Source organism: Ochotona curzoniae, unplaced genomic scaffold (assembly GCF_017591425.1).
Source record: "Ochotona curzoniae isolate NIBS_2020 unplaced genomic scaffold, NIBS_Ocur_1.0 scaffold_4505, whole genome shotgun sequence".
Taxonomy (NCBI): Eukaryota; Metazoa; Chordata; class Mammalia; order Lagomorpha; family Ochotonidae; genus Ochotona; species Ochotona curzoniae.
The window spans coordinates 26044788-26188966 of NW_024467118.1; the positions used below are offsets into that span (position 1 = coordinate 26044788).

General features: G+C 38.2%; 1 protein-coding gene across 1 annotated transcript; it reads left to right on the forward strand.

Annotated features, from left to right (window-relative positions):
* Positions 1 to 8756: 8756 nt before the first annotated feature.
* GRXCR1 (glutaredoxin and cysteine rich domain containing 1) lies at positions 8757 to 116414 on the forward strand. The gene is made up of 4 exons (XM_040966206.1): positions 8757 to 9155; positions 74285 to 74527; positions 103190 to 103255; positions 116170 to 116414. The coding sequence occupies exons 1-4, from the start codon at positions 8757 to 8759 to the stop codon at positions 116347 to 116349; spliced, it is 888 nt and encodes a 295-aa protein (XP_040822140.1). The 3' UTR covers positions 116350 to 116414.
* The last annotated feature ends 27765 nt before the right edge of the window (positions 116415 to 144179 follow it).

Genomic DNA, 144179 nt, shown 5'->3' on the forward strand with positions numbered 1-144179 from the left:
TCTGCCTATGTTACCATTATAGGGCTTTGATGTATTTTGAATGTGGTATAAGTAATCCCAAATTTGTTCTTTTACATTCATACTCATTCATAAATATTTCCCTTTAAGTGTTTATGTAGAAGCAGTCTTCTGGTTGGAGTGGATATAAAGATAACTCTGAGAGGGAAGATGACTCATATTTTCCATAGGCCATAAAAGCCTTCACAGTCTTGCCTAGTTGAGTATCCTACATAAATTGTTCTATTTGTTTGGGGTCCCAGGGTCTCCAATGTGGGGCATGCTGTGAGGGTCCTACTAAAGTGGTTTTGATAGTTTAGCAGTTCTGTATTGTGCCGATCTTGTCACTCCAATCACGATGAAATATCCTCAGACTCCACTGACTGACATAGTCCAGCCTAGAACCTCCTTTTGACCAGGTATTCACTGCCAGCTCTTTGCTGGGGTAGTTGATCGTTTTGTTCTGTCCTCCATCCTCCTTTATGGTATCAGCTGTCCTTTGAAGGCTTCAGTGTACTGCCATATCCTGCATGTGCATCTGGCTTCAGCGGAGTAGTGGACATCATAAACTCTTAGTAAATAAACATTTGTAAGCATATGAGGACCATGGCTATTATTACTCTGCTAATTAGTGCTTTAAGCAAAACATAAGATTATTTCCCCCACATATAAGGCAAAACTAATATACTTTTATAGGCTCTGATTCTGATTATCTGCTTAAGAGTTAGTGCATAGCTCAACCATTTTAGTCGTGGTTTATCTGTAGGATGGGTGTTTCACAACCTCCTATTCTCAGCCAAGTTAATGAGCTTCGAAAAAAGTGACAACAGTTTCTGTTCTTCCATCCATTCCTCATGCCCACTGTTAGGGATAATGCGATAATGCCCCTCAAAGTCACACATTGTATTTATGCATAGAGAGGTGATCAGTGCTGGCAAAAGGACATTCTTGTGGTTTCAGATATGCTCCATTCTGAAATATCTCAAAGATCTGAGCCAGGTCCTGCAGAGGAGTGAGAGGAGCTCGGTTCAGTGCCTTGGACCCCACAAAGTGGCAACCAGGTGGAACCAAGGCTCCCAAGAGGGGCATGAACAGGTAGAAGTGAGATGGAGATGTGAGTGGGAAGAAGGGAATCCTGGATACCTCTCCCGGACTAACCTTATTGGAAGGAAAGGTGGCCCTGTGGAGGCAGCTGACACAGATGACCTGCTCTCTGGATCCCAGTGCGTTTCTGACACACTGCTGGTAGGATTTCAGCTCTTATGGCAACGAAGCTCTTCCTTCCTGTCCCTCTATCTACTGCATGACATTAAATAAAGTGTGTGTGTATGTGTGTGTGTGTGTGTGTGTGTGTGTGTGTTGCAGCATATGCCCCATAGCTCATTCTATCTAAGATTTTATCAACTAGAAGATGCATCCTTGTTTTAGGAACCATTGAGGAAAAAGAAACCAGCCCTGTTAATTTACCCATAACAGTATTTTACTGGCATTCAAAATTTAGAGCCTGCATATATGAAAAATTTTTTTACATATATTTACATATATCTATTTCTCCCCTGTGTCACTGTTGAGCATATGTATAGAAGCAAACATATGTAAAATCAATTCAATATTCTTAAATGTGTTCTTACTTGAAGCCTGTGTTAATGGAATTGCTTTGCTGCTAAGTTGCTAATGTGTGTTCACATGATGCAGATGGTCCTTCCTATAATTGAGGATGCTGATGGCATCTCTGAGAAATGTGCTTTGTATTTTCTGTGGGATTTTCTTGTTAGAAAGTGAACTCCAATCTGCACGTTTTGGTCTATTATCATAGATGATGATAATTGCTATGACTGTCACTAACTGACCTGAGAGTCAACTGCATACCAGTTCCACAGATGCTAAGTATGAGGGAACTATGTGACTTAGAATTAATAAAACCTCGTGATTAATGCTCCACAGTGGTTAAAATCTCAGACTTCTCTTTTAACTACATGAACAGAAAACTAGGTTGTTTGAGTCTTTCATGTTGTGCTCTGGGTCATATAAGCTACAGGCTTCCATAATCTGGGAAAGCAAATGATTTGTAAAGTATATCTCTCCCAAGAGGTGTCAAGTTCTGTTTGCCAACAAAGATCATAAAAACAGAATTAGCCAGATAATTTTTGAGTTCAAAGTCTACAAATGCAAAAACTTTGGAAATGGCATGCACTAATTTTGCAAGAGGTGCTGCAGGCACAGACATGTATCATAGTGTTGTGCAGAAATGCCTTTTTGAGCGTGTAATGGAGACATTGGGCAAATTGGCTGAAACACATGGCCTCTGGAATTGTGTGCTTTTCCAGCCGTGGAGCTTAAAATCCATATTGTGTTGCTGCTTCTTGTCAAGGAGAGTTTCTGCTCAATAGACTTTTCTGTGCATGCTTAAAAAACTGTCCTAGTTCATTTGTGGAGTCAACATTGCAAGCAGCAGGAAAGAAACAACATCTTCAATTTCCAAACACACACAGGTTTTCTCTGACTGGGTGGGTCCCTGTTTTCCCTCTGTTTCAGACAGCAGAATCATCAGTCCCTTGTTACCTTGGCAACGATGAAAGGATAATAGAATTAGAATGTCCTGAAGCACCACACCAGCATCGTGCTCTTAGAAGAAAAGACAAACAACACAATTAAGGAATAGAATTTGTGATACTTTAAACGTACACTGCCCATTCACTTTAAATTGATGGCATTTATTGGTGAAAGATAATGTATGTGCAACTCAAAATAATGAAAAAATTTCAACCGTAACAATATTTGTAAAATGAGCAGGCCCTCTTAGGATAAGGCTTTCTCTAATACATGTGTTTTTGTTTTTTTTTTTTTGTTATCAGCTTTGCATGTTTCTCTTATCATTTAACTTTTTCATCAATTTAAAAATGATGACAGTGAAAGTTGTTTTCATGGCAGTCACTGAGGGTATTCGCAGCTTATTTCAATAGGTTGGAAAATTCTTGAGGCTCTTTCTATAACCACATGCTTGCCCTAGAATGACTTAAATTCCCGATGACTGATATTCTCTTTAATGACTGATATTTAATGACTGATATTCTCTTTAAATCTGCTGCTGAGCTCTTTTCCAAGAGTTCTCCTTCTCTGTTTTACTTCTAGAGTGATTCTAGGAAAATCTCCAGGATTAAACCTTAGTCTTCCTAATATATAGAAAGGTACTCTTAAGTATCTCCAGGTCTGACTTAATATCTGGATGCTTTATTCATCAATCTGTTATTATTTTTAATTTTTAATTTGAGAGAGAAAGAGGATATGTAGAAGGAAATGGAGAAGGAGGACGAAGAGGGGGAAGGACAGGGAAATCTTTCCTTGCACACTTACTTCCCGAATGCCTGCAGCAGTCTTTCCTGGGCAAAGAAATGCAAATCCAAGTCTCCAGCATGTATTACATGAGTGGGAATAGCTGTTACTATTGCCTCCCAAGGTCTGCATTGGCAGGAATTTGAGTCAGGAACACGAGCTAGGAGTTAGATCCAGGTATTTAATGTAGAGAACAGCAGTCTTAACCATTGGGCTAAGGGCCACTAATCCTGACTTCTAAGTCTTCATGCATCCTCTCCCTTTTGCCACTGCATAGCAGTTGGATTTACTTTTGGTACAGTACAGACTTTTGACAGGTAAACTTCTCAGGTGTAAGATAAAAATGTCTATAATTTTATCTGTTGACAATCTCATTATTTGTGATTAAGATATATCAGGTCCATACACTAATATCTTGCAGTAATGATACAGTAGCTTAAAAAATCTTTTTATGATAAGACATACTTTAAGTGTTGCACATGATAATCTGATTAAGGTAAATAAAAATAGTCACTTTTCTCTTCCAGTTTGAAGAATCTTAGCCATTGAATACCTCAGAAACCTCTGGCCTTGGGTAAGCAGCAATAATCTTATTTGATGATTGAGAGCGGTGCTTGGGCTTACAGTTACTTTTTGCTAAGCGTATGAATATTTGGTTCACTCAAGGTAAACTTTACTTTCTGCTTTTTAAATTTCCTCTGGGAGTTTAATTGTATGAGCAGAGTGCAGTATTTGCTTTCTAGTATTCAACGCTTTCTAAAGTAATATAGGTAATACCTTTGTTAAGGCCAATAAAATTGTATGACTCAGATTTTTACATTGCCAGTAAAGGACATTATTGTTCCCCTTCTATATGGACTTAGAGCAGGACAGGGAGAAATGAATGGAATTCTTTTTTTCTTGTTCCTAGAGGTGGAGTCAGTTTCTTTCTGACAGTATAATGCCACTTGGCTCATTTTAATTCTGCAAACATTTCTCTGAGCACACCTCATAGGCAAAGCATTTTACAAAACATGGTATGCTGTTAAAGACAAAAAGTGAACTGTACGCATCTGTTTGGTGAAGCTGTTGCTCAGAGAACTCTTTATTCACACTTCGTCTGTGGTTGGGTATATTTTTCAAGAATTGATGTAATTATCTGATGGCAATGCTGAGTGTGTGTGAGTTGACAGCTGAGCCATCTGTTGTCTGGGACAGTCTGTCTCCACTCAGGAAACACAGTGATGGCATCTCTTGGCCCACCCCAGGGTAGCACATCAGAGTAAACACTCAACAGGGGTCTCTATCGTGGGAGAGGCTGCTGCCCATGAGAGCACTTTTCTGGGTCCAGAGAAATGGAAGGTTGTATGAAGTAGCCTTGTGGCTACTATTTCCACCAGAAATTGAGAAAGAGTAGTTTTTAATCTTTGATTCCATGATTAGCAATATTTTAAAATGTAGACCTATTTTGATTAGTGTCATTCTGCCCTCTACATATTTTATGCAATTATGACTAATTATTTTATTTTTAAAAGAGTTATTTTATTTTTATTGGAAAGTCAGATATATGTAGAGGAGGACAGAGAGAGAGGAAGGTCCTCTGTCTGATGGTTCACTCTTCAAGAGGCTACAATGGCTTGAGATTGGTGCAACTCTGGCTGTTGTGGCCACCTGGGGAATGAATCAATGAATGAAAGATCTTCTTCTATGACTCTTCTCCTTTCTGTATAACTGACTTTCTAAAAAAAAAAGTAAATCTTTAAAAAAAAAAAAGATGGGAGCCACATAAAAATTGAAAGGTATGAAATAAATGATGTAACAGTGATTCTTACAGATCTAGAAAAGAATAAACTAACCTTAAAATTAGTAGGAAAGAAGAGACAATAAAAATTAGAGAAGAAATAAGCAAAAAAAAAAAAAAGAAAATGTTATCTCTGAAATGAGTTTTTTTTTTTAAATAAACAAATTGGTAACCCATTGGCCCAACTAATCAAATAAAAGTGGACACTCCAAATCAGCAAAATCAGAGGTGAAATGGTGGTACTACTGATACGACAGAAAAACAAAAATCACTAGGAATTATTAGAGACAGTAATATGTCATCAAATTGTAAAACAAATTGTGGGTAGGTTTCTGGACACATGTGATTTGCCCAAATTGAGGCAAAAAAAAAATAGAAAAACCTGATAAATCAATAACAAAGATTGAGTTTGTATCAGTAATAAAGTGCTTCCCAACAAGGAAAAACCGAAAGAACTCATCAAATTCCATTTAAATTATTGAAAACAATTGATATAGAAGTGAACCTCTCCAACTCATTCTGCAAGGTGAGCATTACCTTACTTCCAAAACCAGAGAAAAATACAACAAAAGTGGAACTTTGTCCTATATCCCTGAGGAACACAGATGAGACATGACCTCCAAACATGCTATCTCCTCCAATGAACAATGAGTCCAAAAGCTCGCCCACCTGGACCAAGTGAGATTTTGTCCTGGGGCACAGGAATGATTCAAAAATGCAAATCAATAAATGTGATATATCACTTCAACAGAGTGAAGGATAAAACCATAGAATTATCTCAATAGATATAGAGAAATAATGCCATAAAAGCAACATCCTTTCATGAAAAAAACCTTTAAAAAATTGAATATAAAAGGAACATAACTCCACACAATCAAGGAAATGCATGACAGACATACATCCTGCATTATATTGAACGGGTAAAAGCTGGTGACATTTGCACCAAAATCCAGACCCAGACTGAAATCGCCACTTTCACTATTATTATTCAATATATTTCAGGAAGTTCTAGCCAGATTAATTAGACAAAACAAAACAAAAACAAAAACAAAAAACCCAACAAAACAAAATGAAAAGAACCCTGAAAATAATAAATAAATCAAAGAGAGGCATATTAGAAAGGAGGAAGTCAAATAATCTTTTCCAAATGAAATAATCTTTCATATAGGGAAATCAAAAGATTCCACTAAGATACTGTTGGAACTCATAGAGAACTTGGCAGAGTTGCAAGATACAAAACCAATGCACAAAATCAATACACAAAATCAGTACCTAAAAATCAAGAGCGGGTTTGTATACCAAAAATTCTCTGAGAAAGAACTTTTATGATCAATCCTATTCACAATAGCTACAAACATTTAAGTATCTTATGATGAATTTATACAAGAGGTGAAGATCTCTACATTGTGCAACACTTAAACAATCAGAAGAAAAAACACACACAGAAAAATCTCCCATGCCTGCAGATTGGAAGAATATAATTAAAATGTTAATACTGCCCAAATCAATGTACAGATCAAATGCAATTCTAACAAAAATACGTCATCAATTTTAGTGGAAGAATCCATGCTAAAGAACCAGTTTTAGAGTCCAGAGTTGTGGTTCCAAGGATTAAGCAACAGCCTTCAAAGGCAGGCAAGTTGGAGTTCCTGCTGCTCCTGCTAATGCCTCTGAGAAGACAGTAGAGAGTGGTCCAAGTGGCTGGGCGTCTGCTATCAATGTAGGAGACCTAGATGGATGTACAGGTTTCTAGATTCAAGCTGGTTCAACTCCAGCCATCATGGCTATTTGAATAGAAAACCAGCAGGTGGAAGATACTCTCTCTTCATCTTTCTTCTTCCCTTCCTCTTTTTTAACTCTGGTTTTTCAAATACATATATCCCTTTAAAAAAATAGATCAAGTAGATACATTTACATTGATTTTTATGAGCAAGAACATTCAGCAAAGTATTGTTTTACTAAATATTAGTAAATAACTTAAACATTTGCCAATCCAGAAAATCTAAAGTAAAAGATGGCTTGGCTAGTAGGAGCCTTTCAATATAAGTTACATTCATATTTTCCAGGAATAACAATAAATGGTGTGACTCACTATACACATTGAATGGAAAAGGAAGATATAAATAAATGCAAGGATTTTTTATATGAGATCATAGTAGCTGTATTCAGTTAATGGCTATTGCTCTAACAAACAGTTCTAAATTCTGATTCCCATTGCTTGACACAATAAAAGCTTGTTCTTGGCTGACAACATAGTATAATGTTGAATGGTAGTATTTATAGATTTCTTTATGACCCTGACAACCTCAGTCAGTGTATGACTTCAGGATTGCTCTGGTGGCAGATAGTGTAGGCGGTTGACTGTTTTAACTGCGTTGGTCCATAATGATATATAGCTTTTGCTCATATTCCATGGGCAGAAGCCAGGTACCTGTTTCCTGCTTTCTAAAAGGAAGGGAATAGACTGGACTTTTGTGAGTACCTTTATCATAAAGAAAATATGCAAAACTATTAACTTTTCTAGCTGCTGATCCATGACTCATTTTCTACTTTGTCCTACTTGAGTATTAGAATTTTCAAAAATAAATGTAAGCTAAGTTTCTAAACAGCTCAAAACTATAAATATTAAAACTTGCAAGCAGTGTCTCTGGGTTAGCTACTTATCCTTCCTCTGAAAGAGCAGACATCTTGGAGCGTTTACTTCAATATATGCCTCTGTGTAATCTCTTAAAGAGGTTTCTCAGGTGCTCACCCAAGTGATAGAAAATCCATCAAGGCCAGCCTGGGGAAAGCCTTCTCTGTGCACAGGTGACTTGGATATGATATTTACCAACACTGATCTCCCAGATTGCTTTAGCTGATTTGGCACGCCTGGAGGATTTTTCCATTCTCTCACTGTTCCGTGCTTCCCTTCCAAAGACTTTCCTCAATCAAAGAGAACAATAGTTTATATGAGATGAAGTGGGATTACAGTGAATTGAAAGTTCTCTTTTGGCGGCCTCTTTAAAAAATGATTTTTTAGCAAACTACTTGCATGTGAAGATAGAGGTTGAACATTCATTTTATTCTGTGTACATCAAGTTTAATTAAGGATTTAACAGGAATTAATATTGATCATCCTATGCAGTATTATTTATTGCCTTTTGGAAAAAAAAAACACCCTGTAAATATCAAAGAAGAAAAAGCCCTTGCAGGCAGACTATGATGCTTTTTATCTACGATTTGAATCTGCATTTATCTCTGACCTTGATGCTGGATGAGGTACTGTGGAGAGCTTGCTTCTGTGAAGACGTTTTACAGCTGCACTCAACACTGGCTTCAAGGCTGAAGTTTTCATTTTGTTACCTCATGCTTATTTTCTGTCTCATGGCATGCCACTTTCTTGCACTTGTCCTGTTAAAGCGTCCACCATGGCTATTTAATATTTAAGGGCCTGGATCATTTTGCAGGTTTTAGTTTAAAGGTAACCATAGCACGTACACACATTCATTATTAATTGTAGAGATGCACTGTAAGTTCTTGGGAATCTTCTTTCAACATCAATTTCATGGGAGTGCTGCTGTCAGCAGAAGTAAGCTCTGATATCTGTGTATAACGAGGGGACCAATGCACTGACAACTGATCCAGAATGCTGTAAAGCGTTCATATGGGTGCGGAGATCATGCTAAAAAGGGAGATGAAGCCGGAAAATGACAGGCCACGGAGAGTCCGGTTTCGGATCGCATCATCTCACAGTGGACGAGTTCTGAAGGAAGTGTATGAAGATGGACAACCTCCCGGCTCTCTGGATTCGGAATGTGCCAGTATCTGCGGCATTGATGGACTAAGCGATTCTGATGGACATCAAGATGGCCACTTAGGATCGGAAGGCGATGAGCATGAGAATGACCAGGATAACTTGCTTGTGTTAGCAAGGGCTGCCAGTGAAAAGGGTTTTGGTACAAGAAGAGTCAACATTTTGAGTAAAAATGGCACAGTGAGAGGCGTCAAATACAAAGTGAGTGCTGGGCAAGCTCTGTTTAACAATTTGACCAAAGTACTCCAGGTAAGTCCTTCTGCTTTCCTTCTCCTGAACTTTGTTCTTAACTCAATTTCTGAACACATCTCAGTTCTCGATTTAAGGCAAGCCTCTTGGAATCAGAAGTCAAAAGACACTCCTCCCACTCTCCCACCTCCATACAGCCATTGATGAAAAACAGGTCATTATTCTTGACATAGTAGCCCATCTTCTCAAAGCTGAATTACTAACATGTGCAAGATCTTTTCTTCCCATGTGATAATGACAACACTGAGTTTCATTAGCTTGAAAGGAAGACAAACTATAGTGAGCAGAGTTTCTAAGCAAAGCAGAAGTTAATTTCATCCTGGTTGATTATCCTCAAAACAATGGGTTAGCATTCATCATTGTTGGTATAGATATTTCAACCAGCAGAAGTTGAGTGTTTAAAGTCATTGATGCTGGATTTAGCTGGAAAGTTGTGAAACTACAAAGGCTGAATTTGACTTCTCATGCCTGAGTAGATTTCATCTGAGACCTATTTTTAAAATTCATTTGCCCATATTAACGCTAGAGCGACACTTGAGAAAGTTATTACTCTGTAAATATGTAGGATCAGTTTTTAGAGTTAAAATGACCCAATTGAATGTGCTGAATTGTACAGCATAGGTATGTATATAATATTCATATCCAGAGGACTTTGACAGAAGACCATGCCAAAAGAAACGTTTGAGACTGGCTGGAAATGGTGGTAAAGAAAGCTTTGTTGTTATTGTCAAACCTAAACATCATTTTTTTTTTTAGGAGTGGGGTTCAGAATCATTATTGCTAAAGTAGCAAGCTAATAGTTTTCATTTTATGTTATTCTCAATATTTAACTATAAAGTTATAATTGATAATTGCTCAAGCTTTTGCATTAGTACGAAAATGAGAGTGATAGGGAGAAAGAATCTCAACAAAATTATTTGATTTTCAATTTTAGAGGAAATATTTTTAGAAGTTCACACTGTGAGGATAAGTATAATTTCAGGTAAAGAAAAAAATCAGTTAAGGGCAGAGATATTTTTCATACATAAAATTTACCTACAAAATATTTTACAGATTTAGAGTAGAGTTGGAAACCCAAAATCAGAAACTGAAACTCTGTTTATTAGTTTGGAAATCAGTCATGTATGAATATCTAGAGATGTGACTATTAGGCTAAGATCATTTTAGTGGTCGTTGAGTTCTGCCCAATGCAGAAATTTCTGCCAAGGTGTAGATTAAGATTTATTGTAACAATTAAGTTCTAAAATGCCTGCATTTGTTGTGGTTAACTTTGCATGTCACTATTTGAATTGCTTTATAATCTGGATAGTTGTTTACAAAGCTGCAGTACTTGTTTGGTACTTTGCATTTATTTATTCAAATAGTCTAAAAAAGTGTCATGCGTGGGCAAATATCTTAAAATCTTCAATGTCTACAGGTGAAAAAATTATTCTTCTCCTAATGTGTTTACCCTGACAACCCTACAAACAGAAAATAAAACAAATTTCAAAGTCAACTTAATATCAGATTAGGTTATAATCCTTATTAACATTTTTCCATGTATAATTTCACCACCATTTTTCAAAAAAAAAATTTAGCAAAGCTTTTTTTTTCTTTTTCTTTCTTTCTTTTTTTATTTTTTTAGTAATTGAAACCCATCTATTTTATCCTCATCTTTAAGAGGAAAATGATGTTAGTAGCAGAGGTCTCTCAAAGTCTTTGATATTTGATAATTTGTTTCCCATCTCAATGTACTTTATTGACAATTTAAGTAATGTAATTAGCAAGAAATTACAGATTTTGGTCATCATTTTTAGTTTCATCATTATCATTTTAACATCAAGTGAATACCTGGTGTACTTCTACATAAATATCCCCCAGGGCAAAACAAGTTATAAGAGTTTTTACTTTTGGAGCAGGGCTGCCATTTTCAAATTTTGGTAATTCCGCTGGCCTCGCTGTGTGAACAGCCCTTCTTGGATTTGTATATTTTGGCTGTACATCTTGCAGAGACCTAATTTGTGTCCTTGTCAGTTTCTCAGGAAATTGTAAGTCCTAAGGGATATCAGATGTGTTAGGCATATGTCTCAGGATAAGTAGGTATGATCCTACAGGTGTCTCACAGTCCAGTAGCAGAGAAGAAATCAGGAGGTAAAAGAAATTGTTATTGAATTTTTTCTGTAGCCATGGGCAGGCATGTCTTATTCTCTGTATCCATATATGTGTTATATATCCCTTACAAACTTGCCTGAAAATAACTGTAACTATTCTGATTTTTCTCAATAAGGAAAACTGAGCTTGCAGTATCTCAGATAATTTGATTCAGGTTCCAGTGTATGGCCAGTCTTACTGAGCAAGGAACTGTGATTGAAGAGACAAATGTTGCTACTCATTTTAAGTTATAAAAAACAAACAAACAAACAAAAACCCTTAAAGCACTCACTTTGAAAGTTGAGAGGGGGAAATTCTAAATATAAACCAAGTATTTGGAAGACCCTGTAAATTATTTTGCTCTCTCTCTCTATTGGTTTTCCACTGTCATTCCTGTTTCACAAACAATTGCAATTAAATTACAAAGCTTTCACTGACACAGAGAATAGTTTTTCAGATAATTTGCTTTAAAACATTTTTACTTCTTAGGAATAATTATGTGAAAGTTTTCTACAAAACAGTATCATAACTCATTTCTATTTCACTTGTCAGTTATTTTATCCGGAAGAATCCTGGGTTAATTCTGGACTGTGAGGCAAGGAGAGAAAGGTCATCTGGCTGCTTTAGGACCCCAAAAGATGAGTCATTGACTCACTCAAGGGTCTCCTCCAGTATGGATTACAACATTTCACATTCAGGTAGTTGAATTTCCCATCTCTCCTGAAGATAACAGAAATATGCTCAAGAGAGGGCAGTTTGGAATTATGAAAACCTGGGATCCGGCTGTAGCCTACACATAAACATTTATTACAAGCTTTTTGATTAGTCTTAGAAGCACCAAGATTTGAAAATCGTTAGTCTGGAGTTTAAAGAGTACATTAATCCAGCTCTATGAGATAAATGAAAACATTCCTTAATTGTCTTATGTCTTCAAACATTGAGGAAAGTAAGAAGGTATGCATGGATTGATGATCAGGTTAGATCAGCAGAAGTATTTTTCCTGAGCTAACGATGAGGAGAGACTATGCTGACATATTTCCCCTTGATATCCTCATTTATGGATTAAGTTGGGAGCAGAAGCATAACTATTATTAGTATACCCTAATGTAGTTGCTCTGTTTCAGTATTATTTAAGACTATTTGTACCTAGAGTGTTTATTTATGATTACTAGAAATTTTGGGAAATTAAAAAAAATTCTTTTAAACATTAGTCATTTATTTAATTCAAAACAAATTACAAAACTATTATGACTTATTGCCCAGTTTGCATGACAGATTTGGAATACATCTTAGCAGCAACGTTTTTCTAAACTCTCTTAGGGTGAATCATGAAGTATGCTTGTAAGGTCTTTTAGGGTGGATAATAAAAGACAATAATTTTGCTAATTTATTCTTATGGGATTTAATTTCAAATGGTAATGTTTTTCCTGGATTTGTCCCAAAACTATTTGAGTACACTGTTATAAACTATAATTTTAATTCCTTGTTCTCCAAATGTAAATACATAATATTAGAGAAAAATACATGGAAGAAGGAAAAGAGCTGTGATATACATCATAACTCAGCAGCTTCTTTCCAAGAATTGAAATATGTGATTCCTATATATGCAAATACAGGCATATTTGTCAATATGATATATTTGTAAACATGGCAACATTTCAAGATAAATAAAAATAAGGTGCTTGCAGAAAATTTTTATTTGGCACATGACTTTCACATAAATTATTTTACCCAATTGTGCCCAAAATTTTGCAAAATAAACAGGGAAATTATTTTTTATAATACCTGTTTTTGAAACTGTCAGGGAAATCAAGTGACTAGCTAGTAATATAACAACCCTGAATGTTTTACTTAGCTGTTTTTAGTGTTCAAAATGACAACATCAATTGCAAAACTCCCACACTTAAAAAGTAGTAAAGTAACAAATATGAACATAATATAACATGTGTTATGATATAGATTTGCCTTTGTAGAAAGTTCAGTATTTGATTAGCAAGTTATAAATTTTATCATTTATTTAACATTTGTCTTTTGACAGTTTTTCAAGCAGAGTTAAATAGCTTTCATTTAATTTAAATGATGCTTTAGTTTATCAAGACCCATTATTTTCATAGCATTTTATTGATCTGTTGTGAGATTCCAAGAGTAACACTGAAAGATGATTTAGCTACCACCAGTAAGACTGCTGTGCAGTAATGCTCACTAACTCAGTGTGGAACGTACTGGCAGAAGTTCCTTGGCAGTATTTCTTATCTACCTCTGGTTCAGTGTATAGCACTGGTAGCAGAATATTGGTAGCAGAATAATATTCTGAGAAAACAAGGCAATATTTTCAGTGACTCCTTGGCCCTTGTGTTTTATTTGGACCATTCTGCAAATACACAGGAATAGTAATAGTTAACCCTGAGCAAGTACCTGCTGAATGTCAGGCAGATCTTATTTTTGTGCATTGCTGTATTTCTTCCTCATAGCTATTCTATGAGGTGACATCATTGTTAATAAATTAATTATAATTTGAGCTCCTTTTTTGCATGACAAACACCACATTTTAGGATTTTTAAATACCATTTATCCAAAAAAGCTTTAAAATATACTTTTCTAGAAAAGAAGAATCTGTTAATAGGTACATTTCATTTTTTCACTTACTAGGAAATGGGCAAGAAGCTCTAGGATTTCTGACACAATTGGAAATGATATAAGGAACTGCACTAAAAAAAAAATAAAATAACTTGGCCTCCAAAAGTCAGGAAGAAAAGAGCACAGAAATTGAGTTGAAACTACTACTATATGATTATGTACCATAAAAGAATTTGAGTTTTGTGAGCTCCTTCCATAGATTGTCCCTTTTCTACCCCTGATCACTGTATTAGGCACTAAAACTGAGTAGTTCCTCAACTGATGTTCTTTTTTCAAAATTAATGAATTAGTGAAATTCCCTAGGCAGGATTATTTTATTCTGCTTCTGCCTGTTTTGGATTTGAAGAGCTCCCATATTGCATAAGACAACAATTTGCATGATGAAGGGTTCTAAGAGCACTTCATTTCAGCTTTTCTCTAGTGCTTAATCTTCAACACTGCTCCAATCATTCACTTATCCAGCATTTATGGCATATGTATTATGGATCAGACACGGCATTACACAATATGCAGAATAAAGCCTTCCACATCCATAGAATTTTCAGTGATGTATGAGAATTTTCAGAATAAGGCAGATCCTCAAACAATTCAAGCACAAACTCAGCATCATTTCCTGTTTACAGAGAATTTCTGTTTGTATCTCCTAGAGTTTACAACTCATTCTTCATTTTCCCAATGTTGTTCTGTTAGTCTTTGTCTTATATTATCATTATTTAATAATTTTCTTCAGTGTTCACTTGCATTCTAATTCTAACTGACTTGTTTAACCAAGGACTCTTCATCTTTCAAGTCTCCAGAAGTAATAGTAACTAGCCATGAACACTGACATACAAGTTCTTTGCATTTTATTAAAACTTTCTGCCTTGAATTCAGTGGATGTACAAGGAAGATGGAATATCTCTCCTCCACTCATGTGTCATCACATTTTAATTTGTGCAGCCTTGGTTGCTTGAGCATTATCTGTCTGAACACACTTCTCAGCAACGTGCTGAGAAAAATCCACGGAAATTCATCCAGAGATGAAGCTACTTAACAGACTGTTATTAACAGCCTGTGGTTGCTGCATATTTAGGGAATCAGTAATGATGTTTCTTTAAGCTTTATGCAGTTAATTAAAAAATATTGATATAGAATCCGCATCATATGCTTCAGTCATTAAAAATGTACCCTATGATATTTGACATGTTTTTAAGGTTGTACATAAAATCTCCACACATCAATTTAAGAACAGATCACCATCCACAAATAAACTCTATATCCGTTCATAGTCATTCCCTGGTCCTTCCCCCTCTCACTGCTTATCTTCTCCCCTCAAGCCTCTTGGACCTAGGCAATCACTCATTTCCTTTTATCCCTAATATTTTCATAGTTTGCATACTTAAAAAAAATTCTCCCTGTCCAATTGGATTTATAATGTCCCTTGACCAACCTATTTGCATTCCTCCTTTTGTCCAAACAACTTAAGACCTTGGCACCAGCACTCTACTCACTCCTTATATTAGGTCAAGTTTTCATATTCTTGTGTGAATCAGGTCACATGACATTTGTCTTTTGGTGCTTGACTCATTTTGCTTCATATAATTTCTTCATAATAATTCGTATTATTGAAGACAGGATTTCATGTAGTATTCCATTATGATATATAATCAGCCCTAACCAACATGAAATCAATATGAATCAATATTAAGCCATATGAACCAATACATATCTATACCTATCTGTATATATCATATTTTTATTACATTCCTTTGTGGACACTTAGATTTGATTCTATGTTTTTATTTACTGTGAATAGTGTTGTAAAACATGGGAGTATAGATATTTCTTAATCTGAAGAATATTCCATTTGAGAATGTATTCTGCATCTGTTGATAGAATGTTCTATTTATGTCTTTAGGGTCTATTTGTTCTGTGTTGCAGGTTAATTACAATGTTTTCTTATTAATTTCTGCTGATTACTTAGACTGGCATGTTAATAGCCCCTACTACTATTCGGTTGTGGTCTATCTCTTCTTTCTGGTTTATTAATATTTGCTTAGATAATCTGATCTTGGGTCCATATTTGTTTATAATCACTGCATTATTTTTGCTTAATTAACTCTTTGCTCATCACATAATGGCCTTTTAAAGTTTCTTCTTAGTGTTTTGTTTAAAGTTGTTTATAACTCCATATGATTTATTCTGTCTCTCTTTTGGTTCCTGTTTGCCTGGAGTATCTTGTTCCATCCCTTAGCTCTAAGTCTTTCTGTATTTTGCTTGTGAAGTGAGCCTATTGTCTTACTTTTTTCCCATCCATTCATCCTTCCCTTGTCTTTGGATTGGATACTTTAATCCATTTACATTCATGATATTTATTTAGAGGTAAGGACTTACTACTAAATTGTGTTCATTATTTTACAGTTTTGTAGATGCTTTTTTCCTTTTATTGTAACAGTTTTTTTCTTTAATGGTATATTTTAAAGCTTTCCTTTCTGATTTTAGTGTATGTATTATAGGTTTTGATATTGCTACTAGACTTTAAAAATAACTTTATAACTAGCTATTTTAAGATAATAATAATTATGAACACACATTTATACAATTTATTCTTTTACTCTATTGCTTTCCCCACATTTTGAGTTTTGATGTCACAATGTAACTTTTTTTTTTAAGATTTATTTTTATTATTTTTTTTATTGGAAAGGCGGATATACAGAGAGGAGAGACAGAGAGGAAGATCTTCCGTCCGATGATTCACTCCCCAAGTGAGCGCAACGGGCCGATACTATGCCGATCCAAAGCCAGGAGCCTCTTCCGGGTCTCCCACGCGGGCGCAGGTTCCCAAAGCTTTGGGCCGTCCTCGACTGCTTTCCCAGGCCACAGGCAGGGAGCTGGAAGGGAAGCGGGGCTGCCGGGATTAGAACCGGCGCCCATATGGGATCCCGGGTGTGCTAGGCGAGGACCTTTAACCACTTGCACCATTGCGCCGGGCCCACAATGTAACATTTTTAATATCACATTTTCACCTAACAAATTATTAGAATTATTTCTAGTAGCTTTTGATCTTCATACTAGAGATAAAAGTGACTTTCATACCACCATTACAATCCACTGAATTTTATATTTTAAGGTTTTGATTTTATTTGTTGGTGTCCTTTTTTTTTAGAAACATCCTTTATTTTCATCCATATTCTAAGACAGATTTTATCCATATTTTAAGACGAATTTAATAATAAGTGTCTCAAACTTTGTTTATCTAGGGAAGTTTTATCTTTTCTTCATTGTTTCTAGGTACAGTATTCTTGATGGGAGTTTTATAATTTCTTCAGCATATTAAATATATCCTCTCATGGTCTAAAACGTTTTTGCTGAGTAGTCTATTAGTAAATGTATTTTGACTTCCTTATATGTTATTTGCTTATGTTTTCTTTCTGTTTTCAGGATCTTCTCTTAGTTGTTGATCCTTAACATTTTGAACATAATATGACTTAGAAGAATCTTTTCATTCTTTAAATATGATCTCTGCCCTTTTACTTTGCTTATGGTATATTTTAATGGGATTTTGTCCTTTCTCCAGGTTTGCAAAATTTTCTGCCATTAATTCTTTAAGTAAGCTTTCTACATCTTTTTCCCTTCCCAAGTCTTTCTTAATAATAACTTTTATATTTGACGTTTTAATTCTGTTCTTTAAAATCCATATGATTCCTTCATTCTTTTCGTTTATTTTCTCTTTTTCTCCTCTGATTGGATAATTTCTAATGTTCGGGGTTGTAATCAGCCGGCCCATCCTGAATCACAGGCTAGACTAATTAGTAAAGGTCTATCACCACCAAAGAACATGGGCAAATACCGGAAGAAGCCACCATCTCATCAGATGTCCAGGTATCAACATAAGGATCAAAGGAATGTGAAAAACTCAGAGGAAAAGAAAATCTATGAAATGACTGAAGAGGAGTTTAGAGTAATTCTCTTGAAGAAATTTAAGGAACTACAAGAAAATACAGACAGAAAATTAAGTGAAATATGGAAAATAATTTATGGACAACATGAGAAATTTGACGAAGAAATAGAAATTAAGAAAGTTCAAATAAGAATCCTAGACCTTAAGAGTGCAATAACTGAAATTAAAAAATCAATAGAATGTTTTAATGGAAGACTTGGTAAAGCAGAAGAAAGAATTTGTGAGCTTGAAGACTGGACATTTCTTTCCAAACTTTAAAAGCCAATATAAAGACCAATGTTGCTTTAGTGGCTCTTTTATGCTGATATAGCTTTTTCTTATCTTCTCTGAAATTCAATAATATAAACATTAAATAGTCTATAAACTGTCACAATATACAAGTATGTCAATATCTCAGTCATTGTTGCCTATAAGGAAAATGTAAAATTATAAATCAAAAATCTTTTAAAACTTTTCAATAAAGGGGGCTATCATTAATGTGTTCAAGTCTACTGAACTCAAGTTTAACTTTTTTTGTTTGATTTTAATTTTCTGATAATCCATTATGTCACCCTTTTGCTGAAAAATTATGCCTTAGAACACTTAATCGATATGGAAGAAGTAAATGTATGTTTCATTCTTTGTAACTCTCCCAAATGTTAATAAAGTACAAGGTAGAAGTATTCCTTATTTCATGGATTCGTAAGTGCCAACCTTAGGATATTAAAATTAAGTTATTACTTTTGTGTGTTTGATGTACTTATCAGCATGAATTAAACATCTATTCTGTTTGAGAGCTCTATACAAACTGGACCAGTCCACAAACGGAGTACAGCAGTAAAGGACAAGTTTTTTAATTGCAAGAGATCATTTTCATTAGAAGTATAACCTCTTGGGAATTACAATTCAGTGGAAAGTGAATGGGGATACAGTCAGAATGTTAAAGTGGTGGAGACTTAATGAATACCACATTAATTAAGAGAGAAAAGGGGGAATGGGTTCTGATCTCAGGGGAACTTGGTGGGTCTAGAAATTGTGGGGGATCAGCCAGGGGTGGCAAGACATGGCACTGGCCCAGCTCCCCTCCTACACTTCCAAACCAGATGCACAGCTCAGAGCAGCTGTTCTTACCTACTATTAACCTTTAGTGTGAAAATGCTTGCACAGGCTCTCTCATGGCTGTTTTATGCATGGCTGCCTTTGGAAGCCATCAGAATCGTGCTTGTGGAGCTTCTGGCAGAAGCACTGCTTTCCTGTGTCTTGGGATCCAGCTTCCTTCCTTCCATACTATTTCAAGCAGACATCCTCCTTTCTGCTAGCCAAGGAACACACAGCTGTTGACAAACAGATTACTGATGCAGTACCTTGAAAAATAAAGCTCACATTCTTTTGAGGAGGGAGTAAATGATGGTTATTTCTCTTCTGGTAGATTTATTTTCCATTGTTGTTAAGAAAAATTACCCTGACTCAGTGGTTTAAAGCAATGTGAATTTCTCACGTTGTAGTTCTGGAGATTGGTATCCTGAAACGAATTTAATGGGGCTGACGTCCAGTGTTTGCATGGCTGGTTTCTCCCTGGAGACACTGGGGCAGAGTTGACTCCTTGAAATTTCTTGCTCCTGATGTTGTTCACACTCTAGTTCATGGCCTGCATCAATCTCACTTCTGCTTCTATTATTATTCCTTTTCTAACTCTTTCCTATTCCCTTTTCCACGAATTTTCATTGTTATATTGGATTCATCCAAATAATACCTGATAGTCTTCCTAACTTGATACTGGAAGGCATTCATGTGTGAAAGTCTCTTTCACTGGGACAAGAAACGAATTTACTAATTTACAGGAATTAGAAAATGAACATTTTAAGTTAGCAATTATTCTATCATGATTGATATTAAGGGTTTTTTTTTTGGTCCATGAGAAGATTAGGACTCTATGGCAGATAAATCATTTTCTTCATTGCTTTTCATGTTCCCTTGTGGTAGGACAAGGCACCGATGAGCTTTACCATGGCCACGTGAGTGAAGAGTGTATTTCTATAGTGCTGAGTTCAGTCTTACCTCAAGACTTTCCTTGGCCAATGGGATGTTAATAGGTATGGTAACACAGAGGCTGAAATGCATGTGCCCCATGGAAGAGCATGCTGCCTGAAGCTCACTGGTCCCAGAAGAATGAGTGACACAAGGAACATTTATAGGCTTAATAGATTTTAAACCAAGCCCCACATAGCTCAGCCCATATCAGCTAAATGATGGCTTACCTGATTCATGTGAGCCATTCATGATTAAGGTTGTATTCTCTTCAGTTAGTGGTATTTGCTATGCATCAAACGCGAACTGGTAAGCTGGTGGCAAGCTCTCAGATACTGAGTCCCTTACCAATGTACCCAGATGGTAAGTAGCATACCTCTGCATTCATTTGTCTTAAAGACTGAGTTCTTATGCACTGTGCATATCGTACCCATAATTCCTCACATTCCTATTCTCAATCAGGATGTATCAATCCGTTGGTGGAAATTTATCAGGACAAAGGATTAAGGGTGCTTGTTACAATTTTCCGTTTGAGTATACTAATGATAGATGATTCAAATTTTCCATGTTTAATTAAAGGAATTGACAAGTAATATAAATAAGATGGACCAGCTGCCATTCTTCATCATGATCCTTGTATATTTATGACATTTTAATTTGTACAACTTTAGATTTGATTGCTTCAACTTAAGCTGTCAAAACTTTGACTTCAGAAGAGCATGATAGAAAATCTGTGATTTCCACAAGATGACTTGGAGCTGCCCTGCAAATTCTTGGACCCAGAGTTACCATGTAATTTGGGCATAAGCACTTCATATTCCCAAATTTTATTTATGTATTTAAAAAGCTTTATTGATAAATAGTTCACATCATACAATTCACTCATGTGAAGTGAACAATTCAGTGATACTTAACATGTTTGTGGAGTTGTCAAAAAAATCTCCACAGTTAAGAATATATCATCATTCAGAAAAGAAACTCCATAATTGTTTGTAGCCATTCTCTGTTTCTCTTCCCTCTCTCCAATTTTCTCTTCTCCCACAAGTCCCTTTTCCCAAGGCATTCACTTACCAACATTTTGTCTGGTTATATTTTCCTATTTGCACATTGAGGATGTTCCTCCTACCTAACTATAATTATATACCTTTAACTAACATTTTCTTAACTACCACCTACTTTCAACTAACTTAAACCTTTGGTAACCTACCACCAATCTACTCTTTCCTTTTTACAAAATCAAGTCTTTTATATTCTGCACATATACCAGATCACATATTTGTCTGCCTGTGCTTGGTTAATTTCATTTAATATAGCATTCTCCAGAATTATCCATGTTGTCACAAATTACAGAATTTCATGCATTTTTTTGTGACTGAGTAGTATTTCATTACATATACACACATACACATATATACACATAAATGCACACATATCACATTTTTATTCATATATTTCTTGACGGACACTCAGGTGGATTTCATGTTTTGATTATTGTGAACAGTTCTATGATAAGCATGGGACTGTAGAGTAGATATTTCTCCATCAAGAAAATATTCTATGCATAGGCCATTGGGATAAATGTGTATTTTGCATCTGTTAGGTAGAATGCTGTATAAACTTGATGTTTCTTTCTGGCTTTTCTATTTGAGTGACAGGTCCATAGCTGAAAATGGGGGTCTTAAAATTCCCTACTCTTATAAACTGTAGTCTATTCCTCTTTTAATGTTATTATAACTTGTCGGCCCGGCGTGATAGCATAGTGGTTAAAGTCCCTGCCTTGCAGGCACCGGTATCCCATATGGTTGCTGGTTCTAATCCTGGCAGCTCCACTTCCCATCCAGCTCCCTGCTTGTGGCCTGGGATAGCAGTCGAGGACGGCCTAAAGCCTTGGGACCCTGCACCCGTGTGGGAGACCTGGAGGAGCTCCTGGCTCCTGGCTCCAGATTGGCTCAGCTCCGGCCATTGCGGCCACTTGAGGAGTGAATCATCGGATGGAAGATCTTCCTCTCTGTCTCTTTTCCTCTCTGTATATCTGCCTTTGCAATAATAATAATAATAATAAATATTTTAAAGAAAGATTATTATAACTTGCTTTATATGCTTAGGTGCTCTGATGTTGCACCTCTCTCTCAATTCAGAGTAGATACTGATAGCAAAGACCTCTTATTGCCATTTTGTTCATGGTTTGTAGGCTATTTTGTAATTAAGTGATTTTCCTTTTTGTATTTTAATGATTTTTATTTTTAATAAATCTATTGTAAGCTTTTGCTTTTATATGTTACTATCCGACAAAAAACCATAACCATAAGAGGGCATTTTATGCTGATGGCAGTCTATTATGACACACACACACATACTTCACACTTCACTGCTAATCCCACATTTTGAATATTTGATGTCACAACTTCGTAACTTTTAATATTATAGACTTGGTTTTGACATTTATACTAGAGATTTATGTTTTACACACCACCATTACAACATTAGGAAATTCAGTTTGCCTCTGTGCTTAGGATTGCCAGGGAGTTTTTATGTCTTCAGATTCTTATGTTACTCATTGCAATGTTTTTCTCTTTTTTTTTTTTTTAACTGTCTTAAATTATCTCTACAAAATGGGGCTTGTGGTCATTTATTTTCTCAGGTTTGTTTTTTCAGGGAAGTTTTGTATTTCCTTCACTACCAAAGGATAGTTTTGCTTGATACTGTGTCCTTGATAGAAGTTTGATTCTTTCTTCAGAACTTCAAAAGTACCATCTTGCTTTCCCCTGGCTTTTTAGGTTGTTGCTGAGTGTCCGTTGTTGGGTGTATTGAAACTCATACATTGTTTACTTATTTTATCATTCCACTTTCAGCATCTTCTGCTAGTATTTAATATTTAACAAATTGACTATAATATGACCTGTGATAGCTTTCTTTTTTTAAAAAGTAGTGTCTGTCGGCTTTCCTCTAGCTGGATATTTATATCTTTCTCAAGGAATGCTTTCTGCTATTGTTTCTTCAAATGAGCCCTCCACCTTTAACGAAGTGTTTTACATTTCCTTTTAGTGCTAATGATGACTTGTATATTTGCAATTTTGGTGCTATCCTGTAAATCCTATAAGTTTTGTACATTCTTTTTCTTTCTTTTTTCCTTTTTCTCCTCTGACTGGATAAATTCAAATGTGGGGTTGCAACCAGCCAGCCCAAGTAGAGTCCCAAACTAGACTAACTAGCGAAGGTCTGTCACTGCCAGAGGACACCTGCAACTATCAGAAGAGGTCTCCATCTCATCAAATGTGCAGGCATCAACATAAGGACCCAGGGATTGTAAAAAGTCAGAAAATTACAAAGGAAAATAATACAAGCTTGGTGGTGGATTCAGAAGAAAACAGAATCTATGAAATGACTGACAGAGAATTCAGAATAATTCTCCTAAAGAAAGTCAAGGAGTTACAAGAATATATGGATAGAAAATTAAGTGAACTTTGGATGTCAATTCTTGGACAACACGAGAAGTTTGACAAAGAAATAGAAATCAAAATAATTCAAGTTAGAATCCTGGAGATCAAGAACACAATAGCTGAAATGAGATATTCCATGGAACGCTCTGGTGGAATACTTGGTTAAGGAGAAGAAAGATTGTGTGAACTTGGGTAGTGAACATTTGCTTCTTTGCCTTAAAAAATAATGTAACAGCAGGGTTAGACCTGCATTCTTTCAGTGACCTACTCAAACTGGTAAGGTTTCTAGTATTTTCTCTGAAATCCAGTAATATAAACATTTGTAGTGTACAAACTGACATAATATATAAATGTATCAATTCCTCAGTCCTTTCAAAGGATATATAATATTATAAACCAAAATAAAATATCATCTAGAAATTTTTAATTAAGGGAATTTGATTTGTGTTTTCTAATACTTAAGTAAGATTTACTTTGTTTCATTTTGTCTCTCAAATAATTCATTCTTTTACTGAATTGCTAACAAATAATGCCTTAGAATATTTCATCAGTAGGGAGGAAATAGATTATATTTTGGTTTTGCAGTATGTCCTTACAATTACAAAAGTAAATCATAGAAATGTACTGTGTTTTATTGATTCATAAAAAGGTTAGGATATAAAGAATTCATTTGCTTTTTTCTGTAATTTGTATATAAGTGATGGCATGGCATTGAGAATTGGTAGAAATAGTATGAAGCTGCTGAAGACTACGTGAGTGTCCTCTTACTTTGGAAGGAGAGGTGAGTTGGATGGGCTCATGGGTTGGATTCATTATTTCCCTAGAAATAAAAAATATTATTTCTTATTTAGATTATCCCCAAAGTTCCTGTGAAAAGTAAAGAAGCACACTATTTTGGAAAAGTGTAGTCTATGATTACTCCTTGCCTGACATATTTATTCTCTTTTGCTTCTGAATCATTTTACCACTGATTTAATGGTTTAAAGCAACACAGATTTCCTGCTTGAGAGTTTGGGAAATCAGAAGGCGGAGATGGGTCTAATGGGGCCAATACTCAGTTTCTGGCTTTGCTGGTTCCCTTCGCAGGCTTTAGAGCAGAACTGACTCCTTCAAATGTCTAGGTTCCCAGGTTGTCCACATCCCTAACTTACTGCCCTGTGCCACTCTCACCTCTGCTTCCAGTATTACTCCTTTAACTCTGTTTTCCTTGTAACAACTTTTGAAATTCTCCTTTTTATTGTTAACACATGGGAACAAAATAATCAAAGATAGTCTTCCTATCTTAAGGTAGGAAAGCCATCATGCTTATAAAGTCTTTTCTACTGTCTAAAATAACATTCACATGGTGGGCAAAACATTTTGGAATGGCTATTATTTTTCTACTATACTTGATCTTAACCTTATTTTTTTTCTACTGGAACACCAACCCTCAGTTGGCAGATTATATTATTAGAACCATTTAGCTCCTACCCTCCCCCCCATGGTATTATAATACTTTAGTATGTCTTTGCCATGATCTCTTATTATGTTAATTAAAATGGCAATTGTAATTTTTTTTTTTGTAGAGGAAGAGAGGTGGTGAACCAGTGATAGCGGAAAGTCTTCTATGTATTGATTCACTTCCCCAAATGCCTTCAATGCCCCATTCTGGGGGCTGAAACTTGGAGTCATGGACTTAAACCCATGTGGATGGCTAGCAGGAGCCCAACTACTTGAGTACTTGCTGACTTCCAAGATGCTTATTAGCAGGAAGCTGGAATTAGGAGTAGATCCAGAACTAAATGCTATTATGGCACGCACACATTCTAACCGCTATGCCAAATGCCTACCACTATACATTACTGATATTGTGCTGAACCATTGTTCATTATAGGAGCCATGTGTTGTCAAGGACTGATGTAAATCTGTGGTTTGCGTGTTATCCTCCAGATTTCAACATTGGAAACCTAATTCCTCACGGTGGCAGTGTTGAGAGGTGGGACTTAAGGAATGATGTCTTGATTCTGAGGGCATAGTCCTTCTGAATTGATTGATTCTTTTTTCACAGGGTCACGTTAGCTTCTGCAGGAGTTTGACCCTCTTTTCTCCCGTACACATGTCATCTTCCCATTTTTGGTTTCTGCCACATTTGGAAACAGCATGAGGCCCTCCCCAGGACAGCCATTCAATCTTGGGCTTGGCAGCCTCCAGACCTATAACCCACATAAACTTCTTTCTTTTATGAATGGTCCAGTTTTGTATATATGAGTATAAGGACAAAAAATTGAACCAAGCAGAAAATTGTTCTTTAGAAGAGGGCCTATTCCTGTAGTAATACATGAAGATGTAGAAGTGGCTTTAGAGTAGTTTCTTTTGCAAAGGCTAGAACAACTAAAAGTGAATCCTGGAAAAAGTCTAGAATGCTAAGATTAGAGAATTAGTCATAGTTCTGATGTGGGCTCAGACAAAGAGACCAGGGGATAGTCCAGAATTTATACAAGATTACTTAAGTCATCATGATAAAAACATCAGCGGAAATGTGGAGAGTAAAGGTCATTCTGATATGACCTAAGCTGGAAGAAAGAGGTAAAATGTTATTGGTAACTGGAACAAGAATAATTTGTTGCAACATGGCAGATAGCTTGGCTGAGTGTCTGAGGGCTTTATGAAAGGCCAAAATAGAGACAAAAAGCATTGATGGCAGAAGTATCTATGCAGTAAAACCAAGAGCTGATTCATTAGTTTTAGCTGCATATACTAAGACAAGAAAGGAAAGAACTAACTGAAGACTGACTCTCTATTTAAAGGGAAGCAGAGAGCAAAATTACAGAAAATCCACAGTATAGACTTACAAAGGAAAAAAGGCACTTTCGAAAAATCAAAGCAAGGGTGTGTGTAAGTAATAGGTTGATAACGAGATAAACATGAATAGAAGAAAGCTGATGCTAATCGTCAAGGCAATAGGAAGACAGCATGGAAAAATTTCAGAGGTCTTCTGGGTTATCCCTTCCTCACATCCCTGGAGCTCTTGTAAGGCTGAATGCTTTAGGGGACAATCCGTGAACTCAGGATTGCCCTTGGACTTTGTTCCCCGCATTTTAGTGCAACACTGCTTGTCATTAGGTGACTTTGGCACTGAAGTGTCCATACAGTCATGAGCCTGTAGATGTAGACAATGCAACAGCTGCAAAAGTATTCCTTCCTTCACATAAATTTCAAAAGATGGCAACAGAAGTTCTGGGTCCAGGCAGAAATCTCACACAGAGACAGGGCTACCACAAAGAGTCCCTAGCAGGCCAATGTCTGCTGGGGTCATGGAAGTGGGTCTGTTGTCCTTGAGACCCCAGAACAGTAGATCCAACAGTAGCATTCAATGCCCACCTGGGAAACCTGCAGGCCTGAATGTCAGCCCCTAGATGAGAGCTGAAACATGAACTGCTCAGAATTGCCAGCAGGGCGAGGTGGCTCTGGTGTATTCTGCAGGCAGACAAGGAGTGAAAGGTTATCCTCCAGCTTTAACACATGCTGCATTCCCTCTTGGATGTCAGACTTGTTCAGGGCCTATTACCCCCTTTCTTTTTGTCTGTCTTTCCATTTTGGAACAGGAGTAAGTGTCCTGTGCTTGTCCTGCTATTGCATTTTGGGAACAGATAAGCTGTTTTGATTTTACAGGCTCACTGATAGAAGAAATGTGTGGTGAGATCTTTGAGCTGATGATAGCATGAGTTACAACTCTGGGATTACTAGGATAGAATGAATATATTTTACATTTTAAGAACAAAATGACTTTTGAGGTTCTTGGGCAGAATGTTACATCCCCAAAAGTTCATATTTTGAAGCACTAATTCCCTAATATGGCGACGTTGTGAAGTAGGGCTAAGTTGAAAGTGTTTGGGTCATGTAAATTGAACCCTCATAACTGCACTAATGCATTTATTACAGGAGAGTGGCTCCATTTTCTCTCTTATAAGCACACGCTCTCTTCCTATGTGACTTCTGCAATATTAGAACACTGTATGAGAACTTTACCAGATGCAGTCATCCAGCCTTGGACTTCTCAGTTCCACAACTGGATCTAGAAACATTTTTTTTCTATTGTCCAGTCTCTGGTGATGGATTATGGACTAAGATGTTTTTAATTTCCATAATCTGAGAGCAATAACTATTATCTTTGCAAATAATTTGGCTTCTTTTTATAAGGAAAAATGTTGTTGAGTCAATTGTCAATAGTTAATACTGGCACTATTCTTTTAGAATTCAAGGAGATTCATTTTCAATTCAAGGAAATTGCAGGCTGCAAGACATGTATTGCAGGGTGCCTCGTGATCTAGGCAGAGTAACATAATTATGTACACTTTTCAGTTAAGGAAATACTGGAAAATCTGCAAAGACAGCACATATAATTACATTTCCTTTAGTGAGAATACTATCCCTTTTATAACTATACAAAATACCAAACAAGGAAATTTGGAATATAGTTTCACAGATTCTCTTAATTAATCACAACTTTTCAGATTCTTTCATTAGTGATACACACACACACACAGATCCAAAAAGTTAATGAAAACTTGTATTATGAGAAAACCACACATGATTTCAAATTTTTGTTTTAAATCAAGATGAATTCATACTAACTTGTTATAACATGTCTGAACAGGATATAGTTTGAGGCATTAAGAATTAAAGACATCAGCTTAAAAAGTGCAGTTTTCAGAGCAATATGAATTCTAATAAAACTGAAGCCAAAACAGAACTCAATTTTTGGTGCTGCTTAGGTGGAAGAATGACAGAATCACTGATGCTCTGTAAAAATTTCCATTAAAAGTTCCTTTGAAGAACCCATCAGTTTACATGTGGATAATTTGTTTTAAGAAGGGATGAGATGCTGTTAAAGACAAAATTTACAATGGAATGACATCCTCATTCATTTTCAAGAAAAAAAAATCAATCTTTTCCATCCCATCATTGAAAAGGACCAATGATTAACAGTAAAAACAATAACCAACACTGTAGATGCCTTGGTGGTTTAGCTTACAGAAGTCTCATCCTAACATTAAAATTCTGAAAACTCTGCTTGATGATTGCCAAAACTTTTGCATCCATATCAGCTACAGGAAAGAGCATGGTTTTCAGTGGAAATATAAATCAGGTGGAATTAAGATCATGAGGCATTTCTTCTAGGAGTGAAAACAGGAGATGGAGCACAATATTGCCTACATGACCCTATAGACAAAGCTCAGTCAAAGAAATGGGAAGGAGGTGAAAGTGGTCCAGGAAAAACAAGCATAGATTGGTCAGGAGCAAAGGTCCTGGTAGCTAGATTTGGATGTTCAAGACATTTTGCTTGCTTAACTTATGGGAGGCCAAAGAGCAAAAACAAGTCAACAGACTGTTTTTGAGAAAGTTAACCTAGCATAAACACACATGAAGAACCTCACCAGACTCCTTCTCCTCCCTGGCAATGCTCCTGCTCGTCTCACTTACTCAACAAGGACGATGTCATGAGAATTTTGATGGAAAACCATTCGATATCCCCCTTACAGTCCTGGCTTGGCTTCTGAATGTTTTATTTCTCAATCTTAAAAATAGTCTTTAAAGCATCAATTTCTGTTTTGTTGATATAAAAAACTGCATTGACATGGCTCTATTCCTGGACACTCGGTTCTTAAAAGATAGATTAAATGATTGATTCCACCACTTTAAAAATGTCTTGAATTTAAAGGAACCTGGGTTGAGAAATAAAGTTAATTCTTTATGTTTTAATTCAATTTTTATGACCTTTTTTCACATACTCTTACACATACTTTTCTTTGTAAGAAAAGGAAGAGAAAAATCCTGTGTTTCTTATGACTGCTGTCCTCACTTTCCCTCTATTATTGGGTGAAAATTATATCCTCTGGAAGGAAATGACCTGGTTTCAGATTTAGTCTGCTATTTCCTGATTGTGTGTCCTATACTTAATTCTGTCAGCTTCAATTCATTTGTTGGTAAACTGAGGATAATGATAGTGACTCTTCCCTTTGCAATAAAGCAGCTTTTGTGCTCTTACGCATTTCATCCAATGCCTGGCACATTTTAAGTGGTCGGTAAATACTGCTATGATATTCATTATCCATGAAGCAAATCATGAATCAGATACTACTAAGGATTGTATGTGGCAATAAGGGCACAGAGATGAATGAAATGTGATTACTGTCTTCACAGATTTCTTATGTGATACATGTAAAATATGTAGAGTCTCAACCTTACAGATTCTATTCTCAAATATTGTCATTTAAATTTAAACCTGCTGAGATGTCTCCTTAAAAGACTTGTGAAAACACAGTTCTCTTGCAGTGTTCACTTTACTTTTGTAAAGCTAAGCTGCTGATTTTTAAATTTGGCTCAGCCCCTAGCACACAAACCTATTTTCCTAAGGCCATTTTCTCTGCTGGAAATCGTGTCTTGGCTCCAACTCCTGTGTGGTCCTTTCTCTAGATTTCAAGTTTCAAACTCCAAGGTCTACTTGACTAAGTGTTTACCAGCCCAGCTTTGCTGCACCTGCCTCTAGGCCTGTAATCTCAGACAGCCACACTCATGCCTTGTATGTCCTAAAAGACCTGACCGCGCCTTCTGAGTAGAGGCAAACATAATCCCCATCCTCAGAAGTGACCAGACCACACGATTCCAGGGAATTGCTTCAGTCAGTGTGGAGTATGTTCTGCTGTTAGCCATGGGGTGAGACTAATAGGCATGGCATTAAAGTTACACAGCTGTGTATTACAGCACTTAAGAAGTTTGGAGGAGGCAGTTGCTGAGATTGGTGGATGCATGTGTGATAAAGGACCTAGACTTCTCCAGTCTCATCCTTAGCTTTTTGTGATGTTCTCTTATGAATTCAAAGTAGTTGTGATAGGTTTAAGTCAGACTGCAGTCAAATATGGAAAGGAAGGGGTGGCTACAGCATACAGGCCTTATGGATGTGTTTGTAATATCAAAAAAGAAGAGGAAATTCCAGAATTTTCTCAGAAGCATTCTCCTACATTTTACATATGGCTACTCCTTGTTAAAATAACAGGCCATAAAAGTGAACATCTAGGATTGCCCTTAGTAGATGGTAACTTTGGAGGGTGTGATTGGAAATAGTTGGATAAACAAATCTCAGTGCCTGCCACACAATTAATCAGGAACTTTTAAATGACTTAATTTGTTTTAAAATGAATCATGTTGCTTGAGTTACAAAAACATTTTAATGTTGATCATGTTTTATAATCTATATACATTTCTTTGCCCCTTTTAAAAATCTCTTTTCATTTCTTCTGGAATTATTTTCAGTATTCATTGTTTTTGATATCTGGTTTCCCAGGCAGAGAGCCTTCATTCTGATTGGTCTAATTATTCTAAGATTACTGCTTGGGAAATTTTTTTTTAATGAATGAACAGCATTGAAGTTTTAGCAAACAGTTATATGGTCTATTGATAGTTATCGGTTCTATTTGTCTTTTTGTATATTAGCCTGTTCTATCTGTACTAGGAGATTCCTGTTTCAGTTTTAAAAGGCATGCATCCCATTCTATCTAAGCCGAATGATATAAAACAGCAAAGGTTTTCCTGAAAACAGCTCACGTGGCTTCACCCTCCCCTTGCTTTTCTAGTATAAATCAAAACGAAAATAAAATACGAAAATGCAATGACACCAGAGTCACAGCCATCATGGTCAGAGCCTCTCTCTGCTCTTGCTTTGTCTCAGGAGCCAGTCACCTCAGGGGCTCTGCAACCAGTCAGCTGGAACTCATTTCACATCTGAGGAGCTTGATGATGGAATAGAACTCTGCGTGCACTCCCTCTTGGCGAATGCATGAGCAATGCTGCCCAGCTCTCATGGTTCTGCTTGTTATAAACCAATGCGTTTTTATTTCCTAATTATTTAAAAGAACAGCATTAGTGTTAGTAAAGGCACAGCTGTTTATTATACATCTACTTGTGATGGAAATTTATCTTGCATCTCCCTGGTGATTTTATTATTTTTAACCCTTACAGCAAATTTTCAATGTGGGTATTAATTCATTTTACATGGGAGGTGCTGCCCATATGCCAAAGTAACTTAAAAGACAATGGAAATGTGTTTGTTACTAAATATTTTGGTTTTTGTTTTGATCTGCCATCTGAAATTCTTCTCCTTATTTTCCCTATTTGTCTAATCTACAGAACTCTGTTGCCTCAAATTTCTTAAACCAGATTCACGTGAAAAGAGATTTATTAAGAGAGTGCTTTCAGAAAAATGAGGGTGAAGGCAGCAGATCAGCACAGGAAGGGCAGTTAATTGAGGCGGGGATGTTGTAGAAGCCACTGTCAATGCAACACTTGGGATGTGCTGTTATACGAATTGCACCCAGATTTGGCCCCATGAGATTCAAGGGGCTAGCATCTTATATGCCTGTTCCAGTCCAGTGTCCATGGTAACTGGGTGCGGGGTGAACCCCGTGTTGTGAAGGGCATCTGTAGGCAGCCACTGAAGTTCACTGCCTGTGCTGTCATATTTGATTGCTTCCTCTCTCGTTAAGTTCATTCCATCCAACACAGTCAGTTAGTGGAGGGGTTACAGTCTCCACACTGAAGCTAGCCTTGGAGTGGTAACTCTTGCTGATTTCCTTCATTTTTTATTACCCATTTTACACATCCTTTGTTTTAGCTGTCACTTTTGCTCATCTAGGTGGCTTATACATATGATTGGGTAAATTATTTTCTTGCGTTCTGTAGGATCTGAGTTCTCTTCAATATGTTCTAATCAGGCAGTGGCTATGTGCGTGTTTAGGATTTATTTATTTTATTGGAAAGGCAGGTCAGATTTATGGCGAGAAGGAAAGACAGAAAGACCTTCCATCTGTTGGTTCATTCCCCAAGTGGCTGCAATGACTAGAGCTGAGACGATCTGAAGCCTGGAGCCAGGAATTTCTTACGGATCTCCCACGTGGTTGCAGGGAACCAAGGCTTTGGCCCATTGGGTACTGCTTTACCAGGCATGGGTGGGAAGTAGAGCAGTGGGGCATGAACTTGCATCCATATGGGAACTCAGTGTTTGCAAGACCAGGATTTAGCCATGGAGCAATTGTGCTGGGCCCAGGTATTGGCTATTGTATTTGTCCACTTATATACGTGTCTTTTGAGTACTTAGTACTTGAGTTCCAAAGCCCTGCTCTATTTTGGAGTGGCAGTTCTACCTATTTTAGATAATCAGAATCTATTACCCTTGCCAGTGTGGTAACTCCAGGAACTAGATTATTATAATGAGGAGTCCAAAGTGAACAGGTATCAACAATGAATGTGAGTAAATTTAGTCTGTTATTGAGTTCCAAGTGAGATATACTTTTTTCTTCTGGGACCAAGGGCCTAAACTAATAATGAATAAGGTTGCAGGGATGTATAGCATAATTTTCCAGTTAGAAGCATGCTAATGACTTGGATGGGACCATTCTTATATCTCCCCATGGTTTCTGAACCCATGAGTGATCGACAGTATAGCTCCATATAAAGATTAGTGACTCCCTTCCCATAGGTATCATTTTCAAACAGACATATAAGCTACACCTTGAAGATGCTCATCTAAAGCTCCCTTGGTTGGTGGGTGGGTGTTTTGGTATATGGCAGAGCCAGTGATCTTTCTTGTTTGAGGACTTTGTTGAGTCTTTTTAACCTGCTCGAGTCTGAACTTAGGTAAATTGTTCCCTTTTATAATTAATTACCATAAAAGCAGTCTGATCTTGTGACTTTATGAGTTGGTAGTATATGCATATTGGACCCTGATACTTCTGATGGTCTTGTACAGCTGATTTTCAGTTTTTACCAAGGCCCAGGTCATGTCAAAATATGCTTTCAAATTGTGTGTTGTTATCTCCTGTGAATGGCAAAGACCTGACCCAGATTCCTTAGGGTTGGAGCTGGGATTTTTCCTGTGAAGGCTAATCAGGGACTGCATGTGGTACCCTACTTGATAACACAAGAGCTACATCATGAGATCTGTGTTGGATGAATTATCGTGGATGCCTGTGCAAGAGCCTAGAGCTTTTATAAGACATGCTGTTTTGTAGGCCTGTTTCTAAATCAACAGCCTTAAATGCCTATTGACAATGGTTGTGAAAACCAGAAGACACTCAGATAGAAGTAGAAGGTACAAAATATAATAATTTGTCCTTTTTTGAGCAGCAGTTCCAATACATACTCCAGATCACCAGACACCTAAATAATTTATAAGACATTGCAAGGTTTCAAATCCTCGTTGGGATCTTTGAGGGGATGGGGGCTGTTCCTCACATGCTCTGGAGCATATATACTTTAATTACCATGGTATCCAGATATTTAGTGTTTCTTGCTCATCAGTCTTATGCTGATGTTATTAGTCCTAAGAGGGCTGGTGTGTGGTGCTAGGGGGGTTGTCAGTTATTCACTGCCTCTTCTATACTCCAGTATTCTGATTGAGGTAACTCTCATTATTGGAGGAAGCTATTGCCTAACTAGGGAAAAGGCAATTGGAGAATGGTTAGTGGCTAACACAAGAGCTGGAGCGGTGCATTGGGAAGTGGGGGACTCATCCCATTATATCAATCCCCACCATGAACTTAAAATTATACTATCTGGACACAAGGGAGGTAGAATGGTAATTGGAGAAATAATCATAATTCAGGATATTAGGATCCCTCATTAGTACAGTGCTTTGAGAAGTAGTGACGGGCAGGTATATTCTGATAGAAAGGACGAGAGGTGAAAGTTGGTTACCGGCAACTCTGAGGAGCCAGGGACATTTTCCTCAGAGGGAATATTATATATTCTATTATGAAACCCTTAGCAGTTTGAAAATGGCTATGCCTGTAGCACTCCACAGAAATAAGTAAGTGTTACAAATTAGGGAATGTTCCCCTAAGAGAGTAGTTTACATTAACCTATTTAGCATATCCCTGGAAGAGAATGTCAAAACAGGAAGAGGTGATCAGCAACAGAGCCAAAATAAATGATGGTGAAAGCTCAACAAATAAACAAGCAAAAGCTAAACAAACTCCACATCTTCACTTATCTTGGAGCCAGAGCTGGCCACTATGTACTTTCCTTTTCCTAGAATGCAATCAGAAAGTGCCATCTGGATAGCTAAGTTTTATGATCGTTATTGGTGTTTTCTCATGAAAAAAATCTATTTATCCCTTGGGTTTGGTTGGTAACTTTATGACTGTTGATAAGGGAAAACCTGTGATTTCTTTCTCCATCTTCCCATCTTGCCTTTGGTTGACTGTTTCTCATACAGTTACTCCTCTGCTAAAAACAAACCAGGCAAGTGTGAAATGAGGACATGTGCTCAGGGATTATATTGGGAAGTAACCTGGGAGCAGGTGGGAGTGATTCAGGAATGTAGAGGGAGGAGGAGGAAAAACCAATACAAAAGTGTACTGATGGCTGTTTCAGACAAGTAAGATCTTACCCTGTATCACACTGGGGTCATTTGGAATGATATAGAAAGCCTTTAGAATACATACTACCAGGAATACCAAGTACAAGAGGGCAACATTCATGGACTTTTCTTCAGTTTTCTTATGGATTGCTCCAGGAGAAACCCTTGCCTTTTCTGGGCTGTTTCTAAGCCAAATGGGCTATCCCAGTGCTCACACCAAGGCCTTGGAGAAAGTCCAGGGCAGAAAGAAAGGATGCTGAGAGCAAGCTCTCACAGTTTGTGCCAGTACAAAGTGATTTGAAGCTCACGTGGAACTCTTCATTGAAGTTGGGGTTGAGATATACATCAAGCAGCTAGGTCGTGGAACAAAAAAGACAGCATGCATACCATATGTGTACACAAATACACAGGAAGGAGAAAGCTCTGCTTGTTTTTCCATTCTGACCCCTTCAGTTTCATCTCAAGACATTGAACTTCGTTTTTAAAGATTTATTTATTTTATTGAAAAGTCAGATATACAGAAAGGAGGAGCAACAGAGAGGAAGATCTTCCACTGATTCACTCCCCAAGTGACCACCAACAGCCGGAGCTGAGTTGATTCCAAACCAAGAACCAGGAACCTCTTCTGGGTCTTCCATGTGGCTGCAGGGTCCCAAAGCTTTGGGCCATCCTTGATTGTTTTCCCAGGCCACAGGCAGGAAGCTGGATGAGAAACAGTGCTGCTGGGATTAGAACCGGTGCCCATATGGGATCCTGGTGCATGCAAGGCGAGGACATTAGTCACTGGCTACCACACTGGGCCCTGGACATGGAACTTCTTATAATCTGCACATACTCACATGGCTGTTCCAAACTTTTAGTGTCATTGTATGTAGCCCATTTTAAAAAATTACATATGAATCTCCTTTAAATTTCCCTTTTGAGGTTAATTCAGTCTTTTAACGTAACTTCAGAGTCGACTTAGCTGCAAGCTTCCAAGACCCACTCTGGTTAGTGTCAAGTGCCCTGGTAGTTAATTGCTGAATTGGAACTCTCCTAGAGCTGTTGTTGCAATATACTGTGACTCTGACATAGAAATCTACCACCCAGCCAACTCCTCACATAGGAGAAGCTTTTTTTAAAAAAAAATTCTATATCCTGAATGCCTAGCATAGTACTTTGCCATATAATAAATATTCAATAAATACTTGCAGGTTAAATGAATGTGTACATCTGATACTGCGTTAAATGGCTAAGTATATTACCAAAATAAATCCAATCTAATTTAAAGACATTTCAGAGCAATTGAAGCATAGATATGTTTTGAAAACTGCTAGGAATTGAAATATACTTATGATACATGCAATCAACAAAATAACAGCAACAAAAGGGTAAGAAAATCAAGCAAAAATCACTATTAGCGGCAAAGGACTCCTGCTGTCAACAATTAGATAAAAAGGTACAAGCACATAAAATGATGGGTAATAATAAAAGAGGGGGAAGACATGATGGGAGACAAAGCATTATGAGCCAGTATGGGAGAATAGGGAAATAAGTGAGCAGAAAATATAATTGCTGTGTATCCTGGATTTTGAGATCTTCTGGGAATAGAAGTACCGGAGGTTTCTGAGCAGCAGGTGGCATCTGAATTAAGCAGAGCATGTTGTGGCTTACAGCAATGACTGAAAAAGACTCCCAGGTTCAGATTTTTGTGTTATAAGCCACCCATTGACTGTGACATCCTGGGAAAATTCTTGTTATTTTATCTATACATTTAAGATAGCAAACATGCCAACTCATGTGGTTATTCTGAGAGTTTATTTTTATAAAGACTTACTTATCTGAAAGGCAAAGGGTGAGTGAGAGTGAAAGAGTGAGAGAGTGAGAGAGCAAGCTCTTTTCCCTGCAACTGGCCACAATAACTGGGGTTGAGTCAGGTCAAAGCCAGGAACCAGAAACTCTCTCTGTATCTCCTAAATGGGTGACAGGGACCTAAGCCCCTGGGCCAACATTTGCTGCCTTCTCCAGCTCATTAACAAGGAGCTGGAACTGAAGCTGTCTAGCTGAGACTTGAGCAAGCACTCTGATGTGGATTTTCACATTGTAGAACATGGTGCTGATCCTTATTCCAAGGAATAAATTAGTTAATACACACAAGGAGGTTACAGTATCTGGCACAGAACACTTCTAGAACATGGGCTGTAACATACTTTAAAAAGTGATATGAGGCATGAAATGGAAAAATGATATGGGGAGATAATGACTCAGTCTTCTTTAGATGGTATTACCATTTTTGCTTTACTTGTACGTTTTCCCTTAGAATTTGGTTTCTTCAAGAATTTATACTTAAGAGTGTGCAGGGTTGTCGTGAATGGAAAAAAAAGTTTCTTTCTCTTTTTAAAAATTAGAGAGGCAAATAGAACCCTCATCTACTTGTTCACTCCCCAAATGCTTGCATTGGCTGCAGCTGATCAGGTCTCTCAACTGGGTGATGAGATCATAGCCATTGCGCCATCACCATTGTCTCCTTTACAGAATCCGGGAGCAGAAGCAAGGAACACAGATACTCTGATATGGGACATAGTATCTTAATTTATGGGGGAAACACCTGCCCTTCTCTGTTTTTCCACTTTCTGTTTAGTGGGTTTAGGGTCTCTATTCTGGAACCATATCTTAAATGTTGGCTTATGAGTTTCCTTCTTTGGTAATAACTGGGTATGTTTTAGATCCAGTTATAAGCATCTGAATAGCTTGGCTCAGACCTTGTTTGCAAGATTCTTCACAAATTACATGTAACTGTATTTCCTAGGCAGCCAATGAGTGTATTTTCTTTGTTCCTGTCAGGATGTAAGGAGTTCTAGCCTAGTTACATTTTAAACAGTGAATCTGGCTTGAGTCCATTGCAGTGAGAGCAACATGACTTCATCCCTGAATTCTATTCTACTTCTGTTCATTGGCATGAATACCATGTTTTAATAAAAAAAAAGTGCTTTGTTTATTTGAGAACCAAAGACGAGAGAGAGAAAAAGAGAGAGAGAGAGAGAGAGAGAGAGAGAGAGTCTCCTCTAAACCTCTGTTCAACTAAAAACTTCCCACAATAGCCAGGAATGGGTCAGAAATTGAGAGCTCAATCCAGATTGCCCATGAAGGTGGCAGGATTTGACTCCATCACCTGATGCCTCCAGCACTCACATTTCCATCAGGTTACTGGTGTGGGAGTCTGGCATCTGATTGGTGGTGTAACCTCTATGCCAAATGCCTATTTCCACATTTTGATTTCTTAAAAATTGACTTTTATATTTCTATCTTTTATATCTGCAACATACATAGAACATTAAGTTGGGGCACATATAAGCTTAAAGCTTCAATGGAATTTAATGGGACAGCTCTTGGAAAAATGACATTGTATGGTTAGTTCTACTCCAAAATGTTAGTTAAGCATATGTATAAAAAGAATAAAACTTTCCATATGGGCAGAGATTGAAAAAAACCCTTTAAGAAAAAAAATTTATGCCAGCATAAATTTTGTACCTTAGTACGCCAGAAAGTAAAAAACCAGGAGATAGGATTTGAACTTCAAGAAATGTGAGATCCCATTCAGGAGAGTGGTACAGACACAAGGGTAAGAAGTCTGCAATAAACCCAGAACCATCAACCCAGACTGTACTGAGGGGCTACTTTGGAGGAAAATGTTAGCAGATTATCTGATAGATTTTCCGAGCTGGTAGTTACTCAGAAATACCCTACTTCAGCCCGACATATTGAATATACTCTGATTATTTAATAGAATACTTCTTCATTTGTGAATTACCTGCTGGTTTCTAATGATTTGATTCAGAGTATACATTTTGGGCTGGGATATTATATAGGTAATGTTATCTTCTCACTATATCATATCTAAGAACCTGTGATGTCCATTTTCCTCACTTTTAAATCACTTCCATGGTGTTTCAGTCATTTCATTAGGGTGCCATCTAATTAATCTACTATGTTGGCAGTTCTATTAATGTTTTTAAAGGTTTATGAATTTTTATTGGAAAGTCAGAGAGGAGGAGAAACAGAGAGGAAGATCTTCAGTCTGCAGATTCACTCCCCAAGTGCCCACAACGGCTGAAGCTAAGCTGATCCAAAGGCAGGAACCTGGAACTTCTTCGAGTCTTCCACATGGGTGCAGGGTCCCAAAGCTTTAGGCTGGCCTCACTTGCTTTCCCAGACCACAAGCAGGGAGCTGGATGGGAAGCAAACCACTAGAATTAGAACTGGTGTCCATATGGGATCCCAGCATATGTAAGGCAAGGACTTTAGCTGCTAGGCTACCTTGCCAGACCTGACCCACATACTCTTGTTCACTGGTTTATTATCTATTGCTGGCTTTATTTTAATGCTCTAAATGATCAAGTTTGGGACAGTGAACCCTTCATACTGGTTCTGGAGTCTTTCTGAATTGCCTCCATCAATTAAAAAAAAAAGTATTTATGAAGGAAACAGAGGCAGAGAGGGAGATATGAGAACTTCTGTTCATTGGTTCACTTTCCCAAATGCTTGCACTGGCTTGGGACTGGGCCAAAAGCAGAATGCAATCCAGGTCTCCACATGGGAGCAGGAACATAATTATTTAAGCCATCACCTTATTGCCTAACATTTGCCTCAGCAGTAAGTTGGAATCATAAGCCACGGCTGAAAATTGAAGGCATGTGTTCTACAGTGTGATCTGGGTGTACTTAAAATAATTTCCTTACTTTTAGGACAATTTTACATATTTTCTGTCCATTCCAGGAATCAGCCATTTCTCTAAGGGTGGAATGGTATTGGAGACCCAGATTCTGAATGACAGATTTGCTTGTCACTGGGGAGTACTTTCACTTGTGTGTCTTTGCAGTGGACAAAGATGATGATGGTAGAAAGATCTCTGCTATAATTTGTCATTAATTTCTCTACTTCATTAATTTGAGGATCCTACTGTTTCCTCCTCATACTGATAGAGAAGTTAAAGTTTTGTGTGATTTCTTTTCTCTGCTCCTTATTGATTTTACATTTATTTTGAATGATACGTAGAGTGATCTAGATTCAGAAAGGCACCACTGTCGTACAGATGACCACAATCTCTGAGGGGCCGGGTCTTCTGGTGTCTTCTTTATCCAGGCCACTGTCTCCGGGAGAGCTGAAAATCCAATGATGATTTTTCCAGTATTTGATGTGTGTTTTGATAAAACATTTGATAATATAATTTTTTTTTCTGTTTCAACAATATTTCATCCCAATAGTGTGCCTCGCTTTAGGGGCAAAGAGGAAGCCAGAGAGGAAATAAAACTCACAGTCCCCTTGAGGAAGGCCAATTTTCAGGATGGCTTCTGCAGTTTTCTTTTATTCATCATCCACAGAGGCTTCTGATGTTTTCCCAATACAGTTGGAGACTTGTGTCTCAAAATGTTCACTTCTTGGCAGAAATGGAAATCTAATCTGAGTTTATTGCTGAAAGCAGAAATATATGGAAGAGGGGAAAAAAATGTTCAATTTTTTCCAATATTGATAGCACAAATGAGAGCTTAGTGTTTCATTCCAATGAAATTGTTTCTTTCATTAATCTCATACTCACAGTTGATGAATGAAAATTGTTTTGTCGTGCTCGGCAGACTGCTCTTACAGAGTAATTAATCCCAGATGAAGGCTTGGAAATGCTGCCAATGAAAACGCCGTATATCTGCTGCTCAGCTGAGACTCAGCTGCAAGGGCTTAACTGGCAGCGACTCATGACTTCATGATTACTCTCCTTTACATAGGGGGAGTGACAAATGGAGCCACTGATCCTGGTTTTAATTAAATAGTCTCTGAAGCAGGTGGCCAGTCAGGACGGCAGCATAGAGGACCTCTTAGATAAGCGTTTCTTAAAGTGATGAGTTCTGCTGGAAAAGAAGCAACGTTAGCATTGTTGAGTGGAATAGGACTACCTGGAACTATTAAGCATAGATTGGGGTCCACTTCTAGGGAAACAAGAATTAAAGAATTAACAGGAGGTGAAATATGCACTCTGCTCTTTCTCAGTATCATGAGGCTTAACATGGCAATTTACTGGGAGATTTTAAGATTCCTTATGAGCAGCACGTACTTAATAAAGTTCTAGCTTACTCAATTTATATGTACATAAGACTTCTCAAAGCTTCCCTGGTGGATGCTGTCTTTGCTGCACTTAAGGTAGGATCACACTCCTGTAGTTCTTGAGCTTTGTTCCTAATGACTATGTGGCAATTCTACTTCTAGTAGTTTTGAGTTTACCCTGGGACAAAAGATCTACTAGAAAGAGGCAGGACCTTGCTTCTCAACAAGTCAGCAGTGTCAGCATCACCTGAGAGCTTGTTAGCAACACAAAATATTGCACCCCCCCCCAGGCCTAATGAATCAGATTCTGCATTTTAACAAGATTCATGAATGTTTCCTCAACAAATGAGGATTTGAGAGGCACTGCTCATGAGGATTTGACATCTCCTTGGGGATCTTAGTCCAATTTGAGCTGCCACAACAGGATATCAGAGGCATGATAAATAACTACAGGAATATATTCTTTCAGGTCTGGGGGCTGGGAATCCCACAACCAATTTTGGTGCCTGGTGAGGGTCTGGTCTGTGCTTCCAGGATGGCACCTTGGAGGCTACCCCCTCAGAAGAGAGAAACATTATTTTTCATATGGGAGGGAGAAGGGAAAAGCTCTCTTCACAAAGCACTTTTTGTCATGCTAATTATCCACTCATAAGGGTTCCTTAAGTGCTACATCCTAACTTGACTGCACTGGCCATCATTTTCAGCATGTGAGTTTTAAAGGGGATAAATGTTCAAACCATAGCATGTGGCTTCATGTGTCTTCAGCTGTATATTCTGACCCCACACTGTGGCTAATGCAAATCTTCCTGAGCAACCGCTGCTTTTGCTTGATGTGCTCTCCTGTGGCCGTGTGTTCCATGCTGAGGCTTTTTGTGCTTTGTATCAGAAGGACTGTATGCCAACACCACACACATTTGCTCCCATCTTTGCTGCTTACTATTTTTTTTGGTAATAAATTCTTGTGCTTTAACCATCTCTATTTTAATTCATGAGTTCTTTCCCAATGGGGGCCTCAACTTATAAATAAAGCTCTAGAACATTCTCCCCTTATGCTCTTCCATATTGGCTAAATCCTAATGTGAATTTATTTTAGACTCAAGCTAAGAGCTCTTCTAGCTGTCATTTTAATAATAGCTGGCATAACAACTTAATAGTTTGGGTTTAAAAAATGTTATTCATTGCCAATATTTTTAAAACCAGGAAATCTTACATAGAATCTGGGTGAGTGGCATCTCTTGACAAAATTGGCTCATATGCTAAGCTGAGACCACCTTTCCTCACATAATATCAGCTGGATATATGTAGAGGCTGGTCCATCAATCAGGACTCCACCTTTCAATGTAGCACTGACCCTAGCCTGTTATTTCCCTAACTCCAAGTCTAAGGGTCCTTTGTGGTTATTCCTAGGTATATTTTGTTACTTTCTGTGCTTGATCTAAATTTCCATTGCCTGCTTCTTTCCTGTTGGTCTTTGAATGTGAGGTCATACTCCAACTACCTTCTTGGATGTGGCATTTTTAAAGTGTGTGATTTACTTTTGCTTTTCTTTTTATAATGGTGTTCTATGACTTTTGCTTCATATCATAGTAACTCTGTGATGGCAAACACAAGGATTGGCATCTTTTAATTTGGTTTTTCATAGTGGTGAGCACAACACAATGGAAAAAGACTGTATTTGGATGATATAGGGACACATCAAGGCAGGCTTTCTTGGTTGTTTGTACTGGTTGTATTTGTATTAGAATACATGTTTTCCAGTGGGTCAGTAGGCACAAGGCCGTTTTCAACCACATATCACATATCACATGTTGGGGAAAAATATCAACTCCTAGAATCATTTCCCATATCCATATGCTGGTTCATTCCCTAAGTAACCCAATGGCTGGAGATGAGCTAAATTGAAGTCTGGAATCAGGAGCTTGTTAGTCTCCCACATGGGTGCAGGGTCCAAAGGCCTTGGGCCATCCTCCACTGCTTTCCCAGGCCACAAGCAAGGAGCTGGATGGGAAGTGGAGCAGCTGGGACATGAACGGGAGGGATCCCATATGGGACCTTGGCACATGCATGTGTAGAGTTTGCCAATTGGTACACTGGTAGTTTCTAGATATGTAAATTTCTATTATGCTTCTTTTTCCATTTATGATATTCATTCGGAAATCCAATAGACAATTTATGCTATATCTCAGTGGTCCGGTGCACTTTCCTACATAGTTTACTGGGAAACAATGGAATGTATAGAGTGTGTGTGTGTGTGTGTGTGTGTGTGTGTGTGTGTGTGTGTGTATTTTCAGCATGCCTGTGGAGGGTTTGCACTGTGTAAAGCAACATGGCCTTCATTGCATATAGTAACGGGCACCAGGCCTCCAAGAGGGGAGCAAGAAGTTATGCTGCAGACTGAGGAATGTGCAAGGGATTCCACATGCCTCATTTCCCATTACAGAACTACCCTACTTGTTTCTTCCATGTCACTGATAGAAAGAGATTTGAGAGAGCAAGGGACACACTGACCAATAACTGTTATGTCTTGCTGCATCACTTGGAGTTAGCATTTGGTTAGCTAAAAGGGGATAGGAGGAGGGACAGCTCTGAGAATAGTAAGAGTCTGTACCAGTGAACAATTACCTCAGTTACAGAGAACATTTTAACATTTTTAATGGTATGTTTGCTCATTCAGTTAAGGAGGCTTTTATCTCACAGATTATGATGAACCTACATGAGCAGTAATTTGCTATCCCTGCTACCATAGCTAATGCACACACATCAGGAAGAAAGGTGTTGGTGTTAAAAGCCAAATATGAAAGTTATGAAATATATGTTGGGATAGGTGTCATGTAGAAAGAACAGGTAGTACTGTAATGTGTGGCAAACATGCCTCAGGAGATGGAAACATAAAGGATGTTTTGATGTGGGATGTGCAGAGCACCTTTGAGCGGGTGCACAGGTGCATCTGCAAACCCCTGCCCCATGCATCACATACAAGGGAGCACTTCTCCCGTCTCCAAGACAGATGGAAGTTCCAAGTTTTCCTTCCTTCTTTCCTCTCATTTTTAATTTCTTCGACTTTTTAAAAGAGATTTATTTATTTTTATTGGAAACACAGATATACAGAGAGGAGGGGAGATAGAAAGATCTGTCTGTTGATACATTCCCCAAGTGGCCACAATGGTAGGAGCTGAGCCAATCGGAAGCCAGGGGCCAGGAGCCTTTTCTGGGTGTCCCATGGAGGTCAAGAGTCCCAAGGCTTTGGGCCATCCTCTACTGCTTTCCTAGGCCACAGGCAGGGAGCTGAATGGGAAGCGGAGCTGCTTGGATTAGAACTGGCGCCCATATGGCAAGGCAAGAGCCTTAGCCACAAGGCTACTACACCGGTCCCTCTTCTTAGACAATTTTTTGAAGATAAGTTTATAGAGATCTGATAGATTTCACTCTTCCCTCATTTTCCACACAGCTATGACATGAACCTAAGTTAAGTTATTCTTGTGCTCTTAATAGCTAATCCCTCTGTTTTTTTTTCCCTCCCCTTTGGTCTTTATTCAGTAAAGGTCAATGAATCAGTCCCAATCTACTTTCCTAAGGATTTCTCCGTCATTCAGGTCTGTCATGATTTTCTTTTAAGTCTCTAGCCCAGAAAGCAAATGCCATGACCTTTATATACAGGCATCATCAGTACCCACAACCCCAATTTTCACTCATTTCTGAAATTTTCTTTTATTTCCTCTCAGGATTTTTCCAAATGTTGGGATTTATAATTGTAACATTTTTCTAGTTACTCAGGATTTCACCTCTGGAAAGGGCAGCAATGTATATTTGCTGTTAGAATTTGGCAGGTGTGAGTATCAAAAGAGACATTATAATTATACATGCCGTGTACTCAGTTCATCGCTTAACAGTTTACTGTGCAATATAAACTTGGTGAGGTGCCAGGATTTTTTCCAAACTGCAGTCTTAGTATTTTAATTAATGAAAATCATATCTCTCTATGGTGTACATGTTTTAATATATGCATATATTTTGGAATGGTCAAATCAAGGCAGTTAATGTCTATATCACCTCACATCCTTATTGCTTTTGAAATAAGATTTAAAATCTACTCTTAATTCTCAAGTGCATATTATTATTAATGAAAGTCACCACAGATACTATAGGTTCATTTGAACTTACTCTTCCTAACTGGAATTTTGTGTCCGTTAACCTGTGTCTCCCCTGTGTCACTCCACCACTGCCACTAGTAACACCTTTTACTCTCAATTTCTATGTGTTTGACATTGGAGAACCTCTGCTTTTTGAACACATTTCATTTGTCTTTTTTATATTTCATCAACATCTCAGGTGACCCTTGTGAAGATTCCTCCTCCCCTCCCCCCGAAACATTTGTCCTCTTACACCACTCCAAGAATTTAAATTGACTTAGGGCTTGGCTGTAGTGGGGTAATGTGACTTCTAATAGAACACAATGAGCATGTTCCCCCTCACCCCAAACCATTCCTAGGTCTTCAAGCCCATGTTGCAGAAAACAGAGAAGTTATTAAAACATAATCAGAACTTCCCATTGTCTCTCTGCTGGCATGGACTTACAGCTGCACAGATATCTCTCTGTTGGTTGTCCCTAAGGTCTGGGATCTGAGTAAAAAGAGGGCTTAGCTTTCTTGTGTTTAAATACTAAGAAGTTACATATCAACCTATGAAGGTATTAAATACAAGATATTCCACACCCTTATCTGGTTAGATATATATTTGCAGTAACCTGCCAAGTCAGGTTGGAATTTAGAACTCTGGTTCTCTTGGAAACTTTGTATGTTAACACAGTGGCGTGGGCTTAACTGGCTTTGCCCTACCTCCTTTCCCACTGGTAGCTCAAGGCCTGCCATCCTGTCTTTCCAGACCTGGATCTGTGTCACTCAGGTGGTTGCCTCCTATACCTGTGTGTAGTCACTACAGCCAACATGTTCAAATCTTTTTTTGACCCACTTCCACCTGCTGCAAAAAAGCCTGTCATTGGCTCCTGGTTGTTCCTGTAGGTTGTGCTGCTGAGGAGAATGAAGAATCCTGTGTGGGTTCTACGAGCAGACTGGGGCTATATAGGCAGAAAATTCTGAATATTGAGGACTCAGCATGTATGCTTAATTTGGCATATCTCCTTGTCATCATCCTTGATTGGCTACATAGGAAGGTCACCATGGAATTCCCTAGAGAGAGGGTAAGAACAGCAGCCCCTTTATAGTTGTGAGGGACCGTCCTCCTGAAAAAAGTGAATTCTTGAGATCCCAGTGAATGGTTTCCAATTGTAAGGAACTTATTCTGTCTTGATTTCTATCATCACGTTTAATCTCTGTTCCGGAGAAGTCTCCTCGTGTTTCCTTAACTGCTGGAATTCTCTCAGGTGGAGGCCAATTCTTGGAGAGGGGATATCATCAAATTGTCTTCATTCATGATAATCACTTCATTCTTGGGGTGCTCCCACAGCTCCCCCGAGCTACAGAGTAGGAAAGGGGGCTGCTTCACTCCTCACCTACTTCAAGTTTCATCTTGTCTGAAAGTCAGGTCACCAAAGTCAGATCAGCATTCCAGTTGTGTAAGTGGACCACCAATCCACAACTGCTGCTGTGCTCTCCTACCGGGACCTCTCAGTTGTGATAAAGGATTCTCTTGAACCTCTGCTGACTTTGCTTGGTGGAGACGTCGTCTTCTTCACCACTCTGTGGACAAGCTCCAGCTCCTCTCTTTGGGCTAGCAGTGTTCTGCTGCAGTGGCCCTCTATCTCTCTTTATCTTGTACTGATGTGAAATGGGAGTTGTCAGAGAAGGGGGATGGATAGTTGGAAGAACACTGATTTTATTTATTCACTTCCTAAACCTGTTGGGGGTGGGAGGCTGCTGCTTCACATTTATTAACTAATTTATGCTTTCCTGTCTAAAGTCGGCAAGAAAATCTCCCACTATCTCAACGAGCATGCAAACAAAAACCTCTCTCCTACTAAAATAGGTAAATTTTCCATAAAAATAAACTATTTGATCAAATATGTATGTGATGCATGCTCTTGGTGGGAAATTTTTTTTTTCTTTTTCTTCACAGCTATACAAATAGCATAATTGTAATTTGGCTTTAAGATATGCTTTGGCTAAAATCTGCAAGTTACCAATTTAATCCCTTCCCTTCCTAACCTCACCCTATGTTTCTATAATTCCATCTGTCACAAGGCCAAAAAGCGTGCACACCTGGTTTTCTCACAAATGAGTCAAGCGGCAGAAGCAATAGACAGCAGGCTTCCTTTGCTTCCTGATTCCTAACAGACCCCTTGGAGTGATTCTAATTTGTAGACCAGGCTCTATAATTCACCTTCAGGTTCAATAACACTAACTACCTTTCTGTACTTATATTTATATTTATGGAAGCATTTATGTGAAACAACGGAAGGACTTTATACTAAGGTATGTGCGTGTGTGTGTGTGTGTGTATGATTATGGGTGTGTGTTTAATGGAACAGGAATGGTGGTTGATAATTTTAACATATATTATCACATTAGATACTTAAAAAATTGGGAAGTGATGTGAGTTAATTTTGTTTCTAGAAAAGGAAGACGAGGCTCAGTAGAATTGACATAATCTGACTATAGTTACATATTCAAATAGCAATGAAGCTGTTCTAACTCAAAACCTAATTCCAATATCTGTTTTCCTGCCATTATTTCCTTTATTTCTTCTTTTTTTCTTCTTCTCCTCCTCCTCCTTCTTCTTTTTTTCTCTGCAAACGTGGACGGTGCACATGCTATATTCCTGGTGTTTTTCTAGGTCTATGTACACAGTAGCAAGAGCTGCCTTGTTGAAGCTTGCATTTTAGTTAGGAAGGTAGATAGTAAGAATGATGTAACTACATAAATGCATAATGAGCTATCAGGTAGTGACAAAAACTTTATGACAGATTTTCAAGAAGGATAGAGAATGAAGCATGAAGTTAAGAAGAATGGGAATGGGCAAGATGCCATTTAAGTTAAGGGCATCAGAGAAGTCTGAAAATCAACGTGCCTCCCAAGACATTGGCAGGTGTATTGAAGCATTCAGAATCCACCATGGATCTGAACAATGTGAATTTGTTCACAGAAACCCATAGTGGCTTTTCAAAATTTATTCGAAGCTCATATCTTTGTTCTGTTGCACCATATGCATTTTCTCTGAGTATTCTCCCCATGGGGGAGAAATGTTTGTAAGATATTTATATAAAATATCAGAAGATGTTTGAGTATATTTAAAGAAGTGTTTAAGTTCTTATGTTTAAACAGGTACAGAGCATAAATGTAGTTGGATCTCATCTTAACCAGGGCCAAAATTAGATGTGTTACAAAATTAGTTGGAAGAAAGCAGGTCAGAGGCATTTGGGAAAGGATTAGTAAGGACACATTGCTAGTGGTCCCAGAAGCAGAATTTATCAATAGAGGAAGCCTAAACTTTGTTTTAGCTAGGAATCTAAGAACATTGAAAATTTTCAATTATAGATGTGATTGAAAAGCCAGGTAATTTAAAAATATATCAAGATCTTACATATTGGGATATTTTCTTGGAGTCGTATCTATGAACTACATTAAGCTGTTCTTTCTTGTATTAATAGTATATTAATATGAACAAACTTAAGCATCAGATAAAAAGGGATAAATTACTATAGGCAAATAATGGAATTTTGCTAATTAAAACACCTATTATTTTCATGCAATTTATTTTTCATTCCAATTTATTTGCTTAATTTCCTTGTTAGACTTCTCAGAAGACATTCTTAAATAATACTATCTAAACATGCTGACTGCATGCAGGTTAAGCCTTTACAATAATTTTATTCTTTGTAATGAATGATGTGGAATCATTTGTGGACTTCCACTGTTTGTGCCGGGGCAGAAATGGAGAGCAAAGTGAAAGAAAGTTTTGGCTTTTGTAGTGACAGGAGGCAGAGGAGCCAGGGCTTCACTGAGAAATGGTTAATCCTCTGAATCCCACCAGTCCTTTTCACCTCCTCTGAAGGTCAAAGCACAGAGCTGGGTTTAGAATCTCAATGCGTAGGACAAGTGTGAATTCCTCTGCTTTATTGATAACTTCAATAAATGCCACCAAGGTATGAAGGAGGTTTCCAGTCTCCTACAGAGAAGAAGCTTCATGAATTCACCTCAGACTTACTCTTGCTGCCAGTGTAAAGGATCTTCTAAGATCTTTCTCTTCATTTGAATTCCACTGTTGACCATGTCTAGGGTAGAATGGATCTTCTTAAAGAGTATTCATTAGGGCCTGGCGGTGTGGCCTAGCAGCTAAAGTCCTTGCCTTGAACGCGCCAGGATCCCATGTGGGCGCTGGTTCGTATCCCAGCAGCTCCACTTCCCATCCAGCTCCCTGCTTGTGACCTGGGAAAGCAGCCAAGGACGGCCCAAAGCTTTGGGATCCTGCACCCGTGTGGGAGACCTGGAAGAAGTTCCTGGCTCCTGGCTTTGGATCGGCGGAGCACCGGCCATTGCGGTGACTTGGGGAGTGAATCATTGGACAGAAGATCTTCCTCTGTCTCTCCGCCTTTCTGTGTATCCAACTTTGTAATAAAAATAAACAAATCTTTAAAAAAAAAAGAGTATTCATTAGTTTCAGGAAATTCCTCCTTGCAAGTTCTTCACCTGGGAGAGAAACATAAATAAAGGTGAAGCAAATAATGGTAGAGGATGGTTTAAATGTCAGGGCCGAAGGGAGAAGAGGTGGGAGAAAATCAAGAAAGAGCAATTCCACTAAGGTCTTTGGAAAAGTTTTACAGTCCTAAGATAACCTTTCTTTGAAACTGAAAAAACATAAGATACAATAAAAATGTAGAGTCAAGAGAAAGTGATGAAAATTTTCCTCAGTAAAGGTAAATTAATTTGACTTCCTGGGACAGGGATTTGAGTGTCTGAAAACGGATCCAAGGAAGCCCCAGAAGAAGGGGGCCCAAGAGGCTGTTGGGCTATTCTACATTTCACCACACATTTCTAGGAGACAAAGGAACAAGGATATTTGACCTTTATCCTTCAACTCTCATTTGGCTGAAGGTCGCTCCAAGGCAAATATTACCTCCAAGAGCCTCCAGCTTAGAAAGGAGAGTTCCAGGTGCAGCTGCAGGACAGCTACAGTCACAGGACTCCCTGTAGTTCTGGACACTGTTGGGGACACAGGCAGCCTTTATTTGTGGGAACACTCACATGTGTATGAAGGAATAATCTATGGAAGGTTCTAAGCCTGGCATAACAGCATTGTGACCCTGACATTTGTTAGAAGTGTGAGTTCACTAAAAGACATGAGAAGGATGTTCGCACAGCAGATGGCCCAAAAGAAATTAGGCCTGGGAATGTTTAGCAATTGCGCATCTATCTCTTTATGTTTCCTACAGGGATGTGAACATGTAAGTGGTGATAGTCTTTGTCTCCCAAGACTGAGGTTCTGGTGGGCAAGTGCTCACCACAAGCTTTATGCAAGCAATTGCTTTTACCGTTCATAATCATTCACCTTGCCACAATGAGAATGGTGACTTGTGTGTGGGTAGGAACCCAGCAACCAACACGTCCATAGGAGGTTTGCACAGTGCCTCTGAGGTATGAATGGGGTTGGGGGAGGAGAAGAACAAAAGATAAGAACAGATTCCTCTGGCACCAGTGAGTCTCAGTATCAGGGCTTTTGGCTACAGACATCTCCTGGGATTTTCTCTGTAGAAAGGTTGGAAGCAGATGGGAGAGACAGAGTGAGAACAAGAGGGAGAAATGTGTTTAGCTGTGGAGAAGCCACAGTGAGAATAGTCTTCACTAGCACATGTGAGTTCCTTTCGAAACTCCCAAATTAGTTAGGGATGCATCTGAATGATTTGTTGGGGGGTGGGGTGGGAGTGGAGCAGGAGTTAGGAGATGAAAAGCAGAGAAATATTACCTGTTAATCTCATAGGTTATGTTTTCGTGTAGGATTCAAATATCCTACATGAAAATCCCACCTTCAAGTAGGATGACTCAAATACCCATCCAGTGAATGTAGAAGATTCAGCACTTCTCAAAAGTATTCCTCAATATAACAGTAATAAAAGTAACAGCACTATAACATGAAAGGCTTCCAGAAATTTTTATACCCTCTTGACATCTAGCGTCCCCCGAATTCTCACAAAAACTCTTTCATGCAAATTCTATTACTGTTTTCATTCTGAAATCACTTCTGTTTATCCGCTCTGCTTTACCTCATGTTGGTCAACACCCTTAAACATTTCTCATTTCCTCAAAATGTCAATACCATCGTTAGGCAGTTACACATGGAAGAATGTTACCAAAGGTTTGATGCAGAACCCTGGAAGGGGTTTTTAGGCTAATGCAGCCCTATGTGGAAGCACCATTGTAAAACTTAACAATTAGATGCTAATGCACCAAAATTCATCAGAAGCTCTTTAGGACAGAGAATTTTGCTAGACCATTTCCATGAGTTTGGCTTTTTCCTCATCACTTCTCTAAACATATTACCTTCTAACTTCTACTCCAAATAAAGCAGTGGATCTGCTGCCTGTGCACATCCAGAAGTTTAATTTGGGCATGTTGGTTTTGAAGTAATATCATTACATTATATTCTAATTCTTTGTGTTTTCTTTCTTTTCTCTGCTGTTATCTATTGATAGAGGTCTGATATTATATTTATAGAGGCTCTATTGATAGAGCCTCTGATAAAATGCAGATTTTCATGTTAATATTTGGTTCTCACTGATGAAACACTGAAACTCAAGAGTAAGATGGACATTAATGGGTTGTAGTTAGTTTTCTCAAATTGGAATATGGTGGAGTGAGTGAAGTCTAAAGTAAAATTCCAGTTCCTTCATTTATTAGCTATGTACAGGCGAGCGATTTATTACTTCTCTGTACCTCAGACCCCTGAGCTCTACAATGGACATAGTAATCTGAAAACGTGTGGAAAGGCCTAGCATAGTCCATGGCACATGGAAAAGTATCCAGGAATATTAATTCCTCCCTTTTGTCACATCAATAATTAGAGATTGGAACAGTGATGTTTATTACAAGTGGAAGAATTAATTTTGTCAGGTATAAAATTTAAGCAGTCAACAAAAACAGTGATGAATGTCTCATTAGAGAGATGACATGCAATATACGCAAGGATAATATTGCATGTTTATCAGCCTTCCTGAATGATTTTTTTATGATTTTATTTTAATTTCTAGAAATGACACTTGAATCAGGGTATTCTTATTTATTTCTTTTGAAAGTGCAATGGGTACTTGACCGAGTTTGTGGAAGGTTGGCTTTCTAGGCTAGGAAAATTGATGACTAATTTCCTCCACCATCACTTCTTCTGGAAGATGCTTTACAATAGAGTATAAACATGTATTTTGCCAAAGAAACTTTAATGCACTCTTGGAGACCGCAGTAGACGGCCTCACCCATGAGCAGGTAATGTTCAGGAAACATTACCTGGAAATGGAGCTCCTTGATTTGATGATTGCCTCTGAAATGGCCTGGGATACTTGAGGCAGGAGCATCAGGAAGGTCTCATCTCTTCATTTATTGCTTTTTGGCCCCTGGGTGAAGTTAAGACTTGCACGCTGCAGCCCCATAAAGGTGAAAATAAGATGATGTCTGATTTTTTTCTCCTTGGCTCTTTGCTTGTCTACATAACAAATGAATGGAATGAACTGCACACATGCTTTAATCTGAACTAAAAAAATCCATACTCCTTTTCTCTGCCATCTTTGAAATTTATGGATTATTTCTTTGGTCACTTAGGAACATTTTCAGTCAGGTTCCTCAGTTTATTCCCTTTAACAAAAGAAAAGAGGTGTCTTTTTTTCTAGGTTACAAGTTCAAGCCAGCAAGTAAAATGTATGGTGTAATAATAAAAACTGTGACCTTTATTTGGAATTAATTTCTCTGTCTTCCACTGGGAGTCCCTGCAGTCTGTGATGCCTGCTGGGGGGAATGGAGTGTGAAGAGCTTCTTTTCTGTTTCTCCTTCTTGTACTTCTGCCCCCATTACATTCCTCTTACTGCTTGGAGGATTTGGTTAGCAGGGGGAGAAGTCTCATGTGGCTAATTGAAGATAGTGTTGTGATGGTGTTTTCTGGCACTTTCATCACCTACTAAGAGCAATTGTTTCTCTGTTAGAACACATTTATGAGTTTGTCTTTGAAATCCATTTTTTTTTGCTATTTTCATCTGATGCCCTCTTTTGAAAAAATATATTTTGATTTGTAAATTAAAAATTGCATGTATTTATGGTGTACATGTTGTTTAGGAATATGTCCATATTGTGAAATGGCTGAATTAAGCTAATTAACAAGTCCTATCTAACATTCTTATCCGTGTGTGTGTGTGTGATGAGCAAATTAAATCTATTGTCCTAGATTTTAAGAATTGAACACATTGTCATTAACTGTAGTGACTATAACATGCTGTGGGTGCCTTGGACATATTTCTCCTGTCTGCCTGAAAGTTTTGGAAATCCTTCAACCAACATCAGCTTCTCTCCTCTTGATATATGGAATGCTAATCAGCTAGTCATGCCTCTACAAAATCCTTTTTTAGTCTCTAGCATCCAGCTGTGTATGTTCCAGCCCTTGAATGTGTCTTCCCAAAGCAGCATCTTGAACAGGATTCACAGCATCTCCTGGCATCCTCTGGCTTAATGGCTCACATTTGATGCCCAGGGAGAAAATGCATTGACCCTCCAGAATTGGCTTACCTGTGGCTTGATTTCTAATGCCATCTCCTTATTTTACAGCATTATTATTGGCCAGCTGCCCCTTTCAGTTTCTTTTTTGTAAAATACAAGAGAAATAAGTCAGCCCAAACTCTTTTTGAGTGTTTCTGTTCAAGCTCCTGATTTGCCTGTAAAGCAGGTCAAGAACAGGAAAATGTTTCAGCCCTCCAACAACACATTCCAAGAAAATTCCCCATTTCTTATGGCTGTGACTCTATGCAGTTCAGGTTATAGAGATTAAGGATGAAACTCGCCTTCTCTCTTCTGCATATGCTGTGCATGCAAGCCACTTGAGGATGCTGTTAACATGGAGGATGGGTTTAGTGTATGTGTGTGTGCTGTGGCCTGACAACGAGGATTTCTGACAAGCCATCACAAGATGCTTTTGTTGCTGGTTCCTGCACGACACCAGTTAGTGACTCATTCTAAACAGCATCATTTTAGCACATGGCAGTTCTTTACCACCTAATCGTTTATTTCCACCTTTAAGTTGCAGTCAGAACTATGGCAGAAAAAGCCTTATCTCAATGCCCTGTCAACTGTCAAATGGTTAACGATGGTCAAGAAACTCTTACAAATAGGTTACCTTATTGGATGAATAATTTCTTATCAAGTCATTTTGTCAGTCTATTCAGATAAAACTTACCGTATGCCCACTCAAAAGAATAAAGAAAAATATTCTGGAAGGCAGAGATACTTCTGGGCTGAGGTATCTACACAGAATTCCAGTTCGTTCCTCTTTTTGGAAACTTCACCTAAGGCTAGAGCTTGTTAACCAGTATCCTTTCTGATTTGGTGTCACGAAATATGCTTGAGGACATGTTTGAAATTTTCAACACAAAGATATGAACCAAAAATACCTCTTTAAAAGCAGGTGGAGAAAGTTCATTTCAGTTATCAGTAGGATAGACTCCTCATTATAGCAAGCATTATGCTGCATTATATTAAGGATCAATGACAGAATGAAAGCCAATAGAGGACATTGTGCTAAGTAAGTCCTCAAAACTTATGAAACATCTTTGTCTTGATCGTGTTTATAGTTTGTTTATTGAGAGAAAATACACTCCTTCTTTTCTCCTGCAACTGCAGTCAAGATCAAGGGTAAACACAAAAGGAGTCAAATGTTCCCGAGTTTAACAGACTTGGCAGTTGGTGGTGATTGAAGCTGTTTACTCACCAAGATGTTACTGGAAGAATGGACTTACTGATCACTGTCTTATCCGTTGAGTGAGATTCTGCAAACAAGTCAGTGTATTATTAAAACACAGGAAAAGAGCATCAGGGTGAGATGGTCTACTGTGAAATTATTAAGCAGAGTGGAAGGCAGAACATGACCATATTCATTTCTCAGTGTAACTAAGCATTATAAAATAGTCCTCACCCGTATGTGCCAGGCTATTCAGGGTGGAGATATAGGAGACAGTTGAACATATCCAAAGTACAATCTGAGCAGAAGACACATGTAAGCATAAATTCAGAGGTGCATGCAAAAGAGAAGTAATTGACTTCTCCACCAAAATATGTTGAATTTTAGTACTAAATGGTGGCCAGGAAAAATTAAAACCAAATGCAGAGTGGTCTTGGAACACATTTTGAGTGTTGAAATTGTGAATGTTGGAATTGATTAATTAAGCATCAAAGTGAGAACAAGGAGTGCGACAATCATTGTTACGGCCAGAGATGTCAGGGAGGGTTTGGTGGAACAGACATGTTTCAAGCTGCAGTTTAAAAAACAGATGGGATTTGGAGAGCAGGGAAGAATGAAAGGATGTTAGATTATCAAAGAGACACAAACGTTAGTGAAGTCTCATCAATGAAGGTAAGCTTCATATAGGTAGAGAGGTGTTGTAAAGAATGGAGGAAAAGGGAGAAGTGGTCCAAGATGCATGATGGATACAAGATCAACAGACAGTGTGATAGAGAGTCACAACTTCCAGGCTGAATAGCTAGTGCAGTTAAGAAGTGCATCGTAAGTTATTTACATTAACATGGTTTCTTCTGAATGCACTGTGTTACCTGCGTTCTGTTAGATATTACTATGTGCCTTGTGAAATATTGTACAATGACAATGCAAAGTGTGACCTTCTTTATGCTAGGATGTTGCTGCCTTTTACATTAAAATCCTTCAAGGGGAAATGTTATGCAATATGTTCTTTAGGAAACTCCCATCTTCCTTTTTCTCTTTGTCAAATAGTCCTTAGAACACGAAATTTTATGAAATTCAGTTTTGGAAATGCTCTACTGGATACTTACCCACTCTTGGGGTTTGTGGTCCTGATCTATGTTAATTTGGGCAAGGCAGAGAAACAGGTGAGACCTTTCCTTCTTTAGTCTTACTTTGCCTCTTTCTTAAATGATATAAATATCAGGGAAAACAAGATGTTTGCTTTCCTTTCTAATATCAGTTGAATAAATGTTAAATCATCTAATAATTTTCTGATTTTAATGTATTTCCTGAGGAAAAAACATCAAATTCTCTAAATTTAATTAAAATAACCTCATTGTTATATTGAACTAGTACAGTTTTTATATTAATTTTACAATTTTTAAGCTAGTGTTAGACTTTCATATTTATTGGCTCTTTGCTTTTTAAAGATATTTATAGTGTTAGATTTACAGAAAATTCTATTAATGATACAAGGAGTCCTCTTCATAGCAGAAACTCAATATTTCCTATTACTCATACAGTAAAATTTAATATGATGTATTTGTCACATTGAATGAATCAATATTTATGCATTATTATTAATCAAAGCCCATGATTTATTGATATTTCCTCAGTTTTACCTAATAACCATTTGATGTTACAGAATCTCATTTAGGACAGTACCTATCCAGTCTTTCGTACTTACCTTGGTTTTAATGATCTTAAGCATTTTGTGGAGTCTAAAATAAAACATTTTTCTTACCTATGTTTTTTCCTGATCTGTCTCTTGAGGTCCTATTGACTATTTCGTCTTCTCGGATGAGACAGAAGTATTGGCAAGTCTTCAGTGGGAACAACATGCTTTCTTTAATGGGACTAAAAACTCTGGCAGGTCCTTAGTGCACTGCACAGTGGTTATTCTGTCCCTCCTCCTGCCAAGGTCACAGGAGCATCTGGAATGTTCACTGTGAGAATCTGCTATGGTTTCTGGAGCTAGCATCCATGAAAACATAGGGAACCACCTCAAACATTTCCCCCTTGAAATTTCTCCACCTTATGTAATATTTGAAAGTTGCCATTTGAGGGATCTTTCTCTGAAGGCAGCTTGGCAGATTTCACGGTGGCAGTTCACTCTGTAGCCCTGGTTCTTTCATGGATTCAAGGAAAGCATCAATTTTCTGTTTGGTCCTGTTGTTTCTTGTGAGGATGGGAGCAACTCATCCTTCCTTATTTTTAAAGATTTATTTATTTTTATTGCAAAGTCATATATATTTGTATATATAGAGAGAGAGAGGAAGAGAGAAAGAGAGGAAGAGAGAGAGAGAGAGAGGAAGATTTTCCATCCGACGGTTTACTCCCCAAGTGACTGCAATGGTCAGAGCTGTGCTGATCCGAAGCCAGGAGTCAGGAGCTCTTCCAGGTCCCCCACATGGGTGCAGCGTTCCAAGGCTTTGGTCCATCTTCAGCTGTCCTCCCAGGTCACAAACAGGGAGCTGGATGGGAAATGGGGCTGCTGGGATTAGAACCTGCTCCCATATGGGATCCCAGCATGTGCAAGGTGAGGCTACCGTGCCCAGCATCAATTCATCCCTTGTACTCTAAGAAAGCTCTTTCATGTTGGAGCTGGAACTGAAAATCAAGACAATTAAGTTTTAATGATTAGGGGCTCTTTTGATTAAAAAAATTGTCAGTTTCTGTGATTAGATTACAACTGTAGTGTATTTCAATAGGCAGATCATGGAATGGTACTAGTTGACTTTTAGTAACCTCTTCTAGTTGTTATTATTCTTACTCCATACTATGTCAACATTCAAATGACATTGATAGTATTCCTTTTCTTTTAAATGTCAAAAAAAAAATCAACATTGGATAAGTAACTATAAAACACATAAACTTCACTGTTATAATGACCATTAATCTCCCAAGCATGCAACACTTACCTCATGTGTAATTTTGATTATTTATAACTCAGAGTAGAACATTAAATTACATTCCTATATTAAGTCCTTATTAACTTTAAAATATTGTTATCTTTATTAAATCTTTTTGTTAATGTTTATAGTATGACTATTCAGCCAATTATGAGATTTATTGAGTTTGATTTTCTTTATCATGTATTTCAATTATAATTTTTATAAGCTCAGAAACATAAGTGCTTTGGTAACTCTTAAAACTCTCTGCTCATTTTTTTCCTCTGATAGACAGAAATGATTACAACAAGCCTATTGCAGTGGGGTTTTTCTTTAATGCATTAAAATGAGTTATAGAGCAAAGTTTGGTATACAGCAAGTACTAACTAAGTGTTAGCCATTATTGTTATTTATTATTATCTCCTGTGTTTTAATTAAGTTTACTTGAAAAAATATATGGTTAAAGCTGGAGGGCCCTCAGTAAACTATTAATTCTGAAACTCAGCCTGAAGGTTGAATTTGATTTTCAGAGGTTTGGTTATAATCTTGCTTTGAGATTGTTCTGAATTTGAATTCCTTTAAAGGAGCATCAAATCCAGTTCCTCACAAGCTCCATTGCTCTCTGTTGAATTATAGTCTTACTTTGCTTTGTAGTTTTGCTTTATCCTCTTAGCTCATAAAAAAAAAAAAAAACTCTCTCATTTAAAAAAAAATTCAAATAAGTGCCAGAGGAATTATAAAGAGGACCAAAACAAGTGGAAAGTAAGACCTTGAATTTCTGGGTCAAAAATATTCTCATTATATCACAGCACCTACTTTAGCTGAAATAGATTAAAACAGGTTTCTGTTCAATAGCAGTAGGTTGAACGACCTAAATTGGCCAATTAGTTTGTCATACACGCCAATGGGGACTGTGTGTAAACTCTTGAGGTCAACATTATTCTATCTTTTGGAATTCAAAAGTAAATGAAAACATAACAAACAAACAAGATATATGGCAGTATCTACATAATTTATCTTAAAATAGCATAAATATATCAAATTAGGAAATTAAGAGGTTTTTCCTTATTAATTTCATATATACTAATAACCAAACAACTTGAGCATATAATTTCAAAATCTTTTCATTTCACAGCTCATTTTTATGCTGTCTTGAAGAGAAGGAGGTAGACTAAAATTATTTGTGTGGGATGAAAGCATTGTAATAGAATACTATTCTGGTAGTAGGCATGGTAACACCAATGAAATCATTTGTACATGTAATAAGGAGGAAGAGAAATGATGTGATGAGCTTAATAGTTGAGATCTGGTAAACTGGTTGCAATATGAAGGGTGTGCAACTGGAAAAGATGGCAAAAGGTTTATTTAAAACAAGTTAGTGGTTCATAGAGGAACTGGATTAAAACCATACTTCAACACATTTCCTTCACAGAGTCAATAATAGCAAGATACCCAAACCTTGCTTGGTGGAAGATTTTCATTAGGATCCCTTTTCTAAATAAGAATGATAAATTGTAAAAAGAAGATGAAGAAATAGGTAAATTTCAGTTGAACATTTACTCTCCAAGTGCCATAAATAGAAGATGCTATTTAAAAATTCAGCGCTATAGCAAGAACCTTAGAAGATTTCAGATGTCAGCGCTTTTCAGGTAGCACTGAAACCACAACCCAGGGTTCCTATTGGCAGCAGCAGAGTCACTGCTGGAATCAGTGTGGGTGGACTGAGCCCTGCGTCCTGGGATCTAGTGCTGTGATCTAAGCTTATAATCATAATCTTTCACCCTTTAGAAACTGAGACTTAATTCCTCTCCCTCACCCTGATCATGCTGCTTAATTTTAGAAACAAATGCCACTAACATTACTACTTATGGGGAAAAAAAAATTAAGACTCCGAAGCTCTGAATCGTACCTTAAAAGTGTTTAGAAAGTATAAGTGGAAGACACAAGATGAAGAATAAGAGGAAGTTTGAGAGCAGAAAAGAGAAATAAAAGATGAATAACCTGGAGGCCATGATAAGGAAGGTAGTGAATTTAGGCAATCAAGTAGATACATCTTTCTAGGGAGGAAATGCATAGAACGAATCTTGAAACCTCAGACCAAGCCTTGGGAATGCTGGTCTTTAAGAACCATCACATCTATATCTATACAAATTATACTGATGACATCCGTTTAAAAAATTATTTAATTTTACTGTAAAGACAGATATTATAGAGAGAAGGAGAGACAAAGAGGAAGATCCTCAATCTGTTGATTCACTCCCCAAGTGACTGCAACAGCCAGAGCTGCGCTGATCTGAACCCAGGAGCCAGGAGCCTTCTCCAGGCCCCCACATGGGCGCAGGGTCCTAAGGCCTTGGGCCATCCTCTACTGCCATCCTAGGCCACAATCAGGGGGCTGAATAGCAAGCAGGGCTGTTGGGATTGGAATGAGTGCCCACATGGGATCCTGGCGTGTGCAAGGCGAGGACTTTAGCCACTAGGCTACCGTGCCAGGCCCTGATGCCATCCTTTTTATCTGATCCTTATAAAGGTTGGGTAACATGGCTGTACAGGAAAATTTTACCTATTTTATGCAGTTGTGAATACATTGGTTATAGCCCATCTTACTACAGAGTATCAGAGATGTGATTCATAACTTGAAACTACCTACTTCCACATTAGAATTTTTAATACCATGAATGCCAAAAGTCAAGAAGAGGGAGACCAGCCAAGCATTTGTGATGTCTTTACTAATTCTAGTCAAGCCCAGGTGACATGTGAGGGCACAGGGAGGCACAGAGGGCAGGTATGGGAAAGCAGCGTCCTCTTTGCCCACTCAGAAACGTTGTTGCTGGAAAACAAAAACTAAAACTCACTGAATCTGCTAGAGTCATGAGCACTGTGTCTGTCTTGGTTGGGTCTAAATGTGTGTCCCTTCAAAATGGAGTGGTTGGAAACTAATTTAGAAGATAATGGCATTAAGCACTAGGAGTCTTTGGAAGGTGAATATCTCACCTCCACTCCGTCCTTATGAACGAGACCAGTGTTATTTTGAAGGAAGCCTGAGATGGCTCCCACCTGTGAGGCCATGGCAAGAGCCTGCCATCTATGAGGGGTGGGCCCTTCCTGGACACAGAACCTGCCAGTGCCTTGATCTTGGAATTCTTCAGCATTGTAAGAAATAAATTTCTGTTGTCATAAGCCACCCAGTCCAGAATGTTGTCATAGTGGGTCAAAAATTGTAAAACCATTGTTTATAGCAGAGATGGGAACAACAAACCATAAAAAGGAATTCATCTGTGGACTCATGCAAATAAATCATGATCATGGAGAAGAGGAAGAGGAATGAGAGGATGGTAGTGACAAGACCCATTCTCATTGTTATTTCTGTATTTCTCTGCCTTCTCCTCCTTTTGTGGAGTTGAGAATGTCTTAGGGGGCTTTTTGAATGCTTATACTTTCACAGCTTTGGAACTAGAGGAAAAGATGTTTTTCCCCTCCTAGGTCTGATTGAAGAAGCAGCTGTGGCAAGTGGATTTGGATGGTGAATTGACCTCTACAGCGAGTTCTTATTTTCTTGTACTTTTTAAGTACCATTTTGGCAGGTGCTGCCAGGCGGGTGATGATGAGAGAGGACAGCAAGCTTGGGTTTCCTGAGGCGCTGTGAGCATCTGTATAAGCATTAACCACAGTTTGTTGGAGAGTAAAGGTTCTTCATTCTCTTGGAGAGGGGTTAGCTTGTTTTATCCACCTTATGCTTGCTCACAAATGTGTGTGTGTGTGTGTGTGTGTGTGTGTGTGTGTGTGTGAGCAGCACTACACTGTCTTTATTCTGCAGTGTGTTTAAACACATTAACTCATAAAACAACACAAGATCATTTCATTTTAATTGTAAATACGTCTTTTGGTCCTTTTCTTCTCCCTGTGTTATTAGAAGTGATAAACCAAAGCTAAGGGAGAGAATCCTTTTTGAGGTCTGGGAGAATGCACTGTGTTGTTCAGAATAAGCATTTGGCTGCTGTACAATATTCCACCTGCAGCTTTCGACCTGGCAGTGTGGTTTTGATTCCATCAAGGGCAAGCCCTACACAATTTTCATGTTTGTAGTGCTGTTCATTCACTGAATAGCTAGGCCACAGCACTGGCTGTATTTATTTTCAAGCATTTTGCAAAGAGCAAGATTGTGCAGACATTTTTGTGAGAAAGAGAAAGAGAAAGATCAATCTACTGCCAATGTTCACTTAAGTAATGATCACTTTGATGGTATGTTTGTGAGGTATAATTGTATTAAAACCTGTTGAAAATTTCTCCTTTTTTCTTGATCATCCCCTACCTTGTGCCATATTGTGTATTAATGCTACAATGGAACATGTATAAACTTTTGGATCAGGCAAATTTGGATTCAAATTTTGGCTTGTTCTTCATTTGATAAACATGTACCTCATATCTGTCTTAGTCTGTGCAAGCCCCTCTATTGAAATGCTGTCAATGGTAATTGATTTCTCACAGTTCTGTGGCTAGAACGTCTAGGCTCATGGTGAAAGCAACCTTGGTGCTCAAAGAGTTATATAGATGGTTCTCTTATGCTGCCTTGTCGTAGGACCAAAAGGGCACACCGGCTCCTCCTGTCCTCTTTTATAAGGGCACAAATCCCAGCCAGGAGACTTTGCCTCTGTTAACTAACCACTGCTCAAATATCTTTCCTCTTACTTTGGTGATGTTTGGTCACAGAAGGTTCCTAATAGTGCCAAATGAGTACTGGGGCATAGAAGATGGGCAGCACATATTCCATTTGAATGGACGACTGGGATGATCTCCCTGAGAAAGTGGTTAAGTGAGTGAGGCACAGAGGGTATACGAGGCACAGGGAGTACATAAGAGAATGTTAGAGGCGCTAAGGAGCATGACATATTTTCAGGAACTGCAGTGTAGTGTATCTGGGGACTTTTTCACAGAGTTGGCATGTAGTAAATATGAAGTAATGAATATAAAAATGTGACAGCACAAAAAATAAGGGTAGAGAACATGGCAGGAGCTACCTCAGAGATGACTTTCTGGAAAATTATTTTGACTTTCTTTCATTACTCTATGCAAAGCAGCAATCTTTACTGTCATTTTCTATTGAAGATCCACATATTTGGACTTTTCATTTAAAATGAAAGTTCGGTAGCAATCCAGGAGAATAGATTAGGGAGGTTTTGTTGTGGAGGTCATGAGATCAGTGAAGAGGCTGTTCCAGTCCAGGAGGAGAAATGTGGAGATGGTGAGTTAGGCCCGTTGAAGAAGATTTAGTACAATATGTAAGTTGCCATGAAAAAGTTCAAGTTGTCCTGGATGACATCCAAGTTTCCATCTTAAGACTAAGTGACTTGAAGTCTTTTTATTACTTTGTCTATCATCAGCCCTTAAAATCTATTGTTCCATGGTAGGCTGCTGAATACTAACCACCTCTCTCCCTATTCTGCCCAAGCGTCCCAAGGTTGCAGTCTTGGGACAGCTTTGACAGTGTAGTTAAGACGTTGTTTGAGACAACTGTATCCTCTATCAGAATCCAGCTCTGACTCCTGACTCTGCTCCATATTTCAGCTTCCTGTTAGTACACACCCTGAGAGGCAGCAGATGATGGCCCAAGTCATTGGTTCCCTGCCACACAAGAAAGGAGATCTAGACTGAATTCATGATGCTGGCTTTGGCTTTACTCTTCCTTGTCTGTTTCAGGCATTTGCAGAGTAAACCAGTGAATGTGAGATTGCTGCATGTTCCTTTTTCACTGTCCTGATTTCTGTGCCTTTCAAATCAACAAAATTAAAAATAAATAAATAGGGCCTGGCGTGATGGCATAGTGGTTAAGGTCCTCGCCTTGCATGCCCGGGATCCCATATGGACGCCGGTTCTAATCCCGACAGCCCCACTTCCCATCCAGCTCCCTGCCTCTGGCCCGGGAAAGTAGTCGAGGACAGCCCAAAGCTTTGGGACCCTGCACCCGCGTGGGAGACCTGGAAGAGATCCCTGGCTTCTGATCGGCATAGCATCGGCTGTTGCGCTCACTTGGGGAGTGAATCATCGGACGGAAGATCTTCCTCTCTGTCTCTCCTCTCTGTATATCCACCTTTCCAATAAAAGTAAAATAAATCTTTAATAAATAAATAAATAAATAAATTAATTAAATGAGACAGAAAAAAAACAACAAAAAGCCTTCAATTCCTGGGAACTCATGGTTTGTTACCTTGAATTAGAAATGACTTTGTAGATGTAATTAAATTTGGGATATTGAGATAGAAAAGTTGTTCCATATTATTGGATGAGCCCAGTGTAGCCAGAAGATTCATTGTGAAAGGGAGGCAGACAGGTCAGAGAGGAGCTGTGGCAGTGCAAGCAGAGATTAGAATAGTGAGGAGGCCTTCTTCATCCAAGGAATATGGGTAGTGTCTAGAAGGTGGGCACACAGGTAATGGAGTCTTTTCTGGGACTTTAAAGGGCCTCTGGCCTTGTTGACATTTTGATTTCTGCCCACTCAAACCTTTATGGGACCTCTGACTTTCCAAATTCTAAGAATATAAAAATTTTTAAAAGATCTATTTTACTTAGAAAGTCAGATTTACAAAGAGAAGGAGCTGTACAGAGACAAAGATCTCTCATCTGCTAGTTCACTCCCCAAGTGGCCACAATGGCCAGAGCTAAGCCAATCGGAAGCTGGGAGCCAGGAGCCTCCTCTAGGTCTGCCTCACAGGTGCAGGGTCCCAAAGTTTTCAAATGCTTTCCCAGGCCACCAGCAGGAGGTTGGATGGGAAGTGGAACAGCCAAGACAGGAACCAGTACCCACATGGGATCCTGGCAGACACAAGGCAAGGATTGAGCCACTGGGCCATTACACCAGGTCCTAAGAATGTAAATTTTTATATTGTTTTTATTTGTTTTAACAGATTTAGGAAATTAATACACTGTTTCTCTAGAATTTTTCTATATTTATAAAACATTAGGATGTATTAATTCTGGATCAGTGTGTATATCTTGTGTTTTCCAAATGATACAGTCCATCCCTGACTAAAAAAGTCATTTGGTGATTTGAATTCTATGATATATTTAGAAATACAAGTACTAGCACCAACATTTCATCATTTGTAAATTGTCAGACTTTAGATCTCTCACATAATTTTGTGTTCAGTTTTTCCGTTTGTTATAGTTAAGAAAATCCCAGTACCTCTCTTTTAAAATGCTCACTACTTATGAAAAACATACTGGCGTCCTGTTCCTACTTCCAAATTTCCTCTAAATGCTCTGCGTGAGTTATTTATCCTGAGAGCTATGTCAGAATCTGGGAAAGAGTGTGTTTAAGGCACTTGGGGACCATGATCAGTAGCACAGCCAATGGGGAGGAGAGTTATCCGCAGTCTGAGGAGTTTGCCTGAGGCTGCATCCAATTTTCTCGACTTCCGACTTTTCATGGTTTTGTTACTCTCAGTACTGAGTCTATTCTGGGAATTCCACAGGGAATCAGATTGCTTCCTTCTATTACACTGGAGTTTAAGAAAGCACCAAGCAACCCACAGAGATTTTTTTTTTTTATCACATCCAGATCCACCCAGAGGAATTGATTTTAGTTAGTTGATTATTCAGTCATGTTCCTTGATGTAGAAAATCAAGGGCAGTTGTAATATTTTATTCTTTGATATTTTTCATGATATGTATACGTTTGGGGAATGGGAGAGAAAGGGCACCTTTCCCTTTAAGAAGGAACACTATGCTTTTTGTCAAGTGGGAAGATGAAGGGCATTACAAAAAAACAAATGCAGTGCTCTCTAACTACTTATAATTCTGATGCCGTTCTCAGTTTTAGCCCCTTTTGTTCTCGTTTTGCAACCTCAATATTTCACAGGGCAAAATGGAAAGGCATACTTTTAAAATATTTCCATTTGCAAGAATTTCCTGATTCACTGCCTGATTTTCACTGTGGCAAACCCATCGCTTCGGGATGCTTCAGAATGCTGTCTCTGTATCATTCCCCTCAATATCAGCTTTATTTCCAGAGCTGAATGGAATCTAATATATCAATGAATTATGTCTGTGGCAATGTCTATTAAAGCCTAATCATTCCTATGTGCTAGGAGTCACCATTATTTGGTAGGAAGGTGTCTTCCAGGACAGTTTTAAAATCAGAGCCTAATCCTTCTCGAAAGCATCAGAAATGAAGCTTGGAAAAGGAAAGATATTTGACATCTCCTACGTGGGTTTGACAGTTATTTTTACTCTCAGAATTTATGTTATTTACCAAACAAATACAAGCGGAAAATCACTTCAGTGAGAAATTTCCTTTCTGATGATGATGAAATTAAGTTTTGCCATTCAGGTTTATGAGTGCTAAAATGTAAGGGTTTGGACATTTTCCCTTTAATAATACTGATGTTGGTACCATATATAACTAGCAAATTATAATAATAAGGGTATACAAAAACATACCGTTCACTGAATGTTAATTATGTATCAGTGAATGTTATGATGTTTCCATTCATTAAAGCACTTATTTTTTTCTTAATTAAATCATTTAACTCCCATGAAGTAGGTATAAGTATCCCTGTTTTATAGTTAAAAATGGAAACTTAAAGAGGTTATTAACTGTTCTGACAATTCAGTCACTAACAGACTAGGCTCTGATTAAATATATGGAGAAAAGGTCCGACAATATTAATCGATTATCTATGTGCTAAGTTAGATTTGCGGTTCTTAGTTTAGTGATCTAAACTAAGCCTTTGCTTCAGTGTGTTAGTTATACTTTATTGATAGGGATAGACAGTAAACCAGCACATAATATAATGTCCAGCAGAACCAGACACACTAAAACGAAGACTCAAGTGAGAGGACTGAGAGACTATTTTCTTTTTTTCTCTTATTAATATCATTATTTTGATATTATGGTGCAATTGCATAGGGTCTTGGATTTTTCTATCCCCTCCCTGAATTCCCACTCCCTGACTGATTTTCCCCATATTATTACAGTACTATAGTCCTTCATAGGCAGTTATATGTCCACCAGTCTGTTATTTAAGTATGAGAGACTATTTTCTAAGGGTAGACACAGGAAGGTCTGTGGAGAGAAGTGAGTGACATTTAATCAGATAAGAAAGCAACGGAGGGGTGAGCAGCAGCAGGATTTCTGGATTGTCCTCGCAACAGCTTCTTGCATAGTAAGACTCAACATCCAGTTCTAGAACAATGTGACCCTTCATTGTTTCTAAGAGGGGTAGGCAGCATCTTCCTGGGGAAGGTGTGCTGTCATAGGCAGGCCCTATTCAAATTATGCTGCTATGCTACTCAGTCGCCCCACACCCCACCAAGTGACTTGAACACCTGAAGTTTGTATCCAAGTTTTAACTTCCTCATGTTTAAAATTTAGATAGTAATATTTATCAGTATTCATTAAAATTATGCATGTAGTCTTGGGTGGTTCCTGACAAGCAGGCCCGGGGCCACTGAGGATAAGGCAAAGGTATTGTTGGGCCACAGAACCACCAGAGACAGACTGGTGAGGGATGCCCATTTATTCAGTACAGATTCCAAGTTTATAAAAAGTTAAGGAAGGGGAGGGAGGAGGGTGTCTTCTGACAGTACCCCCACCCTGCCCAACACAGACACTGTAATTGGCTAGAAGGCACTTGTATTCTCCTTGACCCTCCAGTCATGTCAGAGGTCACGTTCTGCACCTGTGGCTGGAAGCTGTGCATCAGGTCTTCTGCAGGTAGGCTGTAAGCCATGCCCACCAGATAGCAGGCAGAGACCCAGGGGCAACCACCCACACTAGCCTATACCACTGCATATAAAAATGCAGCAATCATTTAATAAATAACATTATCATTCTGTTTGATAATTGGGTCTTGCAGAGGAAATGGAGAAATTCCCCTCATAATTCTGCACTTTCACTGTGAAACACAAAAATTGCCTAGTTATCTAGGCATGGAAAGGAACCTATGGCATAGAGAATCACTGTTTACCTTCGAATCAAAAAAGGGGCCCTGGTTAGCATAGAAACAGATACAGGAAAATGAGCTAAGGGAGGAACCTGGTATGAATAAAGCAGGCTTTGAAATCATCTTAAGTGCAAGAATGAGCATTTAAAGGGGGAGAAGGGGCTGAGAGTGACGCAAGCAAATCCAATATTAGGAACCATCTTATAATATACCTGTAAGTATGGGGGCTTTCCAGGGCGGCAGGCAGAGGGAGCAGAAGAGGGAGAATAATATATATGAAATGAATGGCCTGTGCTTTGCAAAGACCCGCAGCCCTGCTTCTGCTAGCCTGTGCCTGCAATTCAAAATTACTGTTCCTGGAGTTGGGTTGGCCTGTTGCCTGACATCAAGAAATCTGGGTCTCATCCCAGTTTCTCCTCCTGATACCCTGAGGCAATCACGTTGTCTCCATCTTTATGGACAAGTAAGGCCGTCTATCAGCCTTGCCCATCTCAACAGGTTTTTTGTTTGTTTGTGTTTTTTTTTTTTTTTGTAAGACTGAAAAAAAATAGTTTGAAGTAGCCAGTGTGTGAAGTAACTTACTGTTGAATGTGGGAGTGTGATTCGGTAAAGAGCCAAGTTTCTGCAGCCTGACCATTATCTCAGCAACTCTGAATTTGGTTTACAGTCACTTATGACTCAGCAACAACTTGATCCTGGGGAGAAGGTAGCAAGCCAACACTGGCTCCGAGGCTCAGCTTGGCTACTTTGAAAGGGGACTGGTGTTCTAGCTTTGCTGAATTTCAGCTCTGTCCCCCTACTGATGGCCCTGATCTCAGAGCCTGGCTTCTACATCTATAAACAGAACAGAAACACTGTGGAAACTATTGGGGCAAGTAGATGCACGTAAACATGTTAGGCTCTAATGTTTCTCCCGTAGACATTTGTGATTGTTCCCTTTTATTTCTTTCTTTAACATTTTTTGCATGAAACTGGAATTCCTGGAGTTCTCGGAGTCCCTTAGGTTCCTAATAATGTAGGAATATGCCTGGGAAGACCAGGACACCATTTGGGGAGGCTGGACAAGCAAGGGCTCAAACAGGAGTCATAGTAACTCACTGGCTTTGCTGCTGCCGAGCCGCTGCACCTGCTCCAGGCTGACTCTCTGAAGAGGCTAGTTGTTGGTCCTCATTCATTCCAGGAACAGTTCCAGTGGTTGTTCAGATTCCCAGGTGGAGGTGGCTTACTGTTTCATAGGGGCTATTGCAAGGCCTGCTGGAGGACGCGCAGTGGCTCTTTGCTGAAACTTTAGTCTCATTTACTATGATTCTCATCCCTTTCCAACACATCTGCATTTGCTGCAGGTCATGGTGATATTTCCAGGAATTCTTAAGATTGACCTTTTCATGCCCAGAACGGGAAACGGCTCCTATCACTATGGAAGCTACCACACAGAACCAACGGGCTGAAGACACAGTGGTTTCTCTGGCCAGTCTGAGATACCCCATCCTCCATTACATTATCCCCATGGTAACCCTCTGGAAGGGAAACGAGGGACAGCAAGCCTTTGAACGGCTATTTTTAGATTCCTGGCCAGATGCCTTGACAAATCTGTTGAGAGAAACAAATGAAACAAATGTGGAATATTTTTGCCAATGGCAGTATATTTTAAAAATGAATAGTGTAAAGCTGGCACACACATTACCTGCCACTACCTTTAGGAAGACCTACTTCCAAACCATAGCAAAATTGGGTGCACACAGATCTTTTTCGGAAGAACATTTTACTGAAAAGCTTACTCTAATATTTCTCACTCAAATTTGCCCTCAATGAAATCCCAGTCCTCAGACCAGGAGAGCTGGCTCTGAGTCTAACTATTATTGCTCACAATATGCACAGCCCTGCGGGATCCATATATTTAGACTGTGCTGCTAATGGCATTCCCTAGGTTTATGCAGTATACATCATGTTCAGCTATGTGAACTGGCCCTTCCCCACTCATCTTTTTGAAGTGCAAAACTGATTCAGTGCAGCTCCTCTCATCCTCCTTAAAAGCCTTGTGGGATTTCCCATTGCTCTTAGGTTAAAGGCCATAGATCTTTGAAATGGCTATAAAATGCAGCATGATATCAACCCTGTGTATCTGTCCAGAATAATTTAGTACCATTCTATGTTTCCCTCTTTGTGTCTCAGGAAATGACCTTCAAAGACATTCAAATATGCCATCTTCCCAGTTCGAGGTCTTTGTATGTAATATTTCTATGTAATACTTCTGCCCTCTTTCTCCACCTACTTAATTTCTTGGTTAACTGCTGCTTATCTTTTCACATTGAACTGTTAGTTTCAGAAAATTCTTTCATCTAAGGCAAAAAGAGAGCTTTCTTCTACAAAATGCTCTCCTAATTACAAGTGCATTTCCTTCACAATACTGTAATTTGGTATTTATGCAAATGCTTCTTTAGTATTAGTTCACACTATGAGCTCCATGTTGATAGAGATTGTATTGCTTATACATTATTATATTCCAATTGCCAAGTGTTGTATTGAGCAAATATACCAATGATTGAATGACTATCAGTTATTTTGAAAGAGCATAAACCCTGTTTGTCTTTCAAGCTGTCTATGTGATTACAATGTGTTCCTGAAAATGTAATATACATCCAGTATAACATCCTTTCATGTAAAACTCTCCACACAGAACTGGCACAATAGCCTAATTGCTAAATCCCCACCTTGCAACTGCCAGATCCCATATGGATTCCTCCTGTTTGTGTTCTGGCTGCTCTACTTCCCATCTAGCTCTCTGTTTGTGGCCTGTAGCCTGGGAAAGCAGTGGAGGATGGCCCAAATTCTTGGGACCCTACACCTGCGTATGAGACTCGAAAGAACTCCTGAATTTAGAAACACTCAGCTCCAGCTATTAACCCATTTGGGAGTGAATCTGCAGATGAAAAATCTTTCTGTTTGTCTCATCTTCTTTCTGTAAATCTGACTTTCTAATAAAATAAATAAATCTAAATAAAATAAATCTAAAAATAAATAAATCTAAAAGAAAGGACACTTTTGAAAGATATGATACAAAAGGAAATTTCTTCAGTGTAATAAAGGCCAAGCATGAAAAACCCACAGCTGAGTATAAGCTGTCCATTATTACCATTTTTCAAATTAACACAGTATTGCAAGTCCTCTCCAGAGAATGATACGAGAATAGGAAATTAAAAGCACCATACTTGTAAAGGAAGAAATAAAATTCTTCCTAGTTGTGAATGATATAATCCTGAATGTAGAAACCTTTAAACATGCCAATAAAAACAGAACAACTAATAAAATGGATTCAGCAAAGTGGTAGAATGTAAAATCAACATACAAAATTGGTTGCATTTCTTTAGTGATGGATCAGAAAAAGAAATCTAAAAACAATTCCATTTGTTATAACTTCTAAAAACCCCTCAAAATTATTAGACATAAATGTCTTTAGGCAAGGACTTGAAAAATGTATACATTAAAATATACAACATTGGGCCCTGAGCAGTAGCTCAGTGGCTAAATCCTCACCTTGCAGGTACTGGGATCCCATATTGGGGCTGGTTCATGTTCTGGCTGCTCCACTTCCCATCTAGCTTCCTGCTTGTGGCCTGGGGAAAGCAATAGAGGATAGGCCAAAGCCTTGGGACCCTGTACCTGTGAGGGAAACCTGGAGTAAGGACCTGGTTCCTGCATTTAGGTCAGCAGAGCTCTGGTTGTTGTAGCCATTTTGGGCGTGATCCAGCGGATGGAAGATCTGTCTCTCTGTAAATCTTCTTTTCCAATTATATATATGTGTGTGTGTGTGTGTGTGTGTGTGTGTGTGTGTGTGTGTGTATCCCACAGGTATACAAGGAACATAAATCACCAGGGAAAGGCATACCCAAATCATAGGGGGTTATAATCTACATGTTGGAATTATTGCTATTAAAGAGATAAAAAATAACAAGTGCCAGCCAGGATGTGAACAAAACAATGCATGAGCACAGTTTCTAGTATTATAGATTGGTACAGCCATTCTAGAAAGCATTATGTGGGTTCCTAAGAAATGAAAACAAAATAGAAGAGCTATATGATTTAGCAATCCCTCTTCTCGGTGAAAGAAAATGAAATCACCACTTTTTAAACATGTCTACATCCATATGCGTATAAAACATAATTCACAATAGCCAAGATAGGGATGCAACTTAAGTGTCAATTTTCAGATGAGTGGGAAAGAAAGTGTGATATCTGTAGCAGAAGTATAGTATTTTTCTCTGTGTTTATTAAAATGTTGCTATGTTGTCAGCCCTACACTAATTGTTTTCATATTGTCTCTTGCTTAGTCTCAGCACACCTGTAACGTGGTTATTATTACCACTTTTTATGGATGAGAAAACTAACAGCTCATTAGCTGTCCAGAGGCACCACATTTGGCCATGGCAGAGCCCAGTTGTGTCTAGTATCTAAGCCCAGCTTCTTTCTATTGCCAGGTGTATGCTGCATTCAGCCTTTAGACCCATTGGTCCAATCTTTGAAAACGTAGTGTTGCCGTTTAGAAAGCTGAAACTTTTTAAGCACCAAGATTTAAGTTTGTTTCATAAAATAATCATGTCTGACAATAGCAGAGATACATGCCTGCAAGCTCCATAATGTGTTCCTCTCTGAGATGCTACTTTTTTCTTTTTAAAAAAATTAATGTATTTTGTTATTCCATGATACAGTTTTATAAGCTCCGGGATCTTCTTTCCCCCATCCCCAAACCCTGCTTCCCCCACTGATTTCCCCATGTCATTACAATAGTATTGTTCATTAGAATCAATCAGAAATCCATCATTCTGCTATCTAAGTGTATCCCAACATTGTAGGCATGGACAATGGCAGAGAGCCCAGCATCCTCTTGTCAAGATACACTCAACAGTTTCATGGGACTCTGTCTTTGATTTGGAAGGAGGCACATTGCATTGTATCTTTCTCATCTGTACATGATAGTGCCAACTACAGTTACTGTACACCCCCTTAAGTGAAAAGCCAGGAAACAAAATAAAGAACAGAGAGAAAAATAGAACATTCACAACGTGAAGTTAAGTAATATGCTACTGATTGACCAATGTGTCACTGCAGAAATTGAAAAGAAAATCAAAGACCTTCCTGAAGCAAGCAGTGTTACTCTGTGACTTATGAGTCAGTCAGGAAATTAATAATAAAAACTATTTTTTAATGAATGTAAAGAAAGACAAAATTATCAAAATCTGTGAGATGTAGTGAAAACAGTACTGAAAAAGCTATTGATCTTGTATTTGCATAAAGGTTGTCTTATATCAGAGGCAACATGGTTTTTGTCCTTTGGGACTGACTTATTTCATTGAGTATAATGGTCTCTAGTTGGGGCCATTTGGCTGCAAATAGGATTTCATTCTTTTTAATGGTTGAGTAGTATTCTATGTAGATGCACCACAGTTTCTTTATCCACTCCTCTTTTAACAGTGTCATGATAACCAGTGGGAGTTCCAATATAGTAGGGGAGTGCCCATAGTTTCCATATCAGGCCTACTCCCAGTCCCAGATCTTTTGTTTACCATAGGGCACAGCCTGGCATAACTCCCCCAGGCTTGGCACTTGCCAGTGGGGGCTGAGACATAGACCAGGTGGCTCTCACCCACTCTAGCTCTGGTGCTCATCAGCAGTATGGCATCCTAGCTCAGCCTGGTCCACCCACAGTGCAGTTCTCACACTCACCAGCAGAAGCACTAGCCCAGCACAGAAGTCCCAAAGTTCTCTTAGGCCTGCTCCTAGTCCTGGGTCTTGCATGTGCCAGAGGGTGCTAAGACCCAGTCCAAGGTGGTCTGCCCTGCATCTCAGCATTCAGCTCTGCTGGCTGGTTTTAACATTTATCTGCCTCGAATTGTTTGCAATCGGTGTTTTGATGTCATGGTGGGTGTGCAAATTATGTGGTTGTGTGTTTAATTGCTGTAATCCCTTGAAAACCCATCATCTCATCATATAATTGTGTTTTGTCCCTGACTGACATGGCCCATTTTTGTGTTACTGAAGTGCTTGGCAGAGTTCTCCACGAAATGAGGCATTGATTTTTGGATTTGGTAGAAAACATGGAAAAAAATTTCTTGCATCAGACACTGTTTGCCTCAATTTGGAATATTGCAGGCCTTTGCCCCAATGTCTGATTTCCTGTGTCCTTTCTGTACTCACATGGGTGTTGACTTTTGGGAAATTCCACCTTTCATTTTCTGTGCTGGAAGCTTCTCAGTTTGTGCTGGAGTTCTGTGATTCAGTTGAGCACATGCACGTATGATGTGCCACACAAATATCAAAAACCTTAAGTGCGAAAGGGCTGATATTCCTGGGAAATTATGGCTCTAAAATTTGCTAAGCTTACCAGTAACATTTTCATCTGGTTAAATGCTTCCCTTACTAATCTACGGCATACATTACTTTGTGATTAAGAGGCAGATATAGTAATTGAACAATGTCTACAAAATCTAAGCAGATATTTCAGTCTTCAGTATTTAGCCTCATAGTTTCCCTTTGAGACATCATCACTTTAAAGGTCAAACATTATATGAAATACTAGTATGAAATTCAATTTTATTATTATCCCAATCACTGATGTTCTAACTTAAAAAAGACATGTCTTAGAACTGATAAATAAGATGCTCATTCAACTTTTATCTTGTGCTTTTAATGTATGATAATTACTAAATGTATTATTTGCCCTAAGATAATGAGTATAATGATAACAGCAAATGTATTTACACTACAATGTTTCCTCTTCAGCAACCTTCGACTGACCTAGAATTTGATCGTGTAGTGATTTATACTACTTGCCTACGTGTGGTGAGGACAACCTTTGAAAGATGTGAACTGGTTAGAAAGATCTTCCAAAACCATCGGGTAAAATTTGAAGAGAAAAACATTGCCCTGAATGGTGAATATGGAAAAGAGTTAGATGAACGATGCCGCCGAGTTTCGGAAGCTCCTTCTCTCCCCGTTGTGTTCATTGATGGTCATTACCTGGGGGTGAGTATTCTGCTAAAAATGACCTCCTCCTCCGTGGAATCCAAGCAGTGATGGTAGAAATTTATAAGCCTGTTAGGTAATTTGCATCATACTTGCTATTTTTTTTTTTTGGAGGCCAAATCTAAACTATTGAAGCATTGATTCTCTCAAGCAACATCCTGTTAGAGAGCTCATTCATGCAGTACAATGGAGCAAATCAAGATGAAACTGCCTTTTTGAATAGGAATACCTCTTAAACAGGTTCAATTTTACTTTAGTTTTGCATAGCAAAGCTTGACATGTGGGATAAAAGCTACTTGTTTAGTAAAAGGAGGTAAAATGGAATATTTGTAAGACACATTTGTGAATTCCCTTATAGCCCATTGTCAGACACTCTGTTTCTTACCTAATGAACCTAAGATGACATCCTTGAAATGAAATCAATAAGACATGGGGCCTGGAGCTGCATGTTTATCTATCTGCTGTTGAAAATTATTCTTGATTTTGATTATGCAGCAGTGTGAGACATAAATTCAAGCCACAGTAAGCAGAGAGAAACCCCAAAACAGCAACAAAGCATAGCTGCTTCATTTCTCTTTGACTAATGCTGTTGGTGTAATTAACCCCCATTGATTTATGAGCAGCTTAAAGAGAAAAAAATGCAAGGAGAAGGCACTGGAAGTGTACTTGGAAAGGGTGAAAGATGGGAATTAAGGGACACTCCAACCTGTTGGGTTCTGAGTGGCTCACTGGAGCATTTAGCGCAAAGCGAAGAGCCTGTCAAACGACAGATAGATACTTGAAGCTTGGTTTTGTTTAGCTTTGAACTTAATCTTCAACTTCCTGGGGAAGTTAGAAAAATTTATAGAAAAGATTTTCATGTTTTCTTTGAGGACATCTGTGCTATGATATCCAATCTACAAGGCATAGTTAGAGGCAGGCTGTCATCTCACGGCAAGATAAATGCAGAGAAGCCATGATTCACTGTGTTGTTAAGAAGTCCAAAGTTTTATAAGAGTTGGACATACACCACTACATTCTGAAATAACACAATTTACAAATATTGACCCTATTCTTGTAATATATTTTAACGTATATCCTTGGGACAGACATTCGCAGCTGCGTCTCATATGAGAGGACCTGGGTTAGACCACCAGCCCCACTTCCTGAATCCAGCTGTCTGCTTGCACTGATCCCTGGAGGCACTGGTGTTGGCTTGAGTAGTTGTGTCTCAGGCCGCAAGCCATTGCAGGCAGTTAGGGAGTGAACCAGTGGATGGACTTGCTCTCTTTCTCTTTTTTGTCTTTTTTTCGAAAGATACATTTATATACTCTTAGTTCTCAGAAAGCTACCACAATGGCAAATTAATAGAAATAACATCAATAATTGTTATAGTAACTGGAGTACATGCTCAGCTTTATTCCTGAAAGCTCATCCAACACTCAAGATACCCTTAGAAATCCACTCTTCATGGGATTGGTACAATGGCTCAACTGGCTAATCCTCCACTTCCAAGTGCTGACATCCCATATGGGCACTGGTTTGGGTCTCAGCTGTTCCACTTCCTGTCAAGCTCTCTGTTTATGGTCTAGGAAAGTGGTGGAAGACGAATCAAGTGTTTGGAATCCTGCATCCATGTGGGAGACCTGGAAGAAGCTCCTGGCTCCTGGCTTCAGTTCAGCTCTGCTCAGGCTATTGCAGCCATTTTGAAAGTAAACCAGGGAATGTAAATTTTTTTTTGTCTTGCCTTCTCTCTGTAAACTTGCTTTTCCAATGAAAATAAATAAATCTTTTTTTCTTGAGAAAAGAAATCCATTCTTTTTATTTAAAACATGCATTTAACTTATTTGAAAGGCAGAGTTAACACAGAGAGAGAAATGGAAACAATAGAGAGATTTTCCTTCAGCTGGTTTACCACCCCCAATGGCAAAGCAACCAGAGCTGGACTGGGCTGAAGACAGGAACCAGAAGCTTCTCCTGGGTCTCCCATCTGGGTTTAGAGACCAAGCATTTGGGCTGTCTTCTACTACTATTCAGCATGGAGCTGGATCAGAAGTGGGGTAGGTGGAATTAAAACTGCAACTCACATGGGATGCCAGCACTGTGGATGGCAGCTTTACTCATTATGCCACAGCAGCAGGCCCCAGCACTCTGCCGTGGTTGAGCACAGACAGGTTGAGGCCAACACTGGAGCCAGATGGCCTTGTTTCAAATCCCTATTCTAATTCTTATCTTGTGACTCCATCACTTGATTTCCTTCTTTGAAAAATAAAAATGAGACTATAACAGCTCATGGAATAATTGTGAGTATTTTATATATGATACATATAAGTACTGAGTTCCTGTGCTGGAACAAAGTGTTTTTTTTTTTTTAATAAATAGCAATACTTTTCAAAAAACTGTTATTTATATAAGATAAAAAAAATTCATGTATTTCACAATACAGATTTAGGAGCATAGTGATAACTTCTCATCCTAACAATTATTATCTTTGCTTTTCAAAACAGAAAAATTTATTCCTTTGCTCCAAGTGATACAACTGGCCATGGCAAGAGGCACGGCATCTGTGCTGTCACTCCTGACTGTTGCTTTTTGACATATCACCTTAAAGAAAGAGACCTCTTGCTGATGTGTTCTTTGCAGGACTTGGAACAAAGAATGTGTTCAACTAATCATGTGTGCAGTGGATATAAGAAGCATTCTGTATTGCTTTCTCTTATTCCAGCCTTCCCTCCCTAAGACATTCTTCCCTCACGAAAGTATCTGATAAACTCAATCATATAACTTGTAAAGACCACAAGCATATACTTTTTACTTTAGGGTAAATTCTAACAGTATAATTTATTTCTCATTATGTGCTACCAATTTCTGTGAAACTGTATAATTAAAACGCCTGGACTGCTGCCTACCCCCTGAGGTCTAAGGTCAGCATCACTGCTTCTGATCATTCCTTTCCCCACCTGTAAGCTACACTGTGTTTCTTGTTCCTGCACCTGAGACAATGTAACAAGCTATGATGCTGGTGCTGTTATTTGATTTCCAGTTGGAGGAACAGAAAGAGAGAGCACAACAGGTAAATGAGGTGGGGAGCATGCTGTTTTCTCAATTGCTTTTGCTGTGTGGCTTTGTTGGCACAAATGACAGTTTAGAGAAGGAAGCATGACACAGGTGCTACCTTGTTGCAAATTTGGAAAGAGTCCAGAGGAAAAAAAAATTCCTCCTTTTTTTTTTTTCTTACGAGAGGAGAGTTACCTCTGAATCTATAATTGAAAGTGGCAGACACTCCAAAATAACTTATGCAACAAATTCCTCTCCCATTATAATGGCTCTTTTATTTAAATTCTAATGCACAGTTATAAAGGGAATATATTGTGGGAAATGGGGAGCCTTTTTCATGAACTATTCATGCATCTGAAATGGAAGGATGCCCTCTGCTGGGTTTTGGCACACAGTGAAACATCATTTGTAAGACAGGAAAGAAGCTGATGTTGGTAATTTCCTTAACATCTGTGGTATTTTAAATAGTTTCATGAAAGCAATAGATTTAAATTTGGATGGGTGAGGAAAATATCAAGATGTGCAAATAATCTGCAGAATGTAGCTTTCTTTAAGGAGGGAGACAAGACAATTAAGGAAACAAGAACTGCTAGACAATGTGGTAGATGGAGACAGAAAGAGAGGCAGATGGAGACAGACTGCAGATGACAGGAAGATAGGGCAGGATGGTGCCAGAGCAATTCGGTTGTCTTTATTTAGTGAAACAGAATTCAACAGGCAAGAAAGTAGAATTGCCAAGAAGACTACACTCCTTTTCCTGATAATGCCCTTCTCCAACCAAAGTAAAGTCCAAAGGGAAAAGCAATGAGAAAGCCAAAGGAAATAAATTACTCTGATAAATCTATATTACCCTGAGATGCTCCATTTGGGGGAAAATTAAATTCAGCTTGGTTCTCAGCTGTGTTGGCTTCAAAGTATTTATAGAGAAATATTGTTGTCTAATAATTTGGACATTGATTGTATTAGAAATTATAATAGGAAGTAGGCTAAAATGCTGATTTTTCTGGATCATTCATGAAATTCTACAGTGAAAATCTACAAATGACACTGGACTAGAGCTATAAAATGACTACAGATATTAATGGACTCAAAGCAACTGGTACAGAGGTGTAACTGGCTGATGGTACAATATCTATTTTTATGTACACTGTCGCTTTGTTACTATTGAGCACAGTTAATTTATGGAAAGACATACAGACTCCACGTACATTTGTAATGACTGCTTCCAAAACTGGCCAGCAGAAATGGGCCTCCAGGGGACCTTCTACCCTAGTCACAAAGCAACTAATTCCAGAACTCACTGCTGACCATGACTCATTCCAGCAGGAAGGATCCTTTGTTCTTCACCCTCTTTCAGCTTAATTCTATTCCTCAAGAAAATCTCAAAAGTTGTCTAGCATTTCTGCTATAGAAAAACATTTTATATAGCATAGGAAATCTCCACAGTAGAGTAAGTCAGATTGATTACTGATTGAGACCAATTGCAATATCTGTGGGATATACAGTTTTCATTATTTCTCTTCAATCAACTTTATTGAGATATTATATTCTTTTAAAGTATACAGCTCAGTGAGTTTTGACAGTCATGAACATGTCAACAGATTCAAAATATGGAATTTCATATCCTCTTAAAGGTCCTTATGCCATCTGGAAGCAACTCTCTTCCTTATCCCAAGTTGCCAGTTGCTTTTCAGAATGGTATCAAGAATTATGAAGGCTTCTGGTCTTCTTGGAGTGAACAGGGACAGGCGTTGTCCTCAATTTTTCTTCTTTTCAAGTAGCTATTTCATTGGCCTTGAGTAGTTTTATCACATGGATGAATCAGTACCCTGTTGAATATCCAAGCTAAGCATTCTGCTCATCTCTGAATTTTCTGTAACATTCTTTATTCTCTGCTACATTGGTTCTATAATTTCTAGCCATCCTGGCTGTTAGCTTGAAAAGCAGACCAATTGTATTTCACTTAGATTAACAGCAATTTTAGAATAAGTGTTTTCATGATCTAGACAACAATGAATTATGAACTCTGAGACGCAAGGAAAAGATAAGGTGAGTTTTATGGGTGTCTATGCTTATTGTCATGAAAACTTTTCAGAGCTGCTTCTGTAACTGAAGAGTGAACCCAGGCAGAGGCTGGGAGGCTCCATGAGTAGAGGAACTGGACTGGAGGGTTAAGGAGAGTGAGATGGCTGGAGTTTACATAAATAATTAAAGTTAAATAATTTGTTGCAATTAAATATCTTGAAAATGTTTATTACATACATAACAAGAAATGGCTTTGAAGTTTTAGGGTCATATATTTCTTTGAAAATCTGGTAAAGGCTATAGGCCATTTCATCATGCATAGATACAAGTTTCATTAAATATCAGAGTTCTCTGAGAGATTATCCCTGGAAAACTGACTCCCATTAGAGGAGTTCTTTGGAGAGGGATCCTAGTGTAGTGACTCCCACTTGGTTGTCTTGGAGAATTTCATCTAGCAATGTGACCTACTTCATCGTAAGTCCTGTCACAGCTAGTTTTGATTTTTCAGCTTGTAATTATAGAATTATGAGCTTTAGATTTTTATTCTCTCTTCATTTTTCCTTGAAAGTTAGCTTTATTCTTTTTTTCTGCTTATTTTCTTGATTATTAGCATTTCATCAGTGGTCTAGGTGGGAGGAGGGTACTCGGAGCATTCAGATCTACCCTTGGAGTCTTGTGTAAGAATAGACTAAGTGTTTAATCTTCAAGTGAAGTGGAGACAGACAGCTTTGGGTGCACGGGCACTCTTTTACTCACTAACCAGTCATTGAAGAATTGAATAATACAGTTATTGAAGAAGTAGTTTAATTGCTCTTAGAGGAGAATAGAATTCATATGATATTAGACACTTTGCAAATTAAATGATGTGATCTATAAAACTCACAATGTTTACAGCATGGCATGTACCCCACAGACCTTTGTTAATATAAAGCTGGAGCTTAATAGAGCATACCTACAAGGGCCTTAGGATTGAAAGACATGGAGAGTATAATGAGAATTAGAATGTGCTAGGTCAATAAGTCAGGAGAAGATAAAAGGTATACAATGGGATTTTGAGTCCATACGCAAACCCTGTTATTCATGTAATCCTATGCCTGGAGACAATGTAGCACATAGCCTTTTGGCTTCTGGGTGGTAGTGGTATTCTGAGTAGCAAGCAGTAATGTAGGCCAAATGTCATTCAGTTTTGGTGAGCTGATGTGTGGGTTATTAAGAATTTCTCTCTTGTGATGATACTTGCCATGCACTCTGCAGTGTGTCTCCTGCATCACTGTGAGGAGCCCTCACAGCTACAGGATGCAGGTGGTCTGCTCTCTGCCCTGTGAGCTGCCCTGTTTCTGGTCCTAGAGGCCTTCAGCAGCAGCACTTTCTTCCTACTTTAATAGCATTATGGTGTTTCCCAACTATGAGCCAGATGATGGCATGCTGTGATTGACTAAAGTGATTGAATTAGTTTTTATAGCAATTTATGTGCACATGATATTTGTGGTGCATCTTGATTTTCATATCACAGCAGTATGGAACTAATTAAGAGTACTGAATCACCCTCAGATTTCCACTGTTATTCTGTTCCTTCAGTAATGCTATAGCATTCTCAGCATCATGCTGTGATACCCTTGATTCACTGAACACTTCATCATCAGTCCCACAGATTTATTTATCACTCAGGTCTTATCCTCAAATCTTCTCAATATAGTTTCTTTCTATCATATTTTGACTACTGTAGTCCTTTTTCAAATTAGAAACAATATTTGAGAGATGGAGGAATGAGAAAGATATTACATGTATACAGTAAATATTTTTAAATTATTCTAAAAGCTTAGGCTGAAGCCCTGAGTTAGGGATCAGTCTAGGACCTCCACATGGGAGACAGGACTCCGACTACTTGGGTTAGCACCCACTTGCTCCCAGGATATACATAAACAGGAACTTGGAATGTGAATGGAACTGGGACTTGATCCCAGGGACTTGGATGAAAAATGTGAGTATCCCAAGGGGTGTTTTAGCCACCACACCAAATGCCTGTCCCACACTATAATTATTTCAACTATGTGAAAAATTCACATTAAATACTTCCTATCTGTTTACAATTCAGTTTTTGCTGCAAAACTTGCAGTCAAATGAAGAAAGAGAACTTTTGAGGCTTGCAGGCATTAACTATTCCTAAGTCACAGGTACAGAAAATAGCTTCAGCTACATAGTGTTTCATTAGTGTGTTTGCTGTCTTCATCACTTCATGGATTTAAATCCATTGTCATTTTACTACTCTTAGTTTTGCCTGCTACAAGTCTATATATTGTGATATTTGTAAAGTATCTGATAAGTGCATGATAATGATTTTCATAGCCGTTTTCCAAGTTGGTTGCAAGTTAAGTGGGAAACTAGGATCTGCTACCAGCAAAGGCCTCAAGGAGTCAAAGTAACTATATTTCAGTTTACATTTAGTTTAGTCCTTCTCAATCCAGCTGAATAAAAGAGGAAGTTGTAAATAACCAATGTTTTTGTATTTGGATTGAAAGACATCTTGTAAGCAGGTAAAATTATTTTGTCTAAGTCATAGAAAATAAACGTAAGTAAGTTATAAGCCCAAATAAGTAAAATGAAAAATGGATATTTTTACTAAATATGATTTCTACTTCAATGTGAAATCAGTATCTTGCTAAAGAAAAGCTTTGGTAATGAACTCTTTCTGTTCCCTGGAGCATAGAGACTTAGTGTCCTTTCAACCACCAGAGGGCTCTCAGAGTGTAAGAAAGTATATTAACCATGTAAGAAAATTTATGAAAATAGTAAACATTTTTGACATGCCTTTCTTTTGAGCTCATTATAGCTAAATGCTTTAAGTATATGAATATAAGAAAAAACTTAAGTGTGGGGAAAAAGGAATTACGAGAAACCATTTTAAATTGACTCCTCAAATATAGTAAATATTGTTTGGATCTAATTTCTGAATCAAGCTTGTATGCTATTCATCTGCTTTTTAAATGGAAAAGCAACCAAAAGACCATGCATATATATTTCTGTGTTTCTCATCCTTGGACCTAATTTCCATAAACATCTAGTTTGTTGCCATAATGTTACCTATGATTACAACTGAGCAAACATCTCTCCTAGGGATTTGACAAAGCAAATAGCCTCTGAGCCAATTTGTAGGTTTACTTATGCCCAGGTAGCTTTATGATACATTGTGTTGTGGTTTGGTTTTGTTTGTAATCACTCCTTAGACTCTAGTTTGGTTAAGCTCAGCCCAAGATACTTGTTTCTCCAAAAACAAAAATTGAGCTAAAGACCTGACCATATGTTTGGTCCTGATGGTGTTTACTCTCTGGATCTGAATCAAAGAATGAGTATAATGAATAGAATGGAGCAAACACCTTCCCAGCAGCAAGCCCTGAACTGCACAAGAGGGCCTCACTGTGGGCCTCTTGAGCTTGCAGGAACTCCATGAGGACTCCTTTTGTGGACCCCAGAGCCCAGCCTGTGTTCTCCATTTATTTGTATTGCAGCAGCTCTTTCTCTCCCCTCTCCCCCATTACCTGTTTGAAGCATGGAGGAGGCTGCATTAGAATATGTGGTTTTCAGATTAATCCAAGTGATGTGCTCAGTGTTCCGAACATTTCCTTGGAAGTCACCTGATGAATGATGTGAATGAGATTTGAGGTTATCCTTTGAATGCAAATGATGCTGCCCACTCCACCCATTTTATTGTGTTCCACGTAAATCTTGAAAGTTTAAAATATATAAAAAGGTTCAGTTAAACAATTTGGGAAAGCACTAAAACAAGTTTCTTGATTTCTTTTCAGAATTTGTTTTATTATTAAAATGTTTTTGTATAAATTGGGCCATACTGCTAATCTCAGGTGAGGCATGATGATTTACTATGAGATGGGGCAAGTCTCAGTATCACTCTTTGTTTAGCTTTTGGGTTTTTGTAAAATTAGTAACCCCAAAAAGCCAAGAAGGAACTAACCAAACATCATCCATTGGGCAGACATTGGGCATTCTCTGTTTATATAAAAATACAACAACATTTTGGGGAGATGGATATTTTAAACACACAATTCTTTCCATGTAGACTTAAATTTTAAGGGTGTGTGTGTGTGTGTGTGTGTGTGTGTGTGTGTGTGTGTGGAGAGACTTTTAGTCTGGATGCATATTACCCTAGACTGTGTTAGATGTACAATGTGCTGGATTAATGGTAAGAAGTTATTTAGGAGGTGGAGAGTGAAACAAACTTGAATTAGAGCAAGGAAGGAGAGTTCTACAGGGAAGTAGCAATTGAACTGTACTTTGCAAAATGAGTAAGGTTTCCGTTAGTGTTTCTGATGCCATGCTTCCTGACATAAATCTTTGCTACAATTGACTTACGACATTTTTGATTCTAACAAGTCATAATCAAGTTCAGCTTTGGGAAGTATCTAGGACTGGTGATGAAATGGAAGGCAAAAGAACCCTAGAGACTCACTGGAGAAATGCCAGATCAGTTTGGATCTCTACCCAGTATCAGTGGCTAAAGAAAAAATTCTAACAGCCTTTCCTGACTTTTAGTTTAACCAACAGGTGATTGTAACCGGTCCTTATAACTCTTCTCACTTGGGTTCTCCACTGCCACAAAATCCTGAAACGCACTGTGTTCTGGGCCTTGCAGCGGTCCGTGCTTGACCTTCAGTCTTGTTTGTTTCCTTCAGTGGTTCAAGAGAGATTGTAAAGAAAAAAAAATGTCCAGAATAGGCAAACACATGGAGAAAGAAAGTAGATAAGTAATCACTAGTGAAAAGGAAAAGAAAATACGGATGAAGAAGAGTGAATGGGATATGTTGATGTTATTGGCTTTGTATAATAGCATTCTAAAATCCACGGTGGTGATGGTTGCATGAATCTCAGATTGTACCAAGAACTACTGAATTGTGCACTTCAAGCTGATGAATTGTACGATATGTGAATTATACCAAAGTAAAGCTGTTCATAAAGAGAGGGAGAGAAGATGTGAGAAGCCTGGGGAATGCTTGCTGGGACTCCTGTCTCCGCTCTGTCTGCTGTGTGTTGTCTCTGGGGTAAAAAGGGCAAGACCTACATTTTCAGATTTTTACCAGTCAAAATGAGAAATAAATCAATTGCCTTCTTGCACTGGCTGAGGGAATTGAAGCAGGATGACCCCGAAACACAGTCATTTCTAAGGCAAAGGGTGCAGTAAAAACAAAAGCATCATCTTCCCTGCGGACACTCGGTCTGAGTCTACTGTTTCTCTTTGGGTAGCAGAGAACGCTGAATCAAAGGAGATGATTAACAATAAATAGCTTTCCAAAGTCGCTTTGCTAGATTCAAAAAACACGTTTCAAAATACACATCAATCATGCTATAATAAATGATCAGAAATTTGGGATCCAAAACAGAATTAAAATAAGTGCATTTTTATGTAGAAGAGATCTTGCTACATTTTTCCAAATCTCTCCATTGAACAATGTAACATTTTGTACTGTGCTGCGTGGACTTACTGAGGATTCCGGAGCTCTATAAGTTTTCCGGTGGTGTTTACCACCCAAAGTATTCACTAAAATATGCTTTTTTTTTCTCCAGATAATATATGATATATCATTAAAGTAGAAAGGAAATCAGTGAATAATATCAGGAAAGACTTTCTCATGCTTAGTAGAGTTTCATTCTTTCAACTTCCATCTTACTAAAGATGTAATTTTTCTGACTGAGTGACCTTACCTAGAGAATGTTAGTTAAGAATCCTTTACCTCAGTTTCCACATCTGAAATTGCAGAATAGCCAAAGGCTGTGCTCTTTTACATGAAGCTAGGTGTCTTTGCTGATGAACTTCCTGACTCAGATTGCAGAGGAGAAACATCTGAAAACATGCCTCAATTTTTCCACCAAAACTATACACTGCTATAAGAAGATTTCAGAGTCTCCATAGGGAGATTTTTTTTTAATAATTCTACCATTTGGGAGGAGGAATATGCATTTTATTTTCCTACTCTTCCTTATTGAGTGGTTAAGTTCATTGCTTTAGAAAATGTTATAACAAACGTCTTCGTGAATACACTTTAGGTATTGCTAGACTCCCTTGTGAAGCAGTTTTCAAGTGAGGTACTTGAAGCCACGGGCATGAGTATCTTAATGCAGTCCATGTGGGGGTATGAGAACATGACATGAACTGTGCTGTTCTCTGCCCCATCATCTCAGCTCTCTGGTACAGCTGGAGTGTGTGTGTGTGTGTGTGTGAGAGAGAGAGAGAGAGAGAGAGAGAGAGAGAGAGAGAGAGACATATCATGCTACAGACTAGACAACTCAGTGGTTCTGGGGGCTGGAAGATCCAGGTCAGGGTAGCAGCAGTTTTGACCCTTGCCCCGACCCCCAGGCTTATCTCCTTGTCTTGAAAATGTCCACATTCTTGCTGTGTCCTCCTAAGACCTTTCCTCTCCATTCCTGGCATCCCTTACTCCTTTTATAAGAACACTGATCCTATTGGAATTGGAATGCAGGACCGCGCTCAGCCTTGTTCTGCTTCACAGTCTGTGATAGGGAGGACAGGAACCTGTGCAAGAGAATTAGTTCATTGAATGTGTGATACACACAATAAACAGAGTTCAGCCCTACCTTTCCTTTTTTGGTTTTAAGATTTATTTGTTTTTATTGGACAGGGAGACACACTGAGAGGAGGAGAAATAGAGAGGAAGATCTTCTGTCTTCTGATTCACTCCACAACCAGCTCCAGTGGCTGGAGTTGGGCTGATCCAAAGGCAAGAGCCTGGAGCCTCCTCTAGGTCTCCCACGTTGGGTACGGAGTCCCAAGGCTTTGGGCCATCCTTGACTGCTTTCCTAGACCACGAGTATGGATCTGGATGGGAAGTGGGGCTACCAGGACTAGAATTGGTGCCAATGTGGGATCCTGGCACTTGAAAGGCAAGGTTTTAGCTGCTGGACTACTGTGCTGGGCTCATCCCCTTCCTTTTTCAATCTAGCATTTTTTAAGAAGCACTTTTCATCTTTTTCATGAGTGATTATAATTAGACTTGAGAACATTTTTATCATGTATCATCATGGTGTCACATTTGCATTTTTAAAAACATCTTCATACTGTTGGAAGTTCATGTTTCCAGGGCTGTGGTTTGCTTTATAAAATGATTATGAATATACAGTTTTCTTCCTGTTCAATTATGTTCTTAGTGTAAAATCTCAGAAAGGGGAATGTGAAGCTGTGTCAATTTGTTAGCCATATTCATCAAGATATTTTAGTGTTTCTGCTTTGGATGAGTTATGACATACTTGCTTATTAAAGCTTTAAACGTAGTCATTTATGCAGGTGTCTGATTTAATGTGTGGAAATGGTCAATTTAGAAATATGTCTGTTGGAGATAACTAATTTGGTAGGGGAAAAAAAAAGCCATATTGCTGGTCTGTCTGAGTTTGCTGGGAATAGATATTTGCACAATTTCACACGACCACTAGGAGTCAGTAGTTTCCCACATCCTCACTGCAGGGAACTTAATATCTATGCATGACCCCAAGTAGGTGCTGTGGGAAGCAGCCTGTAGCGCTTACTAATATACAAACACGAATGTTGCATTTTTGAACATGAAGTGCATGTGTGCCAACCTTTAGGCCAATCAAGTGAGTTGGGGAAATTAGTGATCATTTTTGGAATTTTTAGTGCCTCTTCCTTCCTGCATGAATGTGGATTATTTTGTCCAGAACACAATCATCATAACACACCTTTGAGGAACAACCCACACAGCTCCGGAAAGGGCCTCGCTGAGTCTCAGGCCTTAGACGTTTTCTAAAACAAAATAATGATGTTCTTGCTCAGGTCTAGTGTAAGCCAAAGGGGCTCTCTATCCACCACTGTGAGTCTCAACACAGAACAATAAAATATTAACATCCTCAGGCATCACAGCGAGCACCTAATCAATAAAGAGAGGTGGTTAGTGTTTTTCAGATTGGTTGTTACTGTAGAAGCATGCAGAAAAAAATATCTTTTCAGTATGATTTTAGGAATGGAATTTAGGAGTTAAAATCATTTTATTAGAGGTGAAATAAGGTAAGTGAAGTGGAAATTTAATTTGACACACCCTTCTCACTACATAGTAGCGTGGAAATCTATCTCCAACATAAACACAGTTGCAGTCATTTGCCCTTGTGACTTGCGGTTTGCTCTTCTGTGTCTAATACTGTCTGATAAAAAGTACACGTGCTGGCAGGCGAGAAATGCCTTCAGTTACAGAGTGACAGGGAACACAGCAGAGACGTTGCTTTACTGTATCCAGTGCCATTTCTGACCCGAATAAATCCTCTTTAACTTTGACCTAGAGTTACCTAGAGAATAAATCCTCTCCATTATCCAAATGATGCTTCTTGAGATGTAGACATTTTCATTTGCACAATGAAGAAATCTTGACTAGAAGCCATTCTGAAGATGTTTTTACGTAATTCAAGTAAAACAATACATTTGCCTGTGACCAAGTTTTATTTCATGATGGATTTGTACAACAAAACCAGAAAGCGTGCAGGTTAAGCTGAGGTTTGTTATTGAGAGCTCTTCTCCTTAATTATCACATTTGGAAGGTGACTCTTTCAGGCAGCCTCAAAATTGCAGCTATGAAAGATGGTCAGATAAAATACTGACAATATAAATATGTAAACTCTGACAAATGCAGTAAATCATCCGGTTAATATTTCATATCAACAAAGCAAACAGGCTAATCCAATAGGAATAGTTTAGAATGTGTTTATGTATCTGTATCTGACCCATTCTATGGGAAAGATGCCTTGGTTTTAAACCCCTTGGCCACCAAACATTTTTTACAAAAGTTTGTTTTGTTTATTTTTTATCACTTTCCCTTAATTTCCACTACTGTAATTTGATTTCTTAGTGTGTTTTGCTGTAGTCATTTTTAATAACTTTGTTGAGCAAAGCAATTCTTTCCTTTGTACATCATATATGTATATGCACATCCATCAGCATTTTATATTAACAGGCGATTATTGCTGATAGATATTATATATTTTAGACACCTGATATCTTCAGGTAGATCATTGAAAATTGAAATTGGGATTAACTGAAAGCTGATATTTTTCCTTTTCTTTTTGCCATTAAAGGAAAATGTCAAATATTTGTTTGAGATTATTATTGATCACAGACTAGATTGATAAGTTATAATTTTAATGAGCAGGAAGATTATGCATTCATTTGCATAGGCAATGTCCTGACTAATGTTCAAACTCCAACTAAAATGTGTAGTAGAGAGAATAATAAAAATGTGTAGCATGGAAATTTATTAATCATGTCTTTTGAAAGTATGTATGTTCTGGTGCTTTTTACATTTGGTGTTTTTTCAACACTGGAGAAACTGTCTCTCCCAGAGTTAGCTAAGTCCTGGAATTCTCCTTAAATTAGCATTGAGAAGTAAGCCAGTCCACCATAGTCTAGGCCCACATTGTCCTTTCCTCTTCTTCTTTGTTTTTGTTTTTTTAAGGATTTATTTTATTTTTATTGGAGAGTCAGATATATAGAGAGGAGGAGAGATAGAGAGGAAGATCTTCCATCCGATGTTTCACTCCCCAAGTGGCCATAACTGCCAGAATTGCACTGATCCAAAACTCAACTAATTCGTTCCTGAGATTTCCCAAGTGACCCCACCTAGTGTGTCCTGCCTGCTTTTGTGAGATGCGTGGTAACTGTTCCCCAATCCCGTGGCTGTACCATTCCTGAATGATAACAATCCTACATTAACACAGGAGTGATTAATACTTTAAAAATTACACGTGCTGATTACTTTAGGGCTGGTACTTTATATGGAAGACCTCATGAATTCTTGGGGAGAAGGAGATGATGAGGGTCAAAGTGCTTGCATCCACAAGATCATTTTCTACACAGCCTCTCTCTCTGTGCAGTCTGTCTCTGTGTGTGACACTACAAAGCGCTGGGATTGGAATTAGCTTTGCTTGGGACTATGAGGGACGCGTGAGAAGAGACTTGCACTGCATTAACAGGGACACCTTCTGATAAAACAGGATCTGCTTCAGGTCTCTGGAGCCGCACAGCTCCCTTGGCTATGTCAGCACACAGTTGAGGCTTGTCTCCTGCAGCACACTTTCTCAGCTCCTTGTCCAGCAGCCTCTTCCGTCTACCCCCTTTCTTTAGAAGCAAAAACAAGGAGTTTCTTTTAGTCTTCTGTAGAGGATGGGATCATTTTCCTTTGTGGTCTTTGGATTTCAACATCTTTCCCATCCTGGAACCTACTCCTTGCCTAAGTCAGGGCATTTCTGCCAAGGAGCTTTTCCCCTAAAGTTATATTGCTGAGGCAATTGCTAAGGATTTTAGAAAAAAAAATCATTTAAAGTATGTACCGAATTAAGAAATAAATAGCTTCAATTTTCTAGCAACTCCTAAGAAAGTAGACAAAGCAAAGCAGCCTGAAGCATATGGTTTTCTCAGTTGTTTGCAAGCATCAGTCAGCAGATAACAAGCCCATTAAATTACCAAGAAGGTTCCTTATCAGATGATTGCTGAAACTTGGTTGCTATGTAAGGTGACATTTGCTATCTTTTGTGATAAATAAGAGAGCTTTCAAAATTGATAGAAAATGTATGTGATAAAAAAAATTACGCATGCATTTCAATGTTTGGCACCAAAATAAACTTGTATTTTATTTTAAATTCATTTATCCATCATCTTTTAAAGTACCTTCATATACATCTACCTTCTTTTAATTGTTATGTAGGGAGAAGTGGTGAGGACTATCTTAGCAGTTCACCATTTTTTCAGTACTGACTTGTACTATATGTGTAACTACAGGTATTTTCCTTTTGATTCAATTCAGTTCCTGCCTGTACGAACTATTGAATAGCTAATACTACAGTCACATTTTCCACCTGTGGTGGTCAAGAGCTGGCTGTTTGCAGTCAAATTTACTTTTGGTGAGTTTCCATTTTGTGGATAATATAATATGGTTGTGTGATTAGTTTCTAAGTCACCTTCCGTAGCACCTAAAACCTGTCATGTGTCATTAGATGGTAATTTGACACACAGCTTGATAGTGTATTTTGCAAAGTGCCAAATTCGCTCTTTGAGTTTTTGATTATCGGAAAATATCCAATTTTAAAATGTTGAATCACGAGTCAGTGACAATTATTTATTCTCCACTGTGAGGAACAGTATCTGAATTTAGGGGGAAACGTTTTTGGAGGAGTAATGGTTTCATTTTAATTCTTAAAAACAACTTCTGCAGCCGGTGTAGTGGCATAGTAGGCTAACCTCCTTTCTGTAACACTGGTATCCCATATGGGCTCTGATTTGTGCCCTGGCCATTCCACTTCTGGTTCAGCTCCCTATTAGTGGCCTGGGAAAGCAGCAGAGGATTTTGCCCCATGTAGGAGACCCAGAACAAGCTAGTAGCTCCTAGTTTCAGACTGGCTCAGCTCCAACCATTACAGTTATCTGGAGAGTGAACAAATGGATAAAAGATTGCTCTCTCTGTGAAAGAAATAAATCTTTAAAAAAAAGTCCTTGGGGCTATTGTTGTAATATAACGGCTTAAGCTGCCACTTGCGATACTAGGCACTGGCATCCCACATGATGCCCCACCCCATCTTAATAGCCTTGGAAAGATAGAGCGATGTGCAAGATGGTCCAAATGCTCAGCCCTCTGCACTCACATGAGGGACCTGGGTGAAACTTTGGGGTCGCTGGCCTAGCCCTGGCCATTGCAGCCATCTGGGGAGTGAATTAACAGATGGATAGTCTCTCTGTCTCTCCCTCCTTCTTTCCCTAACTCTGCCTTTCAAGTAAATAAAACAATATCTTTAAAAAAAAATAAGTCCCCAGCTGTAGGTTTACCTCACTGAAATGTTCTAAATGTCTTGCTTGTAATTGGACATGTGTGGTATCTTCCTTATACTTTAGTTGGTTTGGATTCTAAACTAGATATACCATCCAATGTTTCTTTCTGCTTCCTGTCTGCTTTCATTCAGTTTACAAATTCCAGCAGTAAAGAGATGATACTTTATTTTGATCTCATAGACAAAGAAATGAATAATAGAAGAGACTTAAATTGGACCAGGGTTTGTTTTCTAAGTGGTTCTCCACTTGAATCTCCAAATATCACCGTATCTTAGACAGGTTGGGTTTATTATTAATGGCGCATTCATTAGCTATGTTTCTAAGCTTTCTTTTTTTTTCCTCAGCTGATATGCATTCATAGGCTTAATTATAACAAATTGCTCATGTTTGATCATCTTTGACAACAATGGTAATAGCATATTGTTCAGCCTTATGTTATTCAAGAATAAAGCAGGGACAAAGTGCTTCTGCAGCATGAGAAACTGTGACCAGATTACAGACTGCAACTGTCAAGAGGCTTACAGATAGTACTTGCTTTGCTGAATTACTCTGACACTGGCATTCCAGGGAGGAAGTATATCTGAGTGAGGTGCAGGATGTGTGGGAGGGTAGGGAGCCCCAGCATCCAGCATCTGTCCCTCGGTGCTAACTCTTGAAGATATTTTCTGGCCAGTAGGACAAACCTATAGCATGGCTTTCCATTCATCAGAAAATTATGAGAAACTAAGATGAGTCTAGTCACTCAACTGGGTGGCACTTACAGAGTTAAATTAAAAGTACATGTTACTTCTGTTCTCTTGGAGCTTCAATTCTCCTGGGAAGGGAGGGGGGATGGTGGGGAAGCAGGTGCATAAATAGGTACTCAATTCCAGATTGAAGCCTACAGTGAAGTCATGCCATTTGATATGGAGAGCAATTGGGAAGATCCAGGAATTCATTTGATGGACATGGTTTGTTGACGAATGGAGATGTGAATCCAGGTTTCAAGTATTGATCATTCTGAGAGATCCTAGGATCTAGGCAGTCTAACTGAAATCTGTACAGCCAAGCTTGTGTGCTGCTCCGAGAAAGCACGACCTTGGGCATAAAGCTCAAACAAACGGAAAGCAAGCCTAAGGAGAAGTCCTTGAGCCTGTGGACAGAGATGAGGCTGTGGGATGGAAAGGAGAGGCGGTAGGAGTCTTGAGCACCACTATCCTGCAGATGGATTTGGCTAGTGATGTTAGTGCAAAGCAAAGCTTTTCAATGCTTGTTGTCAGGAGACCAGCAAGCAAAGTGAGTCATTAGGTATGACTGTTAAAAAGTTATCTGGCTTGTGCATACAGAACAGTGAAGGCTGGCAAGGATAAAACCAGAGGGATGGAAGACTCCTTTTCTAATTACTTAAACTTTATATAGAGGTAATCAATTACTTACTCTTTATTATCATCCTGGGGAAGCAGCAGAGGCTGGCCCAAATCCTTGGACCCGTGCACCCATATGTACACCCAGAAGAAGTTCCTGGCTCCTGGCTCCCAGCTCCCAATCAGCTCAGCTCTATTTGGGGCTATTTGAGTGAGCTAGTGGATAGATCTGTCTTTCCAATAAAAATAAATACTTCTTTAAAAAAATAAGAGCTGCAGGTGAATTAGCAGAAGTTACTAATAGGTTGAATGTGGGGTGATTAAAAGGAAGAAGTCATGGCCAACCATTATATTGTTGTAAGTGGAGATGTGATGGTGTCATTTGTACTTTAGTAACTGCATGCCTTCCCTTCAGCAGCCCAGATCTTTTCCATGTGAACATTTATGCGTTGAGTTTTAAAGACTGTCTCATTTACACATTCCAATAAAGCTCTCCGACTTTTACTCTCATGTTTCATGTCTTAACTGATTAACTTTATATTCTCAAATATAATGGTCACTTGATTTTATTTTTAAAACGTTTCAGGAACTCTTTTTTAATCTTAATTTTCTTAGTCTGTTATGGCTTTAGTTATTATACCTTATTTCACGTAATATCATCTCCCTAGTTTTTATTGGCTTCGTTTAATCTAGTTTTCATTAATTATATAAAGTTTCGTGTTATCTTTAGAATGTGCTGTTTAATTTTAGCTTTTACTGCTTTAAATGTGTTTTCATTTTTTTTCTTTTAAATCTTCACTTTGTATTTAGCATATCATTTATTTCTGGTGATGCTTTGCCTTATTAAATAATTAGTAAGATAAAAATTACTTGCTATTAACCCGTCTTGCTCATAGAAAGACTACTCTGGAAGGCCCCAGAACACTCATGCCTGCATCCTTTAACAAGCTATCTATTTCCATCTATTTGCTTCTGTGGTTCCTATAAAGATAATAGGAGAGCAACAGTTCAGAACTTCACAGCCTGTTTGCATTATTTCGTGGCCTCAACAAAGCAGTGAGAGAGTCTTTGAGGCACAAGAAATGCCAAATTATAAAATCTATTTTTATTTTCTGCTGTCACTGTGTATTTGACATAATGTATAATATAGCACTAACATGGTATATGATAATAATAATAAACAATAATAATAGATACTATCCATTAAACATCCATTACATTCTTCTGTACTGAGTGTAGTTTGACAGCAATTAATTTCATGATTATTTTCTTAGTATTTCTAAGAGGAAGACATTATTTCAAATATTTAAGTGAAGACAGTAAACTTAAATGAAGAAACCCATAGACCTTAAAGCTAGGTAGACCTGTGTTTGAGTTGTGAACCCACAGTAGTTAATGGTGTCTCTCTGTATTTAAGACATGATTTTTAAGCACAACTTGAAAGGCTGCATTGAAAATTAGATGAATGAATGTTTATAAGATGTCTGATCAATTACAAGCTTCTCCGTAGGGTTTGCTATGTCCTTGCTTGAATCCCCTGCCCCCAAAGAAATCCTCCTGGTGTTTTCTTGCCGTTGAAACATTGGAGGGCCTTGAGAGAAAACTTCATAGAAGCCTTGTAACTTTCTGAAACCTGACACTTGCTTTCTTTGGCGGTTGTGAAGGCCCTTAGACTAAGGGAAATGAGAGAGAAGAACCAGGCTTTGATTTCAATTCAGTGTTAGACACCTGAATTTAGTCCTAGTTCTGGCATGTAGAGTTACTGGAGAAATAAAGGAAAATAATATATTACTATCTACAAGAGGTAGTTTTAGACGAGGTTATTGTTGTTGTCCTTTTTATTTCCTTTATTAAACCTTATAACTTTAAAAATAATCATAAATCTGTGTAATAACTAATGTCCGTGAAGGCTCCAACTGTAATGCTATTCCTATCTTATCTCCATCTCACTATATCTACCTCTTTGTAAATCTCTATAATCTATATGTATGCATATGTGTATATATTGACAGCTATGTCCTAACCCCATGCCATGAAATAAGTAACTAAGAACAGAGGTTTCTCTTAGTTCTGGGGATTGGAGGTTGGAAAACCCTAATCAAGGTTCTAGCAGATTCAGTGAGAGCCTATTTCCTGGTCCACCAAGAGTCATCTCCATAATTATGTCATCGCATGGTGAAGACAGAGGGAACTTTTTGGAACTTTTTTGATAAGGACATTAATCCCATTCATAAGGGTTCCAACTTCACAACCTAATTACTTCCGAGGACTTCAGTATTCAGGTCTTAGGGACTTCTTTGTTTCTCCAGATTTATCATTTGACCAATGAATTTGTCTGCATATCTATTTATCTCTGCATATATTTCTCATCAATGTGCCTCTTAGGCCATTGGTTCAAACAAGATATAAATGTGTCTAATTGTCTGTTTTGTGAATACCTGAGTTGACAGTAGTCCCGTGGTATAGATTTCTCTGTTCCAGAAGTGATTTTTTTATATAAATCTGTTGCATCTTCCTATAGGATGAGCCCTTAGTTCATATCATAGCTAATATCACAGCTCAGCAATGTTATCTTTTTCCCTCACATTATTAGTAGGCATAAAGTAATATAGGATGAGCAGTTTACTTAAGGATGTGGCCTGGAAATTGAATGCATTTTTTGCTCATATCTCACTGCCAAAGGTTTTGTCATGTGGTTATACCCAGCCACTCTGGAGGTTGCAAATTACAGAATAAATAGTGACTGTGCTATGAGGGTGGGGGGCTTGGTGTTGGCGATGCTGTTAATTATGAACATAGTCTCATTATTAATTAAGGGAGCACAATTCTGATAACAAAAGATCACTGCAGTTTATTTTAAAAAACCGAAGACGTTCACAATTTTTTTTTTCAGAAAGGTTCTTTGGAATTAGACTCAACAATAAATTCATTACTTACGTTTATCTCCTGAGACATCAAGAATAACCGAAAATTTTTCATGTGACTAAGACTCCATGTGTCTCAGACACTGTGATAAGCATTCAACATATATTATCTCATTCTTCCTTATAAACCTTCATGCTAGAAATATTTTTCTCTTTGAAAACTAAGAATTTAAGAGGCTTAGCAACTTGCCCAAGCTCACACAGCCAGTGAATAGGAGACAGATTTACTGTGTGGCAGAGTGCATAGGTTTAAGGCAGTTCTGGAAGCCTTCCCAACGTATCCTCTTACCTGTATGATTTGCTTTTCTTCACTCTGTGATTCCAGGAAGATTCTCATCACCCTTACTCTCTCATTTTGACAGTGTGTAATAAATACACTCAAACAAGGATTAACCACCTAGATAGGATGAAGTCGTAAGTCATTGCTGGCTGTGCTAGTTAACTTTGTGTTATCCCTTCCAGATTAATTTTCTCTTCTCTTCTGTTTTCCTCTGAGCCCCAGAAAGCAAAAATGTCTGTGCCCTCTGACTCCTAGTTTATAAGGAGGCTGGAGCAAAAAATGTCAATGGGAAAGGACAGTGAGGATGGGATATTTAGATTCTCTGTTCCCTCCACTCTGAGATGTACTGAGATTGTTGCTGGATTCTTGTCCCTTTCCCTTGGCTCCTTCTCTTTGGTTTTGTGATGCTAGTCCATTCCCCTCAACCTTAGATTTGAGAATGGTAACAGCTAACCAATGCTAACAGCTTCCAAATGCTTCACCAAGCTTAATGCTGTGCCTGGCCTTGACCATGCTTTTGTAGTGGGGCTCTTTATCCAACACTTTTCTAAATAAAGTTCTTTGGGCATACTGCCTGGCTCCTACTGGGATCTTCAAAACAAACTGGGCTGTTACAGTGAGGAAGTTTTTCTTGATGGTAACTGGGTGGGTGCCTTCATTCCTTTAATCATTTTAATAAGATACTAATATGAATAATGAAGGAATTGTTATTGAATGCATATGCCAGTGATGGGTCTTTAATTGTGTATCCATGGTTAAGCATCGTTGGTTCCCATCTGGGATGAGAGTCCTTTCAAATTGGAATTCCTTCCTATGAATGAAATTTAAATCAACATTTTGATTACCTCATTATAGTCCCCAATTATGCTCATAATATGAATCTTCCTCAAATATTTTTCCTGCTGCCTGATTGAACATCCATGGTGTCCAAGAAAAACAACAAGCTCTTTATTTTTTTTTTCAGCAACATTGTTCACTATATAATCACAGTTTTTTTTGACTTTTTGGAGAACCCTAGTTTATATCCAGCAAATCTCCCATAATAAAGAGAAACAACCACTGTAAGCATTATCTGGGAAAGTTTTTAAATGTCATGTTACATTTTCTTTTTAATAGGTCAGAAAAATTCAATTTTTCCTCTCACTATCTTGAATGCAAAACAAACAACTATGTCTTCTTAATGAAAAATTAATTCTAGTTCCTGCACTTCTATGTTTTTCCTGTTGTAGTTTAAATTTATGACAACATCATCCTAAAGCGATGTAAGCCTTTTATTGGTCTCCATTAATCTTCCACTTGATTCTAGATAGGAAGTGCTTGTGGGTCATATTTTTTGGTATTTCAAAAAATTGAATGCTCTTAAGAAATTTAGCACAAATAAAAAAAGACTGTTATTTCTTGAATTCCCATTTTCAGTCATGTGATCTTTCAACTTTTATTATCTTATGTAATCCTTCTAATAATACTCTAGGTATTAGATGTATCCATGTTGTAAATAAATTTTTAATTATGTGTCCAAGTTATTTTAACTTGTAAGTCAAGGACCTAGGAGCAAACCTATGTCTTATCTCTTAAAAAAAACTGGTGAATTTAACCTCTGAAATCTAAAACAGACAAATAAAAATTGTTTATACTAAGAAAATTGAAGGACACAGCAGAAAATATCATATATGTTAAAGAGTGTTCCGGCTCCTGCTAGGGCACCTCCAACACTATGTTTTCTAAATTCTAGTTTTCTGGTGTTTTGTATTATTTGATATTAATTTTAAGTGAATTATAAAGATGTCTTTTTACTATAGAAAAATACAGTCTTTGTACATTCCTATGGTTTCCTATTTTTAATAATGTCGGCTTTATTAATGTCAGGATTGAATTCTATGGAAATTGTTCTTTATGACTATACTGGAAATAACTTTCAAAAACTTAGCACTAATTCTATAAAGCTAACATCACTGTCTTTTGCATGTAATTTTCTGATGCACAGCAGTCTTTAATACATAATTATATGAAACAAGTTTACCAGTTTTAGTTGATTCTGCAGCTAATTCTTCCTTCCAGCAACAAGGAAGACCATGTTCTTTAGTATGAGATTGTCCCTGGTAAACTTTACTGTGGTAAAGCTTACTGTGCAAGCTTTTTTGTGTGATATTACCATACCTGCTTTGAACATTGGGTCGTCTTCAAAGATTTTCAAAGCATGTATAGTAGTATCAGGGCTCCAGGGACTCACTAGAATTCTTCCATGCAGTGGAGAAAAGTCCAGAGCTGATTCCTGAAGTGGACTCTGGCTTTCTCAACAGGACCAAGGTGGCCCAGCCCCAGGTAGAGTCATCTCATTTCTAGTGGGTTGTGCATGTGATGGCAACACACATGTTTCTGACCATATCTGTAGTAGGTGTCATGCTAGGTCCCTGGCTGAGCTTTTTTAGTACCCATGCTGCCTTCTGGTTTCTAGCATAAATATGCTTAATCAGCCAGAACCAGAAAGTCCTAGCCTTCTAGGATTCTGGAAGTGCAAGCAAAGAATACAGCCTCCAGGAGTTTGCTCCCAGTTGAAAGGAGTGCTGATTCAAGATAATCACACAGTGTTCACCCTTGTACTCCTCTAGGTATCTGGCATTCTATCGTTGAATCCCATTAGTGTGGTGATTTGTACTTCAGACACTGATTTATTTTTTCTTTTTTTATGTTAACAATCATTGTAAGAAACAGCTTTACAAAATTCAGTACTGTATTTACTCTAGAAATGCTGAAAATATTAGCATAGAGAGTATTTGTGGGTTTTCTGTGATGTACCACACGTAGGAATGGACTCGAGGTTGTGCCTCCTCTGATTCTCATTGTGTTTGCTCTGCAGTAGAGTGAAGTCTGGTTCGAATACAGTGAAAGGAGTGATTCATTTTGTCTGAGGGTATCAATGAAGCTGTTATGATAAATGGCATTTCAGGTGGGTCTGGAATCAACGGATCAGTGTTTCCAAGCACGGAAGGAAACAAAGGATTTCAGGGAAAGGATAGAACATGTGCAAAAGCATAAAATCTCATAAAAGGACATGCATGTCTAGTAGAAGGGTAGAAATTCGGGGTTTCTGGAAGTTATGTTGTCAAAAGACAGGACTGAAAAAATTGACGCAACCAGCAATGAATCAATCTGTATTTATAGGTCACACTAAGGAGTTTGGGTTTTCCCTTAGTTGTTAGAAGACATTGTAACAAACAGTGTGACATGTACAAAATAGGACCAAGAGAACTAAATAAGGGACAGGCAGATAGCTAAGTGAGAGGGGAAAGGAGCCTAATAGAACTGAGCAGGGTGGGTGAAAACTCACATTGGTTAAATTCAAGAGCCAGTGCTGTATTAGCATGCACTTGGAGACAAAACTTTCATGATCGACGAAGAAGCATGGATGTTATTTGGTACATTACCCGGTCTAGCTAAAATATTCTGTAAGCATTTTTCAGACTATTGTGCCAACAAAATTTGTTTCATCTGTGGAGCTGGCTCAGGGCCAAATCTTAAACTCAATCATACCTATTATTTTGAGAATACTTTAGGATATTTTCTATGTTCTGGATTCCTCCTCAAACTTTACCTTATTATATTGTTCTTGTATCTTTTAGTACGAAGTACTTCCTTAGTGATGTGGTTTGGATAAGAATAAATACACGTAAATTTATAGCAGAACAGCATATATAAGTAGTTATATGTATACGCATGTATACACACACAGCTGTGGGTGTATAAGTCATCTCCAGGGATACACACATATTCTAAATAGCTGAATAAGACATGGACCTAGTATTTAAAAAGAACTGAGGCTTCTTCTGTTTTTCTGGCACATTCAGTCTGGATGTTGAGTTACTGCCACGGCATTTTCATTCACTCAAACTTCTTGGGGAGCTGCTTGACAATGAATCCTGATAATAGGTTCTCATATTCCCAAGGCTATAGGTTATCCGTACCATTTGTATCACAAATGAAGTCATGTTATATAAATGGGCAGAAAACATGTATTGTACTGTGGAAAGAATGTAGGCTTTCGGGTGAGCTTGACCTGAATTCACAGTCTGGTGGAGCCTTGCATTGATTAACAGAATAATTTTATTCCATTCTCACTTTCATGCCTTTATGTTAAAAATAGAAGTCATGCTTACTCTACACCAAAGGCTAAAAGATCTCATGTTTGTACAGTGCTTATATCACCACTATCATCATTTCTAAGGTTTTATAGAAAAAGATGGATTGTGACATAATTAGAATAGATGCCAGAAATATTTCTAAGATAATCTAGAATTCTTGATGAATTATGCCAGAAAATAGAATAACAGATTAATTTCCACTGGCATAGAATTGAACAGTGGAATTATATATAAAAAGTAAAAAAAAAATTCATGTGCAATAATATTAGCAAGATACCAACCAAAAAAATTTCTGGGGCCCAGCGCGGTGGCACAAGTGTTTAAGGTCCTTGCCTTGCATGCCTGGGATCCCATATGGGTGCCGGTTCTATCCCTGCAGCCCCGCTTCCCTTCCAGCTCCCTGCCTGTGACCCGGGAAAGCAGCTGAGGATGGCCCAAGGCTTTGGGACCCTGCACCCGTGTGGGAGACCCGAAAGAGGCTCCTGGCTTTGGATCGGCATAGTATCGGCCATTGCGCTCACTTGGGGAGTGAATCATCGGACGAAAGATCTTCCTCTCTGTCTCTCCTCTCTGTATATCCACTTTTCCAATAAAAAAAATAAAAATAAAATCTAAAAAAAAATTTTTTTCTGAAGATTGTCAGTGCTTAAGCAAATACCCTCTTCTTTGCAGATATGGGGTTTCTTCTTAGGCCAAGTAGTATTTGAAATGATTTTGCCTTCTCCGTGTTTCTGAGCAATTTTTTTTCCAACCGGAAGCACTGATGCACCCTGCCACCAGTGTCAAGATCAACCAACATCATGCTTTTAGGTCCACTGCTTGGTCTGATCAAAGCATTCTTTGCTCCTGTAATGTAGAATCTCCTCTTGCAGTGGTAATACTGCAGGAGTGATTTGCCGGAGGCTGAGGACATTTTACATATTTACAGATAATGAGGTAGGTCCTTCCCTTGGCATATGCACTGTGTTTTAAGCTGATTCAGGCTTAATGCAGTGATAAGAAAAGAGCAGGGAAGCTGACACATGAGAGCTTTTCTAGATGTGTATTTGGTTTGGAGTCATTGTAGTACATTTTATTTCATTTGGGAAACATGAGGCTTATATTTTCTTTCCTGCTTCAGTTCATATGCCAAATTCTCCAGCGACTTTTCCCATTTTAGCTTAGCTAACTATTAAAAGCAATAGAATTTAGCTAACCTAAAATATTGTTACTTGTTACAAAGTTTTAGAGCTTAGTGTTTTGTTGTGGTATTTTCATTAACTTTTGTTTTTTAGGTTTGTGATGAATGTATTCCCCCCATAAAACTGCTAAGAAATAAAGGAATATAAACTGTGTCATAGAGCAAGGTGTATTTTTTGTAGCTCTGGGCATTCATTCAGAGTGATTTTTAATCTGTCAAGTTGACACTTCTGATGGCAATTAAGATGATGTGAGTTTACGGAAAATGCATTGAAGCAAAATGAAACCAACTAGTGCTCCCTACACATCCCTGCAAGACACCTGTGTTACTTCGAAAGCTTTATCCAGTCTCAAGGTCCCCAAGCAATGCCACCAACCCTGGGAAGTCTTGTTGGGTTTCAATAAAGAAAATTTTCTTCCTCCTGCTCTGATTTTTCTATCCTGCCCTCCCCTGTCTCCCTACAACTATCATTTGGTACTTATTTTTCATTTTGCACTCAGTGGATGGGTTTTTCTGTGCATATTTTTACATAAAAACACATTGTAACTCTCCTAAAAACTAAACCTCTTTTACTTTTTAAAATGAGTGTTTGTATTTCCCACCTTGCTTAGCACCAAGGGGAATCCAAATATTATTTATTATACAACGATATTTCTTCATCTTTTCCATTAATTAAAAATCAATCCAATCTCTAGAATGTGCCACAACCTGGACCGAGCACAAGACAGATGCTATCTCTGCCTTGAATGGGAGGTAACTCAGACTGGTACAGAGAAGCAGGCTAATCCTTCACCTGTGGCACTGGCTCCCATATAGGCTCCAGTTCAACTCCCGGATGCTCCACTTCAGATCCAGCTCCCTGCATAGGCTTATGAAAGCAGCAGAACGTGGCCTCTGGTCCTTGAGACCCTGCAGCCACATGGGAGATTACAGAAGTTCCTCATCAGCTTTAGACTGACTCAGTGGTGGATTGCCGTGACCATCTGGGGAGTAATCTCAGCAGATGAAAGATCTCTCTGGCTTTCCCTCTCTATCTCTGTGTAATGTTTTCCAATAAAATAAATGAAAAGTTTTATTTTTCTAAAAAGGAAATAATTACTTCAACTTTTCTCCTATTTCTCCTCTCTGTGGTTGGGAAGTAGAGTAGGAGGATGTAAGAAGAATTGACGGAAGAAAGAAGGGATGATGTGAAGAAACATGATGAATTCATTGGAAACTGTACATTTACTCCATTTCTTACCATCACAGTAAAGTTTTAGGCATTGAGGCAGTTCTGGAATCAGTCCATTGCTTGTAGTTGTATTCGCTCTGTTCTTCCTCTTTGGGTAGTCGAGGAGCTTCCTTCCTGCTGAGATCTACTACATCAAATGGGATGATATTTAGCAGCTAGCCCACAACATGTCCTTAGTCTAGGTTGCTGTGACTGTTACTGTTGCTAGCTGCTGCTGTCTTTCATTGCTAACTCTATGGAGGGCCATGTCCAGGATGATCTGCAGTTAGACAGTGACACTACAGGTGTGGCTTGGCCCAAAGCCTTCTTTTCCAGAAAGCAGAGCTGGGTCCAAGTTTCTTGGACAACTCACAAAGGTGAGCTGCATTCTTCCAGATTCGGACTTTATCTAGCCGCTGTTGGCTTCCCACAGCATACCGCCTGCTGATAGTCTTGGCTTTGTCTGCAGTAGGCCTTCCTTGGTGGGAGAATATGTGACATGAAAGAGACAGCTCTTTCTTGGCCTCCTGGTATTAAGTTTACTTAGAACTAAATAGAAGATTCATGATCATTGTTTTGTCAGTTAAATTTTCCTGGTGATAATTTTGTTTTTTTCAAATACTAACAAAATGGATTTTTTTTTCTTCCCCCATTCTCCTGCCCTCTCTTGTTATTAGGGTGCTGAAAAAATTTTGTCAATGAATGAATCCGGAGAACTGCAAGACCTCTTAACCAAAATTGAGGTAATTGTGATTTTAGTAACCTATATATATTCACCAAAATGTAAAACACATTTTGATTACATTAAAGTTTTGCTAATTGAACTGCTTCTACCCCTTGCTTCTACAAATATGTAACATTATATATGTGATAATTTTTGCATTCTCTGGCTAGAATGACTACTGTTGGCTTCTAGCAACCTTACACTAGGAAGTAAAAATTCCGGTAAGCTTTATTTGAGCTTAATTCTAAGAGAGGTGCTGATGATATGTTCCAAGTAACTCTATTGAAGCAAATTTTAAAATTTTCATCAAAGTAACTTCATTTTCCCATAAATCAGTTCATATTTTCTGAAATATTGGAGAGCCACATTTGGAGATATAGACTATGTCAAATGATATGTGACCAGGAAGCCTCATCACCTCTCTGTTAAATTACTGCATTTCTACATGTAGGAAGATCATATACTTTATTGTCCAGTTTGGCATTCTTTGTGGGAAGTATGCATTAGTAATTGTTTGGGGTCAGCACACCTGGAATAGGACTTTACCAGGTAAATTCGATCATATCTGGTGTCTTTATGTCAGCCAGTTCCTCTCGTTCTCATCGTTTGTTCCTTGCTAACCTATTTCTGACTCTCTGTGATACCTATTACTTCAGTTGAAAGAAAGAGCCATGTGGCTCCTTGTGCTTTCTCACGACCCTTCTTTCATGCTGTTCTGTCTGCTTCAAATGCCCTTGTTCAAATTCCTCTTTTCCCTCCACCAGCTTCTAGGATGATCTGCTGTTATTCTTTCGAACATTAATTCTGATCTCTCCCTCTATTTAGTCCCTGTAACCCACTTTCTGAGGATGCTTGTAAGTTTTCCTCATGTTATCTTTCTTTGGGCAATTGACTCATGTCTGAAATGAATGAGAAAGTGCCCCATTGTAAAATTTTATTTTATTGATGTTGTGAGCTTCCCTAAAAGGAAAACACAATGCTTTCACTCAGCTAATGCTTTTGAATACATGCTACTTACAGACAATTTACTAAGGGAGACAGTAAAACAATCTCTCAAAGTACTACTTGCACATAGTAACTGAAAAGTTTTGCACTAGTTTCTGTGTTAATACAAATAACAGTGCTAGGTTTAGATGCTGTGATCCAATGAGGCCAATACTCATACAGGAAGGATTTAGGATGGAGTTACCTAAGTTCTAACAACTGAATTGTCTATGGTTATGCTGTGCAACTCAGAAGCCATAGAACATATTTAGAGAGCCAATCTATCTATGAACGAGTGGTTGGAATTTCCTTGGCTTCCATAGCCCATAATCTCTAAAGTGTTATGTTGTGTGGTCCCAGGGACTTAAGCTCTATTCTCAGGTCCATTGATAATCAGGTCACACCAAGAATGTTCTTTCACTTCTCAGGATCTATGAAATGAGCATGTTTTCTTGATAGTATAAAACTCCTCTCAGATAAGTTGATATGGATAAGTTTACTTATTTCCTTTTGTTCTACAGGCTACGGAAACCCCATAAAACCATTAATTTAGGTGAATGACATCCTTATATTTTAACAACATGTCTTGGTTGTTATGTATTGTAATTTTCTGCACATGTTTTACATTTTTATAGATTGTGTTATGTAATTAACTTTGTTTTAAAATATCTTCACTTGGCATATGTTTTTAAGGACCATATGTGTTGCTTTGTGAATATTTAATCCATTTTTGTATGTATTGCATACTTCTTTTTTTTTAAACTGTTCCTTATTTATTTATTTATATTTTGACAATCTTTACATAGTTAATTAGGGAAAAAAGGTTCAAGGGCTATAGGGAAGTGGATAACACTGTTATTTCCATATTGTTTCCTTCATGTTTAAAGGGGGGGTATTAAGGGAGAAAGCCCACCCAATTTCCCACCCTCTCCAGGTCCCGGATGTAGGGCATACTCCAACGTTCTTGCTCAAGTGGTTTTGATAGTTCAACAGTTATGAATCGCTACCAATCTTGCCACTCTAAGCACTATGAGGTCTTTGAGAATCCACTGGTTTACGTAATCCATCGTAGAGTCTCCATTTGCCCCATATTTCGCTGCCAACATATTAGCTGAGATAGTTGATTGACCTGTTCTGTCTTCTGTCTTTTCTTGGTTAGGGTTCTGACTCCAGCGTTTAGATTGGGGAAATCTCCAAAGAAACTTTGTCTAAGGTGTTCTCTGACCAGTTTCTTGTATGTACTAGCAAGCACAAGGCCCGGCAAAGTCCTTCACCCCAATCAGCTGGTGGTTGCGTTCGCTGGGTTGATTATGTTTTTAGCCCCGACTTCCAAAGGAACCAATGGGTGTTGCAGTCCAGCCTGGTTCTGCCCAGCACATACTTGGCCCTCGCATAAACCAGTGTGAGCTGCAGCCTAGTCTGAGCGACCCACAATAACCCCCACCAGGCCCGCCACCTAACCTGATTTGCCAGTATGTGTAGCAGACTTGTCCAGTCTCTCCCACATCCCATTCAGCTCTCGTACATGTCAATGGGTATTAAAGCTTTGTTCCTTCTAACCAGCTCCACTATGCAGCCCACACAGATGCTGTTGGGTGTCTGTCTAGCCACCCCAGCCCCTGTCCTAGTTTTCGTGCCCTCTCGTGGAAGTGGTAACCCAAGAGGGAGGAGCCCACTATTTCCCTCCCAGGCCTCTCCCACTCCCGGATTGTGCACTCGCCAGATAGTTCTGTAGTTTGACTTGACAGAATTAGACCCCAGTGCCAGCTTCTGCCAGCTGATGCTGCAGCTAAGCCCAAACAACCATCACCCACTCTAATTTATGCTTGCACCAGTAGGAATAATTAGCCCAGCCTGGCTTTTCCCTGATCTAGTCCACATGAGACACACAGGTGTTGTAGCCCTGCTTAGTCTGGTCTGATCCCATCCTAGCTCACGCTCTCCAGTGGGACTAGCTAACCAGCAAGGGAACCTCCCCTCACCCCCAATATTCCCCCTGCTGGCTCTGCCCCTTCCCTTCCTGGTTCTCATGCGTGCTGGTTGGGTGCTGTGGTCATATCTGGTACAGGCAACCTCACCTTGGCATTCCATATTGTGCACTAGTTTTTGTTGTGACCGAACCTGGCTTGACCCACACTCTGTTCTGGTGCTTGGATTTGCCAGTGAATGATGTGAACTGATTCAGCCTGGTCTGCCCCCAACCTATGCCAATGGTATGTCAGTGAGTAACTTTCCATGGCCTATTCTGGGCTGTTTCCTATCATATTTCTTGTGCTTACCTGCGGGGTGTGTGTCATGCTAGAGGAATTGCCCAGGCTCCTCCATCAGAACCTCTCCCAATGCCAGATTTTGCACATACCAGTGGGTCCATGAGTCAGCCCTCCTCAGTTCACCTCCTGTCCTAACAGGAACAGTGGCTTTTCCTGACTGGCCTTCAACCCAAACTGGTTCTTGCCGTTGGATGTTTCAGACAGCCGTGGCTTGTCCATACCCACATATGACTCACATTTGGCTCAGTAGGGGCTGAGACCTTGCCTAGTCCCTCCCACATCTACCCTGGTCCTCCAGAACACCAGAGGGTGTTGAAGTCTGGCAGGCTTGGTGCATCCAATCCCAGTCCACACTTGTGCCAATGAAGACTACAACTGTTTCCTGATCAGAACGCAGCCCCAGTTCCAGTCCACGTGCCCCTTGGTGGGAACCTCAACCCAGCTAGGGTGTCCCCTTAGCTTCCCAACTGGGCCTGTTCCCAGCCATAGATTACATGCATGCCAGTGGTTGCTCTGACTCAGCTTTGCTCAGCCCCTCACCTGTCCTGACCTCTGCCTTAGACACTGTGGCTTAGCGCTCCTGGCTCACGCACACCAGTAGGTACATGAGCCTAGCTCGGCATGACCTGTGCTCCCTCCTGGTCTCTAGTTTCACTTGTGGGCTAAGGTTTGTTCAGTCCTGCCCAGTCCACCCTGTTACATTACTAATTGACACATTGGCCAGCTGTTGGAGCTACTTTGCCCAGCTTGTCCAACCCCCAGGTCTGGACCACATGTTCACCAGTGGGAGCTATGACTTGCCAAGGGAGTTTCCCAAGTTCCTCCAATTAATCCACTCCCTGATCCAGTTCTCATACGTGCCATTGGGTTTTAGGCCAGGTTCCGGCGCAGTCTGTCCTTCTGTTTGGCCATATATGAACTGGTGAACGTTGCAGCCCAGCCCACCCCACACCCTAATCAGGATGCACATTCGGGTGCTGCTGCCTTGACCAGTCCAGACTGTTGCGGGTTCCTTTACCTGTGATTGATGGCAAGCTCCTTGGTCACACCTAGCTTAGTCCATCACCACCCCAACTTTTGAGCTAACCAGTGGGGCTAGAATTTCTACAGGGTTTGGTCCATACATCCCCCACAGAATCTACCCCCTGATATGGTTCTCGAGTGCTAGTTAATGTAATGGCCCTGCTTAATGTGACCCTTCTCCTGATCCATCATCATGTCAGGTAACAGGATATGATTCTAATGAACGAGCCCCGAGCCATAGCTTTTGCATGGACTGGTATTTGGTGGTCAGCATTGTTCAGAGATTACAGGTTCTACAAAAGAAGATTTACTGTCTTTAGGATTGATTCACGTCCTAGAAGCACAATGGGTTCAACCCGGAGCTACCTAAGTAGCGATTCAAAGAACCAAAACCCCAGAGGTCCAGGCTGGACGGCCAGCAGGCGGATCCTGATGCCAAATGGCAGTCTAGTGCCCTGGGGCAGCTCACCATGTGCACGTGGTGGCTGGCGTGTGGGATCCAGGCATGAGACACCCCATCCTGAGACCCACCCACAGTCCTGAGACCCACAGCAGCCGGGAGGTTGCTGAAAGTTTAAACTTCCAGGCCCAAGGTCGTGCCCCTCCCCAATCCCATTCACCACCCAAAGAGGGTGGCAGATGGGCCCTGGACCTGCCCAGTCATAGAGACCTCCCCCCTTGGTGTACTCTCCCCAAAGGGAGCAGCCCCCGGAGCCCAGGCAGGCCCGGGGACAGCTCACCACGTGTACGTGGTGGCTGGCGTGTGGGATCCAGGCATGAGACACCCCATCCTGGGACTCACCAGCAGCCAGGATGGAAATATTTTACGTATGCATCATCCAAAGTAATAGTTACTGGATGCTTAGGATCATTGAGGAGTTAAAGTATGAACTTAAGTGTGACTTAGTATCTGGATTTTAACATTTTACTTCAATTTAAATAACCACATATGGCTGGCAGTCCCTGTTTGGGGCAAAACAGCTCCAAGAAGGCTCCTCTGCTTTTTTACATTTTCCTACTTTTCCACTGGTGTGTAGTAGTGTGTGTGTCAGTGTGTGCTCTGTCTCAGTCAAACATTGTTGCAAGGAACAGCCTTGAATGCTTTCTCCAATGAATTTCTCTGAGACTAGAAATTGTTAGACCATAGATTATGCAAATGTCTGGTTTTATAGGCAATACCAGTCAATGTATCCCCCCTCACAGAGTAACAAATTTCCTATGCTTCCATATTCCTGATGTTTCACTTTGTCCTGATTTCCATTTTTTCCCCCAGTGACAGGTGTTAAGATATATCATTTTAATGTTTTAATTTATGGGTTTGTTTTCTGATTGCTACTGAATTGGGCCATCTTTTTTTTTTTTCAGTTGGTTATAGCTTTACATTTTTTACTTCTGTAATTGTTTTTCTTTTTTTAAACTTACGTAGTTTGGTTTACTTTCATATCATTCTATTTTCCAACAATTAAGTTCTGGCATATTTTTAAACTGTTGAACATTTTTGCTTTCCAATTAACTTTTTTCATAATGTCCTTCATTTAAGAGAAGCAAACTGGTATTATATACTTAAATTTGTTTTTTTTTAAATACATTTTTACTTTTGAATTTTTACTTACCGAGTACTTTTCCATCTCGGGATTTTAAAAGTATTATCTTATATTTTCTATTAGCTTGATTTTTTTTATATCTCGGTCTTTAACTAATGTAAATTCCACTGCTACTTTTTTAAAATAGGGAAGTTAGCACCAGCTTATAACTAATCCACTGCTTTTTAAGGTGTCAATTTTGCATTATAATAAAACTCTGCATACACCTGGGTCTTTCTCTGAGCTTTCTAGTTAGTTTCATTGATCTGTTTTTCTTCTTGTTGCATTACTATTATGTTGCTTTTATTTCTAGGGTTTAAAAGCATATTTTGAAGTCTTAAAGTGTGAATGTCTTTTCTTTTTATGGATTGGTAACTGAGTTAGCCATTTTATGCTTTTATTCACTTGAATTTATAATTCTTTAATTGTGCAGTTTCATTAACATAACCATGCTTAACTTAACCTCTTCTTCAGCTCAGTAAACCTTAGGAAGAAGTATTTTTTTCTCCACATTAGGTGTTTCCATCTTGTAGATGACATTAAAGCTAATTCTAATGTTCAAAGTCATGGCATGATTTCTCCTACAAGGCGCTCGAAGGCACTATAAATCTATTGCACTATTTTGTTCATGTAATAAACTGGAAGGCAGTTAGCAGTTGTCTAAGAGAGTCCAGTTGCCTGCCTGGGGAGGGCTGAAACTTCAGAGAAGTTAGCTCAAGTAAAGAAAGGGACTCTGGGAAAGCACTGAGAGAACAAAGCAAAGTGGACAAAGGTTCTGTTACCATGCATTCAAATATAGCCAACAGTGGAGTTGGAGGCACCAAAAGATTAGCTTATTGTTTAAGAATGTATAGAAAGATAGCATTTAAGTTTTAATTTTAATTACCCTGACTTAAAAGGACTCAGTGTTCTTCATGCACCTATGACGCCATGACATTCAATTTAAATTGCATATGGGTTTCCAGGAAACATGAGTGTATTACTGCATGATACAAGGTTTGGATGAGATGCTTATTAGAAGGTATTCAGAGTGTTAACTTCAAGGAATAGGTTAGGTTTTAACACTGGAGTCTGAAACTACTAGGGTATTCCTAGAATTTGAGTCACAAGTGATCACTAGAGAGAAACTAGATAGATCCTATTAAGCTTTGCTTATGGTTCCCTTAATATCACATGGTGGCCTGTGACCATCACTGGCCTTTGTAATTCATGTCCCAGTTTTCAGCAGTTTATCCCTAGGGATGGTAAGGAAAGAGGCTTGGTATTTCTGGTTGGACCATCAGACATGGAGTCAGCAGCCAATTTCAAGTTTTCTGGCTCAAAATTCTGTTGTTCAGCCTGCCCAAATATGGATTTCTCTAGAAATTGTTCTGACATGTTGATGAAGATTTTCAGTAGATTCGAATGTGAGGAACTGACCACAGGCATCAGAAGTAGTTGAAATGGTGGTAGTTATCGTGATGACAAGGGTACCCCAGGGCCAGCTGAATTAGTGGTATGTCTGTTCCCAAAATGACAGCTGCAAGTCACTCTCCTAATAAGCTACAGCTGTTTGTCTAATGGTGTTAGAGGATCACTTCCCAGAAGCACACTGATGGTATTGGCAGTGGCACAGGCTGTCTGTGCAAGCATGGGAGCTGTCCAAGACCATCCTGAGACTCTCTGGACAAGCTCAAAATGGACAGTGGTAGTGGACACGCATGTTGGGAGATATGACATCTGAGTACCAACTATTCACTTTTGATTCAAGTGATGTCCTTTGCCTCACTTTGAAAATGAAACAGCTATTTAAATAGGTTAATGTCCATCCCTCCCATGTACCTCAAGCGTTAGACTTGCAGTTAGGCATCTGCATTGAGGCTACACATTTCCTCTCTGTCTGCATTTTGTTTAGTGGCTTCTTTCCCAGATCTGCAGATTGACGATGCTTGGAAGCATTTTAATGATCAGAAAAGATTATGTTAATTTTCATAGCAGCTTGACCAGGCAGAGAGGTACTTAGCAGTTATTTGACAATCATTTTCTGAATTAAATTGTTGAATCTAGATTAAGACAAAATACACAAGAAAAGGTGAATCCTTCAGAGATGATCATATGCCAAGTGTGCATGTGACCATTCGGTACATGGATAAATCTGTGTCATACACAATGTGCATGACAAGGTTTATGCTCCCAGTGACTCCAGAGAATTTCTTTTCGTAGGTTATTTAAAATATGTTGAAACTCTATTGGGATAGGATTAAGTTATCTGAACCTAACAGTAAAGTGCTTCATTCCTTGATCTTAAAGAATATACAAACACTCTTTATCCTAACATCCTTTTTCTGTGTTAAGCAACCTGAGATAAACTATATATTGCTGAGGTTTGAGTTTGTGTTACAAATGAAATATAGTTTGTGTTATAAATGAATTTAAGCATTTATCAACTTCACCCTCAGAGTATCTTTTATCCTTGTTCTGTAGGTCTTTATTTTTGATATTTTGGGAGTCCTTGTTTGCATACTTCAATTTAGATGATTACAGTATGGAATGGGCCTATTAAAAAATCTAAACATGGGGACTGAGAGCCACTAGCAAGAATATTAGGATGTGTTTAGTTTAATGCTATCCCTTCAGTGTCTTACATAGTGTCAAGCTATTTGGCAATCAATGGATATTTGTAGAATGAATAATTAAGTGAAAAGATTTCATTTTGTTTTTTATAAGCCCTTCATCAAGAATATACTACCAGAAACAGTTAAAACTGTGGATAATTTTTTACTGTTTGTTTGTTTGTTTGTTTAATTCTACAATAAAGGGACCAGTCCAAACCACCATTCAAAGGAGGAAACTGTAGATGAGTATTACATGTTTTCCTGAAGAAGTTCTTTGTAGTTTTTCACTTTGATAACATCCATGCCACTATAGTACTATCCAAATTCCTTATTGTTTGAAAGCCAAAGTTTATGTAGTCAGATTTTGACTGAAAGTGTCAGTCTTTTGGTGCTCATTGAAATGAATTATTGTCATCCACAGTTATTCTTCCTTCTCTAACCTGAAATAATAGCATCTATGTCCTTTGAGTAATTTCCCAGCTGTTTTTTCTAACAATGTCCTAAGGGTAAAGCCATTTACCAAAGTGCTGGACTTCCTAGGACTCAGGGACATTCATCATAAAACAGCTTGTTCACTTTATAGAGAAACAGAGCTTCTGTGATCTGTGTTTTTACTAGAAGAACCAGAGGTGAATTATAACAGGAACGTCATTCGGGACTGAAGAGGCTCTGGGCAGCTTTAGAGGCTGTTCTCAGGACCTACCCCATCCTGGTCTCCGCTTTAGTTTTAGTCACAGCATTTATCCTTGCAATGATTTTATATATGGGAATCCCATGTACATATCCCTTAGAAAATATAAATTCAAATGTTGAACAATGTTATGGTACAAAGCAGTAGGAGTTTATTTCCTCATTGTAAACTAGATGTGACGGGGGGGGGGGCGGTGAATGGAAAATGCTACATAAGACACCCCTTTCCTATCCAATGTTTATGGCTGAAAGAGCTAGATTTTTTTTTGAGGATTAAACTAACCTCATTGTGCAGCAAAATGTTAAATATAACACACGAATTGGAGCATGCTTACTCTCTTTTTTCTAGAGTGGTGGGAAGGGAAACTGGAAGGTTAACCTTAGAGTATGTTTAGATAATTACTCTGAAAATATTAGAAGATAGTTATGTCCTGTGATCATAAGCTTAAGGTAACAATTAGAAAAATGCATTCAGATAGGAATTTGTTAATGAATTCATGGCTGACATTATTGAATTTCTGCTATGTGCCAGGTAATATCCTATTCATTTTGTAAGATTTAATTCGCTGAATTCTTGCAGAAAGCCTTTGAAAAAAGACAATTCTCATCACCAAATTGCGTGACTTATATGAACTCAGTTCTTTATATAATATTTTTATTTTGGGAATATGTATGTTCTGACTTGTAGTAAATTATGGAGAAAAAAATAGGTTGCACTATTAGTGGATTTCCTATTTGATATTTTGGCCTTTAGCAAGCCATCCTATCGGTCATATTTCAGGCACATTTGTTTAAGCTACCATTTATTCTGTGAACAGCCTAGTTTCTGGAGTGACATATGTAGAAAAATAGCATAGGAAATAGGAATTGACCTTCAACTAGTGTGCCCTAGCACAGTTGCACTGGTAATTGAAGGTATTGGTGCTTGTTGTATTCTAGCTTTTAAGATATAGAAAGAAATTACACTGATTGGTAAGTAGCACCTGTCCAAAGATGCTCGTACCTTTACTCGCACCTGACAGTTTCTACTCTCTAGGTTTGGCAGGTAAAATATAGGATGCCTACTTACATTTAAATGTCAAATTCATTACAAATAATGTTTTAGTCTAAGTATACCCTGTAAAATATCTCGCACATGTTTTCACTGAAAATATTCGTGATCTATCATAAATTCAAGCTTAGTGGGCATCTCAATGGTTCAGTTGGGTCTTCCTCCAAGTGCAGGCATCCCATTTGGGCACCAATTCATGTCTCGGCTGCTCCACTTCTCATCAACCTCAATGCTCATAGCCTGGGGAAACAGCAGAGGATGGCCCAAAGCCTTGGGACCCTTCAACTGCATGGGAGACCCAAAAGAAGCTCCTGGTTCTTGGTTTCTAAGTTCTGGCCATTGTGGTCACTTAGGGGGTGAGCCAACAGATGGAAGATATTTCTCTCTATCTTTCCCTTTCTCTACAAATTTGCCTTTCCATTAAAAATAAATAAATAAATCTTTAAAAAATAAATTCTAATTTAAATGGGTATTCTTTATTTTGATTTGCAAAAATAATTAACAACCCTAGTATACTAAGAATCCATACCTATTTTGCAATGCAGCACCAATGAATGACATCCTGACTCAGGGGGCCCTGCAGGTCCTTGCTCAAGATGATAGACTGGTTGTTGCACTTGGTATAAAAGTGATTGTTTTCATATAACCCCCTGTCATAGACATGGACAATGTTAAGGATCTATTTGCATTCTCACATTTTTTCTAAAATTGATAAGAACAGCATTGCTTAGTAATTCTATCATACTGAATGTTTAAACCACACTGTTTCATCACAGGGTTCATTTCTACTTAATTATTTTTTGTAAAGATATTTTTACTATGTGGGGTCAGTGTTATGGCATAGCAAGCTAATCCTCTTCCTGCAGTGCCAGCATCCCATATAGGACCAGTTTGTGTACTGGCGGTGCTACTTGCAATCCAGCTCCATACTTATGGCCTGGAAAAGCAGAGAAAGATAGTCCAAGTTGTTGGCCCCTTCCCTATGTGGAAGACCCACAGAAAGTTCCTGGCTCCTGGATTTAGATCAGCTCAACTCAGGCTATTGAAGCTATTTGGGTAGTGAGCCAGTGGATGGAAGATCTTTTTCTCTGACTCCCCTTCTCTGTAAATGTGCCTTCCAAATATAGATAAATAACATATTTAAAAAATATATTTTAATATACAATGTTGAAGACTTTCACCTGTTCTGAGGTCATTTCTTGCATAATTATTGTACAAAAGTCATCCACAAAGCAAATTAACTAATATAGACATTTCAATCTTTCCAGAAGAGCTTAGAATCTGTATGGCACTGATAAAATTTCTTGTTTGTATCATTTAGTCTGGCAACCACTACTTCCTATGGAAGAATTTTGTGTTATTTAGAATGAGCTATCACATGGACTTTGCTCTCTTAATATAACAGCTAAGCTGAACCATAGTTGCCAGTAAATCTTGTTGGTTACAGAAAATGTCTATCTCAAAAGTGATTTGGGAATATAAACATTTTAAGGCAATCACATCCTTAATACTTGGTTCCCAAAGTATATTCCACAGGTTACTAATTATGAGAGAATGGTATTTGTTTCCTAGGGAAACATTCTCACATGCTAGAGAAATGGTGGGTTAAACCCAGTTAATCCGATTCTTTTCAGTTGCACATTTTTGGAAGCTTTAATATGTACAATGATGTGTCTCCAGAGCAAAGTCTTATGCGTGGATTTGGAAGTGCATTTTATGCCTTTGTCTGACTGTGAATTTCACTGTTCTATTTGTTTTTGTATTTAACTGTATGTGTATATAGATCACATTTCCCAGCCTTATTTTAGAATTATTCTCTTTTTGAACATTGCTGCCAGCTCCTATGTTGCCTTGATGTATTCACTCTGTTCCTTTGTTCCCACTGTATGTGAATGGCTCCTGATCTCGCTGAGCTTGGTGGATGCCGCTGGCAGACCTCAGTAAAGATTATGTGCTCCAAAGAGGAAGGAAGAATGTGGAGAACTGATTTTCTAAATGTGGTTTTGAACAAACTGCCTAGTAACTTTCTGTCTGTTATTAGTGATTTTACATTTGCTTAAGGTAGAAAAGGTCGTAGCTTCGGTGGGAAGTTCTATGGGCTTGTATGAATGTCTCATGGTTTCTTAAATACAAAAGGAGGATGATGTGACTTAAATTATGTATTTATTGAAGGAGATGCATATGTGTATGGAGTGTTTGAGTTGGGGATAATTTTATATAATAATACCTTTGAGAGTCTTAGATAAAATGTTGTTCAAGTGCACAGTGTAACAATGGGCCTTCAATTCATAGTGATTCCTCCACATTTCAGCTTTTGTTTTCTGGTTTTTCGGACTTGCCATTAGTGGTACTGTTCTACAAACAAAGATGTAAAACGGCTAAGACATGCTGAAGGGAACTTTAAACTACTTCCTTTTAATGTAAATAACCATCTCCTGAATTATCTGGTTTACAAATACACGTCTTCATGTGAAAGATTTCTTCAAGATGTGTGCTTTTTAGCTTGAGTTACCAGGCTTTACACACCAAGATGGTGCTAGAGATGGCCACCAGTAGGGTGGTGCCCCCCTCCCCCGCCCACCAGCATCTAATATTTTTAAATGGCAGAAGATTTTAAGCACATAGCCATATCATGCCAAAATTGTTTTAGGGCCACTCACCTTATAGAAAGATGGCAGGACTGAGTTGCTCTTGCTGACCCATGGTCTTTCCTCTTGCTCCCCTATCCCCCTATCCAGAGAGTGCAGCATCCACACGAATGTCCCTCCTGCGGAGGCTTTGGTTTTCTTCCATGCTCCATGTGCCACGGGAGCAAGATGTCAGTGTTTCGAAACTGCTTTACAGATTCCTTCAAAGCCCTGAAGTGTACGGCTTGCAATGAGAATGGCCTTCAGCGGTGTAAGAACTGTGCCGGCTAGTTTCTACCCAAACTAAGTTTCATTTTATGAAAGACAATAATTTGGTTTACATGTTTTTCTTTCTTTTTTTTTAAGCAAGAAACATCATGTTTATGTATTGACTAATAAAATTTGTTTATTATAATTCATTTTATTTTGAATTTTTTGCTGTAACCATTTCCACTGATGTGTTAAATAAATGTTAACTTGACAACTGCTGTGTGTCAAGTGCTATGTTAGATCACGGTGTGCAGTTGGAATCAATGGAGTACCGAACATTTTCGAGATAATGAAAGTCTTATTTCCTAAATGAGTTTGATTTTTCTGAAGACACAATATACCTATTATAATGCCACCCATCATCCAGAATGAATTAATATAATTCTCTAGATACATAACCATGTCTAGAGAGGACAGAATTTTAAACAGGGGAAAATCCACACCGTGACCTCGACCCTCATGCTTGTTTTAAAGCAGAAGTGCAGTGCTGATGATGATGCTCTTGGCGATAGATCCTTACTGCTATCAAACAGATGTTTTGGTGGGAAGAATAACACAAAAGCAGCTGGAAGACGTGCCTAGATTTATTTGTTAAGTATTTGCTCTTTTACCCTGGTCACAAAAAGTCCTTTAAAAAGGTGACAATTGTATTCTTGCTGTTGAAACAAGGACTCGGTGTAGTTTGAACTCGCCGTGGATAGCATTAACAATGTAGTCAATATATAAATATGAGACGATAAGCCTTATCAATGCCGCACATGCAGTGCAGTGAGAATGTGTATCTGGAGGACCAACTGCCATGAGTTAAAATATGGTTTAAAAATACCTCGATGAGCAAGTGATGTTTAATCAGAGACATGAAGGGGACTTGAAAACTAGTGCACCAAAGAGCAAAATGGCAGTCTTTCAAGTAGCAGGCTGGGAAAACTTCTTTCTGACAAGGGCCCTTTATGCAATATAGCATCATTCATGGGACATACAAAATTACCACTTAAAAACTGGCCTGCTACAGATTTGTGGGTTTTGGAGTTCCACCTGCAGTTTTCTTGGTGAGACCAGACCACATGGTTTCACGGGCTTTGCATGTCTGATGAGCTGAACTACACTGCTCTCAAATGAAATAGCACAGATGGTATCCTGAGGTTACAGAAAAGGTGTCTTTTCCTGGGGAAAGACAAAGCGAGAAAGCCAATGAATTAAGTAGACATTGCAGCAGCTGCCCACATTGTAAATCCGAGTTTGGGTTTCTAGTGGTAGAAGAAATGACTAGTCCTTGAAACTTCACAGGGGCCCCTTCTTACCTTCAATAAGTCTATTTTAGAGCTGAGAGAAACAAACAGACTTTCCCTTAAAATGCTGAAAACCAAACCATGGTTTCATGCTGTCTTTTGGTATTGACTGACTGTTGGGATAGAACTGAACATTCATATACTCTCTGAATATGAACATCTATAGCTAAAAAATTGACTGTTTTCCTATCAAGAACAATGAATGATTATTCAGTTTCATTATTTCAATAGAACACTGTGATGGAGGTAAGACAAAAAAAGTAATAGAGATTGGGAAGATTAAAGGTCATTATTTGTAAATAATGTTGTTAGGTTGTAGAAAAGCCAAAGAAATCTATAAACTATGAACTAATAAGAAAAGCTAGCAAATTGTTAGATGCAAAGTCATTCTACTAAAATTACATATGTAATGTACAAGTAACAATGAGAAAATAAAATAATACACAGTACTACCAAAAAGTGAACATGCAATACACTTTTACAAAATATTTCAGCAGTGAATACTACAATGCAAAAAATTACAGAAGCCTTCAATATTTGAGATACATTTACAGATTAGAAGATGTCATAATTTTTTATATTCTGAATCATTTATTTACATATATACATATATATGTATAAAGTGAACAAATTTTACATATTTTACGATATAGATTTAGAAGTGTAGCAAGACTTCACACCCCACCCTCCCTTCTGTTCATGTTCTCCACCCATCTTCCTTTCTTACTCCTGTCATCTTCCTTCCTTATTTCTTTTTCTTAATTTTTAAAATGATGTACTTTCAGTTCACTTTGTAACCACAGGCTTAACTAAGCTAAGAATTAAGCAAAAAGTAAAAAAAAACTAATAGACAAACAAAAAAAACCAGCTCATCGAGAATATAGACAAAAGCTGTAAACAGTAATCAAACCACTTTACAATGTCAATAGCACTCATGTAGAGTATACTTCTTGTGCTCTGTGTATTAGTTACCCAGTATCATGGAAAGCATATATTTGTCTTTTTTTGGACTGGCTTAGTTCTCTAAGCATAGTGGTTTCCAGTTGTATTTATTTTATTACAAGAAACTGGATTTTATTTATTTTATGATTGCATAGTGTTCCATATGCCACGTTTCCTTTATGCAATGCTCAATTAATAAACAACTGGCTGATTTTGTATCTTAGCAAATGTGAATAGAGCTGCTATAAACATGGGTGTACGAATGACTCATATGCTGATTTCATTTCACTTGAATAAACTCCAAGGAGTGGAATGGCTGGGCAGGTATATTGTCAAGTCTGAAGAACCTCTGTACTGTCCTCCATAGTGATTATATTAGTTTGCACTCACACTAACAGCAGATTAGGGTATTTTTTCTCTATGTCCTTGTCAGCATTCATTATTCTTTGATTTTCAGATGATAGCCATTTTAACTTGGGGTGTAGTAAAACCTCAGTGTAGTTTGCATTTGCATTTCTCTGATGGTTAAACATCCCAAGCATTTTTCGTTTGTTTTTTGGCCATTTATATATTAGCCCTTGTAAAGTACCTGTTCAGGGCCAGCATGGTGGCCTACCGGCTAAAGTCCCTGTCTTGAATGCACCGGGATCCCATATGAGAGCTGGTTCTAATCCTAACTCCCTGATTGTGGTCTGGGAAAGCAGTAGAGGATGGCTCACAGTCTTGGGACTTCTGCACCTACATGGGAGAAACGGAAGAAGTTCCTGGCTGCTGGCGCTGGATCGGCTTAGCCCTGAGTGTTGCGACCACGTGGGCAATGTGCCAGCAGATACATCCTTCTCTTTATGTCTCCTCTCTGTGAATCTGCCTTTCCAATAAGAATACATAAATCTGCTTAAAAATGATATAACAACATCATATTTAGAATCACTAAAAATAAAGCATCCAAAAATAGAAATGGTGCTCTGAGTATGAATACATTGCTGATCAGAACGTTAAGTGGTACAATAATTTGGAAAACTGTATTTGACAGTTTCTAATAAAAGCAAATATACACCAGTTTTAGTTGAACAATTATATTCCTAGTTATTTTTTCAAAAGACTGAAAATGCATCTTTGCATTGTATATGAGTTTCACAGAAGCTATACTCATAGTAACAAAACATGTAAAATAGTATGTCCATTGACAGCAGTCTTGATAATTCAAAGGGTGTGTCTCTATAAGCAAAATTTATCTATAGAATGATTGCCAAATTGGTTTGACTAAGAACTTTGACTGCAGTGTGAGATACAACTAATTGAAAAAGTTTGTACATCAGGAAGTTTCTTTTCAATGTTCCAGCACAGTGATGCGATTCTGTTAAGTATTAGGGCCTATCTACAAATTCCCTGACTTCTCAGCCCCTGGTTGTGTTTCTGCAAATCCAATCATAGTCTCAATGGTTTGCTTTCTGGAGGTGTTATCAGATTGAAGAAGCAAACCAGGCTGAGGGAATCTAATTTTCAGTCTCAGTCTTTATAACCATGGGCTCTAAGGACAAAAATTCCTTGTTGCTCAGTTGCATTCACAAGAAATTTATTTCTCTTTCTACATTATATTTTCAATGTATTATTATGAAATTAAAGCATTGTATTTTCTAGTGAATATTTGTAAACCTTTAAAGAATAACATTAGAGTATAATAATGAAACAAACAAAAAAGACTTTCTCAGATGTCTAGGAGAATTGCAAGACTTGATGAGAAAAATAGGCCAAGAATATGATCATAATTTAATGATTTCAACATAGGTTTGCATTAGCCTTCTGAGAGAATGTGGTTTAGACATTGCACATCTGCTTCAGTGTTGTACTATGTAAATGGGAGATAATAATACCTTGTAGTATCTGATCCACATTGTCAGTGTGTGGAATTAATTAACATTTATAGGAAAATGTTTTAGAAAAAGAAAAATCCACAATAATTTCATAATTAGCACAAGATTACATTTCTGCTGGTCAGATGTGGCACTGCTGTATGCTTGCTTTCTTTAGAATGTATCATATTTATTCTTCACAACACTCCAGGATTTCATAGAGAATGAAACTGAGTCAGTGTTAATTTTCCAAAAGTCTTGAAATGCATGCTAATTTGTTCTATCTTCGGTATATGTGTAAGCTGTCTTTATTTGTAATGTGAAATGAGAAATCAATCAAGCGGTAAAGCAAACTTGCTCAAAGGTAAACACCTATAGCAGCCGTAGGGTTGAAATGAAAACTCTGTCTTAGGAAACTTCACTCTTGTACCTTCCTGACTTTGTCCCGGCAACTACTAGTGGGTTTCACAGGTCAGCAGCACTAATTGTTGGCAAAGGAAATGTAGTCATGCGGTCAGCTGGTAACTGGTCCATGAATAAATTACGTGTGGAAGCTTCAAAAATGACACATGTTTAAAACATATAAATACATGTCTATCTTTTATTTTTGTCATTGCGAGGTCTTTCAAAAGAGTTAAACCGTTGCCATGTGAGTTACAGTATACAGTAGTCTTCTATTCACAAAGCTCACATGTAATAGAGAAGCCAGTTTAGGCTTCTTCAAAGTAAACATTTAAAGACCCTTCCAGCAAGTAATCTGAACGTGACAGAGTTTTAAATTTTTATGATCATTTCTCTAGAACTTTTGTATTTTCTTCATTCATAATTAATGTGGTAGTAAGTTTTCCATGACACTTGAAGGTATGAAGTTATTTTTAAGGTGCTGAACTTGATTTTCAAAGCATCTTCCTCCCCCTTAACTTTCTATATTGAACCAGTCAATAAATACATTTTAGGCATCAGAAATGATCCTATTTGGTTATCACAATTAATGTGTTATTTAAATAAAGTTGTGCGTATGATTATAAACACAATTATTAGGCTCCCAGATTGGGGAAGAAAGAGAAAATAGTCTTGGCATGTGTGTTTGTTTGCTAGAAGCAGGAGTGTGCAGGCAGACCATAGTCGTGCATTTAGCAGACAGGAGACTTCAGGAGGAATGACAGAGCATGAGAGGAGGCTGAGGAGGTGTTAGCTACCTTCGGAGGCTGTGACAGTAACCCAAGGCATGGTTGCTAATTCGCTGAAGGTTATTTGTCATCACCTTCACCACCCTGCAGGCTCGTCAACAGCTGGTATTGCTCAATGCTAGCATTTTTCAAACAGGCAGTGTTTGACTGGGCAATAAATTACTTTGGAAAATATGCTGCTCTTTGCAAAGGTGAAGCACTGCCATGCCTTCCTCATTTGGAAAGACACCGTCTCACCCAGCAGCCTGTTGCAGCAGACATTCGTCTAACTGCAGAAAGGAAGGTAACGGATTTCTATCAAGAATCACTGTTCTTCAGGGGACCCCTATCCTTGCCGGGACTTACAAGAGATGTTATCGTAATGCTACTCACTCAAGAGAGCAGTTTTACTGACTTGTAGCAAAGCATCCATGTCTCACATAATTGCTCTAGGAAAAGAAAGAGCACCCCTTTTTCTCTTTGGGGGCCTGCTCTGTATTTTCTGAATTCTCTCATTAAACTTTTCAGAGAACACACAGAGATCTCCAAAATGCATAATTTGGTGGCAAGTTGACTTTCCACAGAAAGATAACTTTCATAGAAGAATATAAGATGTTAATCAACCAATATCTAGAAGAAAATCTCTATGGATTCTACATGGCACATGCTTCACACACTAAGAGCACACTAAGCTCTTACCTTTCTTTTCTGTATTCCTATGTGTTTCCTCCTTGCCTTCTTGTTAGAACATTTTCAGTATGAATCACCTTTAGATATCCGAAATAGAGGCATTCCAATAAGGAATATTGGAATATTCCAATATTATTATTCTCCTGGTCTGGAAAATGGTGATATGATGCAGTGGTTTATCAAAATGAATGAAAGATGTTAAACTGAAAAATAGACATTTCTAAAACATCTTGCTTTTGAATTGCTGGTTATGTTGATCTTCATTTGCATAGCATTATGAATCTGGTGAATGAAGATTTTGTGCAGGCTGAAGATTCTAGAAGGAACACCAGCACAAACTCCAAGATGTTTTTCTTGAAAGGTCAGACCACTTGATTGCTATGAAGTTTATGCATCTGCTTTGAGTTATTTTTCAGGGTTGTTTTGAGTACCTTTCTCTCTGTCTCCTATAGATTTTACCTGGGGACAAAATTATCAGTATCTTTTCTGTTACTTTCTTGTTTGTTGGCTAGAAATTTTATAGCATGCCTCATTACTGGGGAAGAGAAATCTAATTGTTTTTCAGAATATTCTTCCTTAAGGTAAATGTGCCTAATCTCCATAGTTTTTCTGTAGTTAACTATGAATTCTTGAATTGTTATAAATATATGAGTAGTCGACATTTGCTCTTTTCCTTTCTCTCACATGCGCTTCTTCCTTTTTTTCCCTTCTGTCAAATAGGAATTGGGGAAATCTTTTGAGTCTACTCTTGAAGTAGAAATACTTTAGTCTTGGAACCCAACATTGTGTCATGTGGGCAAGGCTGCTGTCTGAGATGCTGGCATCCCTTGTAGGCATGGATTCAAGTCCTGGCTGTTCCACTTCCAATCCAGCTCCCTGCTAATAGCTTGGGAAAGCAGCAGAGAATGACCCAAGTCCTTGGGCCCTTGTACCCACGTGGGAGCCCTGAGAGAAGCTTTTGGACCTGGCTTCAGCTTGGCTGTTGCAGCCATCTGGAAAGTGAAGCAAAGGACAGAACATCACTCTGCCTCTGTCTCTCCCTCCTCCCTACCCCCAGCTCTGTCTAGGTCTGATATTGAAATAATCAAATGTTTAAATGATGATTTAAACAAAGTATATACTTTTTAAATATACTATTTAAACAAAGTAAATACTTTAAATAAAGTGTTTGTATTTTTTAGTAATGTTATTGTGTACAGAAAACTTCTTGAGTTTCTGGAACCAAGACTTAAAATGTGATAGTCAAGAAATATAGCAGGTATTGTAAAGAGATATAAAAATGATGATAACTTTTCTTTTTATAGCTATTGTTTTAAGGGATATAGGATAATCAATTTTGGAGTGTGTAGCTCATATTTAACCTTAATTCCATAGTAAAGTCCCACTGATTGTTGTCGACCTTTGTCTCTCTCCCTGGGTCAGTTTCATTTTTTTCTTTATTTCAGTCACAATCTAATTTTGAAACTTGGAAGGAATAGATATTAAAGGCAAAGATTGATGAGCTCTTGCTGTTGATGGAGATTTTTTTAGCAGAGCATGTAATTAATTGAGAAAATCATTTGATAGCAGGCTGGTATAGTGAGCTATGAATCACTACAGCTATGAATTCCCATCTGGAAATCGGAATGTAAGCTAACAAGAGGCATAGATAGAGTTCCTTCACTGTGTTCTGGAGTGTATGTGAAATGGGAAGTACAAACCAGTAGGAGATGACAAGCATAAGTTATTGAGCTGTATGGAATGACTTCAAATGTGACCTAATATTACTGCAAAAATCTTGCCACTAATAGAATGGTTAGGTTCTATATCAAGGAAGCGGGTTCCCCATGATTTTGGAAATTAAGTGTTAAAGATGTTTATTCCCTAGTATTAGGAAAGATGGAGAATTTGAATAATTTATTGGAAATGTCAAAATAATGCTACAGTACATTATGGCAGCATATTTTATTTCCATATTTCAAAAATAGAAGTAATTTTTCATGCATACAACTACTGCAAAATATTAAATTTATATATGATCACTGACATTGTATTTTGTAAAAATAAAGAAAGAAAGCCAGTACAGAACCTGGTGTGATAGCGCAGTGGGCTAAATCCTAGCCTTGCATGTGCCAAGATTCCTTGTGGGTGCCAGTTTGTTTTCTTGCTGTTCCATTTTCGATCTAAATCCAGGGAGATGGACAAGTGGAACAGCCGGGTTATGAACTGACACACATATGGGATGCCTGCACTTGTAGGAAGAGCATTAACTAATTGAGCCATTATGCTGGCCCCTCTCACTAGTACTTTTGAACCTTTGCTAATACTAGAAATCTTTTTAGAGTATAATACTCTTAATTATTTGAATGAAATAGACAAATCTTAAACGAAGAACTAGGATGTCATTATTTTGTGCTACTACCTCATTGTGCTTTATTCAGGTTTCCCACATGGGTTGCCAGGGACCAAGCACTTGGACCTTCTTTCATTGCCTTCCTGTTTGTTTTAGCAAGAAGTTGGATCAGAAGTGGATCAGTTGGTACTTGAAACAGAATTCTGATATGGAATATTGTTATCATAAGTAGGTTTATCCACTGCAGTGTATGCCAGGACCTGAATTATGGGATTTGTATGGGCTAAAGTATATCATTATAATAATCCAACAAATAAACTGAAGGGAAAATCAACCTGTGTAAATATTATTAACAGCTTCCCATTATTTCTCTGACTGAATTATCTCTCTGATCATATCACTATTCCAAGTAATTCTACCAGATCTCCCTTGCCATGAAAGCTTTACAAAAGCTCAGGCACTTCCATATGCTTTAGCTTGTGATAGTGATGGGGCAACGTAGATTATGAGTTTAAAGACAGAATTGAAGGTTGGTGATTTTAAGATCTGAACAAATTCAGAATGTGGATGATTTTGCCAAGAAAACTGATGTTGAGTTTTTTGATCAGGTGTCTTTCTTACAGATCTGGTTGTTATTTTCAGAGATTGTATAAAGCCTGAGGATAGGTAAGATAGGCTAAGATACCCGAACACCTTTTAAATGGATTCTGTTTTATTTATTTATTTATAAGCAGACAACAATTTCCTGTGTCCATCCACCATTGCTTTTTCCCATTTTTCTTCAGTTATTCTGTCTACCCAAACTGTTGTCATAGGGAAGTCTAAATAATAAAGTTAGATGATGATGAATAATGCTTATAAAATGTTCTAAACATTTTCCTACTAGCTTAAGAAAAAAAAGATTTCTAAAATATCGAAATCTGGACTTTGGTGATTAAGAATACTGTCTACCATAGTTACTGAAAAACGTGATCCAAATAAAAAACATGAGTAAACTCATAATTTTGTCTTTCAAAGCAGTGAGCAGTAAGGTTAATAAACACTGAAAACCAAATGTTACTGAAATAACAGTCAGTTTTTGTTTTACAGCCTTACTGACATTTTTTTTCAAACTTGTGCTAACCCAGCATATCTGCGTGAAATGTAGTGACATTTGTCATGGTCTAGGAGAGCTCTGGTGACTGCTGGTGAAATATACGCTGCTGTTTTTCACTACTTAACATGTCATATCTTAAAAGTCTGCATTGTTTTAATATAGACAATTGTTCTGTGAAAAAGTTATTGTCATTCAGGAAAAAAATGAAGCTATGCTAGAGCTGTAACAGCCAACTGCTGAGTGTAAAATTCTGCTGAAAGAATTTAATATAGTGAGTTTTTGATAATTATGAATCTACCTTCACCGACATCTTCTAAATTAACTCTGTATCTCATTACTTTCACAAATTCTATCCAAGACAATAACAAATAATCAATAAACAAGTTTTAAACTTTTCAAACTTTTTAACTTATTTGCAAGGAAGAGAGACAGATCTTCCATCTACTACTTCACTCTCCAGATGTCCACAAAAACTGTGTTTTGCCTGGGCAAGAGCCTGGAGCCAGGAACTCCAGGCTCTCCCACGAGGGAGGTAGGAACCCGAGAAGTTGAGCCCTCACCACAAGACATTGGAGTCTTGACACTGAGGTAGGTACTGAAACCAGATATTTAAGTATGGGATGAGGGCTTGCATCCTAACTGGTAGTCCAAATGCTCTTCTCAAGACATGATTATCTTAACATATGATATTCAGAGTCAAAGCCTTTGGATTCAAAGTGAAAATGGAAGTTCAAGGGCTGAGTTGCTAAAACCATGGAAGTTTGAGTTGGGTGAGCCACTGACATGTGAATGAAGGACTTTGGGTCTGCTCACCTGGCCCCTCCTCTGGTCGTGCACATGCTCTCCAAAGCCATTTGCCTTGTATTGAACTTTCTGAAAATATAGACACTCCTGCCTCATGCTAAGCCCACCTGATGCTTTACACATCTGAGTTGATTTATTTATACTATTCATATTTCTTTCAATGTTCTGATGTAAACTTAATACAAATTCAATATCCAAGGTGAATCCAGGAGCCAAAGTTGGTTTTAATAAAAGCAAATAAGTAGTTACAAGGGAAGTATGAAAAAGATGATTCATATTATGTATTCTGCAGACTCCATCAATAAGGAACAATGAGGGTTTCAAAGGAGTTACAAGGGAAATTATTTCTCTTCTGAAGTGTATGGAGAACACATTTGGGTTGTAATCATATCCAACATGGTACATAAAACAGAAAAAGAGTAGCTTTAAAAATATCTTCCTATTAATTTATTTAAAGGAGAGATATGGAGAGAGAGAGAGAGAGACTGAGACTGACTCTTTGATCTGGTAGTTTGCTCTGCAAATGCATAGAGTATCCAGGATTAAGCCAGGAACCAGGAATGACAGACCAAAGTAGGCCTGGAGTAAAGAACTCTATGTGAGTAGCGGCAACCCAAGAACTTGAGCCACCGTCTGATACTTCAAAGGTACATTTGCAGAAAGGTAAGTCAGAACATGGGGTGAAACTAGATTTCAGCCACTATCATGTAGAATGCAAGAGTCCCTAGCAGAAACTTAAAAACCCACTATAGCACAACACCCAATACAAAATGAGCACTTTGAAGGCAGCTGTTTGATGATAGCTAAACTCAGTTTCTAATCTGTAGTCATGGCTAAGCTGTGTTCTGAAAGGATGTTGAATATTTGAAAGGAAATATACATATATATGTAGTACTAATCATATATTCTTTAAAAAAGAAATTCAAAGAATTGTGAGAATTCTGAGTGCTCTTTTTGCCACTAAGCGTGAAGTTATCAGAGTATATGTTACAGAAGCATAAGCACTTCGAGAAGAAAAGGAAGTAACACATTGAATTGTGGAGTGATTACAAGCATACACTTTGGAAAACAGGTATGTTTTATTGCACATGGAATATACATGATACTAACTTGAAGAGACAATTGAATTAAAGACTTATAAATGTATTACATTGGCTAATTGATTAACTTTCAACAAATCAATAGGCAAACCATTGTATGCTTATTGGAAACATTTCCAGAGAGAGCAGTTAACAAAGTGCTGTGCACTGTGTGAACTGGACAATCAGTACTGAGAGAGGAAAGACAAAGTGCATGGAGAATGAGACTTAGGAGCTGCAGTGAGAGCTGCACAGCTTCCCAACAGCTACTTGCCATTTCTTTTGGGGACCTTGTATTGCATGAAGCCGTCCTGTGTCTCTCTAGTAAATTCTACCTCTGCAGCATTTCTAAGCTTTTTATTTATTTTTCCTTAAAGTGCGAATACTCATTGATTTCCAATGAAGTTATGTGTTCATAAACCTATTCACTGAAGATACACCACTCCCCCCTTGTCAATCGTTTCACTTTCTGCTGGGGTACCTGCAGTAGGTGTGGATGAAACGAAGGTTTGAAGAGAACAGCTCCCTGCTTGGCAGGGCCTGGGGGAGCTTCCAGCTGTTTGGCAGGGCCTGGCGGATTTCTCTCTGACCACCTTGATGCACCCTCACCCCCTTTTGCATGGACACTCAACCACCCCACTAAGAATTTTGTAATCTATTGAGGTATTGTTTGCCCCCGTGAGGTGGCTTTTGCAACCAACGTGAGCTTGAGAGTTAATGCTATTGATAATGTCCTGATGAGTGGGCCTTTAACTGTGCACAGGAGTACAATTAAACCCATGCCACTTCTGGACACCTTGTTGTGTACCTACCCATTGCCCTGAAATCTGGCCCAGACATATAGCATGCCTTCTGGGAAATGGCTTGATATGAATTTTACAAAATAATGAAAGTTATGATAGTATGAGCGGAAACTGCTATGGCAAAAATATGGTTACAGCTATCTTAAAGGTTAGCCTGTCCTTGCAACTCTTTAGAGCATAGAAAATGTAGTTGTTTTGGCTGCTTTCATGATTCTTTAACTAGAGGAAATATAGGGTGATTTTATTAACATTATAGAGATATGCTTTGGATTATTGTTTGATTGTATATGAGGTTGTAGAGCCTACAGTTGTAGGGGGATTTAATGTTTGAAACTTTTTGTCTTGGATCTTTTTTTTTCTCTTTTGTTGTATTTCTCTCACTACGTGATAGATAAGCTGTGAAAATAAAATGTTGTATGAATGTTTGACTGATTAGTAGGCAACCATCTGCACTTTGGCCTTGGAGTTCTGGCTGTCAACTAATGGCTACTTCTGAAGAATGAATAATGGCTTGCTTTAAAGAAACTGATTATAGTAACTTACAAAATTATCTTTAAGAGCACCTGGTTGACCATGAAATAAAAAAATAATCAAACATCTGTGCATACCCTCTTAGTCATGAAGTAAAAATAGAACAATCAAACGATTGTGCAGAGGCTTGTGATGTGTCTGAGTAAATAAAAAGGGCAGCTTCTTGTTGAGCTGGAGCAAGAAGGCACCAAGGTACAGTGTCTGTTTTTTCTTATCACCGACTGCTCGCACACTTTTTGAGCTCCAAACTCAGCTGGAGCTGGACTCTGGCAATCTTCCATAGTTTCAGTTGCCCTTGATTAACCTCAATCAGAAAATATTACTATAGTGCACTAGGAATTAAGAGAATGAGAGATGTGGAGGGAGAGCATGAGACCAGACAGAAAGCACACTTCCATAAATTTTATTACTGTCTTGTTGTAAGTTTTATATTTTACTGGATTATTCCTATTTTCTTTCTTTTCTTGAATTATAAAGTATATTTGATCATAGGTACAGAAAAAAAAAACAGCACCTGAGGGTGCTAATAATAATGTGTGAAATGAAAAGATAATATGCAAAGTAGGTGTTAAGCCATAGCCAGTAAAGCTGAAATCAGTAATGCTGGCATCCTGCTTGCTGGAGTGCTCTTCAAGTGCTGGCTGTCTCACTTCCAATTAAACTCCTGGTTAAAGGCCAGGAAAGAGCTGCTGGAAAGATGGACCAAATACTTGGGCCCCTACCATCCACAAGGGAGACACAGATGAAGCTCCTGACCCCTGCTTCCACCAGACACATGGGGAGATGAAAGATCCTCTTTCTCTTTCTTTTGTCTCTCACTCTTACTTTCAAATAAATAAACATCTTTCTAAAAATACAATATTCATCTTCTATGAACTTTTTGAAGGACACCCTAGGATAGAGTTTGATTCTATTTGCTGTTTCCAGCATCTGTTTGGGTTTGTGAACGTATCCTTGTATTACGGTAAGTCAAAACTGCCTTGTTTCACCTAACCTCCCCCACATCTTAGTTTTCAACACAGCACACTGGCTGATTGCAAGCTCCTGCAGCATCCCAACATCCTAAGAAAGGATGGTACCAGATATTGTTAGTGCAGGGAAAAGATGTAAATTCACTATTCAAAGTTTCATTTCTACTGAATGCATATTACTATCTTTCCACCATAAAGTCATTAACATGGAGCCATTGGTCAGTTGGGAACTCTGCACATCTTCAGTTGATATCTATTGCTGGCAACCATTAAACTCTTAACAAAGGATCTCATTGCATTAAAAATATTATCTATGGGCAGGCACTGTGATATAGTGACACCTGTCATGCCAGCATCCAATATGGTTGCCTTCAAGTCCCAGGTACTCCACTTCTGATCCAGCTCCCTGCAAATACATATGGGAAAGCAGCAAAGGGTAGAGCAAGTATGAGCACATATTTGAGACCCATAAAGAGCTCCTGGCTCCTGGCTTCACATTGGCCCAGCTGCAGCTGATGCAGCCCTTTGGGGAAGTTAACCAATGGATGGCAGATCTCCTGCTCTCCCCATCACCCATGACTCCATGTTTCAAATGGACAAATAAATACTTTTTAGAAATGATCAATTCTGAGTAACTCTATTAATTTAATACGGTGTTTCTCTGAACAAAATAATTCAATTTTTGCTCTTTTTCTTGTTTAGTCTACAATTTTATTTTTTTTCCAGCCTTGTGGTTTTGGAAAGTTTAACTGATCCTCCTCCTTCTCCCTTCTGCCACTTCTCTGACAGGAAGATGAGAAGAGAAATAAAATTTGAAATGCAAATCATATGGCAGAGAGTTGCTCAAAGCCCAGTACACAAGAAAGTAAGTGTAATGACAATAAAAGGTTCTAGGAAGACTTCAAAGTAGTCTGCTTCTAAAACCAACGGGGCAGAGGAAGCTCTATGTTATGTTTTAATAATGTAATCACAGCTATTCTCTGGAGAGAGCACTCTGGATTTCACATAAAGTGATGGATTGTTACCTTCTTTTCAGCAAGATAATCAGACACAGTCGTAAGTATATTATTGCCAACAAAAAATATTGTAATAGATTTGGAAGTATCTTAAAAATTTGGCAGAGGAACATCTGTTGAAATTGACTATTATGCAAGATAAAAGATACATACACGTATTGTGGAGTACTTTTTTTGATGGGTGCTAAGCTTTACTAAAAAGCTTAAAATTTGTATTATTGCCAACATCTACTTCATGAATTCCATCGCTAAAAAAGAATGGCAGTCACTTCATGTATTATTTCTAGTCATTGCTTTTATGTGATTATATTAATTTTATTCACTTAGGCCAAGACACAAAATGTGGCCACAAAGGCATTCAACAGGAAACAGTTATGACCTGAATTATTCAGGCAGCAGAAGAATTTAGATTGCTTAGTTTCCTTTAAATAATTTAGAGATGGCACTTAAGGGCACTGAATAATCCACCCATGAATGGAGGAGCAAAATTATGGTGCATAATTTTTGATATTTAAATCTTAGAGGACTTTCTCCTTTCATTCTCGCATAATGAAGCTGAAAAAAAAAAGCTTTAAAAGAAATCAGATATTGGAAGACTCCAAGTGTCTTAGCAGCTCATCATTGCTCTACAAAGAGCAAAATATTATATTTCAGGATGAGGCCCCACTGGAGGGCACAGCTCTGGCAACATACATCACTTTCCTGTTCTAGAACTGCTGTATTTCCTTGGTTAAAAAAAAAAAAGAATCGCCATTCCCTGGAGTGTTTAGTATATTGCTTTTAAAACATATTATTCCTATAGTAATTCAAAAGGATTCTCCATTTTAGAACAGAATACATTCTGCTCAGGTAAACTAGTCATGATAAAACTTTTGATATTACACAATTAAAACATCTCAGTGGATATGTGGAGACTGAACTCACATAGTTCCCTATTGGCCAAGCTAATTAGTATATTTGCTGGTATAATTATGCTAATTGAATTTTGGGCTTTAAGAAAAACAACACTATTCTAACAAAATGTAATTAAAACAAGTTTAAGCTATGAGGCTGAAGAACACATTAAATCAACAAATTTACATAAAGAACTGCTTTAGTTAAGAAACTTTGCTTTTTGTAATGGGATTTTATTAAATATATAGCATTAAAACTAAGAGAGATAAGTAAATTAAATACTTACAAGTCTATTACATTTTGAGCTGATTAAGTTTCAGAAAATAAATTGGTAATTTTCCATTTCATGACTCTTTATTAAAAATACTTCCATAGAAAACAGTTGAAACTTTTTCAAAGGTTCTGTGTTTAGTGATGCTTTGTTCATTCTTTTCTCCCTTCATTTGCTTTTTATTTCCTGCTACCTGCAACATGTTATTTTGAAATCAGGTTTGTAGGTATACTTTGCATAAAATAAAATTCACAGGGCTTAAAAGGGTGCATTGACGGGCATATGCACCTGCTCACCAGTGAGCCCAGGGTACAGAGCGCCTTGCCATCACCCCGGAAATTTCCCTTGGATTGCTTCCCTCTGACCCTGCTCAGTCAGGAAACAACAAATCTAATTTCTTAGATTGTGAATCCATTTTTTTTTTTCATTCTGAAATCTCTTACACATAAAAATCACAAGATAATTATATTTTGTGTCTGCCTTATTGCATTAAGCATAATTCCTGTGAGATTCAGCAATGTTATTGTACACATCAGTAACTTGTTCCATTTAGATACCAAGTAGCATTACGTTGTATGATTACACTACATTTTGATGGACATTTTGCTTGTTTCTACCTTTTGTAATATTGCATATTAAGATTGCTTTAATGCTGAACTAGCTCCAAACTTAGATGAAAAAAGTTAGAAGACCAGTGGGGAAATTAATTTTCCCTTAATTATTTAAGGATCAATTGACAGATGATGTTATCATCCATCCAAATACTTTGATATATTACACCTACAACCCCAGAAGTTCCTCTACAAAACAATATAAAGTGCCTTCAAAAAAACCATCATGGAATATGTATATTGTGAAAAAAACTATGCATAGGCTATTTTTTAAAAACTAAAATCAGTTATTTTTATTTTTTTAATGTTTATTTGTCTGAGAGGCTATAGGGGACCAAATTATATTTGCCATTTGCCACTCTGAATACTTTTTTCCAAAATCAAATTTCAAAAATCCTGAAAAGTCAGCAAAACGTGATGAGCTATAAATAACAAGAGCTTTTTCAAGTTGAATTCAGACAACTAAATCAATTTGAATAAAAGCCTTATAGTAGCCTGAAAAGACATTAGTAACTATTATTGATGAGACATTCATGATACACACTATGCAAAGCTGAAATTCCATCAGTTGCACTGTGTGAAGAACAACTGGTGTACTGTGATGACCTATAAGCTATCACAATATGTCTGTCTACAACTGCAACATATTTTTGAATCCTAAATGAATAAAGCCTTATGTTTGTATCAGATTACATAATAGAAATTATTGAATATCCTTACCAGTGTATAAAACATAGCTTGCCACATAAGAGTTGCTTTATTAATGCTTGTTGAGTTGGATCAGTAGCTACCTCAAATTAAAGCTTCTGTTTCATGGTGCTGTGATAGCTTATTTACTTCTAATTATCTGATTAATTATTCAAGCAATTAACTGTAGTTTCCCATATTTTTAATACTATATTTCCAAAATCTCCATAATTAAGCTATGGGCTTTGTGCCTTCTGAGAGTTCAATTTATATTTAAAAATAAATAAGTACAAGTTGAATTAATTATGACACTCTTGCAAAACGCTGGAGGAGAATGTTCTTTAATGTGAGCAATGAAATAATTAAAACCAGAAGTCTAGGAAGGATTTTTTATGTAAATAAAGAAAACAAAGGACGGAGCCCAGAAGGCATAGAAAAAGCTCATGGCATTGGATCGGCTCAGTTTTGACCGTTGTGGCCATCTGGGAGTAAACCAGCCGATGGAAGATCTTTATCTTTCTGTATCTTATTCTCTCTGTAAATCTGCCTTTCAAATAAATAAATCTGAGTGAGAGAGAGAGTGGAGAGAGAGAGAATATAAAGACTACAAAAGTGGGTTTCCAGAGGGAAGTTCCTTTTACTGAGGAAGAAGGTTAACGTAGAAGGCTCACTGTCTCAATCTTCTGTTGTGTTGCCTCAGGAGCCAAATTAGAGGAATTGATATGGCACAAACTTTGATAACTATGAATGATATTGATGTTAGCCAGCAATGCTTGCTGATCAGGAAGCAACAGCCTGGTTTAAGTACCTAAGTCAATGTATGATTGTCTCAAGACTGTCTCAAGCATACCTTCAAACAAACAATTCTGGGACCTTGTACTGTTACCCAGTTGTGGACCCTCCCCCGCAGGCCTTGGCCTTGAACTAAGACTTTTGCCTACTCATGGGCACCAACGGTTTGTGAACTCAAGATTCCAGACACATTCTGTCCGGATCTTCCTTATCAAGTCTCACTATTATTTTCCTTTTTGGAGATGGTCTGTGACAATAATACAATAAGTAACTGTAAGACAGAAAGTAATTTCATCCTTATCAAAACCACCCAGATACAGCCCACTGTGTGCAGGTTTTCAAGATACACAGTCACTGGTCCTCAAGGAAACAGACTTGGCAATCCCATAGTAAGAGGCCCATATCATTAACGGTTCTTACCAATGTTACCTGCTCATATGCAGGTGGCCATAACTACTAAAGCAGTGATTTACAGGCAGGTCTTCTCTTGACTGAGCAGCTCTCCTGGTAAGTTCAACTCACTCATTCTTGTGCCAAAACTGGAGTGCCATCTCCCTGATGCTGACATTTTCAAAAGATGCCTCCTTACTTCTCCCAGGACAATTTTCCTATGTCTTCACTTGAACAAATGCAAACTTCTAAAGTAAATGCTCAGAGAAAAGGGAGAGAAGAATCTTTTCCTTTTTTATTTTCAACAAAAGGAATTTGTTCTTGTTGTTTTTTAAATTTTGATTTGCTTTCTTTGCATATTTACCCGTTTCTAGTTAATGTGATTTTGGTTTCTAACACACCTATCATCATCACAGACACTTCGAGAGTTCCTTCCTCAGTTTCTTAGTCTCCCATCCACCTTCACACATTGATGCTGTTACCTGTGAATGCATTTATATCGTGGATTTAGGGTACTTCCTCCGGCTTTCTGAAACTTTTGATTCAAGAGTAAGGCAAGCTGAAAGTGCTAGAAAACTAATGATGCATGGAAGCAGCCTACATTAGAAACAGCCTCTCTAGTTCCCTTGCCTTTTGGTGGAGCCAACTCTGCAGTTACGGTTTTCTCTCCCCCTCCCCAGTAGAGTAATTCAGAGGTAACTGGATTGATAAAGCCGCTTCTTGGCTCCCTTCACTTCCTTGCTTTGCTAGCTACACATCATTGGTGTTTCCTGGGATTGCCACCTAAATAAATTACTTGTGCTTTAGTCTGTGCCTCAGGGCCTGCTTCCAATGGAAACTGTAGCCCCGTTTCTATTGAATAAGCTGAGAGTGGAGATTCTGGCTGCTCTGCCTATTCATCTTAAATCACACATAGAACAACACACTTGCACAGAGCTGTCATCCAGTGTCAGCTGAATGACTTTCTGGGTTTTTCATAATAATGAATGTTGCCAGTTACAGAGATTGCCTTGTGATATTGGTAATACTCTCAATAATCTTCAACATGCTCTTGAGAATTTGGAATCATGGTTAAATAATAATAGTTATCCTGCCCTGAATATCTGAATTTGTTGTTGGATTCTGAGCTAAGGAATTAGAATATACATCTTAGTTTCTCCTCACCAGAAATACCAGAAGTGGTTAAGAAGAGCATTTTCTCTGAGGTCAGACCACCCAACTTCATGTCTCACTACAGATGAACTTGCTATATAATCTCAGAAAAAGGATGTTCTTGTCTATGATGCTTTCTGTCCTGTAAAGAGAAATGAGACTGCCTACCTGTTGGGTTGTTAGTAAGTTGATGCACGCAGTATTCTAAGTACAACACATCACACTGACAATAAATATTAGCTATAAAAGGAAATAATAATGTAAATACCACTAAAGAGAAATGAGTAGCCTTGATTTGAGTTGTTGTGTGACTCAAGGAGCCTGAGGATCTTGCTCAGAATTGTGTAGTTAGAAAGTCAATAGGATTGTTCTGTTAATTTTATCTGACTTCTAGCTACTAAATTTGCTCTTTACTTCCCATGTATACTATTGCTATTTTTGTTGTCACCTTTTCCCTCAGTTCTGAAACATTCTTTAATTCCTTCTGTAGCCCGTGTTACTTTTCTAACACATTTACAATAACACTTTCCATGATGGACTGTTCATTTCCCATAGATTATATTCTAAAAACCCTTAAGCAGTCTCTACAAGGTTTATTATGATTGGACACCCATTTCTGCAGTATACGCCATGGCTCTGGTCCTCCCTGTGCCACCCCATCTCCATCCACTCTCTAGGCCAACTGAAATCTTTCAACTGAGAATTAGTGGGTATTGGCCTCTGCTTGCAAATCCTGCCCTGCTCCTTACTCTGCCCAGCCTAACCGCGTTTGTCCTAGATGTTTGCAGAAATCTCATGCTCTCCATGATTTCTGACACCTGAAGCCCGAGTTAGATGCTACAGTGGGTTGTAGATGGCCATAGACTGTTTCATACCACTTCTTTCAGAATATAAAATAGGCATTTAAAATCTACATCTTGGGTCTAGCATTGTGACACAGTGCATTAAACCTTTGTCTGCCATGCCGACATCCCAAATAGGCACCCGTTTGACTTCGGTGCTTTGCTTCTTGTCTGGCTCCCTGCTTGTGTGCCTGGGAAGCAGTGGAAGGTGGCCAAGGGTCCTGCACCCACGTGGGAGAATTGAGTGCAGTTCTAGGATCCTGACTTTAGCCTGGCCTAGCTCTAGATGCTATAGGTGAGTGAACCTGCAGATTGTATATTCTCTCTCTCTCTCCATATACATATATGTATATATGTATATATGTATATATGTATATATGTATATATATATATGTACAAGTCTCACTTAGTTTCACTTTGACCAAAGGCCCAGGCCTGAGCAGATTGGCAATGTCCTCTAGCCTTGGCTCTTAGAACGCTTTTTTCTTGAACTCCTCAATTTCTCTTGAATTCCAGGGAGGTGACCTAGAAAGGGTGACAAAAGAGAGAAACACACACACACCACACACACACACACACACACACACACACACAGGACTTTGGGCTAGCCTTCAAGACTCCAGTCCTCAGCAATTCTAACCATCCTAGCTGAGACCCATAGGCACCCCAGAGAGCAGAGACCAGCCATTCCCTCTGCACTCTGCTCAGACTGCTGACCCAGAGAAACATGGTACAGGCAATAGAAAATTGTTTTAGTTTCTGTGCTGTGTAACATAGCAATCTGGAATTGATATCCCTCATATACTTCCATTTTATAGTTTTTATGTAAGAAGTAAAAATATGATTGGCATAATTGTTTTATTAATAATCTTTTAAACTTTTTTTCCTTAGGAACTCTTCTAATTTTTTCCTCAAATATGGATCAAATCATGAATGCTTGTTGCGAATGCAACAGGTAACAAGACAACTCCATTCTTCACTAATAAAACATCATAGATGAATAAGATATAAAGTGTGACACCACAGTGTATTGGAGGATTTATCAGAGAGGGTCAAGGTAGCTTGAATAGGCTCAGACGCTTATCTGAGGAAGTGCCTTGTAATCTGAGACTTAAAAAATAAACAGAAGAAAAAAATTGCTAAGTTGCAGATTCAGCAATGGCCTGGAGTGAAAATAACTTTTTTAAAAAAGAATTTATTTATTTATTTGAAAGGCAGATTTACAGAGAGAGAGAGAGAGGAAGGAAGGAAGGAAGGAAGGAAGGAAGGAAGGAAGGAAGGAAGGAAGGAAGGAAGGAAGGGAGAAAGGAAGGAAGGAAGAAAGGAAAGAAAGAAGGAAGGAAGGGAGGGAGAGATTTTCCATCTGCTAATTCATTCTCCAAATGGCGCAAGGTTGGGCCCAACTTCAAGGGCTGGTCTGGGCAGGTGCAGGGGCCCAAGCAGTCCAGAACTTTGTCCTGGTCTCCCACACAGGTGCAGGGGCCCAAGCTGGGAAAAGCACCAGGTTCTGCTGCTTTTCCTGATGATTTAGGAAGAAACTGGATCAGAAGCAGAGCAGACAGAACTCTGATCAGTGCCCATGTGGAGTGTTAGCATTGTTGCAGTTGAATGACCCTCTGCACCACAAGATGGCCCCTGGAATTAACTTTCTGAGGAGAAGAAACAGTTTGTGGAACGTCTCTGACGCTTTTAAGAATCTGGAAAGCAGCTGGATGTTAGTTTCTGACACTATAGAAAATATTATTTTCCTTGTTATGGCAACAGGTTTTTCCTGTACCATCCTATAATTCATTTTGTAATATCAAGAGCCCTCTTATTCACCTTGAAAAATTTTTAAAAATTCTTAAAGCATAAAAATCTTAATAAAATAAAATTAGTTCTGGGTGACTCACTTAGAGGTAATTATTCAAAAGTTCTTAGATTTAAATATTCTTTTGTGAGCTCAACTTTAATTTCAGTGGTTTTAGAGAAAGAATAATTATATGCTGATTCTGATCTCAAAATGTCACTGAGAATAATTAGCTAGAAAAGAAAGAAGAATTGCATTTAAATATTTTGTGCCAGAATAAAAGAAAAAAATGACTCTTATTCTTTTGGATTTTGAGCATTATGTATAAATGCCCTGTTAGTATTGTTTAATGTTTCTAAATATTTAAGTAAAAATTTAATGCAGTTTAGGTTTTGATATATACATATATATAATATATGTCATAAAATTTATATTGTTTTCATTGATGTAGAGTATTATTAAAATATTTATCAATTTTCTGTGTAAATATTCCTGTGACATAATAAATGTGACACAATAGCAAGTTTATTGCTACCTCCAAATGAAAGTGATGTCCTAACAGCTTTCCCTTTTTTCAATTTGAAGTTTCTGACTAACATGTTTATCAGTTAAATTAAATGTGAGGATGGACATAGAGTACTTAGCAAAGTACTTGGCACATAGTAAGTACTGATTTTATTTCATCTTTATTACTTTCCACACATCTTGTCGAAGTTTCTTTCAGGTCTACTTCACTTCTATCTATTTACAAAAATCTTCAGCAGGCTCTGATGTGCAAATAACAGGCTTTTATTTACTATTGATTATGAACTAAGATTGATTAAAACTACAGCAGTCCTCAAGTCTCTCTTTTCAGGTAGAGATTGATAGCTTTGTCAAAACTGAAATAATTACACTCCTGTTTCTGAGTCATTCAGCTCCAAAAGTACTCCAGACATTTCTTTGCCTTCCTTGTTATTATTTTTTAAAAATGGAACAATCTTAACATTGTGAATTTTGGTGTTAGAACATTAGATGACTTCTGCACTCTGGTGCTACAGGCATTCCTCATTTTTATGTCTGCAGGGAAAGATGCATTTTCTCATTCATTTGCTTCTTCCTTCCCGCAATCCAGATCCTCAGGGCTTTTTGTGGCCATGGTTCCTGCACCAGGGTGCATAGAGAGGTAACACCTGTTCTCCTAAACTGTACCCGTCAAAAGGCAACATCTCAGCTAGCAAAATGGAGTTGCAGTAACTGATGGTAGGAGAGAAACGTAGAAGATGGTAGTTATACAACTCTGGGGTTCCAGGTGTCAGAGTATCTGCTGTGTATGTTCCCTAAGGGAATCAAAATAAAAAAAAAATGTTGAATTCTGGACCAGGTTATTAACATGATGAGACGCGGAAGCATGACTCTTTGTCTCTGTTCTGCATTGAGCATACAATGGAAGTAGAGTACTTGTATATGTATGTATTTCAGATTTTTCAAATTATATTGAAAAACTTATCAATGTTTAAAATGGTGAATTAGGAGTTCTCTGTATCTGCGGTGAAATTACTGTTTTGTAGAGCTGAGGTTGGGAAGAGTAAGCGTGAATGGTGGAGAGTTGCAAGGAAGTTGGAAGGCAGTTTGAATGATAGTGTCAGAAGAATGTCAGTGGTAAAATTCAGTATAAGAGTCCCCAAATGGATCATGGCTTAGAGGTGCTGAAATCTGCCCACAGGGAAGTAAGTGAAAAATGTAGAGATGGAGAAAAGTGTCAACACTGAGGTCCTAAGCTTGAAGGGGAAATATCTGAAAGGAAATTAATGCAGACATCAGTAATGATCGCAGGGAACTGGCCAGAGGTGAGGATTATGAGCTTGGGTTTTGGTCACTACACATTGTATGCATATATTGAAACGTCACACTGTAGCCCATATATACTTGTGGTTATTTTTTATTCTAAAAATAAGGAAAACGAATTTTAAGACTTCCACTCTAGTGTTGGTTCACCTTCTTACTGAGTGCAGGTGACCATGGACAATCTATTAGTCTCAGATTTTCCATCTTTACCGTTGGGCATTCTGTTCGACTGACATGCTGTACAAACCTCTTTGGAATACAAATTAATGATGATAATAATAATAAAGAATGGGAGCACATGCAGTTCTGTGTAAATCTTCATTGCAAAGTGATCGGTTGAAGTCATATGCCTCTAAGTAAAGGCATAACTTTTCTGTCGGGAGACAGAGCCCAGGAATGAATCAGGGAAGATAATCTTTGCAATGTGAATGCCTGCTTCCGATGGATTGGGAGCTTGATCAAAGTCTCTATGTCTCCCTGCTCATGAATGAGTAACAAGTGCAGTGATGGACAAAGAAAGGAGAAATGATAGTTGTCACCCCACCTAGGGTTTTATCTGGACCCACAGCTTGATAATGGAGCAAAACTGCCCTTTCTTCCAACATGTGTCCTAGTCACTACTGCCTTCAAACCAGCATTCATATGGTCACCGATGTCTGTCTCGTAAGACAGTGGAAGTTTACAAAGCTAACAAGCAGAGCCCATAGTCAAAGGTGCCAGCTCCATGGCCAGCCTTGGGAGACTCATCCTCTGTATTCACCACTGCTTTCCTTTGGCTTTAGTGTATTCGTCGGTAGAATGTGGATGATAAAGGAATCAGATTCACAGGGTTAATGTAAGGATTAAGAGAGTTAGTATAGCTGAACAACTTGGAAAAATGCCTGGCAAATAAAGTGAGAAGTAAATATAAACTATGTAATATTATGGTTATTGTTACCAATGAAAAAAATCTGGTTTAATGAGGGACACTGGAAACCAGCCCAAAGAACTGGATTTTAAAATGATATTGGTTTACTTGTGATTTGAAAGAATGGCAGGGAAAGGGAATTCTTCCATCTTCTGTCTTCTCTAATGCCAGTGGCAGCCAATGCTAGGCCCAGTCAGAACCGAGTCAAAAACCCCATTGGAGTTTCCCATATGAGCGGCAGACACAAGCAATGTCTCTGGCTCCTTTGAAGAAAGCAGAATTGGAAGAAGGGCAACTACGACGTGAATGAGCACTCTGACATTTGGATGGTAGTGATTTTAAAACACACCACTTATCCACAGTGAAATCTTACCTAGATTAGTGGGGTGAAAGTGACAGAAACAACAATTAGGGTAGATTAAATAAACTACAGAATAAATATAGCAGATTGTATAACTTGAAGTCTGAGAGTAGGTCTGGTTTTGTATATGTCTAGATAACACATAGGGATTCAATCTTAGTTTCTCTCCGCATCCTGACCCCCTCCTCCTGCAATTTTTTTTTTCTTCTTTTACTTGCATTTCTGTTCTTTAATTTGGATAGTTGATAAATCAGAAATTTTACATATTGCAGTGGTGGTTTTTGGCGAATCTGTGTTTCCATCTGGCCAGTTTTTACATAGCCCTGGAAGGAGAAAATATCTTCTTTTGTGAAAAAAAAAAAATCTGATTTTTCCAAAGCACATCTGGATAACTGCCATTGGGCACATTAAAGCCACATGAGAATTAGAGGGAAAATGGTGCTTCTCCCAATACAATGAGGCCATCATCTTAGGTATATATGAGATACTGAATACCCAAGAAAAATCAAGTGTTCTTCTCTCAAGACCCAACTAGCTTTAAGACCAAGGGCAGGGTTCCAAACTGTTTGAGTGATATTGAGTGATATATTCTATACACCATTATATCAAGAGGATGGTTAACCAGTAGAATGTGGAAATCCTTTGTAAACAGCACTGTAAAAGCAAAAAGCAGCAATATTATCTTCTCTTGACATCTCAGTTTCAAACATTCGTCACTTCCACTACTTCTTATTCATTTAAATTAATGTGCTTGAAAAATCTCCTTCTTGCATCCATTCAGGAAAATATTACACCATCTAAAATTCCTGAAGATTCTATTAATCACTCATCCCAAGCCATCACACTATCATTTGTCATGACTCGTTGTTGATTACACATTCAGTCCATTTCATAGGATCTCCATGAATGCTAATTCATTCTAATCAGCTCCTCTGTGACTGAGCAGCAGATACCCACTCAGGCGCCCTTTTCTGCATAACTGAACTTAAAATGACTCTGAAGTTTAAATGTCATGATGTGCATTGTTACACATACAATTCTCAGGTAAAATTCACCTTTCAGGTTTTTTTTTCACCTTTAAAAAATATTTCACGTTTTTTCTCAGAAATGAAAATGGCATGAGAACATGGGTCTCAGAAATGTCTTCCCTGATATTGCAAGTATGTTCTGAATTGTAGAGTATAACAAATACTGTGTATTAGTGAAATTGACTTCTTGGGATTTAATAATTTAAAATCCTTGACCGTGTTCCTGCTGCCGTGGTCTTACTTTTTCAACTGCTTGCTTAGCGCAGCATTAACACTCTCAGTATAAAATAAACTAAAATGTGTTATTGCAGAAATTAAGGAAGAGAAAAAAGAAATGAAGGAAGGAAGAAGAGAAAGAAAGGAAAGAAGAAAGGGAAAGAGAGAAGGTGAGAGAAGAAAGCGGGAAGAAGGCAGGTTTCATTGCATGAGGATTACACCTATGAATTTACATGAAATCTGTTTCCCTTATATTAACCAAAATAAATCTTGGGAAACCAAATTATAATAGCATCTATTAAAGCTAAATATATAAATATTTAAGAAAGTTTGTGAGAGATGGAATTAAAATATAAGCTTATTTTGGTGCAAAAAGGAGAAAGTTCTATAACACAAGCACCTCTTTTGTAGACTTTAGACAATTAACTCTGTAATCATAACTGCAGACGGGCAGTGCTTTTTGTGAAAAATTGCTTCTGCCTAAGTGTCTCACAGACTCCTCATCTAACAGCTTACAGGGTAGGAAAATTACTGTTCTGTAAATAAGTAAAAGTAGATGCTGAGCAAAAAGATGTTTAGCATTGATGTTCAGATTTTCTTCCAAGTTATTTTGGATTCTTATGCTTCCTTGTGCATTTGAGTCAGCTAGTCAATTCTATAAAAGCACAGAATGGATTTTGCTTCAGATATTGTTGAATCTTTAAATAAGACAGGATAATCAACATCTTTATAATACTGGGTTTTCTTTTTCGTAAACATGATATGTCCATTTATTTTGATCTTTCATGTCTTTTAGTAATGTTTTGAGATTTTTTATGTAAGCATGATTAAGTGTTTTGATATTAATAATGTCTTTTGAAAAATCAACTTCTGGTTTTTTTTGCTTTTAATAAGGAAATATAAATAATTTTTGTAATTGATTCAATGTGCTCATAACTTAATCTTTCTGACCAGTATGTTTCTTTTAGTTTTCTTTTTAAAATTTCTAAAAATTATTTTGTTGATATAAAGGGGACAAACCTCAAGTATTTTATATATACATATTTAAAAACAAAGTTATTTATTTTTATTGGAAAGTTACGGAGAGAGAAAGTGTTCTTCCATCTGTTGGTTCACACCCAAAGTGGAGCCAAGCTGATCTGAAGTCAACAGCTTCTTTCAGGTCTTCCACAAGGGTGCAGGGACCCAAGGACTGGAATCAGCATTCGCTAGTTTTCCAGCCCGTTAGCAGTGAGCTAGATTGAAAGCAGAGCAGCCTGGACTCAAACTGGATCATATGGGATGCCGATGCGCAGGCAGAGGCTTAACCTATTATGTGTCAGCACTGGCCCCACTATTGTACAGATACAAGGGCATAATGATACTTCCCACACTACCCTCGCTCTCACTCACCTCCCCCCCATTCTCTCTCGTTCTCTATTTACTTTTTCTTCTGATTTTTACAAGGACATATTTTCAATTTAGTTTATAATCACAAGCTTAACCCCTCATTAAATAAATAATCTAACA

Excerpts from the sequence above, each read along its gene's own strand:
- GRXCR1 (XM_040966206.1), top strand. The coding sequence starts at position 8,757 with ATGGGTGCGGAGATCATGCTAAAAAGGGAGATGAAGCCGGAAAATGAC. Across the intron at positions 9,156-74,284 it reads ATTTGACCAAAGTACTCCAG|CAACCTTCGACTGACCTAGA; the intron begins GTAAGTCCTTCT and ends TTTCCTCTTCAG. Across the intron at positions 103,256-116,169 it reads ACCTCTTAACCAAAATTGAG|AGAGTGCAGCATCCACACGA; the intron begins GTAATTGTGATT and ends CCCCCTATCCAG.